At 34.7% G+C, this 121,896-nt stretch overlaps 1 protein-coding gene and 1 long non-coding RNA gene across 2 annotated transcripts; one reads left to right on the top strand and one right to left on the bottom strand.

Moving 5' to 3' along the window:
- The first annotated feature begins 424 nt into the window (after window positions 1-424).
- On the top strand, window positions 425-10,352 carry LOC149787423 (uncharacterized). Its single transcript, XR_016425164.1, has 2 exons — window positions 425-9,909; window positions 9,948-10,352. It is a non-coding gene; the product is annotated as an uncharacterized LOC149787423 (long non-coding RNA).
- An 18,895-nt stretch (window positions 10,353-29,247) lies between these two features.
- On the bottom strand, window positions 29,248-55,251 carry LOC149787422 (uncharacterized). Its single transcript, XM_089978032.1, has 4 exons — window positions 55,100-55,251; window positions 51,460-51,571; window positions 40,787-41,122; window positions 29,248-32,503 (listed from the first exon to the last, which is right to left on the bottom strand). Exons 2-4 carry the CDS (start codon window positions 51,556-51,558, stop codon window positions 31,889-31,891), a joined length of 1,050 nt encoding a protein of 349 aa, XP_089834158.1. The 5' UTR covers window positions 51,559-51,571; window positions 55,100-55,251; the 3' UTR covers window positions 29,248-31,888.
- Between the last annotated feature and the right edge of the window lie 66,645 nt (window positions 55,252-121,896).

Raw genomic sequence — 121,896 nt, 5'->3', positions numbered from 1 at the left:
GACTGCCTTATAATGAAGTATATTATACAGTACTCCCTCATTATAATGCTGTCCATGAAAGTTATAGAGTATAGCACCTTATACTGAGACTGCCTTATAATGAAGTATATTATAAATATAATTTTACTGCAATTTAATGAAATGGGGTCCATATAGTTGACTTATAACAGGAATTATGTTATAATGAAGTGCCTTATAGTGAGCAAGTGCTATATAGAAATCTGTCTCAAATTTACTTGCACATAAAACATTAAATATGTGCTTATTGTTTATATTAGTAATTTAAAACTTCTATTCACTTTAATGGAAACACTTTTCTTGTGCATTTTTGTTTATATTACAAATATGTTAAATGAACATTACTAATGCAGTTTGCACTTAAAAGAAAAATCATATTGAACTCAATATTTTATAGTTTTAACATTCCATCAACACATTAATTCCTTAGGTTCTCTGCTATGCATGCAACAACTGATACAAGATATATAAAACAGTCTTTTACTGTGAAGAACATTGTTGGGAAAATGTTGCATTGAGAAGAAGGGTTGATTTCTGTCACACATTAATTTTTACCCAGTAAATATGTTATATAAGATCATTTTGCATTAGTATATATAATTTCTGTACTATTATTTTAAAAATTACTCTTTGTTATTCAATCATTGCTAAGAATTTAATGCTAAATCAAACTGGAAATGATAATTCTGTATTTGATTTTGTGAAAATTTTCTATGAGGACTTGTGTTATTTAACAAACAATATGCATAACATTGTATATATTTAAAAACTGACTTCATGTGAGAATAAGTTTATTCACATCTTAAAATATGTGCATTTTTTCTCAATTATTTGAACAATGAATATATTTCACAAATATGTTGACTGATATGCAAGTTATTTAATTACTGGCCTTATTTTGTATATGAGGCAGCTGTAGATATTGCAAATTATTGTGGGAAGGATTTATTGTAGCTTTCTTATTTTTCCCCCAATAGTTGACTTCATTGGATTGAAACTCTTGTGAAAAAAAACTTAAACCCATCATGACTGTATAAAGATAATGTTTGCCTGAGTGTCCCAAATTTGCATAGTTTTGTTTTGTAAACATTGACATTTCATGAACTAGTAACATATTTTTGTAAATAGACTTTATATTTGTAGGCTATGTAGAAGAGATTTTTAATACAGATATGTATAAATACGCAATTTGTGTAAATATTAACTGAAATTATTGAAGGATGACTTTGGTTAATGGGAACTTTAAAACTTGTCTGTTTATTTTGTACTTGTACTGATAATTTATATAGATTGTATATACATGGAGAGAACTCATTAATTTGAATATCAGTAGTTCATTTGTTGGACAGGTATAAATTCTTAGTGAATTAAGAGTCATGGATTATTTCTGATCTACATGTACATGTATTATAATGTATAATAATTTGTAATATTATCACTTTGCATGTAACTAGATTGGTCTGCATTGTGTCACTTTGCATGTAACCAGATTGGTCTGCACTGTGTCAGTTTGCATGTATCTAAATCAGTTTACTTTGGATGACTTTGCATGTGTCTAAATCAGTCTGCATTCTGCTTGTCCTATAGAATAGCTATAATTGTAAGTCATATAGAGATGTTGTTCTGTTTATATTCTGTGTATAGAAAATAACTTTGGACAATTAGTCACAGTTCATAATTGACTATTACTTAAATGCATTAGGTATATGTTGTAAAGATTGTCACATTGCATCAAAGATGGCTGTAATTTATCCTGCAAACTCTGACCTCCAAATCAGCTATGTAGTTAAAACTATTTCCTTTATTTTCTCACTCTGAATTCAATATGGTAGATTCTGTTAACCCTCATGAGCATGTTTTAAAAAGGTGCATGCCATTGACAGAAAGGATTTTAATTATCTATTATGCAAAGTCATTTCAGGATAATATAAAACAGGTATTCAGTGTTCTACTTAAAAACATTCACACTTTTTAACATTTCAGCTTGCATCATAAATAGACCTGCTGAATGTTGTTGCACATAAACTTCGATTTGTATATATGCTGTAGTTAGATATTTGCTTTCTTTTGATATAACAGTGTAATATAACATGGAATACTTCATAGCAGGCATGCATGATTTGTACATCTTCAGTAAGATTGGCTTTTTTAATTACCCTGCATAAAATGTATGTAATGAAGAATGTATCTTTATCCTGAAATCTTAAGTGGATAATCCAGTCTTGCAGCCATCTTGATGACTTCAGTTCATACATAGGTTTTTATTGTTTTTTTATTGATTGTCATTTGTCATGCATTTTTAAAATGTGTTACATTTATAAGAATAATTGTTACTTCTAATGACAGTTGCTATTAAGGATGGTTTTTATTTTTATAGGAAATCCTTTTTATTGTCATAGATATAACTGATATAAAAACGTATTCTTGCTTAATGACTTCTGCTTTATATAGAATAAGTTAATGAAAGTGAGTCCTGTAAATAGGCTTGTAGATAGGTTTATACATGTTTTTAACATGAACAGAAAGAAAAAAAAATGTAATCTTCCCATTTAGTTTGCTGATAGACATGGTGTAACCTGTATATATAAAACAGTAAGACACCTTTGCCGTGTGTTGGTATTTTTTAATAAATTCATGATGTACGATTTTGGTCATTGAACCACTTAAAAAATTAGTTGAAAATATTGAAAGACTAGGCCACCCACCCCCATCAGGTGATTTAACCACTATACATAAGCTCAAACTCAAACTCTTTAATTTGTGTAGCATACTTACACTGTATCTACATAGTGAAATTTTGCTGATAGAGGAAATGAAGAAAATCCAGAAAGTTTTATGATTCTAAATTTATTTTAATCAAAGCAACAGATTAATTTTTTCTAACTGAGCTTCATTATCAAACATGAGAATATGGGTCTATGATCTGGATAGGTTGATGTATATAACATACACAAGAATATACATAACATTTTGCTTCCCTTTTTTTACCAAGAAAAGTGTAAATAAAATTAATTTACATAATTTGTAGCATTTTATTAAATATGTATTAAAGTATTCAGCAAATGCTTTATTATCCTCACAAATTTAAATTAATATGTTGTTATTTGACTTGAAGAACTAATTTGTAGTGAGTGTTGCATAATTATTTCCCAAGAGAAAATCTTCATATAAGTACAAGTAAGAACAAGATAAGAAATCCTTAATTTTGAGTTTGAAAGTAGTTGGAATGTGAAGGTTGTACTTTCTGTTTATTATTAAAACAAACAAATCATATTGTAGAGATATACAGGTCTTCATCCTAATTCCTGTACTTTTGACATGATTGACGTGGAGAGTAAGGCAAAATTACAAATGTATATGCGATATTCATGTACAATTAAATATAATCATATTCTTCTAAAAGTGTATCTTGTTTCAGGTATGTCACTTGAGATTTGTACACCCAAAGTTTTTAAGTCAAATGTCCTTAACATTTATGTTAATTTGTATTGTGTTTTTCCACTGAGTTTTTCTACTAGTTTCATAAGGAACCAGTCTAGTTTATGTCATCACTGTCATGACTATAGCCACAATAGAGAAACTTGAAGGAAAATGGCTTCCAACAATTAATAACATGCTGTTGATAAAGAATTATAATTTCACTTGCAGCACTTTTTGTCTCATTTTTGGCAGGTCTTGTTTTCTGAATTATATCACTGAAATAAATAAAATTGATTTCAGTCAACATTACTTAAAAGTAAAATCACTAAATTTTATCTCGTTTTTGTTGTGTATGTCTTTGGCAACCTATATATGCAACTGTTGGGAATAATATATCATGGCATATGTCATTTATACCACAGTATCATATAATTTGTACAGTGTTATATATATATATATATATATATATATATATATATATATATATATATATATATATATTAATACCATGATATTCAGCAATACATATGTGATAAGTTATGTATAACTGGTAATCTGTGTCACTGTGTTATGTATCTTGCTATTAAATAGTTATACCATAGTATGTAATTATTATATAGACTAGTTATACCATAGTATGTAATCATTACATGGACTAGTTATACCATAGTATGTAATTATTACATAGACTAGTTATACCATAGTATGTAATTATTACATAGACTAGTTATACCATAGTATGAAATTATTATATAGACTAGTTATACCATAGTATGTAATTATTACATAGACTGTTGTATTAATTAGTTTAGACCACAGAATCAGATACTGTATACAGCAGGGTGAATTCATATTTTGCTGTTTCTAATATATTATGCAGTATTAATGAATGCTTACCTCAGTATCAAATAGTATATACCTTTGTGTTAAATAATATAAACCTTCATGTCAGACACATTTTCAACCAGTGAATGAAAGCTTGTGGTAAGATTTTTTTCTCCAATTGCTTCCATAGATAAGTGTGCTTATATTTGAGAAAACTAAGGAAGATGATAATATTATTTTGTTCAGTTACTTAATTATTTAATAATGGTGGCCACTTTATTCCTCACTGCAGACACATTTTGGGGTGACTGTATTTAGAACACTTGATGGACCACTTTACTTGTTAACCATGATGTATTTTATTTTATATTGTGGAATTTATTTATTATTACCATGGTGTGCATCAGTGATTGAGGTGTAAAATCTTTAATATTGATTGGATTGACCTAGTCACTAACATGGTATTTAACTATGTGTTATTAAAAGCACATTATATATTGTTAGTACCACGGTGTGTGTATGTATATATCTATATATATATATATATATATATAAGTAATAACTGATTCATACAGTAGTATGAAATAAAATATACTGTTGATCATAGTCCCAGATCGATTGAAATGAATGACTTGCCATTCATGTCCCCAACCGCTTCTTAAAATATTTTAACAACTTCTGCCCAAAGGGATGTAACTCTAATGCAGCTCAAAAACTGGAACATTTAAATGAATTAACTCAAAAGTATCTCTGACCATGACATAGTCAGTATACAGACAGTCAAGATTAAATTAATTAATTTTTACCCAGTAAAAAATCTTGAAAAACTCTTAAAACAAAATTCTGAAGAACCAAGATCAGAGAATTTGAAACCTGCTGGTGTACAACTCTGAATGTAGTTTTTCACAGTAATGGGCTTTCGTTACTACATTGTCAATAGGCTGTTAAATAATTGAGAAATAAAAAAATTATTTAATGCTTTTTAAGGCCATAAATTACGTATTTTGACTTAAAGTTACTTAGAGTTACAGTAATATACCACGATGTGTCATTGCATATTTATTAAAATATGTTACCAGGGTCTGCAAATCTGAGTGTATTTTTGATTTCTTTCATCAAATGTATGCATTTAATATAAAATAAAAAAAAAATCCTCTTTCATATATTCGCTACATGATCGAAAAAGTGAACTACCTGCATATGCAATCTTTTGTCTCAGTGAGGAAATTATATTTTACAATAAAAACTAAAGTTTAGAAGTGCAGTAAATATGCTATTTAAATATTTTGATGGCTTTAAGATAAATGTCCTGATATAGGCATATGGTTAGTAAGATAAAAGAAATAATATTGGCATATGATTTGTAAGATAATGAACTGGTATAGGCATATGATTTGTAAGATAATGAACCAGTATAGGCATATGATTTGTAAAATAAATGAACTAATATAGACATATGATTTGTAAGTCTATTAAACATAAAATAGAAAGGTAGCTATATTATATGCAGTTGAAACCATGTGAAAACAACTTACTTATGCTTAAACATATGCAATAATATGTTCTTTTTTTAAATGGTTATTTTTGGATCTAGGCTATGTCATATATACATGACAAGGAATTAAAGAAAAAGAATAAAAAGAAAGAGCCATAGTGTAGAGAAGCATGATTTTAGTAAATATTTATCACTTATTATCTTTATAATTAATTAATATTTTCAATATACAGTAGATTACTTGATACAGTTACACTTTTATGTTCATGTTTTGTACACATTTAACAGAATTTGCAGATTATATGAAATGGGGAATAGTTTTAGCAATAATATAGGTGTAATTTTTAATTAAATTAGTTTTTATTTTTGGTGTTTATTTAGTGGAATCAGTATAAAGTGATTACTATCAACTTGAATTTTAAGATAATTTAGTGTTTTACTTTGATCAATTACTAACCCAGTTGAAGAATAACAATTCAAAATAGATCAACTTTTAATCAGATTTGCATTCTATGAGTTTTTGGAAGTTCTGGGAAAGAACTTGTGTACATTTGACTTGGTTATGGTTTTAGTGGCAATTAAAAAGAAATCATGAATTTCCCATAGCAATGTTGATGATGCAGATGATTATTCTTATTACTGTTTTTGTTGTTGCTACAGCAATGTGTGTATTTTGGTTGCTACAGCAATGTGTGTATTTTGGTGAGAAAATTCACTAAAACAAGAAAAATAAACATGACCAGATAACAAGATTAAATGGGTTACTAAGAACTTGTCCATGTGTCAAACATAAATTGTATAACAAAATGTACAGATACATTCATGGATTACTAAGAACTTGTCCATGCATTAAGCATAACGTTCTACAAACAAAATAGCATTATATTGAATGTTACTCTTCATATACTTCCACTCAAATACAAATATATAATGTTTTCGAAAATGGTTCTCAAGCAGTTGAATATAATTGATCTGATATAAGATACATTGTACTTAATGAACCATAGAGAACCTGTCAGTGATGGCACCATCTTTAACTGTTTATTGCTAAAATGATCAATTTCATTTGACATCCTTTCAGTAGTCTTTCAGCAAAATTTTGTAATTTAATCTGGTAACAATATTCACTTACATGACCATACAGACTGAAAGAAAACCATAAACATCAATTGTATGGTTAGATTTTCACATATGTTAGCTGTATTTGCAGCTTTATCAGATACATTCTCAAAGGGATTGATTGATTATGCTATGCTAATGAATGGGTAGCATTATCACTTCTATGCTAATGAATGGGTAGCATTATCACTTCTATGCTAATGAATGGGTAGCATTATCACTGCTGTGCTAATGAATGGGTAGCATTATCACTGCTATTCTAATGAATGGGTAGCATTATCACTGCTGTGCTAATGAATGGGTAGCATTATCACTGCTGTGCTAATGAATGGGTAGCATTATCACTGCTGTGCTAATGAATGGGTAGCATTATCACTTTTATGCTAATGAATGGGTAGCATTATCACTGCTATGCTAATGAATGGGTAGCATTATCACTTTTATGCTAATGAATAGGTAGCATTATCACTTCTATGCTAATGAATGGGTAGCATTATCACTGCTATGCTAATGAATGGGTAGAATTGTCACTGCTCAGAAGATGTATCAATTGGTAAAGTTGAACAATTCATATTTCTGTATTGATCCAAACTTTAATCAGACTAAATTGTCATGGTATTTTATAAGTGCTAAGTTTGGAGCAAGTCATTGTGATCTTTGGCAGCATATAACCAAGAAGACTGTACAGAAGGTTGATTTCTGCCCAGTTTCTATGAGCAAAATATTTGTATTCTTCTTGAAAGGTGTCAGTCCGTAAGAAGATTATACAGATCATTTTAATGCATTCATATGATGAACGACATGCTGAAGGTTTTTGATGTAGTCATGTTTGGTATTTTGCTGCATTAATGCTTGGTTTTTTTTGTTGTATCTTCTTAAATGGTATATAAAAGAACAAGAGTATTGTATTTTCCTAGCTTTTTTTTTTTCAGAAATGATCTAAATGACCTATCAAATAACTTGAATTAGTTGGATAAGTAAATACAGTGGAATGTCAGTAACTCAGACACACAGTTTGATAGGTGCCTAGTTAAAGTCATCATCCTGTCACCTTTAAAAAAAAGAGAAATAAAATTCTATGTTTTATTAAAATCTATATTACAGATTATTTCTCTTACTAGCAAAAGTATGGAGTCACAGTTTTGACAACTTTGATTTGGTCCTCTAACTAATTTATGTATTATATTGCTACCATGGATGATTTGAAATAATGTTTAAAACATCTTGACAATGAAATTCTGGAATAAAGTAAAAAAATTTAAACTGTCATAAATTGGGATGGGGCTGTCATTTTGTATATAGACTTTTTTATTCCAAAAGCTATATAGCTGTCTTCAGGATCTTGTTTTATTGAAACCATCTTAAAGAACATATTATAATTGAATATTGTCTTGTGTAATGTATAGTATTATCAGTTTTAATTACAGTGTACACCTTGTAATTCATATTGATTATTTGTAATATACTTCAATCATAATAGCTGGTTGTATGTAGTAATTATTGAAATTTGTACATCATGAGAGCAGTCTTGATAAATGACAATACAGTGGAGTATATTGAACTTGATAACTGCAGCCATCTTTAATAAATTTAATACAGTGGAATATATGGCACTTGATAACTGCAGCCATCTTTAATACATATGAGATATGTGACTTTGTTTATAATTATTTTTAAAGAATATTGGTAAGGAAGTTTTTTGTTCCAATAAGAAATAGTTACTTTATATGAATTGGACAATATCAGAAGATGGCAAAAATAAAACCTTGTTTTTCCATGAATTGTCATTATTTAAAATTCATTAATAATTCATGAAATGTGAAAACAATTCACTTAAACAGATGTGCTGTTCGGAACAAAAAATATTGATCAATTCAAGAACTTTTTGTATTAATCTGACTTAAGGATGGAAAAAGTTAAAAAATACAATTGAAATTTATTTTAAAAAATACAATTGGAAAAAGTTTAAAAATAAAATTGGAACAGGTAAAACAAAATACAGTTGGAACAAGTAAAAATACAATGTCTAGTATTGTTTTGTTGTAATCATATAAAACATTTGGATACTATCGGTATTATAGAACAGGTTTTGCCAGATTTATAGTACAGTAATCACCGTAAAGTACATTAATGGATGAGTCAACCTTTAATGTTACAGTTTCTAAAGGAAGCGACCTAAGACTCACAGAGAGGATGTTTGCTTTCTGGAGTGAATAATGGATATATTTCATGGGGGGGTGAACATACATAAATTTCTCACTCACAAGATGAACTCATTATTCACTTTAAGGAAGCAAATTGTCTTTTGATTTTATGATTAAATCTATTGGCTAGAAATATGCATAACATTATGAAGTAGCAAATTTATTACTGTATCACTTGCAATAATATCAGCAATTTGACATTTATGTTCAATTTGTTTTGTGTACATTCAAACAAAACATAATTCTCCACCCCAATTCAAGGTAAAACAGCACATTAAAGAAATCAAAAATGAAGGAAATAAAGCTTATATTAGCCCATTGCTGGACTTGAAAGGGGATCATCTATTTGTGAAGATGCCCTATTTATTACTAGACCATGTAAGCATCATTCACAAGTTTTGACATTTCTCTGTCCTAAAGTTATCAACGTCTAATGATAGGCAGTGAAAAATATTTACTGATATTTCTCTCCAGTGAAATATTAAAATGATTTCTCCCAGAAAACCCAGTAATTTGTGGAATAGCTTAAAAATAAAGTAGATTCAAAATTAAAATGTCTCATTTTTGGTTGTATTGATTTTTAATAATGTTAATATTCTACATAAAGGGTTGATTACTGTCTGAAACTAGGCATGTTGAATATAAATGCTTCCTTAAATTTATTTTAATTTGTAAATGTTGAGAGGCAGGTCTCACTGATTGCCATAATGGATATTAATAAAACATTATAAAATCTTGTATAAACCCTGATATCAGAAAAATGTCTCCATTTTCTTGTAATCGAGCCAGTTCATTCTAAATTTTTTCTCTCTACAAGTCATTTTCAAGGTATACACCACTGTATTTAAGCTTAAGTCATTTTCAAGGTATACACCACTGTATTTAAGCTTAGTACATTGCTACAAGTCATTTTCAAGGTATACACCACTGTATTTAAGCTTATGAGCTACAAAGCAGATGGACAAGAACTTGATTTGCTTGCACACTTGAGTTGGAGTTTTCAAACTGTGATTTGTTTTCTTTCTTACGAGACTGTCTTGATAATTTGGATGGCATTCAGTCTTTCATTAAGGAACAGCTACCAATCACATGTTCTGAAGGTCAGGCATTTTGTAAATGAATATGTTTATTGTTTGTTGTTTTTTAAGTTGATGCTAATGTTGTATTAAGTACCATGTTGTTGACAGTTCAGTAGCTCTTGTATGATGGATTGCTCTCATTTCTGAGGTAAAATGGTTTTCTTTTGTAATAAACATATCTGACAAGAAGAATGTTTGTTCATTTTTTCATCTGACAAAAAAATTTAATTCTACACAAATCTCTTTTACACTAGTATTTCTTGCTGTCACTGTTGAAAATTACCCCCCCCCCAATTACAGTGCAATGCATGGAAGAAATCCAGCTCTTTTAGCAGTAGAACAGTCAGCCCGATGGCGAAAGTGCTTGCTTAAAACAAAATAGAGTGAATTAAATAATTTAAATAAAGAATATGATGATCATATCAAGCTCTTCATTAACATTGGAAACCTAGAAGCATGGAAACTGGCATCATTGCAAGCCATGTTAATCAATCTGCTATGCATCTTTATCACCCATAGCTTCCTATGCTGATGTTTCCTCATTTTTCATGAGCATGTACTGTAGAACCCATCTTGAAAGACCACCCATTCTGCCAAAAAATAATGGTCTCTCAACAGGTGGTCTCTCATTGCAGGTCATAATACTATATAGTCAATAAATCCATGCATTGAGAATAAGGTCTCTCAAGACAGGTGGTCTCACATAACAGTTGTCTTTCAAGACAGGTTTTACTTTATCAATAAAAATGCAGCATCAAACCACAGTGTAACAGTCTCCTACACATCAATGAAAGTACACATTAGTCAATAAAGGATTGCATTTATAAAAAAAACTTTGATTGGTTCACTCGGAAAGCATGAAAGGTCTTGTTATATCACAATGGCGACAAAGTTTTTCTAACTTGCCATGACTTTCTCAGCACAGGCAGCCAAGGGTCATGAATGAGCATAGTGTGTGCTTGCAACAATGGAAAACTGAAGACACTCCCATCCCATCCCGATGCTGTGCCAAGAAAAATTCTCAGAAGTTCTGTACTTTCACCGCTTCCACAAATATGTCTAACATGATAGTACAGTGGGATTGCCAAGAGTTTAAAGGCAGTCAATAGCAGTACATGTCTACTACTTTAGTTCACTCAGCTCAGCATTGTGAATGATATCTGCATCTGGAGCTCAGCATTGTGAATGATATCTGCATCTGTAGCTCAATGAGTTTTATTGTGAATGATATCTGCATCTGTAGCACAATGAGTTTTATTGTGAATGATATTGGCATCTGGAGCTCAGCATTGTGAATGATATTGGCATCTGGAGCTCAGCATTGTGAATGATATTGGCATCTGGAGCTCAGCATTGTGAATGATATTGACATCTGGAGCTCAGCATTGTGAATGATATTGGCATCTGTAGCTCAATGAGTTTTATTGTGAATGATATTGGCATCTGGAGCTCAGCATTGTGAATGATATTGGCATCTGGAGCTCAGCATTGTGAATGATATTGGCATCTGGAGCTCAGCATTGTGAATGATATTGGCATCTGTAGCTCAATGAGTTTTATTGATAATATATCTGCATCTGTGGCTCAATGAGTTTCATTGTGAATATATCTGCATCTGTGGCTCAATGAGTTTCATTGTGAATGATATCTGCATCTGTAGCTCAATGAGTTTTCACTTGAGCATTTTGAAATAATTTACAACTACCTAATAAGTTTGATGCATGAATGATTTCAGCATCATTTGCATTGACATACAGACCAACACAACTCAGTCCGTACATTCTGAAAAAAGAGTGGTCTGTGTATGCATAATCTACCATATTGGTCCTGAAGTTATGGAATAGTCTATTTTTTTAAATAGAAGAAAGGGACGTTATGTGTGCCATTGCCTGCCATTGGTAAAATGCCTGTTTTAGGGACAGATATGATCCTTGTATTTGTTATAGAGCTTTGGCTATCGTTATCTAGGAGATGATCAACCACAGTGTTATTGCTCGGATTGATAAAACAATAAAATAAAGTATGAAATTAATGGTTGGAATAACAGAGATCTGAGCAGATATATAGAATAGAACAACATGAGCCTCCACATGTAAAATATAATAGTTTAATCAATTAGATAAACAAAATGAAATTGAACATGACATTTGAATGATAAACTTTCTCTTAAAAAAGAATTGCACAATTTATGTGAAATGCAATTAGCTGTTCTGTTATACCAATGAGACACATTTCATGATTGAATCGAGTGAATGATCAAACTCGAACTGATACATGCATAACATGGTTGCTTCCGGTCCTTTCCCAATCACTGTTGGTGACAGGTCAGCATTACTGTAATTCTTCTCTCTCTCTCTCTCTCTCTCTCTCTCTCTCCAGCTTATTCTGGTCATCAACCATACCTTAGTCATAGTCTGCTCTCTTTTCCCACTGTGTAGCACAGATATGGAGCCATTTTTCCCTTTGTGCCATTTTGAGACTCGATTTTTTTTTATGCTGCCAAATCTCTGGGTCTCATATTCTTCCAGACATATGTACCGCAAATGATTCATTTAAGGAGAAAAGTTACTTGCTAATTTCATCGGAGTTCATCAGACTTTCTGTTCAGCAGGAAACCTTGGTGTACCGACTTTCACAAAGAAAATTACTTAAAACATTAATTTTCATCTGGAAAACACATACCCGCATTTAGCTAGCCAATCAGGATTAACTTTTGTCAAAATTTTAATACTCCCATCAAATTCAGAATAATTCTCTTTAGTCTGCCTTTATTAATAACTATTCCTGGAGAATTTCATTTTATGACACCTATTTCAAATGGCTTAAGAGAGCTTCTGGCTTGTCTCAACTTTAGTCATTTTCCGCTACTTGACCTTATGTTAACATTGGCCTGTTCTGTCAAACCTTGTCTGAACGGATTCTAATTAAAATTCAGTGATTTTCCCAAACAAGAGAGGTTAACCATGGCAAGCTACCAATTTATTGCAGCCTAACCCATATGTCAATGTTAATGGTTACATATCTTGCTGACCACAAAAAAATGTGCTGCAAGAAAACATCTACAAAAATTTTGCTCCATTACAGCCTGCCATAGGTAAAACAAATCATTTATTCATTAAACAAATTATGTTATAAACATGTATTAAGCTGTACTTAAAGGAGTTTAATGAAAATTATATGAAGCAGACAATGTTTGTTTACTGTGACACGCTTTTCCATTTTCAGCATGTTTAAATTGAGTGGCGTTATGTGTATATTGAAACAGATGGTGTTGAAATGTGTGCGAGATGAATTAGGTAATTTTATATACATTTTGAGCTGCTTGTGTGAAAATTCATTCAGCCACAGAAGCAAATATCCGCGATGCTGAGCTGAACAAGCTATAGTATAAGTTCTTAAAAAACAAATACAGTGTATTAGTTGGATTATTCTGGCAAGAGCTCCCAAATATTCATTAGTTTAATACCGTAGAACACAGGAGACCAACAGACACCCAACACTAAGGTATCTGGGCAGTCAGTATCCATTCAGTGCCAAAAGTGACCAGTCCACCTAACCCCAATGGTCAAACACAATCGTATGTTAGGTTATGTAACTAAATACCCATGCCAGCATAAACATATGCCTCTCTGGTTACTCTTTATTGAGACTTGCATAGGTAGGCATGTGCCCCTCTGGTACTAGAGGTAGAAAACCCCAATCCCTCCAGTGATTCATTTTTCCACATTCCTACTTCCCTCCTGACACGTAATGCAGGAATGAACCTGCTCAGGTGTATGATAAGTGTCTCCCTTCCCCCCCCCCCCCCCCCCGATCAAACCAATCTAGTGGGTTTATGACCTTTACCATCCGGGTCTGTTGAGCCATGATAGATAATTTGTTGATATAAATAACAGCAGGAAAATTGAATTAAACCAAATACCTGTTCCCACTAACTGTTCTGATTGTAAAGTGCATCATGTATTTAATATGGAGCTATAATTTAAAGTCCAAATGTACCCCCATTACAATCAACTAAAGCAAATCTTGTGGCTATATTTTTAAAGTGTGCATTCACATATATACACCACTAGCTACATCATCATCATCATCAGTCCCGTAGTTTGGGAGACCGATGGGGCACCGCACAAGACCTATCAACCAGCTTCCTCCATTCCTCTTGATTTTCCGTCTTTCTCAGTGAGTCACTCAGTGTCAAGCCTGTCCACTCTCGAATGTTATCTTCCCACCTCTTTCTTTGCCTGCCCCTCTTTCTTCTTCCTTGTACAGTGCCTTGCAGGATTGTCTTGGCAAGTCCTGATGATCATGAGACATGCCCATACCACTGCAGTTTCCATTTTTCACTGTGATCAGTAGGTCATCGTGAGGCTCAATGGCTTTTCTTATCCTTTGCTGTATTTCTTTGTTGGTGATGTGGTCTTTGTATGTGACGCCGAGGATTTTCGGGAACAAATTCAGCTAAATGGGTCCCTTCATAACCTAACTCGTCCCTACCAATCAATTTAAATTCCCTAACTAATTGTCTGTCTGTCACCATCCTGGTCTACTTGTAACGGTGTCACAAGAAGAAAAGTCCCTTATCTATACTTAAGTTGTATTGTCCTGGACGAAAATAGCTCCACACGTATTTATCCTACCTCTAGTAGGGTCAACTCAATTAAACCAAACTATTCCTGCACTACAATCAATAAACGGGCAGTACACAGCTGGGATGTCTTCCCCCAAATTAAGTGTAATGCTTACACACTAACAAGGCGGAATTTATTACTCGGGGTTTGGCCTAAATATTCCTTCCCTCACGGGAATACAAAGGCCACTTTACTTCACAAATTTAGAATACGACCGGACGGCAAGGCATGTGCCTCAATTTCTTACAATATAAAAAGAAATGGCAAGAAAATTTTGCAGGCACAAATTTTTTTAATAAAAATTAGCAGACAATGATTCGATTCACTCTAATCGCTATTTCTTGACAAGTACTTTGGAAATTATCGATGTTTAGATCCTTATTCTATTCTATATTAACTCAGATAAAAATGGTTCTGATTCACAGGACGAGCACCCACTTTGTAAAGGTACACCCCTCACTTGCAAAGGGTGTGGGTTGATTGGCGTATTATACCTTCTTTCAAGGTGTCCGCTTTATTCAGTTCTTGTTATCTAGGAGATGATCGCCCTCAGTGTTATTGCCCGGATCGAGTAAACTTATAGGTGGAATAAATAGAGATCTGAGCAGATAGATAGAACAGAATGACACGAGACACCGTACGAAAAGAATCAATTACATAAACACTGGAGATAATATTATACATTAGGGAGATAACATTTCTTTGGAATAAATCTTTCACCGAATTTCTAAACACAAATATATTTATAAAAATAGCCAATCTGTTTTACTGATAGAATTAGTCATCATACGATCGAGTGAACAATCAAAGTCGTTGCCTTGTACAATTGCATAACCTGCTTAGCTCTGGTTCCCTCCAATTTCACAATAGATGTTCTCTGTCCTTTTGCCCCTTTTTTCCTTCCTTTTTCTTTCTCCTTTCTACTGCTTCTCCTCCCGTCGGTCTTCTTTCTTTGTGCGGGTAGGTGGTTATGTAAGCATGTAGATACACAGCTAATTGATTGCATCAGTGCGTAGGTACATCTGATGATACGTCAGAAGAGCTATTTTTCCCTTTTAAAATAAAAAAGCAACCTAAATTTTCCATCAGCTATCCTACTGGGAATAGATCATTCCTCCTCTTCTGGTTATCAGATCTTACTATCGGCATTCAAACAGATACCAAAGGCTATTTATTCAGGCCAAGCATGGCAGACCAAAACAATCCTAGTTTCATAAAATTAATGTACTTCTTATGGCTATAACGGTTCCACCCTCGTCTCAATTACACAAATGAATGAATGAAATTCATTACAGGTCATAATTACGCTATTTCAGCGAATACACACATTCAAGTCTTTATCATACGTGAAATCATTTAAAATCGATGAATTCAAATGGATTCCCTTAACTCATATCAATAACGGTTATACATGAATTCTTAGAATACCAATTCCTATACAAACAAGACAACAAATTCAAACAATTCATCAACTTATATAAAGGTTATACATGAATTCTTAGAATACCCAATTCATATACAAACAAGACGACAAATTCAAACAATTCATTAACTTATATAAAGGTTATACATGAGTTTTTAGAATACCCAATTCCTATACAAACAAGACGATTAAATTCAAACAATTCGACAATCTTATATAAAGAAGATTAATGTACGAATTCCTAAATATATAAACTCAACATAGTTAAACTCGTATCAAGAGAATTGATGTACTAATTTAAACAGCTAAATATGCATATATTATCAAATAATTAAAGCAAAACATTATATTGGTAAAAACGAATTTCAGGAAATTTTTGACACACACACCTCTGCTTTCAATGATTTTCTCTACTAATGCCGAAAATTGTGACCATTGAACTTTCAGACCTCTGGTCCCTTGGACAAGTGTTTTACGAGAGAGAATATCTTTCAAATTCCTCTCGGAGTCCACATATGTTTACTCTTGCAGCAAAGCTTAGACTAATTCGATTTTTTCGATGTGGCGATATTTAAAACTAGGAAATTTAGTGTGGGTAACATGCCCCTTATTTAGAGTAACCAATCAAGATTAAATGTATTTACCGCCTTTTATAACTAGCTGCCAAATCTGGGGTCAGTTTGACCTTCTACGTTGCGACTAACGGTTTATGGAAATTTTCAATTTTTGACAGTTCCACTATGAAATTGACGTTTAACAGTGTCCCTATTAGTCCTTCTGGCTGCTATATAAACAAAAGTGTAATTAGCCTCACTACCGTCCCCAACCAAACATTTAGAAACTCTTGCAGTATAGCGATTTAACAAACACTTGTCTCCATAAATCTAATTAATTGTTCTCTGGTCACAAACTAATGTGTTGTTCATAGATCGACAGAAATTTGGCCTCTCACACAGTGTATTAATATTTTAAAACTATCATATTTTTACACTGTAAACTTAGTGTTCAAATTTTCAATGATAATTAGCTATGAATAAATGTGTTTGGTAGAATAAGATATGCATCGTAAATAAGGACTTTCTCAGCATAGGTCACAGTTTGAATTGTTGCAATTTCATGTTTGATGATAAGCTTCAGTCATTGTGATAAGGATTTTCATGTATCCCCACCCCCTTTGTCATATTTGTTGGAGAAGATGTACAGTGTTAGCCCATGTCTGTCTGTCCTCTCATCTACACCCCGTCACATCTGTAAATAACAAATTTGGCTTTTACTCTTTAAAATAACTCTGGACTTTTAAAACTGAAATCAGTTTTTTTTGTGGAATATGTTGCAGTTACTACAGTATATTGCATTGTTATACATACAATTATTATTTTGTACCCCAAACTTGTTTGATCAGTCTTATGAAAATAAAATAGTCCTTTCCACTATATGTGGATTACAGTACTTATTATAATTCTGTCAATTAGAGCAATAAAATATACCATCTTATATTGACATTTCATCATAATGAAGTAGATTATATAGAACTCCTCAATTACAAATATGTCCATTGGAGTGATATAGTATATGACCCTATAGTGAGACCACTTTAAAATGAAGTACATATTACATACAGCACTTTCACAATAATGCTGTCCATGAGAGCCATAAATATGACACCTTATAGTGAGACTACCTTATAATGAAGTACACTAAGCTAATTATTTTGCTACCACTTAATGAAATGGTTTTCATGACCATGTTTGCCTTATAACAGGGACTGTGTTATAATGAAGGGCCTTATAACAGGGACTGTGTTATAATGAAGGGTCTTATAATGAGAGAGTGATGCATGTAAATCCTTATCTAATTTACATACACATAAGATGTATATAAATCCTTATCTAATTTACATACACATAAGATGTTTATAAATCCTTATCTAATTTACATACACATAAGATGTATACAAATCCTTATCTAATTTACATACACATAAGATGTATACAAATCCTTATCTAATTTACATACATATGATGTTTATAAATCCTTATCTAATTTACATACACATAAGATGTATACAAATCCTTATCTAATTTACATACACATAAGATGTATATAAATCCTTATCTAATTTACATACATATAAAACTATCATAAATATGCGCTTGCTGTTTATAGTATTAATTTTAAACTTACACACTTTATTGGAAAAACTAGTTTAGCATTTTTTTTTTTATATTACAAATATGGTGACTGAAATTTTCTAATGCAATTTGCACTTGACAGAACAATCAAGTAAAACTGGAGATTTGATTATTAACTTTATAGTTTTAACATGAACACTGGACATATGATTAACACATTTTGTTGGTCAACACTTATTTCATAATACTCCACATTTAATTTCAACACATAAATTAATAATGATGAAATTACATATTACAATATAAATTAGAGATTAAAAGTAACTCATTTTAATTTTGTTTTCTTAAGATAAATGTTCTGATAATGGCATATATGGTTTGTGGTATAAATATTCTGATGGTTTGCAAGGTAAAGGTCATGATACGAGTATACCACTTGTAAGATAAATGTTCTTATATGGGTATATGGTGTGTAAAATAAATGACCTTATGGTTTGTAAGCCTATTCAAAATAAAACAGATGAGATCATATGCAATTGAAAATGTGTGTGAAAATGACAGGTTTATGCTTAAACAGGCATGCAGCAATATGTTCTTTTTTTTTGGTTCGATTAAGTTGTGTGTTTGCAACAGTACAGTGTGTTTATTAAATTAAGGCATATTTCTAGGCAGCAATACTTTGTGGTTGCTATATACAATAGATTAATTTATAAAATCATGCTTTATCTGTTCACATTTTTGTACACATGTAATAAAATTTGTTTGCAGGTGATATGAAATGGGGACTTATTTTAGCAATAATGTAGGTCTAAATCTTAATTAAATGTATTTATTTAGTTTGAGTGTTTATTAAACATAATCAGGATAAAGTGATTACAATCAACCTAAATTTTAAGATAAATGAGTGTGTTTTACATGGATTAATTATTAACCGGTAGAATATTAACAATGCAAAATGCATACACTTTTCATCAAAAAATGCAGAATCACTTGCTCTTTCTGACAGTTTCTTGTGACTCTGGAAAGGAATTTGTACATTTGACTTTGTTGTGGATTTAGAGGCCATTAAGAGTAAATTATCAATTTCCCATAACAGAGAAGTGTTGATGATGCAGATAATTATTATTATTATTATTGTTGCTGCTACAGCAATGGGTGTATTTCAGTGAGAAAATTCACTAAAACCCAAAAGATAAACTCAGCTTAATTACATCTATTGATTACTAAGAACTTGCGAATACATCAATCATAGCAATATTATCAACAAAATACATAATTACATTTATGGATTACTTAAAATTTATCCGTACATGAAAACATTATGACGTTTAAACAAATTACATGATTGCATTCAGGAATTACTTAGAACTTGTTTCATATACATTGAATCAAATATAAATATTTGTTTTGTTTGAATATGGTTTTTAATCAGTCATCATGAGATACATACATAATGAATTATAAGATAGCCTATGGTTTTAAGTGTTTGGGGAATGTGTTGCTAAAATGAGTGTTTGTCGATTTCATTTAACATTCTTTCAGTAAACTTCAACCTGTATTAAATAATTTTGATAGAACACCTGTAAACAATATTCACTGAAAATGCTTTGTGGGTATTTTTTACTATGTTTGTTCCAGGATTTTAGGTGAATATGTATGCAATCTGTCACCATCACTATATGACCTATAATCATCAATCATCAGACGATACAATGAGTATATTTTGTAATCAAGACAGTAAGTTCAACCAGAGTTTTGTACATGATGATCAATGGAAGTACATGCACTTTACAAAAAACTGATGTTCATTGCTTAAAATGTAGACATACAAAAATGTTGAGATTTTGAAGAAATTGTGGTCTGACAGATTTGTGTTTTTCCTGGCTACATCTTTACATCTGTGAACAACTGTTAGACTGCTTATGTTCGAAATTATTCATAAAATCTTATTCGCTGTGATAATACAGCATTGGAGTATATGCTTAGGTTATATGTGCGTGTGTGTGTGTGTGTGTGTGATTATGATTTTTAACATAGCTTTAATACTTTTTCAGTCATATCACTACGATGCCAGCAGTGTGGCAGTTTATAGTGATGTCTAGCACTGGGGCATCAAGTTGCAGACATGTAGCATGATGTCCCACCCAGTCACATTATCTTGACACCAGGCTGACCAGTCCTAACACTAACCTCTTAATGCTGAGTGCCTAGCGAGGCAGCTGTTAGTACCATATTTGGAAGTCTTTGGTATGGCTTGGCCGGGGTTCGAACCCACGACCTCCCACATCCGAGGCAGACGCTCTAACCACTAGGCCACTGGAGTGGTCCACTTAGGTTATGCTGTATCTGTATTTAAAAGAACAAAAGTGTTGTATTTGCTTACTAGTTTTTATGAAATGGTGTTCATGATCTATAAGATAACTGAATGACTCAAATTAGTCTGATTAGTAAATACCGTGGAATATCGTTAGCTCATCCACCATACAGTCAGTTCTTTAGGTCTTTAGTTTAAGTCATCACTCTGTCAGAGCTTTAAAAAAATCCTATGATTCCATTGTATATGCTATCTTTAATTAAAATCTATGCTGCAGATTATTTCTCTTACTAATGAAGAAATGGGGTCATGCTTTTTGACAACTTTGATCTGAATTTTTTCATAACTTATGTAATATATTGCTACGATGGATGATATCAAATAGTAAAAAAAGTCTTGGCAATGAGAGTATGGCATAAAGAGAAAGTTTAAAATTTTCATAAATTGGGGTGGGGGGATTAAAACTATCATAAATGGGGGAGGGGGCCGCCGTCATTTTGGCTTTAGGCTTGGGTCTTTTTTCTTGCTTCCAAAAGCTACATAGCTTTCTTAAGCATCTTGTTTTACTGAAACCCCTTTCAGAAGGAAAGATAATTTTTCTAATGTTGTCATTTGTATTGTATAGTATTATCAGTTTTAATGACAATGTAGAGCATGTAATTCATGTTGATGATTTGATATGTATATACTTCAATGATAATAGCCGATTGTATGTAGCAAATATTGAAATATGTACATCATCAGAGCAATCTTGACAAATGACAATACAGTGAAGTATATAGAACTTGATAACTGAGAAGTCTGAGTTTGTTTTTTGTAACAACATTACAAGAAATATTTGTATGCATAAGGAAGGTTTTTGTTGCATGGATAGGGAATAATTACTGTATGAACCAGTATAAGAATATGGGGGAAATTAAACCTTTTTTCTCTGTCAGTTGTCAGTATTAAAACTTTATAAATAATTTATGAAATATGAAATCAATTAACCTACAAAAGCTGTACTGTTCAAAAGAAAAAGTTGTTTTGTTAATTAATTTGACTGAAAGATATAAAAAGTTTTTAACAATTAAGTTTGGCAGTACACTATCTTCATTTTACAATAGCTTTACCAGATTAATGAATGAATCAACCTGTAATGATAAAATTGTATAAATTAAACAATTTATTTCTACTGTTTCAAAAGTATGTGTCCTAAGACTTGTAATCATATATTAAAATATCCTGGTAGTATTGATTTTAATAATATTTAACTATGTTGAATAAAAAGAAGTATTTCCATTATAGAAAAATGCTTTCTAACCATACCATCTTTGAAGACATTGTAAAATCCTGTTTAAACATGGTATCAAAAGAAAGTATCCTTTTCTTTGTAATCCAGCCAGTTCATTCCAAAGAATACTCTACAAGGCAGTTGCAATGTATACTCATCACTGTATTTTAAGCTACAAGGCAGTTTCAGTGTATACACATCACTGTATTTTAAGCTACAAGGCAGTTTCAATGTATACACACCACTGTATTTTAAGCTTAGGACATGAGCTACAAGGCAGTTTCAATGTATACACACCACTGTATTTTAAGCTTCGGACATGCACTACAAGGCAGTTTCAGTGTATACTCACCACTGTATTTTAAGCTTAGGACATGAACTACAAGGCTGCAGTTTGTGTATACACACCACTGTATTTTAAGCTTAGGACATGAGCTACAAAGCAGTTTCAGTGTATAGTCACCACCGTATTTTAAGCTTAGGACATGAACTACAAGGCAGTTTCAGTGTATACACACCAATCATGAGACTGCCTCGATTATTTTGGATGCATTATGTCTGCCATTGAATAAGCACAAATGTTCTCAAGGTCAGAGATTTTGAAAACAAATGTGGTTATTGTTTGTTGGTTTTTTTCTTTTCTTAAGTTGATGCTAGTATTTTTCATGTACCATGTTGAAAATACATGTAGCTCTTGTATGACAGATTGCTCTCATTTCTAAAGTAAACCGGTTTTCCTTTGTAATAAACACAACTTTAAAAGATAAAAAATGATTGTTCATGCTTTCATTTCACAAAAGATCTCATTCCACACAAGTCTCTTTCTCACTTGCATTTCATGCTCTCACTGTTTAGAATTACCCACCCACCCCCTCATTACAGTGCAAGATACTTACGAAATCCAGCTTTTCTAGCAATAGACTAGTTGGATACTTGCTTAAAACAGCTCCCGGGGACTCCACAGGACAATATCACATATGACAGGAGGCTATAAACTGACACCCTACACAATAATGAATAAAATGTTTTGATTGGTGGCAACTGAGCATCAGCTTCCTGTCATTCATGTATTCATAAGGATACAAACCTTTCTTGGTCAGCATGTTTGTATTGGTTGGACAGTATTGGCAAGTGATTTTGAAATTTTCTGCCATCAGATTGCTTGCTAACTTGTCCAAGGATGAATTCATAAACTGTACAGAAACAATAAACTGCAATTGCACCACCCATATTACATGTTGTTGGAGATCATGTTTATTATGGAGTTTGATGTCATGGCTACTGCTTGCATTATAATTGAAGTGGCTATCCTACCCATGCTGGTTATGAAGCACCACTGGGATTTTCACTTTATTGGGGTAAATTCTCAAATTACCCGACTTGAAATTTTCATGTGCAGAATATTTACAAATTTTCATTATCATTTTCAAATTTGACAAACACAGTGAACATTAATACGTCAGGTAAAAATAAAAAAGAACCCCTTGAATTGACTGATGCTGCACTGACCAAAAGCATTTCCAGTAATCCAAGATAAGCCGATTGGTTTCAACAGAAAATACCATTTTTTTTCTACTGTTGAGTATGAGAACCATCTCTTCTGTTTTTGAGAAACATGAAAATACCAAAAATATTTCCTGACAGGTTTGAGTCAGCTTCTTCAAATTCAGAATAAAATTCTTGGTCATGGCAATTGAACCCGATACATATTACAGACACTCAGATAATCAATCAACTTGTCTCAGTCTCGAGACATACCCATGTGTTATGTTTAGAAATACCCTAATAAATTTTTTTTTTTTTTTGGGGGGGGGGGAAACAGTTTTTTAAGTGGCATCATTCAACGATTCTTCAGGTCTATCCAAAAATGGATTTGATACAAATCCATTCACACTTCTTTATATTACCATGCTCATAACACAGTACAGAAAATGAAACTGGGTCAAGACGTTTGACCTTAAAATAAAGTCTGAGTGCTGTTAACTTGATCACTGGAATATAACGTCTGGTCAAACTTCACTCAAGTATGTGCTCATCAGCTCACTGGTGTGGTATGCAAAAATGTACATGATGTCATAGGACTTTTCTTTGACATTTATGGATCAGATGTGCACCTTTTGCATTCATAATAGTTAAATACTGCATTCAGTGAAAACTCAATGCTATCATTCATGGAAGATTGGTAACTTGATTTTCAAGATTACTATATAGTACTTTGGTGTCATGTCGGAGGTCAGATAAACACGATTACATTCAGAACCAGCCATATATTGTTATCATAGTGTTTTAACACGAATTTTAACACGATTAAGAAATATATATCAATAAAGAATATTTGTTACAGTAATGGTTTTCATTTTGAACCAATTAAATCTTGCAAGAATTGTTTTCATGAAAACCCATCAATGCCACCATTCATACAAGAAAGCAGAGATAAGATGTATGAGATGGCCACCATATTGGAGGTCAGATGAACACCATTTTCATTCAGAACTAGCCAAATATTGCTATAATAGTGTTTTATTGAAAACTTTGTCAATATGACAGGAAAAGTAGCCATATCAATAATTTCTGGAACGCTATCATTTTGGAGGTTAGTTCAGAATCATTTTAATTTGTGAATACCTATTTACTATGAGAATGAAGTTATGTTTTCCTTTTAAATGTTGGTTTGAGAGGAAGTAAGTTTCATCCCTTTCCTTCCAGTCATTTTCTATGGGCTTACAAGATTTTTAAAATTTCAAGAGGTTACCATCATTTTTATTCTGGAGTATCTACATATAGTGAAAATCCCAGGTCAATATAAACAAGATTCTCAAGAGGCCTTTACTGATTAGCATAACTTTTGCACAATCAAACCCGACATTATAAAAAATCTTTAAAGAAAATCTTATGTTGATACGATCATACACTCAGAAAGATTTTCTGGATAGTCATCATAACAGACACACAGGATGTCCAAGGGGTACAATTTTCATTTAGGATTCACAAACATCGTAAAAAGTGTTCTAGTGAAAACTCCATGTCAATATGACCATGCCTTCAATCATACGTGTGACAGAAAACGAGGACATCAAATCAGTAGAGTCCATAGTTTTGATCAGCAAAATGGTTTCTTAAAAAAAAAAAAGAAGAGTACTGTAGATTTTTATTGAGATAAATTTTCTGTCTTTTAAGGGGATTGAAAACAAAACAAGTGCATTTTTTGCCATACTGGTTATATCTATTCTCAATCATAGTGATGAAAATGGTGATATTAAGCAAGAACCTCTTGAAATTGCAAATGCACTCAATAATTACTTTGTGAATATAAATGAAAAACTTGTGGATTTCACAGCTACTAAAATATTCTCCAGGGATGAATTAAATGAATATATTTCTTCAAAACTTAGCAAAGAAGAGTGCTTCAAAATCCCTAAAATAAGCCTTGAATTTTTCTTGAATACTGACAAAAGTAACTCCAATACATAAGAAGGGAACTCTTTCTGATATGAATAACTATAGACCTATATCAGTTGTATCATCACTTTCAAAGATATCAGAAAGACGTGTTTGGAATGAATTTAGAAAATACCTGAATCATTTAATTTGCTCCATTCATGACAATCAGGCTTCTGTGAAGGATATTCATGCCAGATGACACTAACTAGAATGGTGGATGATTGGTTAACAGCAAGAGATCAAGGTAACCTTGTAGGCACAGTGTTTCTTGACCTTACAAAGGCTTTTGACCTTGTAAATCACAAAATCCTGCTGGAAAATATCAGCATATATGAAGATAACCAAGAAATGTTAACTTGGTTTCAATCCTATCTTGAAGGCAGACAACAAGAAGTTTTTATTTTAAATAAACTTTCAGAAAAGAAACTGATAAGGTCAGGTGTTCAACAAGAATCAGTTATTGGACCATTACTCTTGCTGCTGTACATCAATGTTTTACCATATCACATTGAGCTATCCACCACCACCATGTTCACAGATGATACAACATTATATAACATTGGATTAACAGGCCATGAGATTAGCACTAAATTAAATAGAGATTTGGTAAAAATAAATTACAGGTGTGAACACAATTGTATGAAGGGTAGAAGTTGAGAAAATGAGATTTCAAAGTAATAATAAAAGGAACGGATTTACAACAGTCTGAAAATGAAAAACTACTTGGCATCATGATAGACCATATCTTGAGTTGAAAAATATAAGCTGATATGGTCATTAAAAAGTTAAATCACTGCTTTATCCCTTGAAAAGAATAATATTTTATCTCCTTAAGAACAGAGAAAGATATTATACAATACATATATCATGTCACACCAAGAATATTGTAGTTCTATCTGGATGAATAGTGGTACAAAAAATCAGGAAGATAAGAGCAGCTGTTGTTGTTGTGGGGCTTAACACCATCTCTCAGCACACGATAGGCTATACATGGTGGCCAGTATTAATAGTGGAGGAAGAACCTGAGAAAACCCTGGAAAGAACCACCGACCCATGAGAAGCTACTGGCAAGCTTTCTCACATACCCACATTGGCTGAATCCAAGACTCGAACTGGCACAGAGGTGAGATGGCAGTGATCCGTAACAGAGAGAGCTTTGGACCACTTGGCCACTCGGGGCCCCAAAAAGAGCAGCTAGAGTTATTATTGATGCTGGTTTATAGATACACCATCAACAAATCTTTTTAAAACCCTAAAGTGGTTTCCATTTCAGCAGAGAACTCAATTTCAGAAGGGTTTACTAGTCTATAACCCTCACATGGTTTGGCTCCTAATCATCTTAAATGAAATTTTAAATTTGTTAAAAATTCACATAGTTATGAACTAGGATCCATCTCAAACAACAAGTTATATTTACCTAAACCAAGTTCAGAGTTTCATAAGAAGAGGTTTGCTTTTTCAGGAGCCAAACCATGGAATTCCATACCACCTTATATAAAGTCAGCTGACACATGCCAAGCTTTTATAAAGCTTCTTAGTCAACATCTACAGGAATAATCATTTATATGATTTTGTTAAATTCAGTGCTACTACTTTTACAACATTTTTATCATGTACTCACCTTTAATGTTTTACATGTGTTCGCTACTACGATTTATATGAATCCTGTATGTAGTCATCCTTGAAGCCTTGTATATATTTTATTGTAGCAATTGATCAACTGTCGAGTTTTTAGCAGCATTAGTCCACTAAAGACACCTCATCTGCAAAAATTGTGCATTATATATATATATATATATATATATATATATATATATATATATATATATATATATATATATATATATATTTGTACAAATGTCTTTGTAGAAGGCCTAATGGAAGAATGGTCAATTTACCAAATGAGCTTTTTCTTTAAATAAAGTCATTATAACACTGAACTTCTGATTCCTACATTTAAACTTTTCTGTCCCAATGTTCTAGGACCCTAGTGGCATACTGTGTTGTCTTTGTACGCGGTATGGAAATGCAATCTTCAACTCTGGAAACATAATTTTAACCAGTTTAGTAAAATATTCTGTAGTGAGGAATGGTAACTTGTGCTCTGCCACAAAATTTGCAATCTCTCTGTAACTGCCACTTTATCCACAATTTGGTTCAGTCTCCCATAAGGTCTCCAAAGTGGGTATGTTTGTTACAGAAGAGATGTTGTTGTAGGGTTTAACACCATTTTTTCAGCGCACGATAGGCTATACATGGCGGCCAGTATTAATGGTGGAGGAAGAACCCGGGAAAACCCCAGAAAGAACCACCAACCCACGAGAAACTACTGGTAAGCTTTCCACAGTAGTCAAATCCGAGACTCGAACCCATGCAGACAGAGGTGAGATGGCAGTGATCCGTAATGGAGAGCACTTTAGACCACTTGGCCACTCAGGACCCCCAGAGAAGAGTCATTGTTCATATGCAATATTGTCTGCATATACCTGGTGCTAGCATTTTTTTCTTCATATACCATTGTAAAATCCACTTTGCATGAAACACACAATGCAAACTCAGGACCTTTGCTATTAATCTGTATATAATCTTATATATAACACTTAAACTCTGATTTCCAAAAACTGCTTGCAATATTTCTTAGCTGAAGGTTTTACAGAATTTGGAGAAAGCACATGTCAACTTCTGGAGATGAATTGGAAAAAAGTTGTCCTTAAATATTTCTATTGTTAACAAAAAAATACTTAACTGTTTCTGCTGAAATCATTTTATTATCGATATCTCCTTCTTTTTTCACCTCTGTCAAAAGTTGTCTGATTTTTAATCAAATACTCAAAAGCCATTACGACCCACCGTTGATGTCTTTATAGCTTATAACACTTCAAAAAATATCCTGGTTTTGGTTTCAGACTCTCCAAATTACATCAGAAAGGTAATCATTTACAACTAGTTCTGTAAACTTAGCCATTGTTTAACACTCCTTATTCTGACTGCTTCTGATTCTAGCTGGGGTTTTTTAATGTGTGGATCAAAAAATATTTTTTTTTCTTAAATTTAACAAAGCTTCCAAAACTGGTAGATTTCCACTTTAAACAGTATGTGCAGTAGACAGTATTTAAAATAGTATTTTTGTCCCACCACTGGGAGAATCACATGTATGTTCAAGAGAGGTAGTATGTACAAGATTTTCAAGTTGATCTTCACTAATCAGCACCATTTGTATTTAAGAGAAGCTAGAAATCACAGGAAATTCTTTATTGAAAATTCCATGTCAATATGGCCAACTATTAGTAAGAACACCATTGTGGCCATATCATCATGTTTAATTATGACCAATTATATTAATTATGACCAATTATATTAATTATGACCAATTATAAGAAGTCTTTCTGTTAAGCACCATGTTGGCATGACCATTCAATCCTCTGAAGTTTCATCACTTTCCTTCCAGTCATTTTTATATGGGCGTGCACAAACTTCGACTGTCACATTAGTTGCCACTGCTTTCACAGCCAAGAACACAGTGAATCTGATTCCAGCTTGTATAACCAGAAGGATGATTGAGCAGATGAAGTTGTGAATGCATTCTTGGATTAACAAGAGTTTGTGGTGTTGAGATGTATTTTTCTTTCAAAATAATAAGAGAAACAGAGACGGGAAAACCGAGTACATGTACCTCTATCCTATTTTCATCTTTATAATCTGCCTGTTTCTCTTGTATCTTATGATATAAAAAATATAAAAAGAGTAAGGCAGGGGAGAGGACACTTGATTGGATTGGCATCATCTTAGAATATATGTTCAACTGCAGTGAGAGGGAGTCTACTTTCTTATCTTACATGCAGATAAATATATTGGAATAAAAGTCCAACACCTCAGTTGATTTTAAAAAAATTTATTAATGAATTTTTTTTAGTACACTTTGTGCATTATACACACTTTAGAACACTTAAGATTAATTGAGAAAAATGTACTCCTCAGTGAACTAGAACTGACATGCTTATTTTCAATCTGACTATCAATACAAGTAGTGCACTCATGAAGCGAAAGTGTTTATGGTATGGAAATGGTTGTTACTATTAATTTTTACTTTACTCCAGCAAAAGTTTCCTCTATGGGAGCTGTCCTTTTAAAAATGACATAAAGTTTGAATCATGAGAATAATAAAAGACAGCATAGACTGGATTTGTTGTTGTTGTTGTTGTTGTTATAGGGTTTAACGCCATTTTTCAGCACAAGGTAGGCTATACATGGCGGCCAATATCAATGGTGGAAGAAGAATCTGGGAAAACCCCGGAAAGAATTACCAACCCACGAGAAGCTACCAGCAAGCTTTCTCACATATCCATATTGGCCGAGCACGAGACTCGAACCCATGCAGACAGAGGTGAGATGGCAGTTATCCGTGACGGATAGCGCTTTAGACCACTCAGCCACTCAGGGCCCCCCATAGACTGGATAAAATTAATACAAATTTAGAATTATAAAAAAACTATAAAAAAGAGTCATCAAAAGCAAACTAAATTGGAATTTAACAAAAACTATCCTGTACTATGGAGAACTGCTGGATGTTTGCCATGAGTCAATAAACAAGTATCTTATTTTAAACGATCCCCTAGCCATATGCTGTATGACTTTGATGTCCTACAAAGATACTGTCCCCAATAAGCCGAGCCAAAAGTAGAAGGCTTTGAATTGAACTATCAATATATAAAAAAATTGCTGAATTGCTCTTTTTTGTTTCTTTGCCTTTCTTCAATTGTTCCTCCTAAATATCATAATCCAAACAGATATTCATAATGTACATACTAGTTCATCTTTCAATATACACCCTTGTTTAAGATGAAAATGTTAACAGATATTCAATCACTAGGTAACTTTCTTTATTCAAGAATATCTAATGGATCTACATTATAGTCGCTATTTCATCTAAGATATTCTGCTTGTTCAAAGATTTCAATGAATGCCAAATGCTGCTAGAAAACTGGATGAAAATTCACACTTATCTGATAGTAAATGCACAATGGGAAAAGTGTTTCAACTTAAAAGGCACCACAGGTCTTTCAACAAAAGTGACCTGTGAATCACTGAGTGGACACTTTCTATATTTGGCCAAGACCTGTCACTTCTAATAAAGCCAAACTACAGCTGGAAGGCTGCCAGGATTTATTTTTGAGGATGGCAAAACTTATCGAAATGTGGAAATGGGGTCATGAGGCTCAGAAAAAATATCTGTTAGGGTTGCAGCCAAGAATGGTTGGGAACCACTACCATAGTACATACATTGTTACATAAAATAATAAAATAATATTTCATATAAAGCTCAAGACCTCATGCTGTGTCAGAACAGAGAAGATACATTTGTCACTGTCGAGAAATACACTTACCTTTATCCAAGAATCTGTGCAAGTATATTTGATTTAGAGTCAGACGTTTATCAACAGCCAGTCATGTCCACTCATATCCACAAACATCCATTAAGGACACAATTGTTCCTTGAAGGATGCTGGTTGACAGGTGGATGGATTGGCAAATTCTGACTGAACATCTTAGTGGGATAGATTCAGTTTCCTTCTAGGATGTATATATAAAAACATTCAAAGGAGATATAACAAAATGTGACAAAAAATAAAAAATTCAGAAAATGTGCAATTCTCAGTTTTGGATTAGCTACCGCTTTGGTATTATCTTCCATGATTGACTAATTTTCATCTCAAACTATTTAATTATAAAAGATTTTTGTCCTTCAAAACACTATATTATAGATTTTCATCCAACAACTGTATGTAATTCAATTTTTTTATTCAAAAAATTATTAATTTTGACAATATGCAGACTTACTAATAAAAGATTCATAACAAATAATTGACTAGGATTTTCAGTAAAGTCAGATTTTAAGGTTTCTTCCACCAAATAAGTATTGGAGGATCTTAATACAAACTAGCTTCTTAATTCCGGCCATTTCATCATATTCTTCATTTTAAAGGTGTGATGTGTTGGCACATGTACCTGATGTGTGAGAAACTGGAGTATAGTAAAGGCCCCGAAGCAATTGTTGAATAACAGGGTTTCTGACAAGACCAGGAGATAAATTTTCACACCTATTTTATCTTGTGCTTTGCAGCTATAGTGTATTTAAACAACTGGGAAAATATAAGGACCTTACCAGCTAGGCTGGTCATACCTCTACTGCTTGTCTGACAAAATACCCAATGTTCAAACTGACATAGCTGAATCTGAATTAAGCTTGGACTGCCTCACCTTGATTGATTTGTCTGACAAATAAACAATCTTTAGTATAAATAGTGAATTTTGAATTTTTACTTCATTCAGGTGTTGATTTTACACTTAAATTTGATATACAAATCAAAGACAATTTTATATAACAATATTTAAGATATCTCATGACAAATGTCCAATTAATTAGAATAGAAGCCATTCAAAAGCCTTTGATCTGCTGGACATGTCCAGCAAAGATGGTGATTTCAGGATCTGTGATATATCATCCACCAGCTGAAATTCAGTAACCTTGCTTAATTAGCGATATTATTGTGGACCTCAGACGCTTATAATTTGCTGCATTTCCTGCTGAAAGCTTTCCAGATTCGTAAATTCGCCATGCTCCATCTTTTCCTTTTGAGACAGAACACATGATAACAGCTTGGGAATGATTGGCATGTGTGAATATTGTATTACAGAGGTCTTTGGATGGGTTGGAAGCTTCATAAAATCGCAAACTTGGATTGCGATATCTAGATATATTTGGAGAATTCCAGGCACTCAAAGTAAAGTACAGATGGGTGACATGGGCTGGTATTCTCTTCAGGTAAACATGAATGGTATGATGCCCTATTCTTTTTCTATCATCCATGACGTCTCCAGAATGATGTAGACTTCTGTTTAATTTCCATCTGTCTTCATAATCACAAATATTAATGAAGTTTGTCCCAGAAAATGCAAGGCAAGATGCATCAAGGTAATCTTGTTTAGATGAAGGATATCCCCAGAAGAGGTCAAAAACCACATGGTCGAAAGCTTGTGGAATGTCATACAGGACCAACACTAAATGAATGGTTGAATTTGGCTTCACACCATAGGCTCTCAGTGTTACAAAATTTCCATCATCATTGTATACCTGGAAAAATATACAACTAATTACAAAATTAAACTAGAAATATGCATTTATAATACATGGATCCCTATACTTCCCCCCATCAGACCTACAACACAAAGTTTTAGCCTCTTGGGTAGATCCCTGGGGTTATTGTTCTTTTCATGCCCAGTATATACTACGTACATGGTTACGGGACAGTTCTTGATAGCTTTCAAGCTATGACTAAGTGGCCTAGTCCACCACATAAAAGTGATGAACCCCAGGTCTATGGCAGTCACACATATATTTTGTTTTGCCTGGCAAGTGTATATCTGCTTACAAGGTGGCAATTCAATAATTACTATGTCTACAAGAAGTAATGACAATGTGGAATTCTGTTTTTGAAAATATTCTTTCTTCTGAGAACTTGTTAGAAATTTACATAAAAAGAAAACTGTAAATCTTATTGTGCATCACCACAACCAAAGATTTAGCATACAAGAATTCATTAAAATCCTCAAAAAGAAGTTCTGACAACCATTTGACTTCTGAATATAACATTTTCTCAACTTTTCAAAGAAATGACTTTCACCAAAAATGACCTGGAGGCAAATTCTGCACATCCACACTAACCATTTATTCTGCGTAACAGTATACATGTAATATCCTTCCAGATAAGTGACAAAAGGATGAGAATCTTCTTTCTAAAACCTAACCTATCCAAATAACCATTTATCAACAATACCTCAAGAAATTGTCCAAAATGGAAGCAGAGAAAAAAAGATCATATATCTTATTGCACATCTACACAACAACAAAGTTGTTTCAATAAAATTCCTCAAGCAGAATGGAAGAAGTAATGACAGCTTCTTCATAAACTCGACTCCTCAACCTCCCTTGGTTATTTTTTCAAGTAAATTACCTCAAGATACGACAGAGACAAAAATTAAATTCCTATTCCCCATTTACCACTTCTTCAACCTATATAGTACAATATAATTCTTGCAAACAGTTTAGGAGAAGTGATGTAAAAATGACCTCTCATAATATCCCTCTTTGAAAATTTTCAAGAAAACCAATTTTTCCTAGCAAAATGTTTCTTTGAGAAAACTAACCCAATCATAATACATTATGATATCTACTACCACCTAGCAAATTCAGTCTTCCCAGATACTACTCTTAGCAAAAAGGAGCTAAACGTCTGCTGACCTAGGCAGTGATAGGGCAGAGTGATCTCCCCTTAGGTATAAGGATTGATGCCAAAACTTGTGAACCTGTCAGTCATTACTGGAGTGCAAAGCATGCTCTCTATAGATGCAGCTGTTGGGAGGCTGGGAGGGTGTACATGTATTATGACTGGGTAATTATTCTCGAAGAAACATATTTTATCAGGAAAATTTAGTTTCTTCTTTAAATATGTAACCCAATCATAATACCTAAAGGAGAATAGGTAAGACGTGGAAGGAGGTACATCCCCTTACCCTGGATATATCATCTCTGGACCTCTAAGGTATGGAAACAGCTTCCAGGTAACCTGACTAGAGGGGACTCCATCTGTTGGGGAGTGGCTTCAAAAACAGGCAAATCGAGCAAAGTTGTGAAGCTGAGTCTTAAAAAGCTGTTGATTGTCCTCGAAGGGTGACCTGTTGAGCTCCAGATATAGGTCACACCAGACTGAATTGGGATGACAGATCTTGGTAATAAAGCAAGAGAATGTAATCTCCAATCTCCATCCCATGTCCTGAATGACATCAGAGAACAATTCTGGTTGAATGCTATGCTAGTGGCAACTGCTTTAACCTTGTAAGCCAAAATGTGAAATAAGTACATAGAGAGCAAATAATCACCGTAATCCAGGATGAGATAGTCTATGTTAATATATCCTCCAGTTATTTCTCGAAGTAATATTCATGATCTCCCTCAATGCAGCCAAAGCACACTGTTCTATTAAGGTACCACTTCAAAGCCCAAGCTGGTCTTGTAAGTGGCTTTGAGTTGTGGTTTCATGACGAAAAGTCAGGCTATCCATGGAAGAAGGAATCCCGTTCTTGGTGATGAAAGAGGATGCCATCATGAGTAAGACTGGCCCATCAGAACTGCATGTAATTCAGGTCTGCTGATAGGACATGTATTTTGATAATTCTGCCAGCAGTCACTAATGCCATGAAGAAACAGGTCTTGCATTCAAATGCGCCAAAGATGCCCTTGAAAATGGTTTAAAAGGTGTCATGTCCAGCCAGGTAAAAAACCAAAATAGGTTCCACTTTTGGCACAGGGTTAACATTTTTGCCGTGTATAATCAAAGTTGGAGATAAGGTTGGTTATGTCCTTTTTTGTATTATTTCCTCTCTTATATGGTGACAATCATGAAGCATTAACTTTTTATCGTACTCGGTGCTAACTTTCTCTCTTCGAAGAGCCAGAGGAGAAAATTATCTATTTGTGGTATAGATTCCTGGAGAGGAAGGATGTGTTCGCTTGCACACCACTGGGTGAAAACATGCCTTTGCCTTCATATACTTTCAGAGTGGAGGGCCTTCATAGTAAGCGATTCTCTCGATGACTGGTTGTGATGATTGTCTATTTCTGAGCGTCTATTGAATATGATCCAGATGTACAGGTTCAATAGCTATGGGCAGGGATCAAAGGAGTTTCCGATGCAAGATTGATGAGGTTATTGATCCACATCTCCCAGCTGAGTAGTACAATAAGGACAAGGCAACAGTCTGATCCTTGTGCTTTCTGCATCACTTTTGGAATCAGAGCTGTTGGAGGGTAGGGGTATGCATCTAGGCCACTTCAATCTATTGATACATCATCAACTGTCCAGGCTTTGGAGTCCAGGACTGGAGATACAAAAGTTGGGAGTTTGGTATTCCACCTTGTCACGAACAGGTCCAGTAATGGTTGGTTCCATCAGGTACCTTTCTGAGTGAAAACTGAGGGATACAGAGATCATTCCCTATGCATTAGCTGATTGTTCCGGGACAAAGAACTGACTAGTATGTTCAAGCATCCTGGGATATGGCAAACACGTATGTGGATTTGTTTTTGACAACACCACTAAAGAAAGTCATACACCAGGATGCAGGGGCCTGGGGAATTGGCTATTCTATGTTGTTTGAGATAAGTCACCACTGTAGAGTTGTCTGACAGAATGTGGACTGCCACCAGTGAAAGGTTTTCACAATGGCCTTCATATCCAGAATATTGATATCCAAATGTCATTCCCGAGGAGACCATGCCCCATTAGCTTCCTGATGGATAGTAGCAGGTGGAACCCCAGCCTTCCATACTTGCATCGGTACAGAGTGTAATCTTGGGCAGCTGTACTTGCAGAGGTATTCCCGACATGACCCATTTTTGGTTGTCCCAATTCCACAGATGGTGCATCAATTGTGTGCAGATGGTGAGGGGTTCGTCCAGTGGGCAAACTTTGTGCCTCCATTGGGACAGAAGAATCATTTTCAATGGCACATAAAAAGGTGACTTAAGACAGAGAGATCTGCTGATGCACTGAGCCCTTTAGGTGAATAAATTCCGGTGCAGACTGAGTTTTCCTCAACAGTATAGAAGCCATTATGGTTCAGATTTTCAATGCCCAATCCTGAGGGATATGAACTATGTTTGCTTGTGTATTGAACTCCATACCTAGGTGAACAAATTGTTCAGATGGTACAAGGTCAGAATTTTCCTTGTTTGGTTGGTAAAAAAGCCCAGATTGATGAGCTTCTTTTAACAAGTGTTATCATGATGTGTTTTAATATGTAATTGCCTGATGTTTCTGCAGAATGTCACCCAGGTAACTTGATGTTGCCACTGTTCAAATGGGAGTGCTCTGAATTGGTATATAATGCTAATATTGTTTTTGGCAAATTGCAGGTTTCTGGAATATGGATTGTGAATAGGGACATGAAGGTATGCGTCTTTCAAGTCCACACTGATGGCAAAGTATCCCTCTTGTATGGCTTTCAAAATACGATGAAGTGTTTCCACAGAGAACCAAGAGCATGAATGAACTACTTGAGGGCACTGAGGTCAATGACTGGACACAGAGTGCCATTTGCCTTTGGGACCAAGAAAATATGGAATAAAACCCTGAGAATTTGTGTTTCAAATGCATTTTACAGCATCTCTCTGGAGAAGGTAATTTATTTCTTGCTGCAAGTTAGTGGCTTTGAATGGGTCTGATGGGATGTTTGTAACTGTTGGGACACTGGATAGAGATGGAGTCTGGAAAGTGATGCAGAATCCCTCAGAAACCACTTGTCAAGTCCAAGGATCGTCATGGCAAATAACTTGTCCCATTCAGCAGACTGGGATGTGTGGATAGGGCAGAGTGAAGGTGATGTCAATTTTTTAGGGGATAGGCTGTCGGGAGTTGATATGTTGGAATGAATGATAGGACCCTCTCTGCGTTTTATTTACTTTGATTTGTGAGGACTATGGCTTTTGTTGGGTGAAGCTTTGATTGGATGGCTTTCCAGAGGTTTGTGTCCTATGTGTGGCTCTTGGGTCCTTTTGTTGATTTCTCGTAATATCCCTGTATCGATGATGTGGTTGCTGGGGAGCAAACTGGTCTCCTTGGTGGCTTGTTTGCAGACTTCAATCTGACAGAAGGTTAGAGGATAAAAGCTGTGCTTGCAGCCTGGTCTTATCGTAGTCCTTCAGGAAAGTGGATGTAGAATATTTGCACCATGTTGCATTCTGTCAATTGTAAATTTGTAGCTGTGGTTACAGCACATTGGCCAGAGTGTTAAGCGGCTCTATTTAGTATTCAGGCCATCTTGGAAACTGACTCCCATGCATGCCTTGAGGTAAATGGAGTAGGAGAATACAAGCTATGTTTTGCCTGTTGAAAGATAGCGTTAGAAACGAAGTCCAATATATGGCTACAATATTGCACACTAACTAATGAGTATCATCAGTAATAAGTGTGGCATTGTCATTCCCAAAGCGACAACATCGTGGTCGACTGCTGAGGTTTCCAATGAAAGACTGGTGTATGGCAAAGGTAGTACCACTGACGGAAGTTAGATGGGAGTCATGTATGTGAGAAGAAAAGTTGGTTGATGCTTGGATCCTGTATTTGATGATGATGACAATTCAAAATGTCTCTAACCTGTCCAGACTGTAGAAACAATTTGAATTTGGGTTCTTCCATTTTGTCATAAGATCAACAGAAGCTGGAGCTCTGGACCAGATAGATGATGGAGTGGAAGGAGGATAGAACTAAAGGAGTAAAAGGTGGAAAACTTCCTCAAAGGAGGCTCAGAAGGCAGAATCTTCCTGTGACATTGAATAGTCTAGAACTAATGACGTCACTTGTGAACAAGCATCATTGTCTATGTTGGCAAGAGGTGAGGCTGATGTCTCCTGTGATGCTTGGGACTTAGCTGGTGAAGAGTGATGAGGTCCACTGTTCACTAAACTCAGAACTCCCTGAATTAGAAATCATGATTTTGAGGTGGTCGCTGAGTAAAAGGTCTCTTCTTGTGGCAGAGTGTAGAGAGATTTGCAAAGTGACATCTATTGAGGCATGAGAAACAAAGCTAGGCAACATGCCGAATGACTGCATTGGATGGGTTCAACGTACTGTAAGCCAGGCTGTTTTTTGGTGACTGAGCCCATACAAGTTGTTTTGGTCCCTCATGATCCCTGGCATTTGGCCTAGGCCAGTCACAACGAAAATAGGCCATATGTGTGTGGGGAATGTCATTTGAATCATTACATTGGGATGGGTTATGGGATGTTTGATCCAAGTAACTGGTCTGTGTATGTATCTATTTGCTTAGCTCTTTTCCTCGCTGTTCTGCAATAGAAATGGAATCCTACCCAGAGGAGGCAAGACTGATAGGAGTTGCCAATAATGCAGAGTACAGTAGTGGTGACGTGGGTACTGAACGGTCTCCAATCGTGTCAATTTCTGATGCTTTGTGGTTGAAGGGTGAAGAGTTGACTTATCTCCCTTTGTCTGCCAGGAAATTTTGCAATGAGAAAAGGTCAGCATGCAGACTTAAGACATTTCCATCCTTCATTGTGGATTTTTGTGCTTTGCCCATATAGTGCAAAATGTATAAAACTGTGGAGCCCTGCACTTATCTTTTGAATGCAATGTTGGTGCAGAGCTATATCTTAGTGTTGGCCCAGAAACTGATAACAGAAAGTCTAATAAACAATCAAGCATATATATAGGTAAATAAAATAATAATAAAGGTAAATATAATGATAATACCATCCATAGGAAGGAAAAATTATAAGGCACTGTGCAGAGCTAAACCAAATGATGGCTTCCTGGAAAATAGATGATCTTAATACCAATACTACCCATATTTATTTTTACTGCCAATACTACCTGTAGGAAAGGTCAAGGATGGCATGGGCAGGTAAAATCATAGGTTGGCAGACAACATTTAGCTCCCTTTAGCCCAAAGTAGTACATGGAGGGCAGAATAAGCAAAGTAGTATTAAACCTCTCAAGGTATTATGTTTGAGTAACCTATTTAAAGAAGAAATGTAAATTCAACAGATCAAGGCATAGGAAGAGTCAAACTTTAGTGTGACTCTACAAAAAACATGTATATAGCCTTTCATTCAATAAAATTCTTCAAGCAGCGTAAGAGGTTTTCTTCAAGGACAGACTGACCCTCAGGGGCAATTACAAAATCCCAGGCTATTTGCTTAAGTGCACAGATAACAATAATATCCAGTTTGATTAGATAATAACAAGAACACAGAAAAAAGGTTTCAAAATATTGAAACTACTTCTGGAAACATAGTGACCATACAAGCCAACATTATGCCTACCTCCCCCCCCAATTCATTCTTTACATTTTATCCGTTACCTTGTAATCGTTTTATTTCCTCGCAGATATAAAATAGTGCAATTTTGCCCAAAATTAGTAGTTTTAAATTTTGTCAATATATATTTTAGCAATTGCTGATATTGAGTGTTTATTATCAAACAACCATCAATATTTTCTACCCCTAGCTGGAAGTGTACTTTTAGTTACTCCGATTTATTTATTTATAATTACTCAATTTGTCACTTCAAATCTAATTAACATTAATCAAAGAGAAATAAATCTATTGGACTACCCTGTCAGGAAAAGAAAAGCATAATGGTTTCAAGCTAATCCAAAATGCAGACAGAAAATAAAAGCATGCATATTCCCAGCTTTTCATTGTGAGCTTGTTTGGCTACTACACTGTCAGTGGAAGTGCATGGTTTGAAGAGTTTTCAATACAATTCATAACATTGTAAAGGTTACCTGTGACTATCCCCAACCTCTTTATTCATAGCAGCACCTAATTTATTGATTTATGTACCAGCAATAAATACTGCATACTCATGGGAAGGAAGAACCAAAAAACATTTTGGTCATTATATTTGTACTTGTATTTTCACCATGTCATTAAATAAACAGAGTTATGTTTTCATTTAAAAGTTTCTTAAATCATACAAAATACAGGCCACATTTATTTCAGTAGATAATAAATTTTAATGATTTAATTTTTGTGATATCAATCTGAGACTGCTAACTCACCAAGATTTCTCCACTTTTAAAATAACCCACCATATGGCATCCAATGAGACAATATCCACGTCTCCAAATACAAGTCGAAATAACTGAAATTTTACAGTACCAAAAATCATAATATACTTGTATCATGAATTCAGTAATTTTAATAATTCAAGAGAAATTACTGATTATCTCTGAATTATGTATTACGTAATACGAAACAATTTTTTCCAAATTCAATTTTCTTGCCAAAATTGCTATTGTCAGCAAATTTCGTCATCATCTAAGTTGATCTTGGTTCATACAAGATTTAGAGTGAATCTATTCATCACAAAAGAGCCACTTTGTTTAGTAGTAATGAGAATATGCCATTACATTTTTTTTCCATCTTTGATTTTTTTAATGGCATATTGTATGCTGTATTGGTACATAAACTGAACATTCACTTTTTCTTCCATATTTCGTAATGGTGATCATATTTGATGTTGCATTGCATGCTGAGATGCTTTCACCAATTTGTTTGAAATTGAGATGTTATTTCTGAGAAATTGAAAATAGTCAATGTTGGCAGATGACAAAAGACAACAGGCAATCAACATTGCGCCTGAATGCAGTAATATACCATAAGCTCACCTGGCCTTACAGCCACATTATCTAATAACCGAACAATTGCAGATTACAAAGATAGTGAGACAGCCTATGCACAGATTTTATTAACCATCAGAGTAAAATTGACTCACTGCATCCAAAACGTTCATACTAGATGTACGTGAGTCAGTACACTGATGGAATAACAACTCACTTGCAATTCCACACCCTGATCATCTGAACCTCCCTGGTACAGCAGTTTCTGCTTGTTGATTTCATGATTCTTTTTTTCATAAATTGTTTGCTTCAACTGGTACACTGTCATATTGGGGTTGTAAGGTACATTTATGCTCTCCCCTGTCAACATGGTCACATACAATGTTCCTGGTCCAGAAATGGTTACCTCAGGGGTGTATGAAGCTGTGTATTCAGTGAACATCTCAGAGAGGATGGCTTCAAAAAGCTTTAGTCTTGGATTCTCTGGAGAAACCTTCTGACTGCATTCCATCTCGGGACATGATGAATTTTGTTTTACATGCTGGATTGTGCACTAAGTGAAGAAAAAAAGAATCAAAAGAAAAAATGAACTTTTTATGAGATAATTCATAAATCTTTCCGGTCTTTGTGAAAGTATTGGTAAAAAAATGTCTTTTTTAATGTTATGTTTACTTGGATTTTAGCCATGGAATTTGGTTTTCCCCTTGTAAATTAAAGTCTACCAGATTTTTGTCATGATAGTTACTTGAATTTAGGAACAAGGTGTGACCTTGTCTACCAGTTTGGTATGTTCTAGAAGCAAACTTGTTTATGAATTTGATTAAAAAATGACACATCCTGGGCATTTTGTTGTGTCACAGATCAAGTGACAATCTGTATATGAGACTGGTGGGCAATTATTTATTCCTATCCTAATATCAGTCTTTGGGAATCTATAATCAGAGTTTTTAGTTGTGTTCAGATATTACTTGACAATCTAAATCAATCTAAATTATTCATTGGAATTATAAAATGCTCATTAACCTAGACTAAAACACTGCTTTTTCGAGTATTGAAGGCTCATTAAAAGACATTCTGGATTATATCATTGTGATACAATGAGACTAATGGTATATCAGCACATTCAAGATTCTTGGAATTCATTAGAAACATTCCCTTCTTTTGGACTTATGATAGAACATTTAGGACTATTTGGAACTTAATTTACAATACTGTAAGTTCCTTTTAAATTTTCACTTTGTATTCCAGGGAAATAAACTGTTGAATTTTACAAAACTTCTTGGTTTTTCTGTGTTACTCCATAGAGTCATAACATTTTCTAACCATTTAATAACTACGATTTACATGAACTTCTCTGCTGCTTCTTATGTTGTCTACTTGGATTGAATCTGAAGGCTGCACTTCCAGTTTGTCTTGCAGTGAAATATGTTACACTCAGTTTTGATTGGTGGTTATTGTTTATGCAAATCCAGAGTAAAACAATAACCACCAATCAGAACTAACTGTAGCTAATTCATGGCATGACACACTGGAAGCATTGCATCAAAACCCAGTCCAAATAGATACAATGCAACAGAAAAGCTTCATGCAAAAGTGACTATTGAACTATCTGTAAAGCACTGAAATCATACATGGAAAACAAATGTGGAATGTCTCCTTTTATGTTGATATATATATAACCAGTGAAAGAACGTGATAAAACAAACATTAGCATAGAATCGACAAGGGAGCAGATTCCAATCAGCACGACTTATCATCACCTTTTCTTAACTTGTATAAGGGTACTAGGTGTTGACAATAATGTCTTGTTTCACTGACAGAAAAGACTGCATGTTGCCATGGCAATTTTTTTGCTTCTGCAAAAAGTACAATGTTATGGATTTGGTTGTCAGTCATGTTCACTTCCACACTCTGACTTACAGCCAAGATTTCGCTTCCAAGAGGAAACTGCAAGATTTCTTCCATTTTGAAGACCATAATGCTGTCTAAATGCAAGAGATGACATGAAATGAGACATTTTTTAAAGCATTTATGCAACTAAAATGTCAACACATACAAAATAGCACCACCCTACATTTACAGACCTTCTAAAGGCATAAATACCATCAAGTTCATATGTGTATCAATAAGGTATTGTATCACTGTCTGTGTATCATGTTTTGATACATGGCACAGGTCATCATTTCACCCCTAACAGCTGACAAGGTCATTGAAACAGTGAAAATAAAAAAAGAATGCTTTAATGATGAAAATCCTTTGTTCATGTTGACAAACCACCCTAACACGGCATTGTTATATCATAATTCACTTATGCTGATGTCTGGTCTTAGTACTCTGTGCTGTAATATAACCCAAATAGTCATGCTACCTGACTAGCTACAATTGACCACCTCTGATATTGGGAATGACTACAATCTACCAGACAATAGAAAAAAAAATTCTTTTGGAAAAAATATACCAGAAAAAATAGTTTTGCTGAAACTTCAAAGAAAACTGATTACATTTGAAGCAACAATCGTTCTGTATATATACTAAGCAAATGAAAAGAAATTCTGTCTCTGTCAATGTTTACAATTATTTGATTTTGTTGCAGCAATAACATTATTTTTGGGGGGCAGGCTATCCCAATTTGATCTTTTCAGACAAGTTTGGGTGCCTCCCCCCTCTTTTCATGGCTGTAACATTTTGAAAAGCCTTTTTGATATATGTTATTGTTACCCATAGGTGTTAATTTATTATTATAAAATTGGTAGGGGTATTTTTTTTTGGGGGGGGGGTATTTTTTTCCTTAATTCTTTTCATTTTATTACAATTTCTGATAAATAGTCCATTTCTTGACTGTTGTAGACTGTCACTTCTAGATCTTCATTGTAATGTAGTTGGTAGTAGTTTTTGTGTCTTGGTTTTCTTCTTCCTTTTCTTTTTCTTCTCTCCACTGTCTTTGTTCCCTGATCTCTCCCTAAGTTTGTCCTGCTTTTCTTCCATCTTCAGGTTCCTTCTCCCTTTTTATTTCTTTCTCTTGAACTTGTTGTTCTTGACCTTCTTTAATTTCTTTAACTTATTTTTGCTGTTCTTTTCTTTCCTGGCTTTCTTATTGCTGTTGTTGTATATGGTGCTGTTGTTGTTGTTGCATCCAACTTTGTTCTGATGACTTCTCTTTCGCTTTTGGAGTCTGTTGTTTTTGCTTTTGTTGTTCTTGTTGTACTTTTTCCTTTATGGGGTTTGATATCTGTTTTGGTTGCTGTTTTTCCTGTTTTTCCTTACGGGTGGGTAAGATTGCCATGATTGCCATTTGTGAAACGTACGTTTGTTCTTCTTTCTCTAAATTCACTGGGCATCGTTTCTTCATGTGTCCTGTTTTTCTGCAGCTCTTACATTTCCGATGGTATATACATCCCTTATACAAGATTTTACTGGAAACCCATGTAAGAAGAATGCTGGTTTCACATTCTTCAGTTCTGCTTTTCTTGATTTCCAGAATTCTTATCCTGTTTTTTATTGGACTATAGGGATATGTATCCATTCTAGCATCAGTGACTTTTATTTGGAACTTAAGACTTTTCAAACTTTTCTATTCTTGCCTGCAGAGGTATTTCTAGCAGCAAGTCTGACAAGTGTAGCTCTCCAGTTCTTTTCTTTCTGATTTTCCATAATATTGGTGATGCTATTTCCCCTCCAATTTCCATTTCTCCATATGGGATTATCGGTTGGTTCCCCAACGGCCTTAAAATATAGCCTGTTCCTTTCCTGTTTAGCCACAGCAATAACAAATAGGCATTTGTTTGGTCCTTCAAAAAGTGCCTTTAGCAGCAGTTTCAAAAACACATGAACCTTCAACAAAGCAAGCTGAAGACCTTTAATCAAAGAAAGTCGGCAACAAACTTAAATAAAAGCATTGTTTCATTTTTTATAGTGAATGGAACATATTTATTGTCCCGTGAAAGTTTCCTGTTTGCAAAAAAAAATATTCAAGCTTACAATCATTACCATTGGCGGTTTAAAACCCCAATTAAAATTCCAATATTTTCAAACTATAGGTATCTGGGCATCGAGTTAAATGAAAGTGGGACATCTTGCAAGAATGTTAAACTTTTTAATTTGTTCATGTTTTCATTTCCCTATGATAAGCCTCATCCCTTTGGTACCCTCAGCATCATGGTAGTTGTCTCTGTCTGACCAAAATCTGGTCCACCTATTTGCCGGAAGAAACTGAAATTTCCAGAACAAGCAGAAAATACTGGAACAAAAACAAATAAACAGTGGAAAATACACGTTAATAATAAAATACATGTATACATAAATTTACAAATCAAATAGGTTTCTGTATTTCTGTCTTCTATATGTATCACACAAAGTAATCACAAGATTCATCTAAATAATAAGCATTTTCTTTTGCATCAATTTCTTGGGTTTTAAGTATTCAGTATATTCTTGATGATATTTTCTTTTTCTTTCTTTTTACTGTTAACTGGTAACTGATTAGTTGCATCAAAGACAATATTGTATATGTAGCATATGTTTAATATTCATCTTGGCTCACGCTTTTACATAACGGAAGATCAGATGAGACACAATATAAAAACGGATCATTTCATTTTCAATCTTTTTGAAGATCAAATGGTCTCATACCTGAATTATAATTTACCAGACTAAAGCAACAGAAGTTGGTTACTGTGATTATTTTATCCATTAAGAAACCACTTTTCTTTCTATCTTCCCTTTATTATCTTTAAATGGCATAGATAGATAGCTAGATATCATACAACAAAAATATCATGAGTTTGAACTACAGTGGACTAGAAAAATAACAAAACTGATACCCGCAGTCGGAACAGTGCCTTTCAAAACAATAGTTTATTCATCAGGGTACATTCACACTGACAATACAAATACACATGCATGTGAGATAATGCTGAATATCAATAAATTTAAGTAAAAGGTAAACACCATGAGAATACAAAATGTAAATGCGCAAGGCAAATTGATTTAACAAAATGTTTATACGATGTACGTCGTAACAATTATTTTCTGAGGTACAATAAAAGAAAACAATGAAATTTTAACAAACAACTGTGCATGGACTCTCTATCTTGTTGTCTTTTTATTTTTTTTATATGAAGAAAAGATTGCTGTTAAGAAAACTTCTAAAGATGTTATTCCGACCAAAAGTGAAACTCTCTGTGTGGGTTGTGTTCACTTAACATCTTCACCAGGTAAAATATCTAAAAAGTATAATCACAGTAATCAAATCCTTGTATTTTTAACACATACACACATACATACCACCACCAGAATGTCAAAAACAGACTGACACTGACACAGACAGGTATACTCACACAGACGATGAATTAAGGTCTAAAACATAAGTACCAAATATCAACTTAGAAATATTGTTTCCATGACAATACAATACTAGTCTAGTAGCTTTTGCTTGCATCCCTTCATATTTGATCACTTTCTGTGTTGTATGTACAATTTTTAAATATTTGTGTTTCTTGGTTTTTCTTAAATTCTGACATGCTGAGCAATAAATTATTAATCTGAATATTTTATAAGACCATGTTTTCATTCACTCAAAAGAAAATCATCAGCATGGTTAAAAAATAAGAACAGCTTATCAGCACTATTGCAAACAATCATAATATACCAACTTACACCATGAGGCTAGTAGCCAATACTTGATTAAACAAGATATCCTACTTACAAAGTTCAATGTTTATAAATAACATATCATAATATATAAAGTATAGAGTGTAGTGTAATTTTAGTACTTATACATTTGAAGTGCATAAGAGTTATTGCCCCTGAATAATTGTGCCACCACCTGCAAAATGTCAATAGTACCCAAGAAAATGACACTCCCCAAAAAATACATCAGTATAAAATTATTTGAAATTTTTTAAAATAAAAGGATAATAAGTTGAAGAATTAGTGTTGTAACCTTTGTTCCAGTAATATCTATTTTTGTTCCCATATTTTTGTTTGTTCCAGTTTGTTTCAGTTTGTTCCGGTAAATAGTCTGACCCACCCAAATCGAGGCCAATTCAAGTACATGTACATGTAGCATATAAACAACTATACAGCCACATGCTACTAGGATAATAAATATCAGAGGGGATTTTTTCAGGAAATGTGTTTGTTGACAATGGGATATCAATCAAATGAGGACTATCATTTTTTATTTATATGTTTTAGTTGTGTTTTCTAACGTGATTTGACTGATACATGAATTTTCTAACATATGATCAAATACTCTAATTCATGGAATTTTCATATGCATGTATATTAAACATGTAGTGGAGTGTGCTACACAAATGTAAGTTGTCAATGTACAAGTTTATTTCAGACTAGTTGTCTTCATTTAATCAAAATTGCATTTTATTTCTCTGCATAAATCCTAGTCACTGACAACAGGTCATCTGTTAAAAATTTCTCTTTTATGTGAAATTTCAATTTATGTTCAGCACCCACTAAACATTTGCTTATGTTGACATTATTATCCTGGTCCTGAGGATGTCGAAATAAACAGATAGTACTGTATTATGAAAATGGCAACATTTTTTTAAAAAATTGGCGACAAAATATTGAAGTTGGCGATTTTTGTGCTGACAACTTTTTTAAAGCCAGCACCATCCATGGCATGTTCAAGACTACATTCACATCAACACATTTAATATCAGAATTTATTTGGAATACCACTGGAATTCAATTGGAACTTCACACATTTGGACTTGTGATAGAACCTATAGGACTATTTCGATTTAATTCACAGTACATGTACTTGTAAGTTCATTTTTAATTTTCACTCTGTATTCTTAGGAAATATATAATTTCGTTAATTTGACTAAATTTGTTGGTTTTTGCTATTTTCTGTTACTTAGTTTAAGAGCATAGAGTTGAAACACTACGATCTTCTTTTTCTACTCTCTCTCTCTCTGTGCTGCAGCTTGATTAAATCAAGCAGCTCTGAAGGGCACTGGTTTAATTCTTATTCAATCAGCTCTGATTGATTACCATGGTGTGTCATTTGGCAGGGCACTTTGTTGTAGTTGCCTCTGCGTAATAAAACAACATACATGTGCTTGCAGTTCCATAAAACAGAAAAGCCTAACCATATCTCTGTTTTCCCAATAACTGCTAAATTATGTCTAAATTTGTTTTCAGTGTTCGGAAGGATTCAAGATGATCTGATCATTCGCAGCATACTTGGAAGAAAATTTACAATAAGTTGTCTTGAAAGACAATTGCTACAAAAGAACACCTTGAGAGAACAGATTCTCGATGAACAGTTTAATTATACAGTGTATTGATCAGCCATGAAAGACCACCTGTCTTAACAGACAATTACTGTTTTTGGCAGAGGGTGTAATCTCTCAAGAGAGGTTCTACTGTACTTGTGAAGGTCTTTTTGAGACTTCATGGTTGAACAGTGCTGCTTGCAACATCCATATTTTTGGTGCCGATCTTCCTTGAGAATTTCAGAAAACAATTTGCCTTTTCTCCAATTTAATCACAAAGTGTGACCTTGTGCTAAAAGAAATATTGTTTTTACAGAAAATAAATAATTAATCCATATATTTCTAATATAATGGACGGCTGACTCATTCTATGATTATTTAACACATAACAGCAAACAAGCCTAATTCAAGGGAGGTAATCCAATTTTGGATAATCTAAGTCTTCATCAAATTTTATGGCAAATTTCAGGAATTTCGTTTAAGTAAATTTTACCAAAATATGCAAATTTTTCAATTACACATACAGTTCAACAACAAAAAGTGTGATAAGTTTACACACTGAAGGTTTACTTCATATTTCACCTTTACCATTTCCAACAAAATAGACTTATTTCCAATTACAAAAAAACTCACCAGACATATTTAAGACTTCACATCTCACAGCAAATTTTTGCTCAAATTGTTATGACCCATGAAAATAAATGAATTACCATTTTTGTATGTGACACAACCTCAATTTACAATGTATCATACCTAGTTTCATGACAATATATTGTTCATGAAATGTGAAATGCACATAATTTTATAAAGGATAAGATAACTCACAACAACATATTAGACATCTGCCATTTATTGAATAGTCTTCACCAACCAATGGATCTCAATTATCTCCATCTTTGGTCAAACTAAACTTATTGTGTAGAAACCATTATCTTCTTTCTGGACAGACCACGACTGTGACCTCTGACCTTCCGACTCCAGAATGAAGAGGTTTCTTTATTACCCTGATGCAACCCATCCACAAAATTCAGTCAGGGAATATACTCTAGGATAAAAGTTATTCTGCAAAACCAATTTTTCTTTCAGCAAAACTGGCCTTGACTCTTTACCTTTCGACCCAAAAATCAAAAGATTTGCAAACCATCAACACATGGGCAGATTGAAATTATCATAGTTTGCTCTACCTAATGGCAGGCATATAACAAGACCATGGTCTGTATGTCATATCTACAAAAGACAAAACAGTTTTGTGTGGCCTTGACACTAAATTCAAAAGGTTGATTAGCATGTGACAGACTGATGGATCCTAGCTTCAGAATAATTCATTCCTAATAATGATGAAATCCATCAGGGGTAAGGAGTCACATGCAAAATAACAACCTCTAATCAAAACCCTAATTCAGATTTTCTGTAACTGTTATATCAGGTGCTATGTCTTACATTTCACTAACACAGACTTCATAAAATGTACATAACCAGCACCACCCCTTGAATGCGACATGTGTTATGCATATTTAATCTGCACTATTTCTTGTTTTTTTTTTGAAAATTCATTACATGCTATGGATAATTGTATTTTGGACTTGACCTTGTCTAAAATCAAGTTCATGTTGTTCCTGACTAGAGACACTGATGTTTTTATTTTGCTAAACAAATAATACATACCGGTAGCTAATATTTTCTCTATGAGTGCGGGTTAATATTAGGATCATTACCAATAGAAGTGAACATATTTATTAGGGTCTGGGTCATGTTTACTGGAAATCGCCTGTAAAAATACCTAGCCTACCTGATGTTTACCACATTCTATAATTTCAGTAAAAGAATCTTCTAGAATGGACTTTTCCATTAAGTATGTCTTTAATTATAAAATGCTAATTGTGACCTTGGTCAAGTAGAGGGCTTTGTAATCTTGTTTATGTAGAAATTATTCATTTGTGATCTTTAAGCAGAATCAGTCTTATTGTTGTGTTTAGTACTTAATCTGGGCTGCAGTTATTTATTCAAATTATTATTCTCTGGAATTACAAAGTGCTCAATAATATATTCTTGGACAGAGACATTAACTGGAAATTATAGTGAATTCAGACATCTTGGATTACATTACTGTGATTAATTGGAAGACTGATAACACATCATTACCCTTTAGGTTACTTGTACATTAGTACATTCAAGACCACTTGCACATAAACACTGTCTGCACTAGATCGAATTTTAAACACAACTGGAATTTTATTAGAGTTTTATTTTTAGGACTGGTGATAAAACTTTTGAGATTATTTGGGATTTAATTCACATTACTGTATGTTCTTTTTAAATGTTCAACTTGTATTCTTGGGAAATAAATTATTTGTTGAATTTTTACAAAACCTGTTGGCTTTTGCTCTTTTCTATTACTTACTTTAAGGCCATAGAGTCATAATACACTGTCTAGCTATATGATGGATATGCATACCAGGATTTAAGATTCAAACACAGCATGAGATATGAAGTGAACAACTTTAAAAGCAGTAGATGATTTACCAAGAACCCATTTGATGATGCATATTGCAATACGCTACCTAGTTGTGATACACACTAAATTCAAATGGATGAAAATATCGCAAACTGTTAAAGAGGAGATAATTCAGTGCCTTTCCAACATGTGGAAGAAAAAACAACAAAAAACAAGAAAGAACAAACTTGGAGAAGGTGAGATAACTCATAAAGTATCTATCTAATTTGGTTCTGCTCCAGGGCATTGCATTTTTACTTGGGGATTCAAAATTGAAAGTCAGAACAGGTATTCCCTTGATTTTAATCATTGTCATAAAAGAAGGAGATGTGTACAGTTCTTGGGAGGTTTAAAGAACCAACAGGTTTCTTTAAGATCTGAATGATGAGAGTTGATTTAGGCTTGACACAACACAGCTATGCTTTACTTCTTTTGTCCGTTTCATAGAAGATTATTAGCTATACATGGCTACTGTCACTTCCTGAAACTTCAGAGTTAAATTAGTAAAGAAAAACAAGATGATATTTTTATGTTTTGATCTTTTAAAAATTCTTACGAGCAGTTTCAAGAAATATTAATGCCTACACTATGAAAATTTGATTCTCTATTTCAAGGACAGGCAAAGTCAGTGTACTTTGTGCTATTTCAAGTACCTTTCCCCCATACACGGCAATAATTTTCAACAGCTATCTGCTTCAGACTGAACACAGTTTTCCTAATAGTGATCAAAACTAAATTTTAATCCAAATAAGTGAAAGACATGTAAATGTACTGTTAACTTCTTGAACAAATTACTTTCCCCTTTGCCTTTCCCACCTTCAGCAGTGCTCCTTATTCCAGAGCTGTTTCTGATACACACCTAGTTATGATATATGTGCATACTACATTTCCTGAAGGTACCTGAAATGGTTAGCGAGATATGAACTAGATATGAACAGCCCACACAAGTAGAATAAACACAAGTTTCAAATGAGTCTACTAGTTCTCTATGCATATAACCAAATTTTTTGTTGTGACATATCATTTTTCTTCTTTTAGACTGAGATTGACATTTACCTTTTGACCTCCCTCTCCCTGGATTATCATATGACAAATATTGTATAATTGATTACAATTGTGTTGGGCTAGCCAGGTCAGTGGACCATTTATGACACTCACCTTGAGGCATACAAATACTGGATGGTCACAATCGTCTGTAATTGTTGTAGGTGGAAACTCCTCTGAAAGTTTTTCAAAATGGCAACATGAACACTCCATTTTTGTCTAAACCCTGAAAATAAAACCATTAATTCAACTAAATAACAACTTGGATAAACATATAACTATTTTTTTGAGACCTAATTACTTCCATTTCTAATGACTAAAAATGCACATGAACTGTTAGGGGTCATCCATTTAGTATGTACGCATGGAGGGGGGTTAACCCAAATGCATACACTTGTGTATGGGGGTATGGAGGGTGTCTACTGATAATGTACGTACACATAGGAAACGGGGTGGGTGGATGAAACCTCAATAATAATTTGTCTAATATGTAATCTTCTCAACAGTCAGCGTCTGAATTTTAGCAGAAGTAGACAAACTTTTTAAAGTTACCCAGCTTATTTTTTGTATGCAGCCAGACATTCAATGTCGGTGGACTATCTGTTTTATTAAACACATTAATCCTTGATCGTTTCTGCATGGAAATAAATAAAGGCCATTCTAAAGAATTCAGGGTTAGGTGGTGGGGGTGGTGCATCAAGCGTTCATATGCAGGTGGGGGTAAAAAAGTATGCATGTGTACAGGGAGGGGGGACGGGTCAAACTTTGCCAGATTTTTGTGTATGTACTAAATTGATGGCCCCTTACTTGAGTTCACATTTACATACAAAAGAAAGTTAAATGTGCCATGAAGTGAACTACCAATACTAATGTAGCCAAGTTATCAATAATAAACTTACTGTACTTTGTTTCTTGTTTGCCCATCATCTGACTACTAAATTATAACTTGTGATATAATAGTTACATAAATGGATGAAAAAGTGCCAAGATTAGCAAAAGGATCAAATTATGGGGACTCAGGATAAAAAATTACATTTTTCTCACAACTTCAATTTTCAAATTTGTTCATTCAGTTAATCCCAAACTTGAAAACCACCATAGTCTAGAATCTGAGTGCACAAGCACAGTCAGACCGACAAATCTGTCCTAATAAAGACATATATTCTAATGGTGCTAATAACAACCCTCCGAGTATTCAAACAAATGACTGGGATGGAGGCAGACTTATCAGTGTGAGGTCAGGGGTGCATAACAGTGAACAATAATTATATTAAAGAAATTAGTGTTTGTGGCCCTCAAGTGGGCTTAAGAAAATGCAATCTGGCCCTTGGCTGAAAAGGATGTGCACCCGTGGTCTAGATAATGTCTAACCTGTTGCAATGTTGGCTTCACACCGTCACTGAAATACAATGGTAGCCGAGTATATAGTCTGTTTCCTCTTACCCTTCCCCATTTGTGATAGTTTGCCATTTATGTTGCTAAAATATCAAAAATGGGATGGGAAGAGTAAGAGATAACTAACTAGTAGCCTTGGAGTGATCTCTCACAATGCTCAAACATTCTAATTTTACAATATGATGAAATGAAACAGACGCGAAACCTGGAACCAAATTTGCAATTGCTGAGTGTTAGTACTGCATGTAATAATAATAATAATGAGGACTTCGTATAGCACCTAATCATTTGAAGCTCTAAGTGCTTTACAACATCAGACAAAACCTATAAGATAAAAAACATATATAATGATTTGATTACAAACACAAACACCATGAAATTAGAAAACATAAAAAACATGTTGAGAATATTTAAGGTAGGAAACATTATTAGGTCTTTAAGTTTGTTCTTGCAGTCAAAATAAGTGAGTTTTAAGAGCACTCTTGAATGGGATCGCTGTGTCTTTGTGCCTAAGTTCAGTCGGCAATTCATTCCACGTTGCTGGGCCCTGGTATGCAAAAGAACGCTGTCCATATGACTTTGTTTTCATGGTGGGAATAATGAGTATACGATTGTCAGAAGAGGAGCGTAAGTATCTTGCTGGTGTGTACACATGGGTGAGGTCGGATAGGTATGTTGGACTAGAGTCCGTCAGTGAAACGTAGCACAGAGAACAAATTTTGTGTTTGATTCTGGATTGAATGGATAGCCAATGTAGAGTACAGAGCAGTGGGGAGGTGTGCTCTGACCGTGGTACTCTAAGTATGATCCAAGCAGCTGTGTTTTGAACTTTTTGAAGTTTCTTGAGTAGATATTGAGACGAACCAGACAGAATTGAGTTACAATAGTCCAGTCTTGAGAGTACTAATGAACAGACAAGTGTTTTAGTGGCATCAACTGAAAGATATTTGTGAATGGAGCTGATGCATCTCAGCTCAATATATGCAGCCTTGCATATGTTCATGACATGTTGGTGCAATGTGATAGCACTGTCCAGAGTAACACCTAGGTTTCGTACTGATTGTGTGAATTTAATGTTGGTGTTGCAGATATTTATTGTTTGAGGTAAAGGATGTGAATGAGAAAGTTTTTGTGTTGTGATCAGAATGGCCTCAGTTTTATCATCATTCATCTGCAGCTTGTTACATGTCATCTATGATTTCACATCAAAAATGCACCTCTCTACACCTTGGATGGTAGTATCAACTTCAGTTGGGTGGCTAGATTTGTATATTTGGGTGTCATCAGTATACAATTGGTGAGACACGGATGATGATCTATGACACTTGAGAACAGATGAGTGTATACAATGAAGAGAACAGGGTCAAAGGACAGACCCCTTTGGAACACCATAACATAGATCAACTGGACTGGAGTGTATTCCATTTGCAGATACAATTTGTGTCCTGTTGACCAAGTAGGACTTGAACCACAGTAAGGCTGTATCATGAATGCCAAATACATGCTGGAGACAGTGAAGTAATATATCATGGTCTATTGTGTCAAATGCTGCAGACAAATCAAGGAGGGTGAGGACTGTAATCTTTCCGCTATCCAAAGCAGAGAGAATGTCATTAACTACTTTTAGAAGAGTAGTTTCAGTTCTGTGGCAAGGGCGATATGCAGATTGTACATTGCTAAAAAGACTGTTTGAATTCAGATGAGATACAAGCTGGGATAGAACAACCTTTTCTAAGATTTTCTATATGAATGGGAGATTAGAAACTGGGCGGTAGTTCTTTAAATCATTATGGTCTAGTGTTGATTTCTTCATTAGAGGCTTTACAATGGCCATTTTGAAAAATGATGGGAATTCCCCTGATGAGAGAGAGGAATTAGCAACATCAGTTAGTGAAGGCAATACTGGATCTAAGCACTCAAGCAGCACTGATGCTGGAACTGGATCAAGTTCACAAGACTTTGGTGCACTCTTCATCAGGATTGTACGTACAAAATCCATAGAGACAGGTTCAAATGCTGCTAATGGATGCCGCTCAAATTCTGTATCCCAACTGTATGGTGACGACGAGTCAATTGAAATTGTGGTGTCAAGCTTATCTCTAATGGTTTGTACTTTGTCACGGTAGAAATTTGCAAATATGTCCGGAAGGTCGACTGGAGAGAAGGTAGTTGGAAGTGGTGCAGATTTGTTCCTTGGCATTCGCTTGTTAATAATCTCGAAGAGCTCTTCAGTTTAATTAATGTCATCCTCGTCAATCATTAATGCACTATTAAGAAAATTCAAAGCTTAAATGGGAAACCGCTCAAATATCAGGGCTTTCAGAAACATATAAGCCTACTATAAGTAAATTCTACTTACCTCCTTTCCATACACCCCGAATATGTTCGGACAAATAATATGCCGTTTCGTGTTATCAAAAACTTAAATACCCCTGCATAACTTGTCGTATCAATCACGAAATGAGCGCGTGACGTTTAATATCGAAACTAGAAAATACAAAAATTATTCCAAGAACACTCACTGGACGATCTGGTTCGTATATTTCCGGAAAAGGTCGCAGTTTTTTTAACTTAACGGCTGCAGAAAGGGGTTGAATTTTATGTGGGCTCTACTGATTTCGAAAGAAGAATTTCACACGGCTGGAACAACATACATGTTTTAAACGTGTATATAATTCCAAAGAATTTTTTTAATATAAAGAATGTGTTTCTTTGAGCACAGTAAGTTTTTTTTTTTAAATCCCATTCAACCCACAGTTAAAAAAATGAATGCAACCGAAAGGAGCATGCGTATCTCAATTTGTTACCCGTGACGTACGTCAGATTAGTGGCCGCAAACTGTGTACACAGACGTAAGGACAGTAACAATCGCATTGAAAATGTAAAAGACAACGCATTCTTTAAAAATGGGTAAGTAATCGTCATATTGAAAGTTGTGCACCAACATTCTAAACGCTTCATTTAGATGGTATTTTAACTGTACGCTATGATTGAATAATGCCCAAACGTCGTTCAGCTCGTCATTTCTTCCTTGTTTTGCTTCTTTTTTTCTAATTATTATTTTGCCTTAGGGGCAGACTAGGGTTTGTTTTATTTTCAGAGGGAATGGATTGCTTTTCGAACCATGTATTTTAAATATCTTTTTACATTATAATGGGGTTACCCTATTTGAACTTTTAAAAAGAGAGGGGGTGTATCTTTATCAGTATCTGAGATTTAAGGACCGAAAAGAAGGACATGACCAGGAAAAGGAGGAGGAATGGCAACCATATTATTAGGACCAGTGGCGTTGTAGTATTACATTTTCACCCCGTTGAATTCTGACACGGGCGGGTCTGCTTTTAAAGTTGAAATTTGACACAGGGTCAGTTCTTAACGTTGAATTCTGATTTTCAGTCGTTGAAAACTGATCTCAGCGTTGCATTTTGATCAGATTTCCGGGTCATATTTTTGACGGATATTGTTTTAAGTTCCTCATACATGGGTTTATGAATCGTCAAAAAGGAAATGTATAGTATGTATAAAATCAACCAAAGAAATGTAATGCAGGACATGCAGAAATGAAATCATGGATATTGTTATCTTCCTTATTTGAAATGGATATAATATAATTTGGTTTGTACTGTGCCTGCTGCGTTCCATCAAACATATCAGAAGTACGTAGTTTTCTAGGCATTACAAACCATGTTGGACGATTTATCCCAAATTGTTGAACAATCAATGAGCCTCTTCGAGCATAACCAAACAAAATCAACAGTGGAAATACGGCGGCACAATTTACCCAAATATACCCAAATACTGCCCAAATACACCCAAATACTGTCCAGAAACAAGCACGTGATACATTCACAACTAAAGAGATTTTAAATTCATTGCAAAGTTAAGTTCTGGATTACACCTTCGACATTTAGATACAATTAGCTATTGTGTGGTCAGATTTGTGTACTGATTTTTATATATATTGTATATGTATCATATTTAGAGGCACAAAAAACGGAAACTAAACTAAATCTATTATATCTTTTTATCTTTTATCTTTTTTCATGTTAGTTCTATGTATAAATTGTAAAGGAAAAAAATTAAAGAGATTTTAATCTCTTTTACTTTTCTTTTTGTTTATATGCATGTATTAAAAGAGTTTTGATATTCTGTCTCAATTTATTCATTTGTTTTCTCTTTATACTACACATCTCAAATTGTGGATTCATGTATTAATAGCTAAATAATATGAATTGGGAAACCTTGAGCACTTTCATGCATGTAAAACCGATAGGTATTAAATTCAAAATTGTTGAACATAAAAAGCATGGCCCAGATACCTAGTCCCGGGTAGACAAATGTGTAGCAAATTCTTAACAAGATATACTGTAGAAAGTAGTCCAGTACAATACTATCCAATTTTTGTTTGACAAAAGACGCTTTTTAAATAGTAACACTAAATACAACTGTGAGTGGCAATAGACATTGAAAAAAATGGGCAATATAACAGTATGGTATTACAATAATTTTAAAACAGTATTACATGTATCACAGAAAGTGCTATAACAATATACACATGTGAATGAATTTATGCCTCATCTGATGTGAAGACTGTACATTTCATCATGCTATAAACTTCAACTGGTGCGATTGATTTGCAGTGTCGTGTGATCAGGTTGTATCATAAGTATATCACACATTTAGTTTAATATAAAGAAATATAAACATTAGACAAATTAAATTAATAAAATTGTGCATAGGCTGCTTTTTTTCTAAGATAAAATGGTCATTTAATCGGATGATAATTTATGATTTTGCATGATAATTACACACATCATTAGGGATCTATACAAAAAATGCATTGCGAAAAGAAAGTTGTCTTTGCGTGTTCTAACCTAAGTAATTTAATTATTACAAATATTAAAGTAAATGCTGATACTTACATTCTGTAGACGATGCATGGCCATCAGGTAGTCAAACTCGTTACCATCCAATGTACGACACGAAACACAACGTATTCCAGAACAATATTTCCCCACATTTTCAATTCATCGTCTGAAATTTCTTGGCATTTGTTATGATACCAGTTCTTACACAATGAACATTTAACACAGTCACTTGAACAATTTGATTTGCATGCACCACATGGAAACTTGGCTCCGCGTTTTTTACTGAAATTAGCCATGAGTCACTTACAAATCACCAATACAGAATAAAGAAAACAAGAAATGTGCAGTATTTAAGCTTTGTTTCGAATGAGAGAGTAGGTGATGAAACTTAATGATTATATACCTTGCATTTGATTGCTTGTAACTTACAATAATGTTTCTTACAGATGGTCTAGTAGTTTATTAATGATAAAAAATACAAAACTTGAAACTCGTCCTATTTCCAAAGAAAACATGCCGGCAATTGTCAGTACTCAATATGAAGTCAAAAACAATTCGAGGCTGATTTTAGCAGCTTGCTGGTGAACAAATATTAATTGAGTAAATGAGACCTTGCCGCTTGATCACCTTTAGTGGCATTTTCTTTCTTTGGTTTCTTTTTGTAATCCTCGACAAGAAGCACTTGCGTTTGCTGATCCTGTTCGGCAATTCCTTTCAATTCATTTTATGCGATTGCCTACAACTTACCTGTTATTGTTCACATTTTCTAATATTTATAATTAATTCCTGCCCAAGGGCCTAGTTATCTTTCTGCTATTCAACTTGTACCAAGAGGCCATTACTCAATAATTGCATGAAAAAGAAAACAATAAGAATTGTCTAATATGTTCTAATTTGCATGTATGTAATAGTGCGGTTTTTTATTTTTGCATTTTGTTCATTAGGTGACATAATTATTTTATTCGTTTAATATCAGTAAACAGTCGGAATTGTTCCTCATCACGTGAAATTTAGTTTGGTTCAAAAGAAATTTATTTGAACACATGGCTCTGATTTGGTATATAAATATAACATGGAAATGAGACAGTACCTGTACGAAAACGTCCGTCCTGACTTTAACCAGATTCCAGGTGGAATTTTAAAGCGGATTTCACTTAAAGCCTAGATTCCACTTATTATAAATTTTAGGTGGGTTCAGGGCGGAATACAGCCCGAAATATGCAAATTAGTCCGTCTATTACTACCAGGCGGAATTAGTTTATTCCGCCTACTAGGTGGAATTTATTTATTCCGTCTACTAGGTGGAATCTATTTATTCCGCTTATTTAGCCTAGATTCCCCTTATTATCACATTTAGGCAGATTCAGGGTGGAATATAGCTCGAAATACGCAAATTACTGTTACCCGGCGGAATCTTTACTTCTGCCTAATTAGATGGAAATACCTGCAGAAACCCCATCCAATAATAAAAATGTCATGGTGGATTTCAGACGGATTTTTTAAGCAATTTCTGCCTAAACCATAAAAAATATACTTCAGATGTCTATTAAACTGCCTAATGATTTTTAGGCATTATTGGGAATCAATGATAAATATTCACAGCAATTTTTAAAATGGAACGTAAATTTTATTTTGACAGACATTATCAAATAAGATTTAGGTTTTTCTTGTCCTAAGGGGCAATACCATTTTCGTTGTTGCATACAAAATCTAACATGGCATCACTTAAGTATTTTTCATTTCACTTTAAAGTTTGGTGAGATTTCACAAATATTTTGACCAATACTTTCTTTGAAATTATGTTGAGGTCTCACTCAAATTTCTTTCACAGAAAAATTGACTAAAACTTTTGTAAGATTTCACAAAAATTTTGATCATTATATAGTATTTTACTGAAGTTTTTTTTAGTGTTTCAGATATTTCAGCAGGTTTCAAAGAAATAATGGATATGAATTAAACAGGACTTTATTAACCAAGGTGATATTTAAGTGTGCATGAAAACAATTATACTGATATTGTAATTATATGACATCCAAGGCAAGAGATATGGGAGTTAATAAAAATAAAAATAATAATAATAATATATGACTTTATTTAGAGAAGGTAATTCAATTCATTACAGAACTAATCTACCTTGAGGCCTTCTGTGATGTACAACATATACTGTATATACAACATGATACGAAGTATCTGACACTAAATAATTAAGTGGTTTTAAAAATCCAAGTATCAAGCCTGGAACATATGCACAGGCATCTGTGAACACATAAACATATATAAAATATAAAATATTAATCTGCATTGAAAAATTCAGCCGTGAAAATAATGCAAAATTACATAAAAGCATCCATTTGAGACAATTTGATTATGAGAAGAAGAAAAACTAGGAGCCTGCCCTATGTCACTTGTACTGTAGACTGGATTTTTGATTGCACAAACTATGATGCTGCTGTGTTCTCTCGAAATAGTCCTTGTTCCATAAGCAGCAGTGACAAACATTTATCATGATATAATTACTCTTATTTTACACTGAATTCCAACACACCAAGAATATTTTGATAATATACACAATAATGCCTCACGAGATTGAAAGTAGATTCTACTTTTCAGCCAAGAAAATTCCGCAAAGATTTGACTATCTTTGATAGACATGGATATCTGGCAACAATTCCCACCAGTGATCTACACGTTGTCCCTCCTTAAAGTTAATCAGTTTGGAGTTGTATAACTTCGAAATCATCCTGATTCCTGATTCAATTCCATGTCTTATTTAGCACGTTAGCCGCTACTGTAAAGCTCTTTATGGCACAAAATGCAAAATGCTTGTCCTGGCCTTCAGTTTTCATACAGATTCATAAATTATGTTCCCTTCAAATTTACGTTCAGGGTATTCTCATTGCCGCACAATTTTCAAATGGTTATTCAATCTCTCGTCCCGCTCGAAAATTCGAATCGCCATGTTTAGCAAACATGCTCTTTCCCATCAGTTTCTGTTACGCGACGATTCATTGGTCAATTAAAATATTTTGACCAATCAGAAAGCTTTATACAACGATCATCTGTTCAACAATAAACGGAACAAATACTTAATTGAAAGCTCGTAGTGGAATGGGACCAGATGGAATCCAAAATTATGCCTAAAGATGTATTTATAGCAGGAATTTGACAAAAGTCCATCTTAGAGTTAGACGGACTCTAGATGGATTCATCTTTGATTTCTCAAATTTTCCATGTCCGCCTTTGTATTAAACATATTTTTAACATTTTAGGCAGATTCCGCCTGGAGTCTGCTTAAGTTCCAGGTGGAATCCGCCTAATTATTTCGTACAGGTATTGAGACAGTAAAGTCAAAGAATCAGTTGGAAACGATCAGACACCAAGTTATAAATAGATTCGTTAACTATAGCAACATTGGTGCTGAATTGGATTTTGGAAAAATCCAATTCAGCATGCATCCAAGGATTTAAGCCAAAGGTAACAATTTTTGCACAGGTATCATATATATATACATGTGTGTGTGGTCAGATTCTATATTTTTTTAGCAGAAATAAACATCAAGTAAATAAAAGAAAAAATTTGACCACACAAAGGCCAGTCCAGACACAGAAACTATATAGCAGACAATACATTATAGCATATACATAGCGAAAAATTTTAAGAAAAAAACAACTCAAAAATATCAGAGTTGGAACAGGAACACATAAGTCTTTGAATGTTTCGAACAAAGAGCCATGGGGGGGGGGACACACTCGAGGCCAATAGCTAATTATATCTAAATGTTGAAGGTGTGTCCACAAATAAAAATTAACATTATTGTAGAATATAGATATCTAAGTTTTAAGTATGCAAATTCGGGACATATATATGTCGTCCCGGACTATGTCGATAATTTCTGAGCAAATGGCAATTGGAGATGTACAAAACGCTTCGTACAACGAATTTCTAATTGCTTTAGTCATTTAAAGTATTCATTTTTGACCCAGAACTTGACTTGACAATGAATTTAATTAATTTTTTTAGTAGTAAATGTATCAGTTGCTTGTCTCTGGACAGTATTTGGGTATATTTGGGCAGTATTTGGGTAAATCGTGCCACCTGTGGAAATATACTGAAAACACGATGAAATATTTGAAAAACTCGAACAAGATTTAACAAGTAACATGATAATAGAGTATTTTGATCCTAATATTGAAACACAATTAATTGTAGAATGATAGTTCTGTCAGTCTAGACGCATTATTAACTCAAAATGGAAAGGTTATTGCTTACACCAGTAGAACACTTCCAGAGATGGAAAAGCGGTATTCACATGTGGAACGTGATGCACTAGCAAAAGTTTTGAGTTGTGAGCACTTCCATCTGTACCTGTTTGGTCATACCTTTAAACTAATCAGTGACCACAATCCCCTGGAAATTAGTTTCAACAATCAAAAATAACCACACCTTGCAAGAATTGAGAGATGGCGATTGACATTACTAGCATATAGTTTCAAAGTAGTATACAAGCCAGGTAAAACAAATGCAGCAGATTACATTTCACAACATCCTAAGTCGGGAACTGAATGCTGTAAACATTCTGAAATTGCAGAACCGTATTCATATAAATTAATGTTGTAGGTATCATGGTACCAATTGTTTTTCGATAGACCTCAGTGCTGATGTTTTATGAAATAATATACTTTCTATACTACTTCAGCATGCCTGTCACACAGTGCCATAGAGAACAAAGTTAGATTGTCAATTTGACAAGAACAGAACCAGGTACTCAGTGCATGTAAGAGAAATAACACTGCAGGAACTAAACAGGGTTAAGAGTTATCCATTTACAAAAGATGCATTTTCAATGATGTGTATGACATTTTTAAAACATTATCGAAAATACAAAATATTTTCTAGATATGAAATAACATAATATCACATGTTGCCAAGAGTCTTTTTTAAGCCTGACTACAACTCTTACATAATGCACCAATCATAACTAGTTATGTTGTTTATTTATAAATACAATGTTTCCAACACCTTAAACTCTGCCCACGTGAGTATTATAGTAAAGTAGGGTTTCTGAACCACTTTTTTTGGGGGGGGGAGTGTCACTCAGTCACAGAAAAATGGGTGGGGGGCTTTGGACCACTTTTTTTCATGGGTGGTCAGTCAGTCGCAGAAAAAGTGGGGCTTTTGTGGGTATTAATTCAAACGTATAAAATGGTGTGTCCAAATGCAGTTAAAAAAGTGTTGGTTTTGATCAGTTTAATTGGGTGTGAGTGAATGTATTGGGTGACAAAACATGCTTTTAGTTAGACTAAGAAAGGTGTCTGATATTTTATGCCCAACGGCTAATGTGGAGATAGCATTAGTGCATTGATAAACAATGTGCTTATGTGATGTCGGTCTCACTTTAATGTTTTCATGGTGTATTAACCCTTTACCTCATGCCCTTGACAGAGTCTGTTTTTTTTAAAATTATAATATCTTTTGAGTTCCCTGTATCACTTACCACCACAACGAGCACATAACTGTGTCTTTCCCTGGACTCCGATGCCACATCGCAGACATGGTATTGGTCCTAAACTGCCATTACGAACACATTGTGAATGTTGCCCACATAATTCGTTTGCGCAGGATTTGCCACATGGAGTTACAGATCCTACCTTAAGACATTTACATTGATTTCTTGTTTGAGACATTGTATATATAATATTTTTATTTAAATGTTTGTCATAATTATATATGGATGAGTTTAAGAGATTATCCAGAATCAAGCCCTGAAAAGCTTCTAGATTCGATCTTGACAGACTAACTTCTGACTCGCGGAGGCGAGCTCTGACTGATCTGATTGATATTATCAGAGGTGCCAAAAAAGAATTTTGTGATGATGGAGCATCTCACGTGTGGTCTACATTCAAAATTATACGCGATGACTCTGTCAAGGACTCGGTCATTGATGCTACAGTGAACGATGCGAAAGCGATTAACGATTACCTTAATCAGAAATATCTTTTCAGAATAAAGTTTATTGTGCAAGCAGATTTTGATACGTGGTTTATCTGTGACAAACGTTACCTGTCCTTGCTAATGGAAAAACTGCTGTGTTAAGCAAAGATTCCAAACCAGGAATGTTGATTGGGATTGACAGACCATATTACGCTCTATCGTATCCTGTGACCGCAGTCATTTATGGAATTTATCAACTAAATGATAGACCTAACATTAATGATCTTGCCCGATGAGATTTTCAAAGCTGAATTGTGTAGCCGAGCGAGTAATGGAATATTTTACAAATGCGAAGCATGGAAATGGTTTAACTGATCTGCGATGTGAAAAAAAAGCGAAGTCGGCTGAATCTGTCAAGGATACAGGAGCGTCAATAAATCATGTTGCTGAGTTATCAAGTAAATTAAAATTTCCAATGGTAGTAAAAACGTTAACGGGAGGGTCTTATATGAATCAGCAAAGAAAGGAAAGGGAACACCAGTTGAAATTATCGACCATAACGCTCACGCTTGGACCTCCGCGGTAACAATATTTCCACAAGATCGTGTTGTGAGATATTACTCGTCAGAGAACTCTAGGGGTGGAATGTTCGATGCTATCAACCAGATAAGTAAAAACGATCCCGTGTCAGTGTGGTTGTTTAAAAGTTCCGAAGATGGCGAGTATGATCATTTTGTAATACCTAACGGTGATTTATATCATAAAGAATCTCTACATGAAGAAATGAGAAAACTCGAACAGAGATATTCAGAAAATACTGAGCAATTATTAACTAATTGTTTTACAGTTCCGTCAGTTGCTGCCCATGCCGCAAGAGAGAGAAATTCATGGAGACCAACACGAGCCGAATTTCTCAAAGTTGTTCAGTTAAGTTGTATTGATTATGGACATTGCGGTTTCTGGAATACCGAATATAACCACAAGGATGTCATTTCTGTGGACATGGTCGCATGTTATCCGGGAAGTTTTCTCGGGATGGACGAGTGTAATGAATACTTTAAAAGATTTGGTCATTCTTGCCATGAGATGGTAAGAGTATCAATGGTCCATTACCTGATTTTGATCTGATTGGAATTGCTCGTGTAGTGTCGTTTGAATTCACTGAAAATCTTCATCCGTGCTGTTATATTTAGTTTGGTAGACACTTCTCGGAGAAACGTTGGGCACCAATAGTGTTATTACGATATATGCTTGACAGTATCCTATTAATATCGTTGATGGTCAGTGAAGCAGTTATATCATATCGGCCGCAGACTTCGGTTTGGTTACCAACACCGGAGCGTATCAGTGTAGATGAGGTCATCGAAGAATATGCGCAGGAATGTCCAGATACTCCTGTTGATGTTGTCGTTGATGATGCTCCTAATATTCTTAAGATTAAGCTCAGCAACAGTGAAAAAACAGCAAAGGATCTCGGTAGAAGAATAATCGGTAAATTTACTCGGGGTGGTGCATATGATCATAAACGGCATCATGCAAGATTGATTATGGATCCCGCCGAGTAAAAATTTGTGGTCGCTGATGCAGCAGAGAAAGTCAGGGATCGTCCTGGGCTTCGCCAGTGTCGCAAATTGCGATTTTTTTTTCCTTATTGGCGACAAAAATATCCCATCTGGCGATTTTTTTGGCGACAGACTTTTTGGTTATTTAATTTGTACATACAATCATAGATTTGGACTGGATAAATTAAAAGGGAGAACGAAAGGAAGCCACAAACTTGACTAAGCAATGCATTGGAATCAATCTGTTACACAAACAATCCTTTGTTCGTATTGACAACCCCATCTTTACAGTGCATTGTTACATCATAATCTGCTTATGCTGACATCTGGGCTGAGTACTGTATGCTGCGATACAGTCAATCATGCTACCGCACTATACCTACAACTGACCGACTTCTGAAGACGTGAATAGAACAGATACAATTAATTGAATGGCTAAATCTTCTGTTGGTTTTTTTTTTTTTTACATATACCAGTACAATAGTTTTGCTGAACCTTCATAGAAAACCGATAACCTTTGAAGTACCGACTACTGTGTATAAATACAAAGCAAATGGAAAAATCTCAATCACAATTATGTCTGTCGCCAGTGCAGCATTTTACTCATTGTTCTTTTCCTTTGGCCATCAATCAGTGTTACGGCTGCTGAGACTTAAACTCCGAAACAAGAAATAGCACAAAAAAAAACAACCAGTTTTGCATAATTAATAATAATTATTTATTTCTCAAAATACAAGAGTGAAAGAATCTCTAAATTGGGTGTGAATTTATGCTTATATATACGGTCCAATATTGCCAGGTGTTGACTCGTGTAAGTTTCATTCGTGGGAATGGGGATCATATTTTGTTTGTCGAGAAAATTTATACAGCATTCAGTGATCATTCTTGGGATTTAGGAAGCAATTCACTACAAGCTTTGTGAAGCTAGCCATTGGGGGGGGGGGGGGCTGCTGATAGACTACTGGTGTCACCTGTCAGTGCTGTGGACTGTGAACGTAGATTCAGTAAGATGAACCTCATAAAAACTGACATCAGAAATAAACTCTGCATCTCGTCTCTAGAGAATTTCATGAGAATCAACACGTACAGATGTGAAAAATTAGACTTTGAAACTGCATTCAACAAGTGGGCAGCCCTAAAATTGCGACGGATCTTCATGTAACACTTTGTAACATTTTGTTAATGCTTGTTGTAATTAAAGAATTAAGTAACCCATCTTTTGTAATTTTCATTGCCCGTTACATTAATAGACTAAATTAACCCTTGGAAAAATGTACACTACTTGTTCTGGCGACACTTTTTGAAAATTGGCGACAAAATATTGAGGTTGGCGATTTTTTTGGCGACAGCTTTTTAAAAGCCAGGACCATCCCTGAGAAAGATATATTTTGTGATCGACAAGATGTTTACTTATCTGACCGGAAAAAGTTAAGCACAGTTGTTAGTTACATTGATGGAGAATCACCTCAGTACACACATCTAAAATCTTCAATGCTTGTTTTTTTTTCTATAAATTTGCTATCCATGATAAATAGATTTCCTGACACTTCAGTTGGAGTTGCTATGGATTCATTTTATAATGATAAAAGATATTCAGAATTATTGGCTCTTTTTATAAGCACTGATGGATCATGGAGTTCTTGTAGAATAAAACAAGAAATGTTACATTGTTATTGTGAATCCGCTGATGTTGCGGTTAAAGATAGATATTGCAAATCAGAATTATCAGAATTATCGTTGGTGCCATCTGTGTATGATCCAGTATCCAGACACAAAACCGTTTATTTGAACTGACCGGGAGGTTCTGGTAAGACAACTCGAGTGATCAAATTATTTCAACAGAATTCAGATATGATTGTGCTAACACCAACACACAGACTCACCAGGGAGATAAAACAACGAGGAGTCAATTCTTGTACTTATCACAGCTTTTTCAAATACAGCGGTGGTGTGTGGACTCCTGATCGAATGGGAGAGAAATATATTCCAAAAGTTATTATTTGGGATGAAGTGTGCACAGTGCCGTTAGAAACATTAAAAACATTTCTTGATTGGCTATTAACAAAAAATATTGCAGTGGTTATGTGCGGCGATCACAGTCAGCCACCTCCGTTTGTTGGACCATCTCCACACGATTGGTTGAAGAATTTTGTTGATTATTATTCGTAGATCACTGATGATCACAGATCTCTTGATGCAGAATTAAAGGAATTTAAAAAAATGAATCAGACTACAACCAAATAAAATTCAGTGTAAAATAATGCGCAAGGTGATTTTAGAAACTTCCATGAATGACTTTTGGAAAACATGGAAACCAAACGATTTGATAGTGGCAAGTAGAAAGATAGAGGCACACTTCAACAGCAGTTATTTCAGTTACACAAGAAAAAATTTCCAGCGTTATGTGTACCATTGTGTTATACACCAGCTGATTCGCGGTTACAGAATATTGACGTTGATATACTAGGTCAGTCAAGGAAACAGAATCTCGTATTAAATGATGATGTTGCAGTTGATGTCAGTGTTGTTGAAGATGCGTTATCGTTGGATAAATCCCTGTGGACGCTAGGATATGCAATGACGATTCATTTATCTCAAGGACTGACTATCACTGATACAGTCATTTAGATTGTTGATGATCGCATTGAATGGTCAAACTTAGTTTACTTGGCGGTGTCCAGAGTTAGAAATATATCTCGGCTACGAAGGATTGTCTTGGACGAGTCAGTGGTTAATGATGACAACGATAAATATCAAGTTGATATAATAAGAAAAAAATTGGTTATAAACAAAGTGACAAAAAAAAACCGCGGCTTTGATCTCTACATTGAATTTATCAACACTCTAAAGCAGCAGCAGAATAATCACTGCACTGTGCGAGCTGTAATTGTGTAATGTTGTGGCAGTACTCGAGTAATAATCCAAGACAATTTACTGTAGATATTAAAGATAACAGTCACGGTCATACATGAGAAAATGTGATGCTGACCTGTCTTGAATGTAATCGACGTCGGGGCACTAGTTAAGTGATTTGGGTGGTAATTGTGTGTCTTTGGGAATTACTTGTAGTTGCTCACGTGTAAATCCACGTTGAGGAGCAGTTGAATCCAGTCTGTAGATTGCGGGTCTACCAGTAGATCTAGTTATACTAGATATCTTGTGTGTCATGATGCTCCAAATAGGATCAGTTGCTCTTTTTTTACCACCTTCAGGTTCACCGGGCTCATATAAATATCTCACAGTGTCATTGCCCAGCACTGACTGTGTTGAAAAATCACGTCGTTGTACGGGTATATGTTTTTCTTGTGACTGCGCTAATGGGTTTCGTGTTGGTTGTTCGAGTAATCTCATTATTTAACGCGGTTATCACGCTTGGCAATCTTGCAACCCATTCACGAGATCTCTTGTCTTGAATGAATTCCTTCGCGTATTGATATCCAAATAACCACTCAGCAAGTGTTCGATTAAATCGTTCAACAATTGCCTGATCACGATGAATCTCAGTATGCCCTTATCTGATGGTGATGTTATGTTGTTTCATCAACTATGATACTGCACCCTGAAATTCTTTGCCAGGATCAGCTTGTAAATGCTGTGGCCATTGCAAGGGTCCTCATTGATAAACTCGTTTAAATGCAGAAGCTACCTCAGTTGCTGTCTTTGTTGACAATAGTTCTGCTTCTTTGTATCTACTTGCAACGTCAACTACAGTTAGCGCGTACTTGTATGTTCGTCTTTTAACAGTATCATGTGGCAGAAATAATATATCCCTGATGAACTTCATTAGGAACACTAACATCAAAATGTGCAAAGTGAATTTGCCATATTGCCTGTCGGGATAACCATTTTTTAGCAGTAACACGTATAACTTTTGCTGCCTCAGCGAGTTTACTAATCGCTGCGGTACCCTTCCAGTATCCTCTTGGGGAATAATAAATCGATTTCATTATAATTAATTACCAGCACCTAGTACTAATTTACCTTTCATTGCAGATTTTATTAACCAACTAGCTAATTTTTCTTTGAGAGATTTATCAGTGATGGAATTTAGTGCATGAATTAATTTCACATCCGCGATATGCCTATGCTGCAGATCCTTACTTCGGTAAGTTAAATCATGAGCATAACACGCGTTATGAATGGCATTTATCGGATATTCACCTGGTTTTGGTTGGTCTTGGTTGTCAAGTCTGATATCAAGTCGGGTTCCAGGGCCGCAGTAATTATATCCTGGAATATGTTTTTCTCCTGGGTATTTAGCCCATGGAGCTCCCGGCAATTTTCCTAATTTTGCTGCAATATCACCTCCATGTTGCTTTTTTCTTTATTTGACTTGTCACTGGGAATAAATTTTTTTGTACCACACTGTTCAGACTTATCAGTGACTGCCTGGTGGTTGTTTTTTGTTGTAATGGTTGTTAGATCGCTTGTCGGTGTGCATGCCCTACATTTCACACAATATAAATCCATATTATTTTATGTTATATCATGAATCTAATTGACTTTTCTGCAACACGAAAACAAGAACCAGTTAAGCATGTTGCTGCATTACCAAAATTCTGTCCGAATGATTATTATAGGTCCATCTGGAAGTGGTAAGACGCAGCTGTTACTTAATTTGATAATGAGATGGATGAAGTGGGATAAGTTGTATTTGGTAGCTCCGTCTGTCGATGACCAGAGATGCTATAACGTGTTGAAAGACTTTAATGAACATGCAGAATTGTTAAATGATAATGATGTTATTGAATTTATAATGGATATCGATGATCTTGATGGATCTATTAACAATTTAGTTGTGTACAATGATGTGATGTTGGATAAACAATCAAACCCTGCTCGGATATTTTCCAGAGGAAGACATAAAAACACGGATGTGATATATGTTACTCAAAAATTTACACAAATACCAACAGTAATCAGAGAAAATTGTAATATTCTTGCTGTATTTAATGGAGTTGGTGTGCATACGCTATGATATATTTATCAGAACTGGTGTGATGGTGATATGGATATAAATAAATTAAAAAATTTCTTTTCACGAGTGCAAGTTAGTCCATATGGATTTATAACAATAAATTTACATGATCCTTCAGCACGATATCGAGTCGGCCTTGATACAGTTTTTGGATAATAGCAGCAGAGAGGGTGCTGCCTCCAAATTAGCACCAACACAATCACATATTTTCCTTTGATGTATCGCTGGTAATCGCGATAACCAGTAAGTGGGGTTGGAGTCTGTTAAGTTCGTTGAACAACACCGTCTCAACGCAGATGCTTAGAAAGTCGCAGTTTTTTTTTTGCGATTCTCCAGGAAGGCGTATTTTGCGAAAATATGGGTAAACCAATTAGAGGTTGTTCGCCCTCTCTGCTGCAGTTCTTCAGACTCCTATTGCAAGAATCCAGAATACCATGGGATCATATCGGCATGTTTAAATGGTATTGAACTGTCTGACCTGAGGCAGCCTGTTTATCTCTGCCACACAGAGAAGCCTGAATTGTAGTTTCTCACTTTATCAATAATTTATTTTTGGATAATTTAATTGCATGTAAGTTGTATGTTTTCATAAACTAATTTATTTTACACAAGAAATATGGAAGAGGAAATAAAAATATTACGACTTATGTATTTCATTCGGTTATCTCCTTTACATGACACCTTACATGACATATCAAGAAATAAAACCCCACATTTTCAGGGATCATTGAAAAAATAAGAGAATATTTAGTGTGAAATATTATGCTAACCTTTGTTCTTGATGCAAAGGTAAATACAACTGATTTAACCATTTCTCACAGCAAAGTTTAAAAGCTTTAAGATTGATACAGGTTTTGTTTGAGTTTTAGTGGTTGGAGTTTGTGCCCAACTTAAGTAAGTTATTTTTAATTTCATGTGCAGGCTCAATATAAATTAATATGCATCTGTAAGATTTACATTATTTACCTTTAATTTCAGATGGGAATGCACACTGCTTCACCTTAAGTTTTGGTGCTTGTAATAGATGTAAAAAGTACACATGCTTTCAGAGTGTCCAGTCTAAGGTAAGAGGATCAAATTTTCTCTTCTCATTTTTTTCTTTGCTGGTGTTGTCTCTTTTGACTCCTTTATTATATGCTGCATGTTCTTTTTAGGTGCATGCTTTCCTCCTGTTTTTAATTTTATTTGACTTATAATACTTGCTTTTTTTAACCTTGGCATTTTTTCTTTACTTATTTTCAAAAAATTCAACCCAGATCCAAAATAACTGCTTAGAAACTGTGATCTAGTATGTTTGGTGACAGATTGCCTTATCTCCATAACTTTTATTCACTACGCAAAGGAGGGAAGCTTTAAATTTGTTGAAAAAAGAGGATGGGTAGGCTGACCTATGAGCAAATAATGGGGTTAGTGACCTTGTGTATCTGATGTCATGCAAAGTGTTGAAAGCTTGTACTTTACAATAGAAACTGGTTCATGTCCAAATACCTCTGATTTTTAGTTTTGTGTCTACCAAACAAATATAAAAGTCCTTTATTTTAGATGAATTCTCCGTTTTGAAGTAGAAGAGGTACACACTAATTAATTAGTATATTTTTTGTTTTTTACCTTTGACCTGTTCATTACATAATGTTACTTAATGTGATTTATCCCATATCACCCATGTGTAGTTCAGGAAGTGCTTATATGAATAAAACAATGCATAGTTAAAGCAGTTCCTTTTTATTTCCAAAACTTGAACGGTAGTAAAGCACAACTATGAAACAGCTCATTGACCAAATACATTTCCATACACATTAATTAATTAATATTATTATAAGATGCAGCAATAGTACCTCATAAAATTACTTTTGACAAGTGAGACTAAGTACACATGTTACTTATACAGTTCACAGAAAAAAAATGAAGGGTGGCTGTATGTAAAACAGTACCAATTGTATAAGCTTGGGGGTGGGGGTGGGGCAGAGCTTAATTTTTTGGGAACATTGTATTCAGAAATAAATAACAATTAAGACTAGTTATGTTTCTCTCAGGCTTACATATAGTTGATTCTCTTGGCAACATATGAAATAATATTAATTCATATTTTGATAATGTTTTGTATCTTGTATGTTGTTTGTTTTACAAATGTGATTGAAAATTATCAGTTGTGACTAGATGAGTCTTAACCCAGTCTGGTTCCAGCAGAGTTATCTCTCTTAAGTGCAGTGGAATGCCAGGTTTTGTTCTTGTTGTCAAATTGACAATATAACATTGCTTTCTATGACAACGTGTGGCACACATGTTAAAGTAGGATAGAAAGTATATTTATTTCACCAAATGTTAACATTTAGGTCTTTGGAAAAACAACTGATACAATGAGACAATTTATTAATCACCCTTATTTAGAATACCTCCTATATATATAATGGTTGATTGTTGTCATTATATGGCTGTATCTATCCAGAATCACCCAGCTTGTTCTGCTCTATGCAGTGTACTGTACAGTGAAACCTGGGCCTGGAGAAAAAAAAACAATTGTTATTGATAAAAGCAGATTAAATTAATAACGAAAAGTAAAATGTATATCACTAGGGAATATATATATATATATATATATATATGTATACATATAAAGATCGTAAGTTCTTTGTATGTTAATGTAGCATAATTTTTTATGTCATGCACATTGTGATGTCATAACCTTCATGTAAACACTTGCTTTGGGGATGGGATCAAAATAGTGTCAGCTTCTTGTACCTTTTCTGTGTTTTGTTTGTCTATACACGGGAAAATGCAGTCTGCAAACTCTATACAGATGCAGACTAGGCTGGTCGAGATCAGAGTGAGGTGTTTTTTTTTAAATATACGTACAAACCAAAAATAGTTATACTTAGCATTTTATTATCACCTGCACACACTGACACAGACACAGCCACGTAGACACTAAATAGAAAAAAAATGTACAAAGTTTATGTCTGTAAAACCCATTGCACAGTGGAATCTGATTCTCTCAATAGTTCATTGGTGGGTTACAAAGGATGGGTTTAAGGTAATTTAAATATCATTGGTATTCATCTTGGCACTCCTTTGAGACTGGAGGGTTGAAACTTGTATTAATTTATTGTTGCATTTTTCTCAGTCAATGTAATACACTCCAGAATATTTAATATCAACTTTATGTTTGCAGTGTGTGCAAAAAAATAAAAGGCTCCCCCTTCCTGAGCTGCACTTTACAAAGTCCTACTCCGTCTAGGAGTTTTTGAATAAAATTTTGCCAGGCTTTTGCAAATGGCTTATGACTTTTCCTAAATCATATCAGTATCATTATTCCTACTATGAAAACAAAGTCATATGGACAGCATTCTTTTGCATACCACGGTCCATGCAACGTGGAATGAATTGCCCACTGAACTTAGACACAAAGACACAGTGATCACATTCAAGAGGGCTCTCAAAACTCACTTATTTCGACTGCAAGAACAAACTTAAAGACCTAATAATGTTTCCTACCTGAAATATTCTCAGCATGTTTTTTTATTTTTTAATGTTTTTCTAATTTTGTGTTGTTTGTTTTTGTAATAATATTATTATGTTAAATATCTTATAGATGTTGTCTAATGTTGTAAAGCGCTTAGAGCTTCTAAAGATTAGGCACTATACAAAGTCCTCATTATTATTATTATTATTATTATTATTATATCCATATTTTATCTTAATCAAATGAACCTTGCTTGTACACTATTCTGACAGCTGTTACCAAGTAACAAATTGTATGTGTTTTGCATTTAGTATATGGAGTAAAATCTGACTTCAAAGAAACGTTGTCGCTAATAACAAACTTGTCAATAATCTTTAATAACAATGGCTTAAACATTCTCATTCAAAGAATGATCATTCTTCGGTATGCATCTCTATGACTACCTATAACAAGAACATAAGATCTAACACTGATGCCTAGATATACTGATATCATGGCTTGAAAAGGCAGATAAGTTTCAAAGGGTTTGATACATGCAGGTATAAATTATTTGTGCAGTCCATTGAGACATTTGTCAGAACTATCATTTTGGAATCAACAATGAGGTTAGAGTTTGCATTTAAGTCTGTTTTTTAGACTAATTTATTTTGAGTCAAATGACTTTGTATGTAAATGTAGGTTAATGTTTCATTCAGATTCAGATTACTACACAGATTGTACCCGATAAAGAATTGCAATGAATTTAAAGTAATAACAGTTTGCAATCCAGCAAGATTTCAATTGGTGGATTTGTTGTGTACAAAAATATGTACAAGGGCAAAACTGAATGATAAAACAAATTTTAAAAAATATGTTAAGTATTGCTTAAGGTGAGATGGGGAAGTAAGATGGATCCCAAGCCAAAGTTGCAAGCTAGTTTTTAAGATTGCAGCAAGCTTGCATTATAACCTTGCGCAAGCTCAGATTTGAAACTGCGCAAGCTTGCCAATTGCGAGCTTGTGCAAGTTTACTAATTACAAGCTTACCAATTACAACCACCATTAATACTGGCCGCCATGTATAGCCCGTCGTGTGCTGAAAAATGGCGTTAAACCCCACAACAACAAAAATCAATTACAGCTTGCAAACAAAGCTAACCTAGATAGCTGCATCAGAAGAACTGATATGGCATCGATTAAATTATTGTGTACATGGTCACATACCTCCATTTTTCTAGCTCTTGATGTATGAAATACATGAGTAATATCAAATATTCAAATGAAATGGTGAACGTTAATTAGCATGAGATCTTACTGTCACAATAAAAGAAAAGAATGAAGTGTTATGAGTCTTGGCTCTTACAAAAGTAACAGAAAAGAGTGAAGACAACAAGCTTTGTAAAATTTAACAAATAATGTTTTTTCCCTAGAAAGAATTTACAGTTTTATGCATCAAATCCAAAAATAATCCAAGAATTAAAAATTAGAAGTCCTAGTAATAAAAAGTTCTAAATGAAAGTGACTTTGAATCCTGATGAAATCTAAAATGGAAGACGATGACGTCTGTTGTAACCTGCAAAGTGTTGTTATGTCAACAGTTTCTTGTTGAATCACAGAAAATATTATTCCAGTTTTTAATTCAGTATAACTTCCAATAAATGTTTTTATCCAGGAATTTGTAGGAGCACTTATGTATTTCCATAGAAAAGAATCACTTGAAATTTTATAAAAATTTATAAAAAAAATAAAATTTCAACTCAAACTGGTCACAACATATATTTGGAGCCCAACTGACAATCCTTTATCATAATATGAGTTACAAGACTAACTACAACGCAAAACAAATTCCCATATGAGGGTCAAGAGTTCATCTTTCCAGAAGGAATGGAAGTTTGTACATGATAATTATCACGTTGTCCATGTATGGCATTGACTTCTTGCTCTGAGAAAGAACTTTTTAAAAAATTTAAAAAGTTGTTTACCAAAACTCTCACTGGTTCTGAATCAAGGTCAGAAACTAGATATAGTGTTTCTGTTATTGGGTTTTTATCAATAACAGTCAGGTTAAACAGAACTGAATTGAAATTCTGGACAGCGTCAAATCCAGTAAACAAAGTTACATTACAGTAGCATGTAATGGAATAAAAACAATTGAAACTAACAAACAAACAATTAAATTAAATATACATAACAGAAGTTATCAAATCATTTAATAATATTTATTTACACAGATGGAAATAAGAGCATAAAAATGGCGTCTTTGTGAGGAAACTCTTGATACTTTTGTTTTGTATGGCTTTGGAAATGTTTTACTAATTTACTTCCATTTAGAAATCCATTTGGCAGAGGATATTGGTGTCAAATGGTTAGGTTCCCCATCTCATGTGTCAGAATTATAAACTATTAGGTGAAAAACAAGAATGTTTGCCATTTGAATTACTTTGAACCACCTTTTCTAAACAAAATCCTCAGAATAATATTCTGCATCCTCCTCTGCTTCTGGTTTATGATTCCGGTATCATCCACTGAAATGGATTACAGCAACATGTACTATGTAATCAGGAAAAAACAGTATTTACCTCTTGGGCAAAAGCATTTCATTTTTAGTTCAACATTCCAAAATCACTTTTCAAGTTCCAAGAAATGTCAGTAAGTGTTATTCAAGATCATCCTTTAATGAGCTCTAAGTTTAAGTTTTACCATCCATTTTGAAAGAGCTGTGACACATGTCAAACTAATGGCACCTCAGAGCTTTAAACATAAAAAATCCAATGAAACTGATTAGATACCTTAAGACATTTTGAACTAAAATAACTGCCATCTTGTTTGAGAATGAAAATAATTAAATGTAACAACCTCTGAACAATTGTTGAATATGATATGCAAGAGGGAAAAAAAGACCCTAAGAGTAACAGAAATGAGATTCACAAGTGTGCATGTAATTTTATAATCTCGTGACCCTATTGTCGATAACTGACAGCATTGCATCAGTTATTGCAGTTTGGCAAGCGCAACAGTAAATAATAACGATCTGCAGAGTTGTTGTCTCAATCATTGGGTGAAACATTACAGAGTCATTTTTTGACGTATTTAAATTGTAAAAGTGAAACAGTACACTGCCTCCAATCTACAGTCCTGTAAACTGGCAAAATACCACACACTCTAGAATTTACTCACCAACATGATAACTTCATGATTTCAAATTATCTCTCGGGTTATAGGATAGGTACATTACTCACATATTGGTTCTGCAGGCAATGAAATTTCCAGAATTAATGAGCTAAATTGTGACAGTTCAACCTTGAAAATTGCGCCTAATTGTGAACACAAGGCTACAATAGTTGTTTTGTGTTCTTTAGACTCAATATGTTGTGTATATCTTTAGAGTTTGTTTTTTCAGTCTCCTGACAGTAAAAAGGGAAAGTAACCACCTTTAATGCCTCGATACCGAATTAAGTCTCTGTCACAGAAAACCACATTTCATCTTGCATGCTTTTATTTGATTTCTTTTTAAACAAGCAAAAATCACAAAGCTAAATTTTTTATAAAATGTTTGCAGAATGGGATGGATCACTCTCTCTCTCTCTCAATGAAAACAAAAATTGTGTATATTTTATAAAATTTATTTAGTATATAAATAACTGACAATTATATTTTTTCTCCGGGCAGCATATTTTCATTGAAACAAATATGACAATTCTTTCAAAAACTTAATATCAGAAGTTAATATTAAAAGATTTATAGAGACTATATTTGATGGTGCATACATTGTCAGTAAATAGCATTTACAAGTACTTAATTGACATCAAATATCTTGCTGTATTAAGTTAGTCTGTAAATAACTTTGCAATCAGCAATTGCTATCTATTTTACAGGATTTTGCTAATGGAATTCGTTATCCAGTCTTTTATTCACTGACAAAATGACTGCTTAGCTAATTGAGTGTACAATCACGTAAATAATTTCCTTTATGCAAAAGAACTCGCATTGTTTCTCTACCATGTATAATATTTTTTAAAATTTTAAAATTGGAAAAAAGACATTTGTAGAAATCAGTAGCATTTTATATTTTGCCTTGGTCAGAAATAATTCAGTTTATTTTGAAATATATTAATAATACTCCTAGTTAATTTTATTATAGAGAAATGTTGGGAGAATGTTTTATTTATTTAGCAGCTAAGTACAAGTAATTCAAGTTATTAGCATTTTGCATTTCTGAAAATGTATATTATTTTAAAATTTTTGAGTGCATTATCAGATGCTATGAATAAAAGCTAAATCACCGGTGACGTCTTTTAATTTGACAGTATAGTTTCTTATACATGTACTGAGCATGATCTAGTCACAGCATATATTCTTCAGCATTTCAGGAAGTACTGATCTCATGCAGAACTGCCAACTTTAAACTTTCCCAACTGATTATTTTTTGCAAGCTTACATCAAGTATTTTAGATTATGCAAGCTTGTGTGAGCACCCTTAATAGCTTGTGCAACCTCAGCAAGCTTGTGGTAAGCTTGTGTTTTGGTTTGGGATGAAAGTTTTGGTTTTTGGAGACAATATTAATTTTCTTTTATAATTATTGCAGGTGAATTGATTGAGATTGAATCCAGATAAATTGCTTATCACAACAGATAATTTAAATTTAGTTTGAGGTAAGTTGAACTTTTTAAATTATTTTATGTGTTAAAATAAATTTGTTTGTCATATGCAATTACATATATGTAAGATATGGTTATACCTGCATAATTTAAATAGAAATCATATTGTGCATTACAGACTTTGAAATGTTTCAGAAATGAACTTTCTAACTTTTTTAATATTCAAATTCTATTATTTGCTAAAACAATCACACCTTTTCAAAAAGAAAACAATTTTTGTAGTAAATCCTCAAAAGATAAAAAAGTGATACAAACAAGGGGGTAGGCTGATTGCCAAGGATACATTTATAGATGGTAGTGATGGAAACTGATGACGATACAATAGTAATCTTCAAGATTTTTCTGTAATCCATAAAGTTTGTTCAACTATCATTGACATTATCCAGACTTAAATGTTATGATTATGACATATTTCATTTTCATTCATATTCTTTACTGCATGTAAAGTGATTCTGATGCTGGTACAAGTGGAGCTTTTTCCAATGCTTGGCATTTACATCATCTTTTTAGCTTGATGGTAAAAGTACAGTGGGGAATATAGTATATCTGCAGTGCCATTGACAATTTTTGGCATTGTTAGCAGTCAGATAATCATAGTGTTATCTTCTTGTTATTCTTCTTCTTCTTCTTCTTCTTATTATTATTATTATTATATACTTTAAAGATTAAACTTATATTACAAAGGATGTACATGTTTTCTTTTGCTATTTAGGCATAGAGAGCAAGATGGCAACCACACTGCAGAAACAGAAAAAATGTGGTAAAATATTATATCCTACAGTTGCATAATTGCTGAATGGATGAATAACTAATTTCTGCCTCTTTTCCCAGTAATGCGTCTTAATATTTCTGTTATTTATTTAACAGCACATATGCCAGTATAATGAGTTTATGAATTTAAAGCAAATAATGATCAAAGTAAACACCAGTTTGGTTTGGTTGTAATTTCACCATGTCTAGCATTATGATTTGTTTGTTGCATTATCTGTTACCTGTATGTAAAGCAGATCCTTTTTTCTGCTGCTTATATAACCTAGAATTTATTCAACAATTGACATAAATTCTTTAAAATAGCTTACTCAGAAAGTCTGATATCATATCATTCTAATCAATGATAGCAGGGATTTTTCTACTAATTTTAAAATCACGCCCAGGATCCATGGAATTGGGAACATATAAAATGGTAAAATTAGAAAATTTTAAATTTTGTTTGGCACAGCTTTTTTTGTGATAATATTTAAATAATTCTATAGCTGAGGCTAATTGGACTCCTTGGACTCAGTACAAGAAATTTCTAGGCAAAAGTTCTAATTAGGCATACTTGTGAAACTGGCAAAAATGAAAAGATTTTGGCACCGGGAAATGGGGCAGAATTTTGGTTCCAATACATAAGCTTGCCTGTAAGAAGTACAGAAAAGCTTATGACTCCCTCAATAACTTGTGTCCAGGTAACTCTCAAACCTGGTTATAAGTGTAAGGCTTGTATCTCATTTTTGAAAACTTGAAAATGCACACAAAGTATGGTCCCAGTTTGTTGAACATGAAAAGAATTGAAATCAAAATTCGTAAATGAAACCTTGATATATCACTTGTTTTATTTTGTTAAATATGAATCAGCATCATGAAATTCACATCTTAATGAGATGTCATATATTTTGTTAAATTTTCTTTCCAAACAACATTTTCAAACAACAGTATAAAAAGCAATATTTAACAATATTTTGATCAGTGAACATATCAGTAATGCCTATTGGTGACAACATTTAACAAAATAAAGACCAATTAAATAAGATTTGTCAAGTGAAATTCACATTTCAGTTTTATTTTTTAATTTGTTTTCAGTGTGATCATCATATATCCATAATGTAAAAAATCAATCTGCTGTCACAGTTATATCTACAAGCATTTCTGATTAAATGCTGACCATGTTTTCACCTTGAACTTTCACAAGTATTTGTTCTATTGTTACACTCAGTCAAAAGCAGACTTGCTCTGTATTATCCTGTTAATTACATCTTTTGTGTCAAATAAAATAAAGGAGGTGGGATTTAAGATAAGCTGAAAGGTATGCAGATTAAAGATGCCAATGGGTACCCGGGTATGCAGGTACCTGCTCGTTAATACTAACTCAGGTAATGAAATAAACAACTGTTCCAAATTTAGATGGAGACACAGAATAATGATTACAGTTCGAGGCTCATGTCGTGTGCGCATTTATTTATCAACACAGGAACTCATATGGCCACTTACAATTTATTTGTCCTATATGTACTGTATAATAATACCAGGGAGGATACTTTTTTCCTTTCTCGTGCGACCTATTTAAGAATCATTGCTGATATTTAATGCTAGACCGTCCTAACTTTGTGTCTATCCATGGTTCATGCACCATTTTTTTCATGACTTGAGTACACTTGTTTTGACATCCTGATGGTATTAACTAGGTCAGTACCTTTTGTCAACAGCGACAGTAAGTACCGACCAAGAAATATTCGACGAACATTTTTAAAAAAAATACCTACTACATTTGAAATAAAAGAAAGCACAATATAAATGTCCGTTTTAACTAATGCCATTTTTGCCTCAAGTTAGTAGCCCAGAAGCAAGTATTAGCTGTTCAAGTCAGGGCCGCTGTTCACATTTGTTTACTAGACATTTCTATTAGTGGGAAACCTGACATATTTTTGTCATGGCAAAGGCAACACAAAAACTTGGTTACCATAACATGCACCTTCTCTACCATGTTAGGAAAAAATTAATAAAATTGACAACTTTGCAGAATGAAATTTTTCACTGAAATATTTAAATGTAAGGGAAATCTTTCTTATTTAATAACACTGAAAAAAAATGTAATAAAAGTGACCATGTGTGTAAATATGGTAAGTTTTACATTAATTTTACCTAAAATAGTTTACCACTCCGGTGGCCTAGCAGTTAGGGTGTCCGCCTCAGATGTGGGAAGTCATGGGTTCGATCCCCAGCCGAGTCATACCAAAGACTTATAAAAATGGTACTAACAGCTGCCTCGCTTGGTGCTCAGCATTAAGAGATTAGTGTTAGGACTGGTTGGCCTGGTGTCAGGATAATGTGACTAGGGTAACATAGAGCTACATGTCGGCGGCATGATGCCCCAGTGCTAAACTTCACTGTAAACTGTCACACTGCAGACATTGGAGTGATATGATTAAAAAATTGTTAAAGCTACGTTAGAAATCCGAATCACACCCACACATTCAAATCCTTCCAATATTTTTATTCCTGTAATTTACAAGAAAACATCAGTATATCGGTTTCTTGAAATTTATTGTCTGCCATTATAAACAAGTTCTCAAGTAAGATATGGTAACAATTTGTATTCATCCCATTTGTTACTTTAAAAAAAAATAGCTGCATGTCATGAGCTATTGAAAATACGACGAAGGTTAAGTTCTGGAGATTTTAAGCACTGCCAAAAAGTAAAGAAAGTGTAGGGTAAAGTAGTTTGCTCCACGACTCTCACAATGTCACGACAGATAATATATATTTACCTTTCATTCGTCTATTTGGATTGACATTTTAATTGTGATCACTGTTAAAAAACAATGTACTGTCTGAACAAGACAGCTGATGAAAATATCAACTTCTGTGTGCATGGGAAAGTACGCAAGATTACATAACAGATTAACTTTGTTAATCCTTGAAATAATAAAAAAATGATTTTTCAGAGCTTTGGCATTGGTATTATCTGAAAGTGTAATTATGCAATTTCGAAATTGTTACCAACTAGTTACTGTTTAAAAGTAACTTTCCTCTGACGTATAAGTTAGAAATTTAGCCATGTAGAGCCAGCAATCTTTTATGAGATGCGCATCACATGTAAGCCTGTCTGGGTACCCTCGGACCCAAATCATCTTAAATTAAGCCTTGCTGTTTGCTCTCAGACCCAAACCATGCTACATGACATGATGCCCCAGTACTAGACATCACTATAAAAACTGTCACACTGCAGACATCATTGCGATATGACTGAAAATTGTTAAAACTACGTTAAAAATCCAAATCACAGACACATGAAATAGTTCCAAGAAATCAGACAGGATTCTTGAATGTGAAACCACTTGTCATAGATTCATCCTATTTTGATACTACATACTTTGTGGACCAGTCTAAGTTGCAAATAAATGGCACAGGATATCATAAAAAACGGACTGTTTCACTGTGACTGTTGGATGTTATATGACTGAAAAAATATAAGAGGAGAAGGACTTAAAAACATATTGTGCCAGACCATCGTTAAGGGATGAACCATGTCAGGTCAAGGATACTACAACAGTCATCAGTTGTGGACTTAATGACTATTCACAAAAGTTACTGTAGAGATATAGACTAGTTAAGGGAGTGTTATGCATAAATAATTTATCAGTTTCTTTTGTGTCTATACTCTTGTATTACTACTAATCCATATGGATTTAGCCGATTTGTGACAAAAATTTAACTGCAGATCCAGGTAAGTAACAAAAATAAATGTATGTTAAATAAATAAATAAGCATGTTTTTCATACAGTTTTTTGTAATTATGGCATGTAATATGTATATATATTCCTCTTTTTATGCTCATAGTACACTTTTTGCCACTTATATTAGTAATAAATTATGTTTTTACCTCTCTGGGGTTGGCATGTGTGTGAACCAACAACAAAGAAGTTCAGGTTCACATTTAATATAATTTCCCTTTGATTGGGTACCCAGGTAACTGATCGTTAGGATTGCAAGTACCGGGTAGAAATTTATGAAAATTTTAACATCTGTAATGCAGATCCTACCTGCATAAGAGTCAGCAATCATGGTTGTGTGCCAAGTCAACTCGTTTTAGTTGATCAGTCAATCACAGTTATAAATATCATTATGTAATATAATTAAACTTAAAATTACATTAGCCTAGTCATTCATAAATGTGGTCTGTTTAGATAGTAAGGCAACCAAGCAAGATGTCTACTTGGTGACTAAAAAGTTTTGTTTTAATGATATGGTTTATTATGGAGACACGAATTCAAAGCTTAATGTAATGAGTTTCAAATTCTTGAATATTACTTGCAATAAAATTGTGGTGTCAATATTTTACTGGTAGAACAATAAAACAAATTCCCTTTGGACATTGACAGTTGTTTCACAAAATGAATGTTTCTAGTTTTGGGAAGAAAAAAAAAAATCGTTAATTAAAGCAGTGATGTTACACAATATTTTTGCATGATGATTGTTGAAACATCTTTGACTAAGTTGTTAATGATCCTTCATAGCTTTGGTATCTTACATATAAAGGAATTTATAAAAAAAAGAGCAAAAATTAATTAGAAAAAGCTCTTTATTGACAATTATTCAAAAAGCAATTATAAAATGAGTGTTTATCCATTAAACTGCCGGTATCCCTTCCCTTGATATCTAGAGGTTATGGCATTGTCGCAGAATAGAAACCGAGTGGGTTTTTGGACCAAATGAATAAGACAAACACAGTGTGTGAAAGATGGAAATTTATGAAATGGATTAATAAAGAAAAATATATGGTGCAAAAATACAATGATTCTCAACATACGGTTGATCCACTCACTCTACACAAACATTCACACCTTGAATATAAACCAAGAAAATGAATTCGATATGAAATACAGATCCAAGAACCTCATGGACTGCAGATACGTTTCAAACAGTATTATACACTACAAGAGAGATTCACATAATCTCAAGTATGGACTCCGATTAAGATTCAAAATAATCTTATCAGATGTGTTTCAAATAATGTTATAAACTATAAGAGAGATTCTTATAATCTCTTGGAACACAACTAAGATTCAAAATAATCTTATGAACATAAAAATGCACCTAATTGGAACAACAATTGAACCAAACGTATGCTTCTAGACCCTTGTACAGTCGCACGATTCCTTGGGTTGGCCCACACTATTATTGGCCGCTCGCACCCTTCATGGATCCACCACATGTACAGTCACATGTATATACACATACAGACAGCATACAGCCCCCTTTGAATTAGCTATGTCCACGTCCGTGGCTCCACCACATGTACAGACATACGTACATACATATGTATCGACAGCTCGCAGCCCTAAATACTCTGGAAACTCCAGACAGTTCTAAGCAGCTCTAGTCAGCTCTAGCCATAGTCACAGTCAGCTACAATAAAACCAAATTGGTCATAATAATAGTTTCTGTAAAATCTCTAGATATATGTTAATACATTAACCTCTAATAGTGACTTGTAATTCAAAGTTCAAATCTGCGTTGTAATAAATGCATTATTACACGATAAGACATTACAAACCGAATAAGCTTCGCATATCAAATGAAATATAAATTTAACACTTACCCCTACAGCTGGAGAACAGTGGAGAGCGTACACTCCTTGACGAGATCCAAAACGACCAGTGTGTCGCTTATAAATTGATCTTCCTTAAATCCAGTGGAGTGTGAGTAATACTCAGGGTAAAATGCCCGTGCATATCATACTTTTAATGTGCCTCGTTGCAAGTAATTTCCAGTGAGGTACATGTTAATACAGTCGCTTACCTTTAAAAACACTTATTCACCCTAGATAATTTTGTACGCATGTACAATGAAAAATAGTCAAAAAGTTCTAAGGCAAAACCAAGTTATTTTTTGTGTGCCTAATTCTGTGACAGGCATCTGCTTTTTTCCAAGGTCCCTCATTTTCTGTGCCTTTGTTTAAAGTACAGTGTGTGTTTCTTGACCCTGTTCTGAGTGAGTTATCAGTGGAAAGGTTTACATACCTGCCATTACTTCTAGACAGTGGTGGTGGGTTTTTTAGACTTGTGAGATTTGTGTGGTCCCATTATAATAATAATAATAATAATAATGTCCTTATTTAAAGAGGGTAACACAGTTAGCTAAGAACTAATCTACCTTGAGGCTCTCATACAAAGGAATTTATTTATTTTATCTGCATCTCTGAAGCCACTGGATATATTGGGTTTGGAAGAAGGAAATAGAGTGGGCATTTCTAATCTCAACTGGAATACTATTCCAGAGCAGAGTTCCAGAGTATTGGAAACTTTTTTAAAAATAACTCCTTATTTGGTTTAGGCATTTTATACTGTTTGGTAGACATGGATCGCAGGTGGGGAGTATTACCAGGTAGCCTTTACTAGAACAGTGATTGTAAATATTCAGGAGCACTATTATGAGATATCCAGTACATTAATTTGGCTTTTCTCAAACAGATTTGGCCTTTAAAAGGTAATATTTTGAACTTACTAGCTAAATTTTCCTTGCTTTCTTTCTGGATTGATATTAGCCCTAATGCTCTTTTTTGAAGATGTTCTAGCTTTGCTATGTTTTTATCATTTGAATTACCCCATAATGTATTACAGTAGTCTAAATAGGGTTGTATGTAACTGTTATAAAATAGTTTTCTGTTCCTTTCAGGGAGAAAATGTCTTAACCTACTGACAAGCCATAAACTTGAATTGACTCATTTACTGATATGTTTGATATGTTCAGTCCATGATAGGTTATTACCTACCAGAACACCAAGTAGTCTAGCATGACAGACCATTTGCAAATTTTTTTCCTTCCATGTCAGACATAGTTCATCACTATCAAGATTTGTCCTTTTATGCCATGTTGAGATAAGTAATATTTTAGTTTTACCAGTATTTACCACCATGCATGTGCACCAGTTTTCCAGTTTGTTTAGGGCATTCTGTAAAGAAATTTCAAGTTCATGCTTTGTGCTCTGGATGTCTGACAACGTTGTGACATCTGCATAGAGATCTGTAGATGATATTGAATCTCTTAGTAAAAGTGGTAGGTCATTAATAAATAAAATAAATAGTAATGGACCTAGAATTGAGCCTTGTGGTTACACTCCATATCTAATTGTTCCAGGTTCAGACAGAGCATTATTTATGTAAACATGTTGTGTTCTCTCGCTTAAATATGAAGTAAACCATCTAATTATTTCATCACATTGGTAGATTTTCAGTTTCTTCAAAAGGTTTTCATGATCCACCATGTCAAAAGCTTTCCTGAAATCTACAAATACAGATCCTATTATTCTACCTTGATCAAGTGCTTGAAGCCATTTATCAGTTAGGGAGATCAAGGCAGCCTCACAGGAATGTTTCTGTCTAAAGCCTGATTGATTAGGGTGTAACAGCAAGTGTTTGGTTAAATATGACACGAACGAGTCATGAACATGTTTTCCAATCAATTTTGACAAGTTTGGTAGTATTGAGATTGGTTGGTAGTTATCCATTGGGTTGGTGATGGGCATCGTTTATAATGTGATGCAGGTAATGTCAACATAATTATACATTTTTGACAGCCTGTTTATTGTGAATGGATTTTACATATAACAAATATATTGGTATTACTACATGATTTATTAGATACATTAAACATCCTGTGATAGTGACAAGAAAAGACACTGCAAACAAGCGACATCTATTTTGACATGTCCAAGTTTTATGGCTATGACTCTTTTAATCACAATTTTCTCTTGTATTTTTATATTTCTTATATTTGTATACTTTTTATTTTATTGCTACTTGGTATAAATGAAAGACCACAATTTTAATACAGACATTTCAAAATATATTTGCTGTCTTCTACTTTCGTGAAAGTTTTGGGAAAAACAACTGTGTCCAGGGATTTTAAAGTTCAAAATAGTGTTTATCCTTTTTTACTACATAACATGCAACCTGAGAATCCTTATTATCATTAGTGTGGTTGATACTTTCTCTAACCAGTTTAACAGCGTGAAAGCTTTGTTTAAAGCCATTGCTGATGGGAATTATATTTTTATGGAAATCAGTTGCTTCATTCTGAACCAACCCAGAAGGAAGCTGGTTACAGAAGCAGTAAATGTAAAAACACACACACACACACACACACACGCAGATATATAATTAACATACACATTAGAAAATTTTGATTTGTACTCATTGGTAAACTTCACCCATTGCCTAGCCTGTAAGCACCAACACCTGTACAATCTTGACCATGCACATATCACCAACAAATTATGTTACAGAGTCAGTGATATAGGCATCCATGCATCACAGACACATGCACACGTCAATCTAGTAATTATTTCTCATCTATACACAGTCATTCCAGATTCTTAAGACAGAAGTCAAAGTATAGAAATAATTATCTAGGATTACAAATATACACCAAACAACAGAAAGTGCTATCTCTGGATTCTACAGGAGAATGCTTGATAATACTAATAGAATTGTTATAAATATGAATAAATATCATTATCATTCAGTTTGATGAAACTTGGGTGAAATATCAACAGATGAAAGGCATAAGCGGAAAAGGGGACAAACACAATCATGGCATTGGATTTCTTGTCCACAAGGGCATTGTGAACACCATTATGGGTTGGTGCCCAGTCTCAAGCAGGCTTATTACCATCTACCTGAGGGTGACTCCCTTCAGCATCACAGTCATACAGGCCAATGTTCCCACATCTATGATTACAACAAAATGGAGAAATTTTACAACCAACTGCAAGATGTCATTGATAACTCGCCCAAGAAGGACATTCTGTGTGTACAAGGAGACTGAAATGCAAAGGTGAGAGTTGATTAACAGACAAACTGGCAAAGCACATGTGGACCCTTCTGCAAATGAAAGAGGACTCAGGCTCTTGGAGTTTGCTGCTTACAACATCTTGTGCTAGCCATCACATTCGACCCTCACAGAGCATCTAGAAGATGGACATCACAACCAGATTGACTACGTCTTGGTGGGAAGAAAACGATTCTGCACAGGACTGGACATTACCAGAACACGAAGTTTTCCAGGAGCAGATATTGGAAGTGACCATGATTTATTAATGAAAACATTTCGCCTTCATCTGAAAATGATCAAAACGCCTTACCAATCAAGAACCAGGTTTGACCTTGAAAAATTGGAAGCTCCAAAAGTCGCAGAAGCCTTCCAAACAATGATAGATGGTAAATTTGCACCTTTGATAACCCTGGACAGCCAAGACACCGACCTCGAGTCCTTGACAACCACATTCAACACAGCTGTGACTAGCACAGCTAGCAAGATTATTGGCAAATGTCATCGAACAAAGAAACCTTGGGTCACAACAGATGTCCTTGAACTATGTGACAAAAGAAGAGAACTGAAAAAGGAAAAAAGAGATCATGAAGGAGCTAGAAAATACAGAGAGATAAACAACATGATCAGGAAAAGAAAGAGAAAGGCAAAGGAGTCCTGGATAAAAAGACAATGCTGCAAAATCAAAGACATTATGAGTAGAAATGATAGCAAAATGGCATATCAACTGGTGAAAGATCTCATAACCCATTAACAAGGGAAAACTGTGACCACTATCCAAGACAGATCAGGGAAATGCCTCACAGAAGTTCAAGAGATCCTCAAGCGATGGACAGAATACTGCTCAGAATTGTACAATCACAAGACCCAAGGAGATCCAGCAGTACTAAATTTCCCTCAGGCAGAAGAAATTGATGATAACCCCATTCTTCATGAAGAAGTAGAAATTGCAGTTAGGTCACTATAGAAAGGAAAGTCAGCTGGCATTGACAACATACCTGCAGAGCTCATTCAAGCAGGAGGAGAAGAGACAGTCACAGTCCTGACAACAATCAGCAACAAGATATGGCAGATAGGAGAATGGCCCACCACATGGACTCAATCCTTGGTCATTGTGCTCCCCAAGAAAGGAAACCTACAGCTATGCCAAAACTACTGAACCATCAGTCTGATCAATCACCCGAGAAAGTCATGCAGAAGATAATTCTCAACAGACTAAAACCTCAAGCAGAGAACATTATTGCTGAAGAGCAGGCAGGCTTCCATGCAGGAAGGAGCACCACAGAACAAATCTTCAATCTCAGACTCCTTTGCGAAAAATACCTTCAGCATAAGCAGAATCTATACCATGACTTTACAGATTTCAAAAAGGCCTTTGATATGGTATGGCATGCAGCCTTTTGGGCAACTATGAGGAAGTACAACGTCAGCTCAGACTTGATGCAGGTTGTTGAGCACCTCTATGAGAAAGCCACCAGTGCTGTCCTCATAAATGGCAGCAGAGGAGATTGGTTTCAAACAACAGTTGGAGTCAGACAGGGATGTATACTGTCACCTACACTCTTCAACATTTTCCTGGAAAGAATCATGGAGGATGCCTTGCATATCACATGAGCACTGTCTGCATCAGAGGAAGAAAAATCACCAACCTTCACTTCGCAGATGATATTGATGGTTTAGCAGGAGAGGAAAAAGAACTGGCTGACTTGGTTGAGCACCTCAACACAACCTCCACATCATACGACATGGAGATTAGTGCCAAAAAAATCAAAAACTGATGACAAACAAGACCAACGGCATCACTGCAGAAATAGAGATCAGTGGACAAAAGCTAGAAAGAGTTACAAGCTTCAAGTACTTGGGATCAGTTATCACAGATGAGGGCTCCAAACCAGAACTACTTTGCAGGATTGCCCAGACAACAGCAGCAATAACTAGGTTGAGATCAATATGGAAAGACACCAACATTACTCTTGGTTCCAAAATAAAGCTGATGCGCTCGATTGTCATATACATCTTTCTGTATGCTTGTGAAACATGGACACTCACATCAGATCTACAAAGAAGGATTCAAACCTGTGAAATGAGATGCTACCGCAAGCTCTTGGGCATCTCATACATTTACCATGTAACCAACAAAGAAGTCCACAACAGGATCCAACAAGCCATCAGATCCTACGAAGACATCTTGACCACTGTAAAAAAGCATAAACTGAAGTGGTACGGTCATGTCTCAAGATCATCTGGACTGGCAAAAACAATCTTTCAGTGCACAGTGTGAGGGTGCAGAAGAAGAGGCAGAGAAAAAGAGGTGGGAAGACAACATTAAGGAGTGGACAGGCATGGGATTTGGAGATTCCCAAAGGGCAGTAGAGAACAGGGAAAGATGGAGAGAATTGGTTGTAAAGTCAACTGTGGTACCCCAACAACTTCTTGGGTTAAGGGTTAGATGATGATGATGATCATACAGTTTAGAGAATTTTGTCAGATTATATTGAAAGCATATGTTAGGGTACCAGCCAGGTATATAAGTATTGTTCAGGAAAATGTCTTGTCCTTTCATATTAACTGCTTAAAAATTAGCTGTGCTGAGAAAAAAAATATAACTTACTGACTAATGAAAAGTACAAACAGGTAAAATGAAAAGGTCAGTTATTTACCAATGTATACACAAGGGCATACATAGTATGCACTGTTTTCAAACAAGGTGAGTATGTGATACTACTATATATATATATATATATATATATATATATATATATATATATATATATATATATATACAGTAAAACCTGTATTGAAAGACCACAGCTATGAGAGACCACCTTCCTGATGCATGGATTTATTTATTATATAGTGTTGTGACCTGTAATGAGAGACCACTTGTCTTGAGAGATTATTATTCAGCACAAGGGGTGGTCTTTCAAGACAGATTCTACTTATGGTGTATTACTTCTTTTCTCTTTAAATTAACAGAATAATTTGAGAACAGTTTGTGGGTCAGTGTGGCCACAAGAAGGGCTCTTGGGACACTCACACAGACTGTATCCAATGCATAAGGTGTAAATGAAAAATTTGTTGTACACATTGTACATTATGGACTTCAGAAACCTGGAATCAAGCTGATTCCAGTCGTACTTTTGGATGGAGGAGAAAACAAAATGTTCCCTTCATCTCATGGTCTTAATTTTCAAGTTTTACACTTGCAGACTCCCCCCCCCCCCCACAAAGCTCTGTGAGAAGCTTAGCTCTTTAGCTTGGAAGAGCATTCCAGAATCCAAAGGCCATCTACTTATATGGCATTTGAGGGCCCTCCTGAAAGAGGGAAAAAACTTTCAAGACGTTGATGGCCTCCAAACAGAAGGGATATTTTGTACACTCTTCATGCTCAGCATAACATGTTGCTCTATCCCAAGAGGGAGGTGGAGCACTGCTCACTTTGTGCTATGAGTAGCATGTTGCTCACCCCCATTAGAGAGATCTGATTATCACTCTCGTGCCTTGCAGTATGGAGATAGGGTATGTGTGGTATATTGGCCCCTCTACCATCCCATCCTGTTCTGAATTGGGAATCTGCGTACCAGGGTCAGAATATGGAAGGGGAACAGATTATCCCACCTAATCCTTATGGCATTTGGGACCCTCCACCTCATGGTCATTGGTGCTATGAACAGAATCATCTTAATCTGCTTGTCTTTACTTGTCCCTTTTTGGAACCTTGAATGCTGCTGCCAGCTTGGTCCCCTAGGACAACTATATATGCAACCTCTACAGTTTCTCTTTCTCACAAGGTGAAAACCACACACAGATAACCTATCAACCTAAGTCACTCTTGGACCAGTGTTTCATCATCATTTGCACTGGTGGATGAATCCCAATGCATGCACCCAAGCCATGCTCCTTCATGTTAGCCAATGCATCAGATTCTGGTTGGGGCATTCATTTAGAGCCTAAGAGCATAATTCTCCAGGGTCTTTCAAATCAGTTCAATCATCCCCTCACATCAGTAACCTTGAAATGAAAACAGAATCTTGCACTGCATGGGTGCATCTCTAGAGTAAGGGGTTGATGTCTCATGGTCTCCTCAGACTACATGTCCATTGTAGCATATCTCTAATGTCATGGAGACACACAAGCTCCTTCTCTCTGCGTTGAGGTCTGGAACCTCCTCCTCTGCATCCAAGCCCAACATATTCCAGGGAAGAAGAACATAATCAGTGGACAGCCTTTCCAGGAATGGCAGAGCAGTCTTAATGGAATGGTGTCTTCACCCTTTTGAACAATTGTGATCTTATTCATGATACTGTAGAACCTATCTTGAAAGACCACCCCTTATGCAAAAGGTAATGGTCTCTCAAAACAGGTGGTCTCTCATGACAGGTAATAGTACAGTACTATATAACCAATAAATCTGTGCAATGAGACCTGGTCTCTCAAGACAAGTCGTCTTTCATAGCAGTGGTCTCACAAGACAGGTTTTACTGTATTCAGTCTGGCTTTCGACAGAATCACTCCTGTGAAACTGCACTTGTATCTTTGATAAATGGCTGAAAGCATTAAATCAAGGAGAAATGGTAGGCACTATTATGGTTGATTTTCGTAAAGCTTTTGATCTTGTAGACCATGAAATTTTGCTTGAAAAACTAAAAATCTATCAATGCAGTGAAAGCTCCCTAAACTGGTTTACTTTTTTCTTAACTGATAGAGTGTAAAAAGTATCTTTAAATGGTCAACTTTCTCAAAGTAAAAATGTTAATTGTGGAGCATCACAGGGCTCTATCCTCAGACCTCTATTATTCATTCTGTTTATCATCGACTTATCTCTTAAGATTGGAACTTCAGTTTCATCCACTGACCTCTATGCAGATGATTCTACACTGTCTGAGATGGGTTAAGCTAAAATGGTACTTGAAAATAACTTACAAGATGCTCTCAACATTATGCCCATTAAATGCAGAAAAAACAAAAGCCCTACTAGTTACAAAGCAACAAAAATAAGCAAGTCTAGATAGCGACAAACTCCAGGTTCTATTTGACAATTTTTTCCTTAATATGATCTCTCATGATAAAATTCTTGGTGTATTCATTTCATATTCCAGAAAAGGTTAATTCTTATCTACTAAGGAAAATCAAAACATACATCTCTTCAGTATAGGGTCATCTTTTATAAAAGTTACATTCAGCCATATAATTGGACTGTTGTAATGTAATTTGGGGTAATACCTCTAATTCAAACATAACAACACTTTTAATACTCCAAAAGAGGGCTTGCCATTTAATTTTAGATCAATGTATAGACAATTTCCATGATGCTATGGATAATATACAGATTTTAACAATACATGAAAGAATATTTCTTACAAAGGCCAAATTGATGTATAAAGTATCCAGAAAAGACATTCCTGTCTATCTGAGCAAGATCTTACACCAGAGAGAGGCTGATCGTACTCCAAATTTAATGTCCATTAGATGTAAAAAAAAATTACATTATGCCAAGGCCAAAGAAGTGTTCAATATACTGGTCCACTGGTATAGAACAACACATTCCCAGTGACATAGGGCAGGCTGCTAGCATTTCTTCTTTTCATAATCAATGTCTCAAATGGATGAAATCTTCAGACAATTGAACAGTTATAATACAATAAATACTGCCTGCTTTTCTGTAAGTTTGCATCATTTTCACAGTTGAATTCTTCAATGCAGGATGATATTTTATATATGTTTATGTTTTCACACATGTCTGTGTATATGATACTTTGATTTTTAAAATCACTCGATTATTTAGTGTTAAGCCAGATTTTTCACATCATGCTGTATATACTGTATATATTGTACATAACAGATGGCCTCAAGATAGATTAGTACTAATTGAGTTAACTTCTCTAAATAAAGTCTTTATTATTATTATTATTATTATACGCTGTACATCTCTCCCTCAATAACTGACCGCTCCAGTGGCCTAGTGGTTAGAGCGTCCGACTTGGATGCGGGAGGTCGCGGGTTCGAACCCCGGCCGAGTCATACCAAAGACTTAGAAAAATGGTACTAACAGCTGCCTAGCTTGGCACTCAGCATTAAGAGGTTAGTGTTAGGACTGGTCGGCCTGGTGTCAGGATAATGTGACTGGGTGGGACATCATGCTACATGTCTGCAGCATGATGCCCCAGTGCTAGACATCACTATAAACTGTCACACTGCAGACATCGTAGCAATATGACTGAAAAATTGTTAAAGCTACGTTATAAATCTAAAACACACACACACACCCTCAATAACTTACACACAACAGTACCCCAAAATGTAGACCGTGCTATCAGTGAGGGCACAAGTTATCGAGGGACCTCCAAAATAGAAGAAGTGATGCCATCCAGGCTTGACATCGTTAAAACCATTGGGGAGGGAGGCAACTAGGCTCTTTAATGGCTGAATACTTGTTTTATAATCACATTAAGAATAATTATCAATAAAGCACTTATTCTGTATAAATTAACATTTATGTTCAGGATACCCAGCATCTGAAAGATCATTAACATTAGTCCATCTGGTTTCAACAACCTTCACATGCACATGAAAACATTAGTTTATTACATTACTGCTTTTTGTTATTGTTGATTTGTCTGGTTCCCTCTTTTGTATGCAATAATGCAATAGCGAGGTGTGAAGCAGGGAGTCTACAAAGCTGAGAGATCCAGATTGTGGTAATACACCACCAAACAAGATTCCTTTTTTTTAAAACTGGCAACATTTATTTTTTGCAACAATCATCTACATCAAAATTCAATTTTTGTATTGTTTAGTTCGTGAAAAATAGATACTGTGATATAATTGCAAGTAATAGTGAAACTTTGTCTCATCCTTGAGGATATCTCTCTAAGTGCCAGTTCAGGAATTCTCTGAGACCTGTTTCTTTACAATGAGCCGTATCTGTGAAACAAAGCTCTTTATTTTACGAAATATTCATTGCACTTGGTGGCCTTGCTATCTTTGATCACAAATTTTGATTGAGTAGGTTAATTTAAGGTAGTTTGATTATATAACATATACAATAACATTTATAACATTGTTCAACTAATTAAACTGAAATGTGTTCACTCAACATATGACCAAGTCTGCTAGATCTTAAACATGTATGATTTGCACGATGTTTAACTTTTCTTTATCCCACCTCCGTTTTCTGATTCAAAAGATGTATTTAATGTGATAATACAGAGGAGGCTAGCTTTTATTTCATTGCAACAATACAAAAAATACTTCAACTAGTCAGATCTAAAAGATGGTTGGCACTTAATTAGGTTCTCAGAGAAACATTCATGGACATAGCTGTTATGGTGGATTGACATATTTTATGTTTTAATACAATTGTGCATATTGCATTTATGATGATTATGCTTAAACCGAATGGAAAAAAAAACTTGTGTAATTAGTATTTATTTATTTATTAAAGTACTGCTTCCAGTAGCCGTTAAGTGTCATTTTCATTGATCAAAATTTTGTTGAATATCATTTATTTATGGTGTACTAAGAATGTCATTTGGAAAGAAAATGTAACAAAGTATATGGTTTCTCATGAAAAGCTGATAATTTCATAATGTTGATTAAAATTTCCAGGTCATATCTACCATTTTTGATGATAAAACAAGTGATATATCAAAGTTTTAGTTTCCAATTTTGATTTTCTTAAAGTTCAACAAATAGGGCTCATTTTTTGTTGTATTTTCTAGTTTTTCAAAATGGGATCTATGCCTGACCCACATTATAAGCGAGTTCACAAGTTATCATGGTGCGAGTTTTGGAGGGAGTGTTGTAATAATAATCTTGTGTATTTTTTTACGCAGTTTTCCCACTAACAGTTTTTGGCTAGTGAGCATACCATTGTTCTGTCCAGGTATTGGCCAGTCTATGACCTTAGCACCACCAAAAAGAGGAACTTCTGTTTGTTATCCATGATGTAAAAAAACAAAACAGAGTCTAAGTCTTCTAAGCATCATTTATTCACCAGCACAACAGTACAGTGAAGTAGATAATAGTAACACAACATTAAGTCCACTTGGTAGAATTAGGCAAATTCATTCAATAATAATAATAATAATACAATAATAATGTCTTTATTTAAATTGTAGTAATCCACATGAATCTTAAGTTCTCTTGACATTTGCATGGGAATTCAGAACCTTGTTATTAGTTATTAGTGTAGATAATGTACAAGTCCTGAAAAGATTCAAGCTCCAAGAAAACAGTAATCTTGAGGAATGGATTAGAAGATAAGAACTGAAGCAAAGCACTTCCAATTCCACTTGTCACTTGCAATTTAATGAGTCCTAAAACACATCACACTTCTCTTATTAGCTGTTAGTTGATATTGTCGTGAAGTCTGAGGAAATGACTTTGTATAATAGGATATGGCTTGAGTCCATTCTTTATGCAAATCATTTAATCTCATTAAATATCCATCTATGGATATGAATGGTGTGATCTTGCATCTGATTGCCTGAGATTCTTTCTGCTTGACTTTGATAATGATCAACTTATATCATCAAGCACTTGGATGGTTTTTATTATGAGCAAATCCTGTGCATAGTTACATGTATGAGGGGATCTTGCCTCTGTTGTTGCTACTCGAGAGACTATTTTTAGTCTCCACCTCTAGAGCTTTTACCAGGGTTGTGGGAGTAGTTGCTGTCCACTAAAGGTCTCTGGAAATCCCTATCCTCCAATATTTTAATGATTGTTTGATCCATAATGGCTCAGGTTAGAGTCATCAGGCTGGATCTGTCTCACTGCTGATTCACAGTTCTTTTGTCCACTTAGAGAATCAGAGCTTACTTCATCTCAACATTTTTTGTAAGTGGGGGTGAATCCTCAGGAAGAGAAAATTAGTCCATGTACCATAGGACAGAGTTGATAAGATCTTGACCAATTTGAAGGTGCTGAGAGCAAAGACTACATTGTTTGCTCATCTATTTCTATCTTTTTTGAGTGTGTGTGTATGTGTGTGTGTGTGCTTTAGATTTTTAACGTAGCTTTAACAATTTTCAGTCATATCACTTCGATGTCTGAGGTGTGGCAGTTTATAGTGATGTCTAGCACTGGTACTTGAATTAGTAGCTAAATTCCCACCTCTGTTAAAATATAATGAGCATTCCGATTAATGTTCAATGTTTTAGATACAATCAAGCACATGAATGGCAAACAAAACTAAAAAATATCATTGACGAATATACAGTAAAGTAAAAAAAATATTGCAGATGTGTAGGTGTCATTGACATAATTGTTTATTTAGCATCTGCTCTTATTGCTGGAACCGGTGTATTATTATCAATTATAAAACCATCACTAGTGATGGCACCCACTAGTGATGGCACCAACAGTTGTAACAATTTGTGTTTCATCTGCAACAACAATCACTGGCCTTCTTAATATCGTTGCAAAAAAATATGCACATGTATAATTGCAAAATTGCATGATTATAATAATAAAATTACATACAGCGACACTAGCATACTCCAAATTATCCTCGTTATTATCAACAAGTCTTAGTGATGGAAAAATATCAGATTTTGAGTTCACCAAGATGACTAAAATCTACAAAAAAGCAATGACTGTGATAGAATCCACGCCTGACTTAGAAAATCAGGATTTAAATATTGTCAACTCCAAACGAATTACTGCAACAAGTTGTAACAAACACAACTCCGTCAAAAACTACAATGATATCGGTAAGCTCAACTAATCCTGAATTTAATGTTAACTTTCCAACTGCAATTCCAGCAAAAGAAATAGCGCTAGCGCAATTATGAATATATTACAGCTGGCCAAAAATCAGATCAAAATCATTGGGTGGATTACAGGCGAATAATTCACATGTATTTGCAAATAAAAATAAAGATGATGGAACTCCTGATTGGCAAGTTGTCGGAATTCCAACAGGTATTTATCAAATCAAACAAATCAGTGATGAATTCCAGCGCAGAAACAAATCTATAACTGGAAGAGAATCCAAAATAGCTATAACAGTTCACAAACCAACCATGTAAGCTGCGATTGAAAAAAATCACAAGATTATGTTGTAGATATTTATCATTTGTCAATCAGATCTGTTTTAGATTGACCTGCAATTCCATCAGAATATCATGGACCACTAGAGCCAAAGTTAACTGAATTTCTCTTGGATAAGAACATATCTATAATAACTCCATAATATCGAAAAAGAAGACCATGCTATGATATAGTAAAACCAGTAGCAAATCCTAGTAATTCTCCTGGAGTGCGTAGCTATACTATATCTGATGGTACAAAACCTGCTGAACTTTTATCATCATTATCTAGCGTACGTTATCGCACTAATACTCCATATATTAGAGAAGATCTTATTAGATCATTTCCTGATGATATTAAATCTAAATATACAGGCATATTTAGTAATCTACAAAATTTATTTTCCAGCATCATACAATACTATAGTAAAGATGTAAAACAACAGATCATTGAAACAATACAACATTTAAGTCAGGTTATCTCTAATCTTGAGTTTGCCAAATAGGTTATAATTGAGAAAGCATTATTAAATGAATTAGCATTTTTACACAGTGTTGGAAATGTTGAAACTGAATATGGAGTAAAACATTTATTTCTTAATCATTATAAAATAACTGAAAAACAATTACCAACAGTTGTAATACCAGGATTTGAAACTGACAAAATGTGAAAAAAACAGTCAGATCTTATCGATGAATATTTCCCTAAAATACTTGAATCATGGAGAAAAATAGCCCCACCAGCATCTCTTCTCAAGCATAACAATGATCCATACAGTGGCAGCAGACATATTTCACCAGGAATTGTAAATATAACTTCAGAACTTGCAGTCAATTTTGTATGTGATGCAATTGATGGCAGCTATCAAATAGATATTGAAAAGTCTAGTTGTAGCTCAACAAGGATATATTTGATATACATTTACACCACAAGTACCTCCTGGATATTTGATTGTGCCAGAGCCTATTAATCCTGTTTACCTGCGTTGTCATACTTCTCTATTATCAAGAATACATTTCAAACTTACTGACCAATCCAGACACTTAATTGATTTAAGAAATGAACATTTGAATATAAATCTCTGCGTAAGATCTTAACGATTTCATGGGTATATTCAAATTATCAAGATAAGAAATGTACAATAATAATTTCATAAACAAATGTATTTGTAACAGATTTTTTATTTTTTATTTCTCAGGTAGAATAAAAGTCAGAGGATAATTAACCACAACATTGCCAAAACTTTCATTTTCATTAGTGACAATATCAATACTTTCACTTTCAAAATTCTCTTTACTGTTTTCACTTTTGTCACTACTTTCACTTTCAAAATCCCCTTTACTAATTTCATTTTCATGATATGGCATACACTTCTTTAACTGCCTCACGCGCATGTTAATTTGTTTCGATTCATATTTGTGAACTAATTCTGATCTAACTTTTTCAATCACGCTTGAGAGAGATACGAAGTTTTTAACTTCCGTATCTTTTAGAGCAGCCAAAGATTGGAACATAGCTTGTTGAATGAGTTTTATAAATCTGTAGTCTGCTGGCAGTCTGTAACTATCTACAGATTTACATGTTTCCAATGATTCAAAATCACAAATAATTTTCTCTGGATCAAGTTTAATTTTTATGTTGTTTTTTGTTATATAATTTTTTATTGCATAAATAATATCATTAATATTTTTGTTGTTCATTACATAGTATAGTATATAGTATATATCTAAACACACTGTATAGAATCAGTGTATGTATATATTTCTGCCTTGACAAAGTCAGGGTTGAAATACAGACATTTACCTAGAAAACTAAAAAATGCTTTGCTGTATTGTACATGTAATCAGGTTTGACCTGTAATCTATTTTGATTTTGTCTATAAATTAGAAAGCACAAATATACTTCTACTAATTTGAACTATCAAAAAAAAATTGAGATCTACCAGAGAAAGATATGCTACAGAGTTATCTCTCTTCTCTCTTCTTGAGATCATTATGCAGTAACAAGCAAGGTAACTACTTAATTACCCTACCGGAGAGAACTTTAGCTTGACAGAGTTATATCCCTTCAGCAATAGAACTCTTGGAGTGATAAAATAACTGTAGTATTATGATATTTTCTGCTGGATTAAAAAAAAAACACCTTACATGTCTCATGACTTGGGAAAATTCCATAATTATATATATATATATATATATATATATATATATATATATATATATATATATATATATATATATATATAAATGAAAGTTTCCCCACCAGTGATAGAAGTTACAGAATGAATAAATAATTATTTTAACAATGAGTATAATGACACAAAAAAATTAAATAAATAAATATTAATATAATATTAGTAACAACACTACTTAATTACTCTACTGGAGATATCTTAGCTTGACATAGTTATCTTCCTTCGACAATAATGAAAAGTTATCTTTTGTTTATATTTTTTCAAAAAAGCAGATCTGGTAATATTAATTGCAGACTGTATTGAAGACTTGCAAAATATTTTCTAGCTGCATTTATTGATTGAAACATCATTTCTTCACCAGTTTCTGTATTTACAGACTTAACAAGTTCTGCAATTTTTGTATGTTTATCAGTATTTCCAAATCTTCTGTTCTGGTTTTATGTAATGGCTTGCAAATTATCTGAAGAATTTTTCTTCATCAATATGATCGATCACAAGACCATCTTCAAGCACTCACACAAACACACACGAAAAGACTCGTAGACAAACCTATGACTGAAATAATGTTTATTCCCTTTAGTATTGGTCATGAGATAACCAGTATTGGTGACATTACCAACTGATTCTTTTAGTCGACAGTGCCTGATGATACCATCACGAGATCCCTCGTAAACCTTAATGATAGGATGTCTCACAAATTTTTTTGTGCCATTTATATATAATATTATTTGTTTAAATGATTATTTGTCTAAATTATTATTTTGAAAATCTAGCAAGATAATCTTTCACATTTCTTATAATTTTATCATTATTAACAGCTATTTTTTTATCATAATATCTTTTCAGTTCTTTGTATTTTTTACCACCACATTGCACATACAACTGCATTTCTCCTCTAACTCCAACACAGAATTCATTTACACAAGGTTTGGTCACAAGGAGTTGTGAAGATTACCGTAAGCAATTTGCATTTGTTCTTTGTTTGAGTCATTATATATATATAGATAGATAGATAGGTGTGTGTGTGTGTGTGTTGGCATCCGTTAGTCTCGAGAGACAATGGAAGTGTGCCCATGAGAGATGTCCCGGTTGGTGGTTGTGCAGCATCTGCTGTGACTATGTATGGGAGTGGCAGTCCTTGTTGCACTTGAAGCTTGCATCTGGTGTGGGTTGGAGCTGCTTGTTCTTCCTCTGCAATCACTTTTCGTCAGCTATCAAAGCATGTCGCCAGCTGTACCTGTCTAGAGTGAGCTCTTCCCAGGTGTTAACATAGATGTCAGGGGCTTTCATGTCGCACTTGCAGACATCCTTGAAGTGGAGATGTGGCCATCCAATCGATCTTTTGCCGGAGCAAGTTTCAAATAAAGACTGTCTTTGGGGATCCGTCCATCATCCATCAGATGTACATGGCCCAGCCATCTGATGCAACGTTGGCAGAGGAGTGTGACCGTGCTGGGAATCTTGGCACGTTCAAGCACCTCGTTGTTTGTTACTCGATCGCTCCAGGTGATCCCGATTATGTGTTGGAGGCATTGCATGTGAAAGACAGTCTTTATTCTTGTGAGGCGTACAGTGTCCAGGTTTCACTGACATACAGGAGTGTGCTTAGCATGCAGGCACAGTACACGTAGATCTTAGTGTTCAGGGTCAGCATGCTGTTGTTCCACACTTTCTGTGACAACCTGGAGAGAATTGTTGATGCCTTTCCGATCCGCTTGTTGAGCTCAGCATCAAGTGAGAGGTTGTTGGTGATGGTAGAGCCAAGGTACATGAACTGACTGACCACCTCAAGTTCGTAGTTGTTGTTGATGATGCTTGGGGGGTCTGCGTCCTGAACCATCATGTTTGTTTTCTTTAGGCTTATGGTCAACACAAACTCATCGCATGCTTTAGCAAAGCAGTCCATCAGGTACTGTAGCTCAGCTTCTGTATGAGTGGCTAGAGCAGCATCATCTGCGAAGAGCATGTCCCGGATGGTTGCTTCACACACTTTGCTCTTTGCCTTCAGTCATGCCAGCTTGAACAGTCTGCCTTCTGATTGCAAGTACAGGTAGATCCCTTCTGTGGACGTCCCAAAGGCATGCTTGAGCAGGACTGCAAAGAAGATGCTGAAGAGCATGGGGGCAAGGACGCAGCCCTGTTTTACTCCACTGCAGATGTCAAAGGGATCAGATGTTGATCCATCATACTGCACTGTGCCTTTCATGTCATCATGGAGGACTGGATCATGCTTAGCAGCTTTGGAGGCATCCAATCTTTGCCAGGATTGTGAAGAGTCCGTCTCTACTGACCAGATAGAACGCCTTGGTGAGGTCTATAAAGACCAGGAAGAGGAGTCTCTGTTGTTTTCTGCATTTCTCCTGCAGTTGCCTGACAGAGAAGAGCATGTCATTTGTGGATCTGTCTGTGTGGAACCCGCACTGCAACTCTGGACACACTCTGTTAGCAAGCGTCTGCAGTCTGTTCAGGATGACACATGCGAAAACTTTACCCATGATGCTCAGATGGGATATGCCCCTGTAGTTGTTTCAGTCACTTCTGTTGTCCTTGTTCTTGTACATGGTTATGATGTTAGCTTCTCTCATGTCCTGAGGCACTGCACCCTCATCCCGGTACTAGCAGAGGAGGTCGTGCAGGTGTGTGAGCAGCACACTACAGCCGGACTTGTTGACTTTTGCTCGGATGTCATCCTTCCCTGGGGCTTTACCCAAGGACAGTTTCTCTAAGGCCTTCTTTAGTTTGGGTACAGTAGGTTTCTTGTCCAGTTCAGCCATGAGAGGGAGGTTTTCAATGGTATTGAGGGCATTGTTGGTCACGTCGTTTTCTCTGGAGTACAGTTCAGAGTAGTATTCCACCAAACACTCCATCAGCTTGCCCTTGTTGTAGATGGTATCGCCTGCGGCAGAATTCAGTGGTGCTGTCACTTCTTTGTGGGACCCATTGCTTTCTTTATGCCATTGTACATGCCTCTGATGTTTCTGATATCTGCTGCTGACTGGATGCTCTGACAGAGCTGAAGCCAGTATTCATTGGTACACTGCCGTGCTAATCTCTACACTTTGCTTCTGGTAGACCTGTATGCCTGCAGTGTTTTTCTGGCAGGGGGATCACTTGTATTGCTGGTGAGCACTGCTCTTCTTTGGCTGGCATAGAGTGTGGCAGAGGTAGCCTCAAACCAGTCATAGTTCTTTGATTGTTTCTTACCAAAGATCCATGTGGCTGTGCTGTACACAGTCTCTCTGATGTGATCGCATCTTTCTTTGGCACTGCCGTCGGGAGGTTCTGAATCAAATGTATCGGAAAGAGCATAGGTGAATTCCTCAGCCTTGTCTGGATATGACGTTTTGCTCACATCAGTGCATGTTTTACCCTCTAGCCTAGAGTGGTGGATCTTCTTCGGCTGAAGTTTCATTTTTCAGCACACCAGCGAGTGGTCGGTGTCGCAGTCAGTGCTGTGGAAGGTATGGGTAAGAAGCACACCCTTCATGGCCGACCATCTCATTTTGATCAAGTCCAGCTGGTGTCAGTATTTAGACTGGGGATGCCTCCAAGACACTTTATGCTGTGGCTTTGTCTGAAAGAATGAATTGATGATGCTGAGGTCATGGCACTGGCACATCTCAAGAAGATGCTGCCTGTTCTCATTCATCTTCCCAGCGACAAAATTTGCCAAGACAGGAAGGCCAAGAGTCATGGTCGGCACCCACTTAGCATTGAAGTCACAAAATCAAGTTCTCTTCCTTGGGAATTTTGTCGATGAGCGAGTCTAACTCATCATATAACTCATCCTTGGTATCTGTGGTGGCGTTTAGTGTGCGAGCATAAATGCTGATCAGGCTGATAGGCCCAGTTATGGTGTGGAGGCAGAGGGACAGCAGTCTTTCATTTCCTTTATCTCTGTTAATTCGTTCATATTATATTTAAGACATATATATATATATATATATATATATATATATATATATATATATATATATATATATATATATATATATTGGGATGAAATATGTACTGTTTCATTAGATGTTTAACATATTTCTTGATTGGTTATTGACAAAAAAAATACTGCTGAAATAATGTAATTTTAAAATGGCCACCATGGTATGAGACTTTAACCAGCTCCTGAAACATTCGGAAATACAGCTGTACAGAAGAAAAAATACTAGTTCTAAGTGCTACCAGCAACTAATTTAGGCATGGCAAAAAGTGTCAGGGTAACTTAGTAAGCTCAGTCTGTGGATATAAGTACAGATTTGCATTTTTGCATATTCAGACAAAAGAACAGTAAAACAAATATGGCCACTTCTTCACTGTCTCAGTGGATCTACTCATATTTCAAATCAGATTCATCAGATTCATTTTCAGGATTTACCCAAGATGATCTCTTAAATGATACAAAAAATATAGACACAATCAATACTGAAGAGAAATATTCACTTGAAATAGATTCAACTTACCAAGATTGTGTAACACCAAATTCCAACATGGCTGACTCCTCCTCTTCAGTTCCAAGCTTTTTTAAAATCCAACATAATATGCAGAGTATAACAATTACAGCTGACTCCAACAAAATTCCAACAGTCAAGAAATTCTTGGATGATAATCTACACTTCCAGCAGGGACATTCACATAGTGGACTGATCTATAAATCCATGGATACAGATTCTGCCACAGTAACTCTATACATAACAACTGGTAAAATTCATGTACAAGGAGGGCCAGGCTACACAGAATGGGTAAATTATTTTATCAACACTTGTCAGCAAATGGTAGACAACACCAGATTGAAATCAATTACCTCTCAGCCAAGGGCTTCAACACCCATCCCTGAAGCCCACAGATTTCCAAATCCAGTCAACAGTAACACAGCTTTACATGAAATAAGCCAGATTGCTATCAATGTGGACTCTGGAAACTCCAGGACCCCAGTTTATGAGAGGTGCAACAAATTCCTTTGAGTTCCATGGAACCCATAACCAGACTTGTACCTCCATACAGTGCTTAGTAATGATAGGTAATCTCTAGGCCCAAGTAGAAAGGTTAGAACAGGAACTCTCTGCACTAAAATCAAAGAGTCTACACAGTGTTCAAATGGATAAACCAGGTGCCAAAAAAGTGTGCCAGAAAACCCAGACAACACAATACACAAACATGTCAAAGGACCAGAAAGCATGTCAGAGCACTCAGACCATACCAAAACCAGCTATTAGAAAAAACATCATTATACACACAAACAGATGCAACCACACCAATTAAACAAGATGAGTCTCTTCAAAAGGTATTAGATGGGCAGAGCCAAAAATTAGCTAAAGCACATGCTGTAAACACTGACCATCATGTGTCTCACTCAACATCAATCCAGGTACAGAAGAAACTGTTCTAAAGACAACCTCCAATCACCCACAGCAAGAAGCTAAATTAAATACAAATACTAAATACAGCAATCACCAAACTCTCAGTCAGTCTAGTTATGGAAATCAAGATGTTCAAGCAATGCATCTGAACCCACCACTTGTCAAAATCAACAACATAGTTAAAGACAGATCTCTTCTCATAGGATCATCAATAATCAAAGGAGTGAGAACAAGAGGGTTATATAAAACTGATGTAAAACTCATAGAGGTGCAACTATTAATACTATTACAGAAAAGATATTGGAAATGGTTATGTCACCATATCATACTGTAATTCTTCTCATTGGTGGCAATAATTACAGTAATGGCCAATCTTTAAAGGGCATTGAGGATGATTATGAAAGCTTGTTGTATGCCATCAGGTCCAAAAACGCAAAGTGTAAAATAATTATCTGCGGTCTACCGCCAAGAAGGGATGCACTTATGACTCAATTAAATGACACCCTAAGTATGTTGTGTGAAAATTTCCAAATACTCTTTGTACCGCAATACTGGACCTTCTTCAAAGACAATTGAGTGAACCAACAATTATACCAGCGAGACCAAATCCACTTGTCCAACAGAGGTACTGTCATGCTCCTTAGGAATATAGACCAGTACATAAGACTTATAAAAGGGGTTAGGCATGAGTCAGACAACTGCTTGTATTGTGGAGAGCACGGTCATAATTGTAACACAGCGGTGTCTGCATGGAAAACAGATTCGTTGCCATCTTTGTAACGAACTAGGACATAAGCAAAAGTTGTGCACATACCAATAGGTAGAAGGCTATGATGTACAGGCCTATGCAACACATATCCAGCAACAAAATGCATTAGAATATGTGTATACTTTTCAAAGTAATAATTATAATTCTTTAAACAGGTTTCAGGCACTATCTGATTTGTGTACAAAGTGAAACTTGTTAACATGTAAACAACTATGTGATACTGTTCAAGTTACTTCTCCCTCTGAGGCCCCCCAAGTGTCTAATATGTCAATGTCTTCTTGTAAGTATGTAAATCAGTCTCATATTGAACATTCTCAAATATCCACTACATGTGGTCATGGTACAACAGATGGATCTTGTTTGTTATCAGCTTCTTCATATGTTTATGTAAATAATAAAGGCAATGTAAAGAAATCTGTCAAGTCAAAAAAACAATACATTGCATACTGCCTTGTCTGAAGATCAATCCTCTGATCAAAATTGTCATGTATTTGGCCTCCTCAAAAGAGGTCTGCAAGTAATCAACCTAAATATTCAACACATCCTCCCTAAACTGAATGAGATAAAGTTAATACTACAGCAAACTTGATCAGTCAATATTCTAAGTCTATGTGAAACCTTTCTTTCTGATGATACTGATGATTTGGCTCTCCAAATACAGGGGTTCAACTTTGAAAGAAAAGATAGGGAATCCATGGGGGTGGGGGTATTCTTCTTTATGTAGACAGTTCCATTAGTTATAACAGACGTGTTGATCTAGAGACTAATGGGGTAGAGAGTATCTGGATCGAAGTAACCCTTGCCCAATCAAAGCCAATACTCTTATGTTCATTTTCCATGTCACCTAGTTCCACAGCTGATTGCAAATTCAAAAAGCATTACTAAAGGAAGATTTAGAAATTATCATATTAGGTGATTTTAACATTGACTACATGAAAACTCCACCATTAACATGGATAAGTAGCTTTGAAACTTACAACTTTACTCAATTAATTAACACCCCAACTAGAGTAACGGATAAAAGTGCTATTGTCATTGATCATGTCTATACTAATAAACCCGAAAACATTAGTGAAATTAAGGTGCCAGTGTATGCACTGAGTGACCACTACCCAGTCTGTATAACTAGACATGTTCCGAAATCATCTAAAAATGGCCAACACATTGAAATACAATACAGGGACTTTAAACAGTTTGATGAGGAAATGTTCTTAAATGATTTAGTTTGCAAACCCTTCCAATCAGTCTGTAATATAGCTGATGTCAACACTGCCTTAGACAAATGGTATCAGATGTTCAGTGCAGCCTTAGACAAGCATGCCTCAATTAAAACAAAAAGGGTTAAACACCAAATTACACCCAAGTGGATTACCCCTGAGGTCAATGAGGCAAGGCACCTAAGAGATAATTTCCACAAGAAAAAAGACATGAAAAGCTATAGAAAGTGGAGAAATAAAACTAAGCACCTGATAGATAAGGCAAAAGAGAACTACAATAAACAGGCTATTAATGAAAGTAAGTGTACCAAAACATTGTGGAAGCATCTAAAAGAGCTGAACCCACCCAAGAACAGTTGTCTTCCCCCTAGACTTAAGCAGAATGATGATATAGCAACATCTGTACAAGACATTGTGGAATATTCAACAATTTCTTCATAAGCATCTCCAGTAACAGTATTCAGAATCAGACTAACATCCCGATGTTCTTCTATTATTTATAAGAGCTAAAATTCCTGATGATAATTATTTTTCAATAGCTGATGTTAGTGAAGCTGATGTTTTTGATATGCTAATTTAGGTTAATATTAATAAATCCTCTGGATTAGATGGTATTAGTCCATGAATTATTAAAATTGCTGCACCAGTAATAACAAAGTCACTAACGCATATCATAAATTTAAGTATAATGAGTGGTAATTTTCCAGAAACACTGAAATGTGCAAAGGTTACACCTATCTTTAAGAAAGGAGAAAAGGAGGATCCAGGAAATTACAGACCAATATCAATTCTACCTGTATTGTCAAAACTATTTGAAAAGCATGTAGCCATTCAGGTCTATAAATTTTTCAAAACATAACTCTCTATTTCATAAAGCGCAATCAGGATTTAGAAAGTACCACTCGTGCCAAACAGAACTTACCAAATTAATTGATCTTTGGCTGAAGGAAATGGATAATGGACATATGACTGGGATTGTTTTCCTGGACTTCAAGAAAGCCTTTGATCTTGTTGATCATGAAATTCTGCTGCAAAAGTTGACCTGTTACAGGTTCCACAATCCTTCTTTAAACTGGTTTAGATCATACCTAAACCAAAGGTCTCAACAAGTAAGCATTGGCAATATTAGCTCTCAAACTCGCACCATTCATTCAGGGGTCCCTCAAGGCTCAGTTTTGGCTCTCTCCGCTTCCTTATCTATATCAATGATCTACCATTAAATAATGAATCCACAAATACAGATTTGTTTGCAGATGATGCAACCTTGTATACATCTAGTTCTGATACTGAAGTTATCCAAATGAGATTAAACTCAGACCTTATTAGAGTCCAAAACTGGGCACAACAAAATAGGATGGTAATTAATGAAGGTAAAACAAAATGTATGATTCTGGGGACATCACAAAAGCTACACACGTTAGGGAACCCAAAACTATCTCTTGCAATAAATAATCATCCATTAGAAAATGTCAAACATGAAAGGCTTGTAGGTGTGTCTGTAGATAATAATTTATTATGGAATGAACATATTGATAAGCTTTGTAAAACACTAGTCTGTCATCCAAAATTGCCCTTCTCAGCAGAATCAAGAATATTTACCTATGGAAACTCGCAATCTATACTAAAAGTCATATATTCTTCCAACAATGGATTATTGTTCTAATGTATGGGGAAACTGTGCTAAATCTGAGCTTGACAGGATTTATAAACTTCAGAAACGAGCAGCATGTGTAATTTTAGATGCATCTGTTGATCATCCCTCAAAAGCATTATTTACAGAACTCAAATGGTTCAAAATATATGACAGGATAGATTTTCACAAGGCAGTTCTTTTATATAAATGTCTACGTGGAACTGCACCAGAGTATCTTCAGGACTTATTCAGGCCTTTTTCAACACAATACCAGTTGAGATCAATATCACATGGAAACCTTCTAGTACCAAAACCAAGAACAGAGAAATTTAAAAAGAGTTTTCAATACTCTGGTACAGTTCTGTGGAATAAGCTTTCACTACATGTAAAATCTGCTGAAAATATTAGAGTATTTAAGAAAAGATTTCATGAGCATATATGTGTTTCTAATAGATAATGGAATTTAGTATTTTAATACTAAACATGTTAAAATAAACACTAATTATTGCTATCTTCATATAATGTGCATTGTTATACTCTCCTTAAGAGGGCCTCAAGGGAGAATAGTCCTTGACTAATGAGTCACCCTCTATAAATAAAGCATTATTATTATTATTATTAATTATTATTATTATTATTATTATTATTATTATTATTATTATTATTGTTATTTGGATCGTCGATGACCATATTGAATGGTCAAACTTAGTTTATCTCGCAGTGTCTCAAGTCAGAAGAATATCTCAGCTGCAGAGAATTGTCATAGACATCACAGAAACTGCTGGTAATAGCAAAGTTTTTGATAATGATATAGTAAGAAAAAAATTAGTTATAAAGAGTGTGACAAAAAAAATAAGCATGACTTTGATCTCGATGTTGAGTTTATCATGATATTGAAACAACAGCAAAATAATCATTGTGCAAGCTGTAACACAGTAATGTTGTGGCACTATTCAAGTAATAATCCAAGATAGTTTACTGTAGACAGAATTAATAGTAGTCCTGGTCATACACATGAAAATGTAATGCTGACCTGTCTTGAATGTAATCAATGTTAAGGTGCTAGTTTACGAAAGTGAATGCAGTGGTAATTGTGTGTCTTCAGGAATTACTTGTAATTGTTCACGTACAAATCCACTTTGAGGAGCAGTTGAATCTAATCTATAGATTGCAGGTCTACCTGTAGACCTCACCATGATAGAAATGTTATGTGTCGTAATACTCCAAATAGGATCAGTCTCTCTTTTTTTTTTAACACCTTCAAGTTCACTAGGTTCATATAAGTACCTGACATTCACATTACTTAATACTGGTTGTGTTGAAAATTCATGTCTGTGTATTGGTATTTTATTTTTTTTTTTGTAATCGCATTAATAGATTTCATGGCAGTTAAGTAATTTCTATATTTAATGCAGCTATCACACTTGGTAATCTTGCAACCCATTCGCAAGATCTCATATCTTTCTGACTTATTTCCTTCACATATTGATATCCAAATAACCGCTCAGCAAGTGTTCAATTAAATCATTCAACAGTTGCCTGATCACGATGAATTGCAGTATGTCCTTGTCTGATTTTGACGTTATCTTTTTTCATCAGAGATGATACTGTACCAAAAAATTCGTTACCAGGATCAACCTGTAATAGTTGTAGTCATCATAAGGGTCCTCGTTGATAAATTCGTTCAAAAGCAGAAGAAACTTCAGTTGCTGTTTTAGTTGATAACAGCTCTGCTTCCTCATATCTACTTGCAACATCAACAACAATTAATACGTATTTATGTGTACTTGATTGATGTCTTCCAATTTTAATAATATGTGGTAAAAATAAAATATCTGCTTGATGTACTTCATTAGGAGTGCTCACATCAAAATGATTTTTTTTTTAGGTGGTATTATATAAATCTTCCATATTGCCTATCATACTAACCAATTTGCAGCAACAGAACGTGTAACATTTGCTGCATCAGCAAGTTTACTAATCACTGCTCTACCTTTCCGATATCATCTTGGGCTATAATAAATCAATTCCATTATTTTATAATAATCGGTTGATTAATTACCCGCTCCGAATAATAATTTACCTTTCATCACAGATCTTACCAACCAGTTAGTTAATGATTCTCTAATAGATTTATTTTTTATGGAATCAACTTCACATCTGCAGTATGTCGTTGTTGCAGATCTTTGCTTATATAAGCTACATCATGAATGTGACATGCTTGATCAATAGCATTTATTGGATACTCTCCAGGTCTTGGTTGATCTCACTCATCGAGTTGGATATGAAGTCAGGTTCCAGGACCACAATAATTATATCCTGAAAGATGTTTTTCTCCTGGAATTTAGCCCATGGAGTTCCTGATAATTTTCCTAATGAAGTAGCAATATCACCACCAATTTTATTATTATAAATAAATTTATATTTACTTGTACCACATTTTACACATTTAACTGTAAGTGTACGCTTTTTATTTTTGTTATTAATGCTGTTAATCCACTTGTGGGGGTGGATGCTCTACATCAAACACAATATAAATTTATATTACTTATTATATTTGTACAACATGGATGTAATTGATTTCTCAGCGACATGAAAACAAGAGCCAGTAAAACATTTCAGCATTACCAAATTCCAAATGATAATAGATCCATCTGGGTCTGGTAAAACACAATTACTGCTTAATTAATAAATTGTATGTGGATGCTGAGATAAGGGGAGCATCAGCAAGTGCAGTTACTTCTGCAGATCTTAAAAAATCCAGTGATACTATGACAGGTATGTTAAGCATGGGCTTGAATAAAATAACAACTTATAATCCAGTCACCGGATTTGATGTAACAAATAAATTGTATGTGGATGCTGAAATGAGTGCAGCATCAGGAAGTGCAATAACTACAACAGATGCCAAGATAACTTCTATGTACCAAATCGCAAGTGATTAATGATGGTACAAAGCAAACTAAAAATAGCATTGGTCACATTCCACATCTTGCTGATGCTATAAATAATCATTGGGGTTTTGCTGTAACAGCATCAAGTTATTATTCAGATAATAAGCCAGTTTATGAGCTTGCTTTTAACAGCCCTTGATCTGAGTTAGAGTGTATTACAGACAGAGAAACAAGTGACTTTTGGATTAAAATAAAGTGTCCAGTGGCAGTAGCAGTATAGAAATTTATACTACGAGGTAAAATAAATGCTAATGACATAGAAGCTTATGACTTTGAATTACAAGGATGGAATGATGATTCAACCTGTCAGTGCTACTAATTTACACTTAATCATTTAGCATTAACAAACAAATACTCATATTTCCATATTTATGTTTTAACTGTGAGGGAAAGTGGTCCTTTCCAGGTTTGTCGATGTTTCAGATACACTGGACGATTTAATGTAATTGTAATGTATAATGTCTGTTGATCCTCCATCGATCAGAGTTGCAAAAGAATTTTGCAACACTATACTAAACGTTAAAATGGATATCAAAATAGCTGATGTTGATTCGCTAAACCGAGAAAGTGTGGAGGATGCAAGATCAATAAATATGTTTGCTCAGTTGAAAAGTTAACTTTATGTTCCCCCATTTTAACCAAGAGCAGTGATAACTTTGCCAGGGTTTCACAAATGAGAGGCCCTCAAATGAAATATACTATCAGAGACTTTGATTTAATTAGCAAATACTGTCCTGTAAGCAACTGCGAGGAACGGTGGTTAAAGGTTGAAAAATATATTCGATGTATACACTGCTTCAGCTAAACAGAAAAAATGTTCTGGCGATTGATAAATCTAACCTTGTAAAAACTAAATTTCATGGTGGTAAAAAACCAGAGCAAGAGCAACTAAACTAGCTGAAGCAAGGAAGCATAAGTTTCTAAAAAAATCATAAGCTCAAAGACACATTTGCTAAATGTTTAGTATTTTGTGTGCTAGGTATGGATTATTGTGATAAAAAGACGCTGTTAGAAATAATAGATAATAGTGCTGACACTAACCTGCTAAAGTTTGGAAGGAAGGAAAAATGATTTGTTATAAAAAAAAATAATGGATATTAACCATTTTCTGAAATAATCGCAATGCTAGATTTAAATAACTTTCATATATTCAGTTTAGAATTATCAGGTGCCACCTCTTAATTTATTTGATGAAGTTTGTTCATAATTCTGTTCATTTTCGGGAGTGCTCCAAAAATAATGACATCATGCATTTGACAGATTCCACTAGCGACAAATCTAATAACATTCACATGGTGGACCAATTGATTTGAGAGGGAATGAAGAGAGGTAGGCCTTCTTTTTTTAAGCAGATCTGAGATGTTCGAAATTTAATGGGTTTGTACTCATGCCATAAACTATATGCTTGACCTTTTCCTTCATTTCATATACAATTTTTATTTGGAACAAAGTAATCTAGCATAATATCACATCAGGATCACCTATCATAATGTGATATAACATGGTGTTGGCTTCATATGCTTACAACATTGACATTATCAAATCTAGTATTCCAGTTTTAGACTAAAATCAGTTGACCCACAGGTGTTGCTGATCGACATTGGAATTTATTCCTATTCATGTTAGAAATGGCCAAATTTCTCAGGTCATGGGATAAATTACATGGTTCATAGTGTAATGAATCATTGATATCTAGTTTTAAAGGTACCCAGTGATGTTTAGGATACAGCATTATTCAGGTGATTTGGCAAATACAACTTTTTACACATAACAGCGGCACAGGAGCTTTAAAATTGATAGCATGTTATATCAGACTGAAACAGATTATTTAAGTAATTATATACAGTGTATCTATCATAAAACATTTGTGTAATATTGACAAGATCTTTTCTCAAAGGGATAAATTGGGACATGTAATCATGGTTTCCTTTTGTCAAATGGAGAGGGAAAAATGAGCATTAAAAAATCTTACTCCAACCAAACCAATCCAATATTTATTAGCATCATACCAGAGCACTTATATTTATTTAAGTCACAATAAACGGTGTATCAGCATAGTGCTTCAAACTTTTCTTTCCACTCTTTTTTTTCACTTCATGCATGAATTAGCTTTCACAAGTGGCAAATTTTACTTAACCAGGAGTGGGATATCAGGCCCCAATTCTGCCTTGTCGCCTCAATTTCTGTTGGCAGCCCAGAATGTTTATTTTTGAAAGATCCAAATCAGAACTTTGACAATCTTGCAAGAATATATCCCTGATTCCATTCATAATTGTAAGATGTTCCACTGGATCAGTCATAATGTTACATTGTTCTTTACTGGTAATCATCTTGATCATACGAAAGCTTAATAAATGTTTTTTAGGTGCATATAAGCAAGTAACAGTATGATTTCCAATGTGTGTAAATCATCAAAGAGCAGACTGTAGAACTCTGTTTTTATAGTGATGGATATTTATTCCTTCCTGAATTGAAACATTTGTATTTGACTTAGCTCATTGGAGTTAACAGTGCATACTTGTAATGAATGATACACACATTTTGCTATTTAAATGACTTAAATTGAATAAGGGGCTTGAGATTTATTTGCCATGGTATGCTTGGAGTCATTTGGTCTAGTTTGAAGTGCCAACTGACTCTTTTTTGTTGGCTTTACTTCTAATGAGCGGGATCTTGTTTTTTTTCCGATGTTCTATTTCAGTGCATTAATGCTTTTTTTTATTGAAAATGGAATATACGTGTTAGTAGTGTTCAGTATTTAAGTTTGTTGACTTAGATCTGCTTGGTAAATATGCTACAAAAGAAACCAACCTTTTAGAAACAAATACAAAACTTTAATTTGAGTTGAAACTACATGTAACTTCAAGTATCTTATGATTAAAGGGCACTTTTAATCCAATATGTAATACAGATTACAGTCTAAACATTTATATTATGTTCGATATTTGTTGGCTGTGGATCCTCAGTCTTGTATTTGTTCTGAAAAGTTGTTTTATTTGCACTAAACAGTACATCATCTACTACAACTTTTACTTAAAAAAAGGTAACTTCTCCATTAAACAAAAAGAAAATTATATCCTAAAAAATAGCAACAAAAATTACAGAAGCGATGATAAGCACGAAGGTAAAAACACCAAAGTAAATGTATTAAAAACACCAAAATAAATGTATTAAAAATACCAAAAAATACTCTTTTAAAGAAAGAAAAATATTCCAATTCTATTGATGGGCATATTATTATTGGTACAGTGTCATCCCTGGCCCGACTTGGACATTCTGTTGTGGTTGTCGCTAAATTGTTATTTCAGTTTATAGATGACTTTTATTTTTATTTCTATTTTCAGATTTTCAGCTACCTTTGAAAGTTTCTACAAAGCAGCTGGTGCAGCTGAATCATGAACATTTAGAGTCTGTTTACAAGAGTTTTTCTGAAGAGATGGATTTACTTAATGAATATTTTCAAAGTATCAACATGCCTTATATCAAGGTAAAGAATATTAGTTACCTGAAAGGGCACGACATAACCTTTGCCTTTGAAGTGGAGACCGAAGAAGAACTGGAAAATTTCAACACAGCAAGCAAGTCAAAAGTCTTGTCTAAAGTGTTAACAGACTTCGCATGCGAAACTGGCATGGGTCATGGGGCAAATCTCAGCAAAACTGATAGTCTTGATTTGTCTATGGAGCTGAAGAAGGCAGACTACCACAGATATCAGTTGGACATGTGTGAAGATGACAATGATAGGTAAGTTAACAGCATATGAAGTACTTTGCTTTATTATTTGACATAGAAAAACAAATATGATAGTATTTTCCCCCAAATTTGTTTTAATTTGGCTAAGTCTTAGCATGTCCAAAGATTTCAACAGTAGCAGACTGGGGGGGAGGGTTGCCCCAGGTGTCAGGCAAAATGGTATGCCATCGAGAGATCTTTATATTTATTTTTTCAGCTGAAATTATAATAGTATTTCACCTTTTACCGTCGTGTAACAAAGGCAGTTCTTTACATTACTGCAGGGGGGTGGGGGTGAGTGGAGCAGGAAGGTTGGAAACAAACATAAAAACTGTTCTCTTTATCAAAGTAAGAGTGCCATTTAAGAACACTGGGCACCTTAGACCCTCACGCCTCAGCTGGATCATTTTTTTTCAGAACAATTTTTGAAGCCATCTTAAGTTTTTACATAATCATGGTCAAACAAATTTCTTGACACTTATTGTTTTTTAACGTACTTAAAAAGATCAGTTACAATTTGCTCTAAGAAACAGAAAGGTTAATTTAATTTTATATATAATAATAATAATAATGAGGACTTTGTATAGCGCCTAATCTTTAGAAGTTCTAGGCGCTTTACAACTTTAGACAACACCTATAAGACAAACAACATGAAATTAGAAAAACATTAAAAAAATAAAACCATGCTGAGAATATTTCAGGTAGGAAACATTATTAGGTCTTTAAGTTTGCTCTTGCTGTCGAAATAAGTGAGTTTTGAGAGCCCTCTTGAACGTCATCACTGTGTCTTTGTGTCTAAGTTCAGTGGGCAATTCATTCCACGTTGCTGGGACCTGATATGCAAAAGAACGCTGTCCATATGACTTTGTTTTCATACTTGGAATAATGAGTATATGATTGTCAGAAGAGGAGCGTAAGTATCTTGTTGGTGTGTACACATGAGTGAGGTCAGATAGGTATGTTGGACTAGAGTCCGACAGTGAAATGTAGCACAGAGAACGAATTTTGTGTTTGATTCTAGATCGAATGGATAGCCAGTGTAGGGTACAGAGTAGCGGGGAGGTGTGCTTTGATCGTGGTACTCTAAGTATGATCCGAGCAGCTGTGTTTTGAACTTTCTGAAGTTTCTGGAGTAGATATTGAGATGAACCAGACAGAATTGAGTTACAATAGTCCAGTCTTGAAAGTACTAATGAACACACAAGTGTTTTAGTGGCATCAACTGAAAGATATTTGCGAATTGAGCTGATGCGTCTCAGCTCAAGATATGCACCCTTGCATATGTTCATGACATGTTGGTGCAATGTGAGAGTACTGTCCAGAGTAACACCTAGGTTTCGTACTGATTGTGTGAATTTAATGTTGGTGTTGCTGATATTTATTATTTTAGGTAAAGGATGTGAATGAGAAAGTCTTTGTTTTGTGATCAGAATGGCCTCAGTTTTATCATCATTCATCTGCAGCTTGTTGCACGTCATCCATGATTTCACATCAGAAATGCACCTCTCTACACCTTGGATGGTAGCATCAGCTTCAGTTGGGTGGCTAGTGTTGTATATTTGCGTGTCATCAGCGTACAGTTGATGAGACACTGGATGATGATCTATGACTCTTGAGAGCGACTGAGTGTACAGAATGAAGAGAACAGGTCCAAGAACAGACCCTTCTGGAACACCACAACATAGATCAACTGGGCTGGAGTGTATTCCATTTGCAGATACAATTTGTGTCCTGTTGACCAAGTAGGACTTGAACCACAGTAAGGCTGTATCATGAATGCCAAATACATGCTGGAGATGGTGAAGTAATATATCATGGTCTGTCAAATGCTGCAGACAAATCAAGGAGGGTGAGGACTGTAATATTTCCGCTATCCAATGCAGAGAGAATGTCATTAACTACTTTTAAAAGAGTAGTTTCAGTAATGTGGCAAGGGCGATATGCAGATTGTACATTGCTAAAAGACTGTTTGAATTTAGATGAGATACATGCTGGGATAGAACAACCTTTTCTAAGATTTTTGAAATGAATGGGAGAATTACCCAGTATTTGAAAAATAAGAACTATAATGACTATTATTAGTTGCCACTTTTGGATTATCAACCATAGTCTTATGCGTGTAAAAAGGTCCTAAAATTATATTTTACTATTTTGAGTTAATATTTTCAAGTTAAGGCATTAATTAATAAGCATGATAAAATAGAAATAAAAAGTTCTGTTTTAAGCTCACCTAACCACAGTGCCAAGTGAGGTTATGGTTTATAACCCTGCTGGTGTCATTTGTTTGCCATCTGTCTTGTACCCATCAACAATTGCTACCTGCAAATTCCTCAAAGAAACATCTGACAACTTTAAACCAATTTTGGCAGAGAGTTTCCTGGCATGAGGGGATTTCAAGTTTGTACCAATAATGTTGATCTGCCATCAAATGTTGCCCCTTTTATTAAACATAGGAAAACATTTAAATTATTTCCTTTGATAAACCACTCAACAAAATTTGGCCACATTTTACAGAAATCATTTGGCATGATTCAGTTTAATTTTTTTTATAAATTATGCCAATTTGCCACCAGATATGACTTGCCATTATTGAAAAGAGAATTAAAATTTAAATGCCTTGTTCAAAAAACCATTTGAAAGAATTTGATCTGATGACAGAAAGAATTTTGTTTAAAGGGATTTCAGTTTTATGCTAATGATGCCAATCTGCCATCATATAAGGTCATCATTACTGAAGACAGATAGCATTTAAATGACTCAAAAACTGCAGAAATTGACCAAATATGACATAAAATGTTCTAACCTGAGGGCCTTTTAATTTGATACAAAAGTTGCTAATCCATCCCCAAATGTGGTTGCCATTACTTTAACTTAAACATATAAGTAACTTTATGTACAAAATACATGCTTCACATTATGGTAATAATTACTGTTGCTTATATCTGGAGTTGTAGTGGTCAAAATTTTATCAAGAGAAAATATTATGTATATTTAATTTGGAATTTTTCTTTGTTTTTTTTTTTTTTAAATAATTTTATTTTCATTTGATGCTGCCGATAACTGTGTTTTGGACTTGACCTTGTCCAAAATCAAGTTCATGTTTTACCTGACCAGAATCATTGATTTTGGTATTGTAGTAAGCAATCTGCGTATAGAACTTTGGAATTTCTCCAAGTCGACCTGTGGTTTATTATATTCTATATTATAATTTTAGAAATAAACTTCTAATTATAACTTAGATTTTATCTTGTAAACATTTGGAGCTTTCCAGAAGGAAACTTTTCATTAGGTAATAGCTTTTTTAATATAGAAAATGCTAATTGTGACCTGAGGTCTGGTAGAGGACTATCTAATGTTGTTTTTCTAGAAATTAATTGTTCATGCTATAACATCTTTGCAGAATCAGTTGTATTATTGTTGAGTCCAATAGTTTATTTGGGCTGGAATTTTATTTATTCAAATTATTCACTGGAAATACAAAGTGCTCTTCAAAAATAACATTCTTAGAAATAGAGACTTGAATTTATAGTGAAATTTCAGATAAGGATATATTCTTGGATTGTATTATTGTAATCCAACAAAAGACTGCTGGCAAATCAGTACTGGAACAGTTAAGATTTGCTTGGATGGGGAGATCTCCCAATTCTGAGCTCTCCTGTTGGCCTAGCCTCCACACCCTGGCTTTTGCCAGGATGATGGGAGTAGTTGAAACCTATTTATGGTTACTAGATATCCCAATCCTTCAGTATTTTGACAGCCTCAGACTAGAGCTTACTATTTGGTCCATAGTGACCAGGATGAGTCTTCTGCCAAACTTATAGAAATCAAAGCTCACTCCATCTCAATTTTTTGTCTATATGGGGATGAATTTCCCCACACACTAAGTATTAGTCAGTGTCCTTCAGGACAGAGTAGACAAGATCCTGTCCCAGTTGGAGATGCTGAGAGTAAAGATCAAGTTGTCAGCAGATCGTTTTTACTCTCCATCTCCTGGGAACCTCATGCTCTGTATCAGGTCTGGTTCCCCAAGGCAGACTGCACTTGTATCCTTTCCAGTAACTCCTTTTAGTAGCATTGAAACTGTACAGGGACCTCTTGAATGTTCCAATTTCTCTGGTCAGGATTTTCACCATCATCTGATTTGGTGGACAAGTCAAAACCAATTTCTGGCTACACACGTCCCCTAACCCCACTCATTCCTGTTTGCAGACACATACTATTCTCGGGAGGTCAATTATCTAGACCCAGAAAGATGGATTCCTCAGGGTTCTTGATCCAAGGAAGAATCTACCCTCCACTTCAACAATTTATGAATGAGGGCAGTGTTCTTGGGCTTTCTGAGATGCATCCTCCAAATCAAAGATCGCTGCATTATGGTCTCCTCTGACAACATCTCAGTGGTAGCGTACCTCAGGGGCAGATGAGGAGGCACACATGTACTTTCTGTGTACATGGAGGTTTGGAACCTCCTTCACAGAGCAATTTTAGAAGAAATTACCCTCTGAGTTGGCCTTAGTCCTGACAGGAAGAACATTTTTTTTGGACTGTCTGTGGATGCCTTCCCACGTTTCAGAATAATCCCATAGGTCCTACACCAAGTCAGGCACTCCACAACTCAGCTCATTTTTATATGGTTTCTATGTGGCCTCAGTGATAATGGGTCAATGATCTTCTCAATCTGCTGTTGGACCATCCCAGGACCTTAACTGAGTGGAAGGATTCCATGAGCCATCTCCTACACAGCAGTTCACAGATTCTCCATCGTCATGCTGGGCTCATGTTCTCTCCATAATGGTAGGTTTCAATCAAAGTTGCCAGATGCATCATTTAGTCCAGGAGAAGATTGATGTCTAGGGTGTATTTTGCCAAATGGAGAATCTTTTATGATTTGTGTGATAGAAAGCATCTCAAATCTTGATGTCACTCTGTGAATGCAGTGGCTGATTTTTCTTATCTTTCTTTTCAAAGAGAAAGAGTTTCTTCTGTAAAGAGCTAATTGAGCGGCCATTTCTGACACACTCAAATTTCCAAAGATCCAGCCTGATATCGGGAAAGATTCTCACTTAACAGACCTGATCAGGTATTTCAGAATGAGAGACCAGTGTTTTGCTCACTAATTACAATCAAGATGGTTCTATTGCTTGCTTTAGTGTCTGTGAGATGAAGGAGTGAACATCATGCCCCATCCATGCAGCAGGTCTGCACCAGGTTCAGTGGGAATTACAAGTTAGTCTGTTGCCTTTGCTAACCAAGTTTTGGAGTTTTTTTTCTCTTCAGTATAACCATCTTACATCATTTGATCCACATGCATTTGAAATCCCTATTCTCAGCTATATCTGTGCTGGGAGTGGCCAAGTTTTGTGACCAGATAGGGCTTTACATATTTATTTGGGAGTCTCTCAAGGGAGAAGGAAGTTTCGGAATTGTCTTTACCTACCCATTCATGTTCAGCTGATATTTGAACTATTTCTAGGTGGATTGTATTAACTATCAAGATAGCTTACCAGCCATATAATGATAGGGACCTGTCTTTCATGAAAATTAAGGCCCAAAAGTTCATATCATTGCTTCCTCATGGGTTTCGCTAACTCAGTCATCTTTGAAGGATGTGATGAAAGCAGTATTTCTGCACTCTCACTACTTTCTCCTTTTATCTTCACTTGTTATGCATTAAGTTAAGGCATTTTCTTATTGGGTCTAATCATCGTCACACAAAAGGTGGCCCTGAGGTAGATTTCCATCCTGCGGTTGTCCCCTGCTCTTTAGTGAGGGTGAGTATTCCTAATGTTTATTTTTCTTATTTGCCATTTGTGAAATCATCTGCCTCCAACCAAACTAATTCAGCTATGCAAAAGCAACAGGTATGGTATTACTAATGTTAAAATGCAGTTAGGGGAGGGGTAAACTAATTTAAATGATGTAATACTTACCTGTCATTATTCCTTCCCCTGGCCCGCACTCATACCTTACTAATTTAGGTGGGGCCCTGAGTGGCCGAGTGGTCTAAAGCACTCTCCGTTATGGATCACTGCCATCTCACCTGTGCCTGCGTGGGTTCGAGTCTAGGATTCGACCAATGTGGGTATGTGAGAAAGCTTGCCAGTAGCTTCTAGTGGGTCGGTGGTTCTTCCCGGGGTTTTCCCCGAGTTCTTCCTCCACCATTAATACTGGCCGCCATACATAGCCTATCGTGTGCTGAAAAATGGCGTTAAACCCAACGACAACAACTAATTGAGGCAGC

The sequence above is a fragment of the Sinohyriopsis cumingii genome, chromosome 12 (genome assembly GCF_028554795.1).
Source record: "Sinohyriopsis cumingii isolate HCF-2022 chromosome 12, ASM2855479v2, whole genome shotgun sequence".
Lineage (NCBI taxonomy): Eukaryota > Metazoa > Mollusca > Bivalvia > Unionida > Unionidae > Sinohyriopsis > Sinohyriopsis cumingii.
This window is presented reverse-complemented; position numbering and strand designations above follow the sequence as displayed.

What these genes read in the sequence shown, in the direction of transcription:
- LOC149787422 (XM_089978032.1), bottom strand. Translation starts at nt 51,558, where the DNA reads ATGGAGTGTTCATGTTGCCATTTTGAAAAACTTTCAGAGGAGTTTCCA. An exon ending in CAGTATTTGTATGCCTCAAG is followed by an intron (nt 41,123 to 51,459) that starts GTGAGTGTCATA and finishes TTCTTCACTTAG; the next exon opens with TGCACAATCCAGCATGTAAA. An exon ending in ATCAGGGTGTGGAATTGCAA is followed by an intron (nt 32,504 to 40,786) that starts GTGAGTTGTTAT and finishes ATATTTTTCCAG; the next exon opens with GTATACAATGATGATGGAAA.